Source organism: Mytilus galloprovincialis, chromosome 4 (genome assembly GCF_965363235.1).
Source record: "Mytilus galloprovincialis chromosome 4, xbMytGall1.hap1.1, whole genome shotgun sequence".
Lineage (NCBI taxonomy): Eukaryota > Metazoa > Mollusca > Bivalvia > Mytilida > Mytilidae > Mytilus > Mytilus galloprovincialis.
Genome location: NC_134841.1, coordinates 9,290,130 through 9,434,308, shown reverse-complemented (window position 1 = coordinate 9,434,308; position 144,179 = coordinate 9,290,130). Strand labels below are relative to the sequence as shown.

The 144,179-nt window shown below is 32.4% G+C and overlaps 2 protein-coding genes across 8 annotated transcripts; one reads left to right on the top strand and one right to left on the bottom strand.

Moving 5' to 3' along the window:
- The first annotated feature begins 26,902 nt into the window (after positions 1 to 26,902).
- Positions 26,903 to 125,233, top strand: LOC143071309 (uncharacterized). 7 transcript variants are annotated; one of them, XR_012976860.1, is made up of 22 exons: positions 26,903 to 26,971; positions 28,049 to 28,120; positions 41,691 to 41,762; positions 44,798 to 44,872; positions 46,080 to 46,151; positions 59,807 to 59,878; positions 64,157 to 64,231; positions 65,426 to 65,497; positions 68,988 to 69,062; positions 88,553 to 88,621; positions 90,153 to 90,224; positions 97,527 to 97,595; positions 103,673 to 103,744; positions 106,334 to 106,402; positions 112,473 to 112,544; positions 114,110 to 114,178; positions 115,598 to 115,669; positions 117,200 to 117,271; positions 118,577 to 118,648; positions 118,989 to 119,182; positions 120,424 to 120,525; positions 121,587 to 125,233. XR_012976860.1 is itself a non-coding variant. In XM_076245541.1 (21 exons), the coding sequence occupies exons 1-21, from the start codon at positions 26,916 to 26,918 to the stop codon at positions 120,450 to 120,452; spliced, it is 1,572 nt and encodes a 523-aa protein (XP_076101656.1). In that variant the 5' UTR covers positions 26,903 to 26,915; the 3' UTR covers positions 120,453 to 125,233. The 7 variants fall into 7 exon arrangements, 4 of the variants coding, with proteins under 4 accessions (XP_076101656.1, XP_076101655.1, XP_076101658.1 ...); XR_012976858.1 differs by having other exon boundaries at positions 118,989 to 120,525; XR_012976859.1 differs by having other exon boundaries at positions 118,989 to 124,487; positions 124,563 to 125,233.
- A 3,375-nt stretch (positions 125,234 to 128,608) lies between these two features.
- LOC143071306 (uncharacterized) lies at positions 128,609 to 141,844 on the bottom strand. Its single transcript, XM_076245536.1, has 6 exons — positions 141,614 to 141,844; positions 136,101 to 136,272; positions 133,909 to 134,088; positions 130,634 to 130,891; positions 129,942 to 130,204; positions 128,609 to 129,370 (listed from the first exon to the last, which is right to left on the bottom strand). The coding sequence occupies exons 1-6, from the start codon at positions 141,750 to 141,752 to the stop codon at positions 128,724 to 128,726; spliced, it is 1,659 nt and encodes a 552-aa protein (XP_076101651.1). The 5' UTR covers positions 141,753 to 141,844; the 3' UTR covers positions 128,609 to 128,723.
- Positions 141,845 to 144,179: the final 2,335 nt, after the last annotated feature.

Here is a 144,179-nt window from a genome sequence, read left to right as displayed (position 1 = left end):
TAAATGTAATTCTAAGTAATCATGTTATAAAAGAGGGACGAAAGATACCAGAGGGAGTCAAACTCATCGATTGAAAATAGACTGACAACGCCATGGCTAAAAATAAATATACAAACAGACAAATAATAGTGCAGAGGACACAAAATAGAACACTAAAGACTAAACAACACGAACCCTATCAAAAACTAGGGGTGATCTCAGGTGCTCTGGACAGATAAGCTGATCCTGCTCCACATGTGAAAACTGCAATAAATAGCATGAAATGATAGCTCAGGTCAATTCTTTTATTGGCATTTTTTATAATTCTATTTCCAGCTACTTTGATCACCAGCTGTTACAAAATCTCAGCTCTTTGAATTGTAATCAGTTACCGAACCTTCAATATTTGTAAGTATCCTATCTACATGTACATATCAAAACAACATCTTCTCAACATTTTAGCTAGGAATTAGATAAAATAAATGTATACGTAGGCAACATTAGTTCGCCGTTGTTTATATTTCTGAAAATGATTAGGAAGTTAAATCATGGTGACGAACACAATTTGAGGTATTTGCATGAACTCAAAAACAAGAGAAACACAATACATCACAGGGTCTACATCTCATGCTATGCATGCATCATTCACCTTTAGAATACACACTCAATCGGAAATTCTAATGCAACAACGTTTGTAACGTTCATTTTGATTGGATAACGTCACTTTCTTACATGGCATCAATTGACAATTGATGCTATGGGACGTACGCGCAAGCGCAGACGGCATATGACAGATTTTAAATACATGTTTTAACGTTGTTTTCTGTCAGTTTCATTAGAATGGAGATAACAATATTGTATTTTAAGCTCCGACGGCATCAAAGAAGGACTATAAAACCAAAACAAAAGTTCCGATGAAACTGACTTATATGTTTTTGTTTTTATTTTAGGTACATAAACAACAATCAGATTGAAGTGATACAGGACACAGATTTTCTTGGATGTTCATCGCTAAATACATTGTAAATATCATCAATACTTTTACCCTCATGCAAAGCTCTGATTCCTGTCATGGATTTGGCTATACTTTTTGGACCTTTTGGATTATAGCTCTTCATCTTTTATATACGCTTTGGATTTCAAATATTTTGGCCACGAGCATCACTGAAGAGACATGTATTGTCGAAATGCGCATCTGGTGGAGGAAAATTGGTACCGTTAATGTTATTAAACTCGCCTGACCTGAAAGGTCAAGTGAGCTTTTCTCGTCGTTGTCCGTCGTCGTTAACTTTTACAAAAGTCTTCTCCTCTGAAACTACTAGGCCAATTTTTACCAAGCTTGGCCACAATCATCATTGAGGTATTTAGTTTTAAAAAAAATGTGTCCGGTAACCCGGCCAACCAACCAAGAAGGCAACCATGGCTAACATAGACATAGGGGTAAAAGGTAGATTTTGGCATATATCTCAGAAACCAAAGCATTTAGAGTAAATCTGCTATTGGGTAAAACTGTTTATCAGGTCAAGATAAATCGACCCTGGTGAATCGGATAACCTGTTGCTGGGTTGATGCCCCTGAATTGGTAATTTAAGGAAATTTTTCTGTTTTCGATTATTATCTTGAAAATTATTATAGATAGAGATAAACTATAAACAGCAATAATGTTCAGCAAAGTAAGATCTACAAATAAGTATGCATGACCAAAACTGTCAGGTGACTCCTTATGGAGTTATTGCCCTTTATAGTCATTTTTTGTTTACAATTTTTCTTACATTTTTGTAATCTTTTACAAACATCTTCTCCACTGAAACTACTCAGACAAATTTTACCAAACTTGTCCACAATCTTTATTAGGTTATATAGAATAAAAAATGTGTCCGATGACCCAGCCTTTGAACCAAGATGGCCGACATGGCTAAAATTAGTACATAGGATAAAATGCAGTTTTTGGCTCACATGTCTGAAACCAAAGCATTTAGAGCAATTCTGTCATGATCTATCTGCCCTGAAATTTGCAAACCAATCATCTTGTTGTTGGGTTGCAGCCCCTGAATTGGTAATTTTAAGAAAATTTTGCAGTTTTTAGTTAATATCTTTAAAATTACTATAGATAGAGATAAACTGTAAACAGCAATATTTCACATGGCCATAAAAGAGGGAGGTTTGGCATGCCACTAAACCAGGTTCAACCCACCATTTTTTCCTTTACAAATGTCCGGTACCAAGTCAGGAATATGGCCATTGTGATATGATAGTTCGTTTCTGTGTGTGTTACATTTTAACGTTGTGTTTCCGTTGTGTCGTTTGTTTTCTCTTATTTTTGAGTGTGAATTCACATTACTATATGACGTGTCACGGTACTTATCTATCCCAAATTTTTGTATTTGGTTTTGATGTTATATTTGTTATTCTCATAGGATTTTGCCTAATGCTCATCACGTTTCTGTGTGTGTTACATTTTAATGTTGTGTCGTTGTTCTCCTCTTATATTTAATGCGTTTCACTCAGTTTGCGTGCGTTTGAACAGCGGTGTACTACTGTTGCCTTTATGAACTACAAAGTAGAAACTTCAAATATGTCATCATGACCAAAATGGTCAATTAACTCCTGAAGGAGTTATTGCCCTTTATAGTCAACTTTTAAAAATTTTCAGAAAGTTCAATATATTCTCCACTGTCACTTTTGGGCCAACAGCAAAACACAATTTTGTCACGAATCCATCTGTGTCATTTGCTTAATATGCATATATACTAAGGTGCGACACAGGCTCTTTAGAGCTTCAAGTTTTTATGTAATGTGCAAATGTATTTTCTGTAAAAAAACAAACTTGCTACTCCTTTTATGTATATTTGTTTTTCAACAGTGCTGATAATATATTTCATGAAAGTATGGTGACTGGTTTACATCTATATGGATAATCTTTTATTATTTTTTTTATTTATAAATTTCTAATATAACACTGATATTCCGCGAAAAAGCTTGGGCGTATCATGCGCTCATGACGCAGGTCTGTATTCAATTGGTCATTACTTTTATCTATTTTTGGTTGATTTCTGTTTTTCTGTTTGCTTACATGTACTTAGCATCTTCGTTCACATTTTAGAAGGACACAAAATGTTCAGGTTAGTTTATGTACTAGTGCGAACATATTTTGATTCAGCATTACTACTGTAAAAATCAAATGGCCTCACAAAGCTATATGTTATCATTACATTGGTTATATATTACGTTTCTTAGTTACAACATAGTCTTAGAGGATTCTGTATCATACTGATGCAAAGTACACTGGGTCACGGATATCCCTGTGGTTTTTCGATATTACTTGTTTAGTTATTTTCAGTACCATTTTGATAATAAAGTTGTCAGCGTTGCTTTTATAGAGTTGACTTTTTGATGTCAATGCGTCGAAGATTAAACTTTTTTTATTTATTTGCGGAGGTAAAAAAATCGAATATAATATTGTGTAAATTTTTTTTTTTGTGAAATGCTTGGCTGACCAAGCTACATGATGTTGTTTCTACGGTTAGTTACTATGATATGTTATTTTAGTAACCAGTTGAGATATACAAACTCGTGATGAACATTCAACATTCCTAGGTATTGTTTTTCATTCACCGAAGTGAATCAACACACAATCAATAAGCCAGGTAACATTAAACAAGAAATTACGAAACGTCCTGTTTAGATACAAATCGTACCATGTGATATTTCATACCCAATAGAAACATAAAACGATATAGTAACAACGTAAAGTTATATAATGTACACTGATTGTCCATTTTAAATGAGATGTTCTCGTTTTGGTTGAACATTGTGTTTTGTGATTTTGGTTGAACATTGTGATTTGTGATTTTGCTAGGAGTAATTTGAGTTTTAATTGATAATATCTTTTTAAGTACAAACAAAATAACTTCCACTGTGTCCTACCTCCATGACAAATATCCTGTTGTCTCCGCAGATAAAGCCCAAAACCAAATCGTTGTAAATCTCATTATATAAACTGCTTAATAAATGAATTAGGTATTGACATTTCAATTAGAAACTCAACATACAACTCACGACACTTCCTAAGAAGAAATCAACAATAATCATAAGTATGTTCTATGTTCCTTTGGAATTTTAACCAAAGATGAGAACTGGATCTTCCATCACCTTAACTACTAAAGTGTCCTTACAAACAACGGTATATTGCTGGGTCTCTTCAAGGTGCTCCACAAAACCCCTTTTTAAATTATAACATCTATTTTATCAGTTATCAAAGCCGGGTTAGAAAATTATTGTGAAACTGCCTATTTTAGAGGTGGCGTGAATCAGATGACTATCTATGATTATCGAGGATTTCCTCTTTGGTAAGTGTCATGAGGGTATATGTTAAGTTTCCAAGTGCCATGTAATATTTTAGAAAATCAATTGTAATGAAAATAATACACCTATTAAAGACCAAATTTGACATTTTATTGCATTAGAAGAATTAAAAAAAACAATTTATAATTTGTATCGATTGATTATTTTTATCGGTCTTTTTTCCATATACTCTCACACTGTTATGCAACTGTCATACAAGTGAAAGATCGGCTAGCTATAAGACCAAGTTTATTCCACTATATTCTTCATAAGAAAAAGTCTGTTCCCAGTAAGGAATATGACAGTTGTTGTCCATTCGTTTGATGTGTTTCAGCATTTGATTTTGCCATTTGATAAGGGACTTTCCGTTTTAAATTCTCCACAGAGTTCAGTTTTTTTTGTGATCCAACTTTTGAAAACTAATATCTGTAAAACATTGTAGAGATATCCAAAACAATTTACTGACAGAGATTAGAAATGGAACCTTCAATGGTCTGACATCGCTTCAAACACTGTGAGTATATCATGTATACGTGACATTGAATAAGATTATAGTTCTACTCAACTGAATCGGCATTAAATAACTATTTGAAACTGCAGATTAACGTTATCTTTAAACAATTTTCTAGAAAACAAACATCAATGTTACCAGGAAAAAATGTTATACGCAAGACACGATAAGGTATTCAATTCCTAGGTTAGATAACCCATAGTATTTCGAAAAATTCAAAGTTTTGTAAACAGTTGTTAACAATGACCGGTATAATACAAATGATAATTTGTGTCGACACAGAAGTACAATCGTCTAGGTTGTTTACACCCTTGCGGAGGAAACCTCCGGAAACAGTGCAATCGAAACAGTAGTGGTAAATTAATTCATAAAAATAATGTGTTGAACGTCAGTCGCGAATTTTGTTCCAAAGATTCATTGACGATCGAATAAAAAAGTTCAAAGGGCCAAAAGGAGTATGAAGTTGAATAGCATTTAGTAACCAAAATTCTGAAACGATTTGTCATACCAAATGCGACACATCAGTCAGATTTGTCCACAGCAGTTAGTTAATTACTGTTCAGACAAATCGCGGGCATTAAGAGCTGGATTGAAAATTTGTAAACTGTTGTAGGATGATTTTTTGTAAAAGAATTTATGTCTGGAGAATTTCAGAAAAGGTCTCAAAAGTCATAGGTACTTGGATACAGGACAATTATTTTGATCCATCAGCCTTACTTCCAAAGTCCGTTATTTTTTTGTTTTTTTCTGATAAATTCCATGATTTTCGCGTTTCTGTATACTATGTACATGCGTATATTATAGAAAAATTGTATTTGCTATTACCTATCAATTCCAATTTTCTTCTCCAAGTCGACCACTGCTATAGCATGTATAGAGAGATTCTATATATTATAGGATAGTAAACATAGTATACATGCAGAATACAGTGGCGGATCTAGAATTATTCATAAATGGAGGCCCACTGACTGCCTAAGAGTGGTCCGCTCCAGTCATGTTCCAGTGATTACCTATATAAGCAACCAAATATTTCCTGACAAAATGGGGGTTCGGGCCCCTGCCCTCCCTAAATCCCCCTCTGGAATAATGCGAAAATAATTGTCCTGTCCCCAAGTAAGAATGAAAGTTATAAATTAAAGTTTAAAACCGGAAGTCTTGTCTATGATTTAAAAGTGAGTCTGATGACGGAAACAAATACGGACGGCTTTTTTTTTTTCGTTTTCAAACAAATTAAAGTTGTTTCTTGGTACACAGCCATCTTGGATTGTACAAACGCAGTATGTAATCGGTCTATTTTTTTCAAATCTATAAATGTGGATATTGGTTATACTGTTTCGATTAGTAATTTATTGCATTATCCAAATAATTAAAAACAATGACCAACAATTTTTGGTTTTTGAGAATCAATTTTCATTACTTTGTCATTTAAGGCGAGATAATTTTTTTAAGTTTAAAATTGTATCCTGGATCGATAGGGAATTTTAATTTTTTACTTGTTGCAGGAAAACAATTTTGGTGACATCACTTTTTTTATAATTTATTCAAATTTTTGAAAAAGCATACTAAGATCTTCGTTTTGGAAAAGTATAAGAAATTTCTTTATGAGGAAATATATACCGAGGATCTACCTTAATATATTTATGATTGATAACAGCTAAAAAGTCAAACAGGAACATCCGGAGTTGCCTAGAAACGAGATGATCGCCAGAAAGAACATACAACGTGATAAACCGACTTATGTAGACAACGTACTTACAAGTGTTATCACGGAAGAAGCTGTCTTAAATTTCTTTGAAGAATCTAGAGAAATCATGACAAATGCAGGATTCAATTTGTGAACATTGAAGTCTAATATCAATCAACTTAGCGATGAAGCAACAAAAGCAAACGTACTTGATAAGGATAGCGAGACGTAAATTATTGGGATTCGTTGGGATGCGAAGTCAGACATATTGACATTTGCGAAACTAAATGAAGATCGTATAGATAATGACAATTCTTGGACAAGTGACCGTAAGAGCTAAGCTACTAATACAAACATTATGGAAAGAGGGATACGATTGGGACCAGGTGTTACCTAGCAACATAGTCAAATCATGATTTGAAATTATAGATGACATCAGAGATGTAACTGTTAATGCAAAGATCGCACGACATTATTCTAACGATCAAAATGAGAACGAAAGCAACGAGAAAATAACATTACATGTCTTTGTAGATGCCAGCCAACGCGCTTATGGAGCCAGTGCCTACTTATGTAAAGGAAACACTTCTTCTCTCGTAATCTCGTAATGCTTAAAATTAAAGAAACGACACAAAACTACAACTGGAAATACGTACCAACAGAATCAAATCCAGCCGACCTTCAAACTCGAGGAAAACTATCAACGCAATTCAAAGAATCGACTTTGTGGATGCAAGAACCGTCATGGATGTCGGATGAGAACAGTTGGCCTACAAGGACCCCACAAGTTAAACAAGTGACTCTTTTGCTAACGACAACAGATGACAGCGAAAAGATGAAATCATGTGAATTGAATGGAATTTCAAAAATAATCGATCTAATCAAGATTCTTGTCATTGAAGAAGTTACTACGAATTACATGCTACATACGTGTTTAAATTTGTGAATATATGTAAAAGTAAGCGACCGCATAGTTGGAAGAAATAAGCTAGACACGGAAAAGATATTGCGAAAGTTGAAATCAACCGCGCAACTCGTACATGCATAGATACAGAAGGCGTCATTCGATGCGCCGGCCGCATACACAATTCACAGTTAGAAGACTCTGCGAAGTTTCCAGTGTTGTTACCGAAGAAAAATCAATTAAAGGACTTAATTATATTGAACTCACACCTGCAGACATTGTATTCAGGAGCTGGATACTTTCTATTGTGTAAAGTGTCGAAAAGTTACCGAAAAAGCATTTCGACAGCAAATATCACCTCCGCTGCCAAAGGTTAGAGTCACCGATATGATTCCATTTACGACAACTGGTCTTGATTTCGCTGGACCACTATTCGTTTAAGATAATGGACTTGTTACAAAATCGTATATTTGCCTATTCACATGTGCGTGTATTCGTGCCGTACACCTATAACTAGTTATGGATATGACAATCGATTCATTCAAATAAGCGTTTAGACGTTTCGTTAGTAGGAGAGGAATTTCCAGTACGGTGTATTTCGACAATGCACCAACCTTTTTTTCCCGCTTCAAATGATATTCCGAAGGAAATGAGCATTCAGATTAATTGGAAATTTATCCCGCAAACAGCATCGTGGTACGGTGATGGTGTGAGAGACTAGAAAACAACATTGCAAAAAGAGTTGAAAATGCTTATCGCGTTTCTGTGTGTGTTACATTTTAATGTTGTGTCGTTGCTCTCCTCTTATATTTAATGCGTTTCCCTCAGTTTTAGTTTGTTACCCCGATTTTGATCTTTTGTCCATGGATTTATGAGTTTTGAACAGGGATGTACTACTGTTGCCTTTATGAACTACAAAGTAAGAACTTCAAATATGTCATCATGACCAAAATGGTCAATTGACTCCTGAAGGAGTTATTGCCCTTTATAGTCAACTTTTAAAAAATTTCAGAAAGTTCAATATATTCTCCACTGTCACTTTTGGGCCAACAGCAAAACACAATTTTGTCACGAATTCATCTGTGTCATTTGCTTAATATGCATATATACTAAGGTAAGACACAGGCTCTTTAGAGCCTCTAGTTTTTTATGTAATGTGCAAATGTATTATCTGAAAAACAAAACTTGCTACTCGTTTCATGAAAGTATGGTGACTGGTTTAAATCTATATGGATAACCGCTCTTTTGTTATTTTTTTATTTATAAATTTCTGATATTCCGCGACAAAGCTTGGGCGTATTATGCGCTCATGACGCAGGTCTGTATTCAATTGGACATTACTGTTATCTATTTTTCATTGATTTCTGTTTGTCTGTTTGCTTACATGTACTTAGCATCTTCGTTCACTGTTTAGAAGGACACAAAATGATCAGGTTAGTTTATATACTGGTGCGAACATATTTTGATTCAGAATTACTACTGTAAAAATCAAATGGCCTCACAAAGCTATATGTTATCATTACATTGGTTATATATTACGTTTCTTAGTTACAACATAGTCCTTACATGATTCTGTTTCATACTGATGAAAAGTACACTGGGTCACGGATATCCATGTCATTTTTCGATATTACTTGTTTAGTTATTTTCAGTACCATTTTGATAATAAAGTTTTCAGCGTTGCTTTTATAGAGTTGACTTTTGATGTCAATGCTTCGAAGATAAACTTTTTTTATTTATTTGCTGAGTTAAAAAAATCGAAGATAATATTGTGAAAAATATTTTTTTTTTGTGAAATGCTTGGCTGACCAAGCTACATGATGTTGTTTCTACGGTTAGTTACTATGATATGTTATTTTAGTAACCAGTTGAGATATACAAACTCGTGATGAACATTCAACATTCCTAGGTATTGTTTTTCATTCACCGACGTGAATCAACACACAATCAATAAGCCAGGTAACATTAAACAAGAAATTACGAAACGTCCTGTTTAGATACAAATCGTACCATGTGATATTTCATACCCAATAGAAAAATAAAACGATATAGTAATAACGTTCTGAACTTCGGTCCTCAATGCTCTTTACCTTCGTACTTTATTTGGCCTTTTTAACTATTTTGGATTCGAGCGTCACTGATGAGTCTTTTGTAGACGAAACGCGCGTCTGACGTATATACTTAATTCAGTCCAGGTACCTATGATGAGTTTATTTATATAATGTACACTGATTGTCCATTTTAAATTAGATGTTCTCGTTTTAGTTCAGCATTATGTTTTGTGATTTTGGTTTAACATTGTGCTTTGTGATTTTGCTAGGAGTAATTTGAGTTTTAATTGATAATATCTTTTTTCAAATAAGTACAAACAAAATAATTTTCACTGTGGGCTAATCGACATTATCATATTATCGACTTCTATCTTATCTTTAAAGATCCAATGTTGCAAAACACTTGTCCTACCTCCATGACAAATATCCTGTTGTCCCTGCAGATTAAGACCAAGACCAAATCGTTTTTGTGTGTAAATCTCATTACATAAACTGCTTAATATATGAATTAGGTATTGACATTTCAACTGGAAACTCAACATATACCCTCACGACACTTACCAAAGAGGAAATCAAGAATAATCATAGGTATGTTCTATGTTCCTTTGGAATTTTAACCAAAGATGAGAACTGGATCTTCCATCACCTAAACTTCTTAAGTCTCCTTACAAACAACTGTATATTGATGGGTCTTCTAAGTGCTCAACGAAACCTCTTTCTAGATTATTAACATCTTTTTTATCAGTTTTCAAAGCCGGGTTAGACAATTATTGTGAAACTGCCTACTTTAGAGGTGGCGTGAATCAGATGATTATCTATGATTATCAAGGATTTCCTCTTCGGTAAGTGTCGTGAGGGTATATGTTGAGTTTCCAAGTGCCATGTAATGTTTTAGAAAATCAATTGTAATGAATATAATTGACACATTAAAAACCAAATTTGACATATCATTGCAGAAAAAGAATTAAAAAAAAAACAATTTAGATTTTGTATCGATTGATTATTTTTATCACTCTCTGTTTTGAAATCGATCTTTTTCTCAATATACCCTCACATTGTTATGCAACTGTCATAAAAGTGAAAGATCGGTCAGCTATAAGACCAAGTTTATTCCATTATATTCTTCATAAGAAAATGCCTGTTCCCCGTAAGGAATATGACAGTTGTTGTCACTTCGTTTGATGTGTTTGAGCATTTGATTTTGCCATTTGATAAGGGACTTCCCGTTTTGAATTCTCCTAAGAGCTCAGTATTTTTGTGATCTAACTTTTGAAAACTAATATTTGTAAAACATTGTAGAATTATCCGAAACAATTTACTGACAGAGATTAGAAATGGAACTTTCAATGGTCTGACATCGCTTCAAAGACTGTGAGTATATCATGTATATGTGACATTGAATAAGATTATATCTCTACTCAACTTAATCTGCACTAAATAACTATTGGAAACTGCAAACAATTTTGTAGAAAACAAACATCAATGCTACCAGGAAAACAATGTTATACGCAAGACGCGCATTTCTTCTTCAATAGTCCCACCAGTGACGTTTGAATTTAAAGTAGAAAAAGTAGAATTATGTGAAAAATTGAAAAGAAATGAAGACCCAATACTTCGAAACGTGTTGCCAAATTCAGATAAGGTAATCAACTCCTAGGTTAGATAACCCATAGTATTTCGATCAATTCAAAGTTTGGTTAACAGTTGTTAATAATGACCGGTATTATACAAAGGATAATTCATGTCGACACAGAAGTACAATCGTCTAGGTTGTTTACACCCTTGCGGAGGAAACCTCCGTAAACAGTGCAATCGAAACAGTAGTGGTAAATTAATTCATCAAATTTTAGGTTAATGCCAGTCGCGAGTTTTGTCTACCAAAGATTCACCCTTGACGATCGAATAAAAAAGTTCAAAGGGCCAAAAGGAGTATGAAGTTGAATAGCATTTAGTAAACAAAATTCTGATTGGATTTGTCATACCAAATGCGACACATCAATCAGACTTATCCACAGCTTTTAATTAATTACTGTTCAGACAAATCGCGGGCATTTAGAGCTTGATTGAAAATTTGTATACTGTTGTAGGATGAGTTTTTGTAAAAGACTTTATGTTTGGAGAATTTCAGTAAAGGTCTCAAAAGTCATAGGTACTTGGATACAGGACAATTATTTTGATCCATCTGCCTTATTTCCAAAGTCCGTTATTTTTGTGTGGTTTTTTTTTCTGATAAATTCCATGATTTTTGCGTTTCTGTATACTATGTACATGCGACTATTATAGAAACAATGTATTTGCTATTAACTATAAATTTCAATTGTCTTCTCCAAGTCGACCACTGCTATAGAGAGATTCTATATAATAGAGAATAAACATAGAATACATGCAGAATACAGTGGCAGATCCAGAATTAATCATAAATGACGGCCCACTGACTGCATAAGAGGAGCCCGCTCCAGTCATGTTCCAGTGATTACATATATAAGCAACCAAATATTTCCTGAAGAAAATGGGAGTTTAGGCCCCCCTCCCCTCCCTAAATCCCCCTCTGAAATAAAGTGAAAATAATTGTCCTGTCCCCGAGTAAGGATGAAAGTTATGTATTAAAGTTTTAAAACCGGAAGTCTTGTCTATGATTTAAAAGTGAGTCTGATGACGGAAACAATACCCGGTCGCCTTTTTTTCATTTTTCAAACAAATTAAAGTAGTTTCATGGTACACCGCCAACCTTGATTGTACAAATGCAGTACGTAATCGGTCTATTTTTTTCAAATCTATAAATGTGGATATTGATTATACTGTTTAGGTTAGTAATATATTGCATTATCCAAATAATTAAAAACAAGGACCAACTATTTGTGGTTTTGAGAATCAATTTTCATTACTATGTCATTTATGGCGAGATAAATGTCATTACCAAAGCTAGAATTGATGGCTGCAATAATTGGAGCTCGAATGGCTAAAAACCTCGCGAAAACCCTAGAACCACAACACACAGTATAATGGAGTGACAGTCAGAGCGTTCTTTACTGGATTTCGTCTTTAAAATCATTTGGAAGATTTGTTCAGAATCGTGTGCTATAAATTAAAGAAACGACACAAAACTACGACTGGAAATACGTACCAACAGGATCAAATCCAGCCGACCTTCAAACTCGAGGAATACCATCAACGCAATTCAAAGAATCGACTTTGTGGATGCAAGAACCGTCATGGATGTCGGATGAGAACAGTTGGCCTACAAGGACCCCACAAGTTAAACAAGTGACTCTTTTGCTAACGACAACAGATGACAGCGAAAAGATGAAATCATGTGAATTGAATGGAATTTCAAAAATAATCGATCTAATCAAGATTCTTGTCATTGAAGAAGTTACTACGAATTACATGCTACATACGTGTTTAAATTTGTGAATATATGTAAAAGTAAGCGACCGCATAGTTGGAAGAAATAAGCTAGACACGGAAAAGATATTGCGAAAGTTGAAATCAACCGCGCAACTCGTACATGCATGGATTATAGATATTCAAAATGAAAAATTCAGTAGTGAAAAGGAGCAACTCGTGAAACCGTCACAGGACAAGAATCTACCGTTAGTAAGGCAATTATGCTTGTTCATAGATACAGAAGTCGTCATTCGATGCGGTGGTGGCATATGTCACAGTAAGACGACTCTGCGAACTTTCCTTTTTTTTTTTTTTTTTTTTATTCAACAACAATATATCACATGCTGTTAACAGATTTCTTCACTGGTACAGCTATTTCAGTAAAGATCCCTGTTTGTTAGTACCTTAAGACCAGGGTATCTTCAGGTAGTATTTTTATAATTTTGTTAGTTTATATATTATTTGTCATTATACATTGTTTATCATTAAATACATTAATTCTCTATAATTTTACAATTATAACTTTGAATATGAACTTTATATTTATTATATTTATATATTGTAACTATCTGATAGATGTTGGGGATAAAAACAGAATCACGGGTTATTTCAGCGTGTTCCGAATTTGATTTGTGGTTTAATGTATTTCTCTGTTGTCCGGTATAACGGTAAATTCATTTGTCATTTTTTGTGTGGATTATAATTACTTTCACCACGTGCTTGCCAAATTTAAATGAATTAGCCACGGAAGGTAGGTTTACATAAGAATCTAGTTCTCATAATGTATTAAGCATAATTTGCATATCTTATGTATAATATAAAGTTACAGTATATAGATTTAAGGAAAAAGTACATTTGTACTTTTACTTTCAAAACTCATTGAAAAAAAAACCATCTATCAAACAATTGAAGTTCAAGGAGCTCTGTAAAATACATAAAATATTGCAATACTGACAATAATGCTGTCAAATAGAAGAATATATCTTTTCTAGTATCCCTTTACCTTCAATATTAATATATTTTTTTTGTAATAATAATCCTATTTTAAATTCTGACCTAAAAACATTGTATATGTTGATATTTTGTGTTCTATATTCTGACAAATAATGTATTTTGTGAATAGTAAATACAATAACTGTAAGTAGAAAGTTTATTTCATAATAATGTTCATCATTAATTTTATATCCCCAGATTAAATTTTTTTCAGTGAGAATGTGTCTACCAATCTTAACTAATTCAAGTATCTTATATATTTCTCCCCAAAACTCATCTAAAAAGTGGCATGTTACAAAAAAATGTTTATAGTCTTCTGTAACGTTACAAAAATTACAAGTAGAGTTATGGCTTATTTTCCATTGTTTTAATAAGACTTTGTTTGGAAGAATAAAGTGTAATAATTTCCATCTGCACATTTTCAGTTTATTATCTTTTAAGTAATTATGAATAAATTTTTGCACATATTGAGCTTCAATTTGTATGTTTTCACATTTCAAAATTCTATTCCACTTATGATATCCTATTGGAACTTCTTTATCATATTCTATTAAAATTGAATAAATTTTCTTTGAATCTAATTTTTCTAGTTTATGTTGGCAATTATTTTTTTCACTTATATATAGTGAGTTATTTATTAAAACATTAGTTTTTATTGAACATTCTTCATTTAATATTTTTAACCATTCTTTTGGAATTGCTTTTCTTAATCTTGAGAATTCAGCTATCCAGTTTGATTTATTTTTTAACTTTAAACTTATAATTTTTTCTGAAAAAACCCCATTTTCATCAATGATATCATTTATATGAATGATATTACTGTCTATCCAATTTTGGAAAAAGAGTGTTTTCTTTTGAAATTTAATTAATTGATTTCCCCAAATAACTTCTTGACGGATAAGTCTGTAATTATTTGGATTTTTAGTTTTATTATTTTTATTTTTTAACCATACTTTAATCATATCAAGATAAAATTCTGGTAGCTCTTTAGTACCCGGTATAGAATATATATTATTAGTATTCATCCTTAAGATAAGTAGATTGCTACCAAATTTATTAAGATAAAACTTTGGTATAACCATCCAATTAAGAAATTTATCAGCAGTTAATCTTTTTATCCAACCTATCTTTATAGATTCTATATATTTATCTATATTTACCATTTTTAATCCACCAGCTAGTTGGTTATAGCTTAATACGGTGCGTTTAACTTTTTCTGTCTTATTGTTCCATAAAAATTCATATATGATTTTTTTAAATGTGTCCAAGTATTCTTTGCTTAAGGTTGACACTGTAGCCAAATAAGTGATTATAGGAATAATTAAAGATTTAATAACTGTTATTCTTCCTATCATGGTTAAGTTTCTTTTTTTCCAGTTTGATATAATTTTTACAGTCTTTTCTAGCTGTTTATCAAAATTTAGTTTTTGACACTCTTTTTTATTATGCCCAAAATATATCCCGAGACTCTTAATTGGTTTTTCTGTAAAGTTAATATTTTCATATTTTTCTTTACAATGTTTTTGCTTCCCTAGCCAAATACCCTCTGTTTTAGATCTGTTAAGTTTTAATCCTGAAAGTGATCCAAATTTTTCAATCATGTTAAGAGCTTTTGAAATATCTTGTTTTGATTTGAGAAAAAGAGTAGTGTCATCTGCTAATTGACTTATTTTTAAAGTGTGGGTTTTTCCATCTATCTTGATTTCAAATCCTTTTAGGTTATGGTCTTGCCTAATTTTACAAGCAAGGATCTCAACAGCAATAACAAAAATTATCGCACTGCAAGGGCAGCCTTGACGTATACCACGATATATACTCATGGGTTTAGAGATCCACCCATTGTTTAAAACTGAACTTTTTATGTCAGTGTATAAAAGTTTTATCCATCTCATCATAGAATTTTTAAATCCAAATTTTTGTAAAGCAAAGAACATAAAGTCCCATTCTAATGAATCAAATGCTTTCGAAAAATCTAAAAATAATAAGGCACCCTCTATATTAAATTTATCTGCATAATCTATGACATCTTGAATTTGTCTAATATTATATCCTATGTATCTGTTTTTAACATACCCATTTTGGTCTCCATGAATAATTTGTGGTAATACTTTAATTATCCTTTGAGCAAGTGAATAAGCAACTAATTTTGTGTCAACATTCAATAATGTTATAGGTCTATAATTGTCTAAACTGAGAGGATCATTTTTTTTATGTAAAAGGGAAATAACTCCTAATTTTTGTGAATTTGTTAACTCCCCTTTATCAAATGAAAGATTAAAAGTTTTGACTGCAAACTCTTTAAGATGTTCCCAAAAAGTTCTATAAAATTCGACACTTAACCCATCAATTCCAGGGGCTTTATTAAGTTTAATTTTAAATAAAGAATCTGTGCATTCTTGAGTGCTTAATAAACCTTCCATACTATCGCTTTCTTTATCTGTTAGGACATGATCACATTCTGTATTCATAACATAATCTTTAATAGAATTTTTATCGGGATTTGAACTTTTATAGATTTCTTCATAAAACTCTTTTTCAATATTAAGTATTTCTGTAGGATGTGTATGTATCACCCCTTCTTTGTCTCTGAGCGCTGTAATGGTTTTTCTTGTTTGCCTAGCTTTTTCTAGTCCCAAGAAGAATTTAGTGTTTTTTTCGCCTTCTTCTACCCATTTAATTCTGGATCTTATTTGTGCTCCTTTTGTTTTTGAATCATATAATTTACCAAGTTTTTCTTCTATAATATTAATTTCCTCTTTAAGAGAGTTAATATCATCTATTTTACATTTTTTGTTTATACCCTTATTTAATTTCTTCAATTTGTTTTCTAAAATATGTATATCTTTAACATTATTTTGTGCTTTTCTTTTACAGAATGCTATGGTATGGTCTCTTACCTCGGTTTTAAAAAGATCCCACTTGACCCCAATATCATTGGTGAGTAAAATTTTCTTTTCATATTGTTTGATCAGAATTTTAATAAGGTTTTGATATTCTTCATTTTCTAAAATACTATTATTAATTTTAAAGTATCCTTTACCTTTTTGGTCTGATCGACCTTTTATTTTTATAGAAATTGCCTGATGGTCTGTATGAGTTATAATAGCTGGCCTAATATCAGTAGATTCTATTTTAGTTCTTATTTCAGGACAGGTTAAGAAAAAATCTATTCTAGATGCTTCATTTAAATTATTTTTACGTCGCCAAGTGAATTGTATTTCCTTGCCATGAATCTCTCTCCAAATATCACTTAGCTTTTGAGTTTTAATTAAAGATTTAAGGCTAAAAACTGGTTTTGTTTGTTTTAATTTTTGTGTTGACACTTTATTTTTTTTATCTATTTTTGTTAAAGTATCATTCATATCTCCTCCAATTATAACCATTCCTAAACTATTTTTTGTAATTATTTCTTTAACTTTTTTGAAGAAAATATTTCTGTTTTTAGGTATATTTGGTGCATAGACATTTACTAAAGTGTAAATACTGTCTTCGATTTCAATATTTATTAAGAGTAGCCTGCCCTCTTGGTCTTTGAATATATTTATAAATTTGCATTGTAAATCATTATTAATAAAAATTGAAACTCCTCTGGACTGTGAGGTTCCAAAGCTATGATATTGTTGACCTTTAATTTCAGAATTTAAGTCTTTCTCTAAATCTTCAGTGAAATGACTTTCCTGAACAAACAAAATATTACATTTTTGATATTTCATCCACAAGTATAATCTATGTCTTTTATCTTTTACTCTGAGACCTTGACAATTTAAAGAACATATGTGAATTGTTTTTGTCATAAGTCTTTTGTTTTTAGAATTTTATTTACTTGAATGTTTATTGAGCCTAAACAATTACATTCTTGAATTCTCATAGTTATTATTTTTTTAAAAGTATACACATATTTCAAAAATATACAATATTCATTTTTCATTAATACACAAGTTAAAAATAATAATACAAGCCAGAGATTTACAAATGAATTTGTTACAGAACATTTGATCAAAATCAAATACACCTCATCAGAGAAATATGTGTCTCTAAAAATCATGCTGTGACATGTCAATGACAATATAATAAACAGTTGATTTCTTTCATTTTGTAACACCTGTTGTTTTCTATTTTTAGACACCAGACAATGTCGGTGTATGCATGGTTGGAGATACAAGAGTGATTGGATCTTATCGTGTGAATATTGGAATTTTCCAGTGTTGTTACCGAAGACAAATCAATTTACGGACTTAATTATATTGAATGCGCACCTGCAGATGTTGCATTCGGGAGCTGGATACCTTCTATTAGACAATGTATAAACCACATCGTTCAGGAATGTGTAAAGAGTCGAAAAGTTACCGGAAAAAACATTTCCACAGCAAATATCACCTCCGCTACCAAAGGATAGAGTCGCCGATAGGATTCCGTTTACGACAACTGGAGTTGATTTCGCTGGACCACCATTCGTTAAAGATAATGGACTTGTTACAAAATCGTATACTTGCCTATTCACATGTGCGTGTACTCGTGCCGTACACCTATAACTAGTTACGGATATGACAATCGAGTCATTCAAATAAGCGTTTAGACGTTTCGTTAGTAGGAGAGGAATTCCCAGTACTGTGTATTCCGACAATGCACCAACCTTTGTTTCCGCTTCAAATGATATTCCGAAGGACATGAGCATTCAGATTAATTGGAAATTTATCCCGAAAGCAGCATCGTGGTACGGTGGATGGTGGGAGAGACTAGTTGGAATTACGAAAACGACATTGCAAACAGTGCTCGGGAAATCACAAGTAAATTCTGACGTATTACGAACAGCTTTTTATTGAAATCGAACTTGTATTGTACGATCGTCCAATTACGTATGTGTCGTCCGACATCCGAGATCCAGAGCCTCTTACATCGTCACATCTGCTACAGGGAAGACGATTATCACAAGAGAACAATTCTGATTCAGAGGACAATAATTTAAATTTAGATTTCACAGAAGCAAACTGACGTAAACAAACAAATCATAAAGTAACTTTGATTAAACACTTTGCAAAACGATGGAGTATGGAATACCTCACCGGATTAAGAGAATTTTATTGCGTCGCCAGAGACCAAAGCGGTCATATGAAAGTCGATTCCGTCGTACAAATTATGAACAATTCACCTAGAATGATGTGGAAACTAGCAGTTATAGAAGATTTATTCACCGGGAACGATGGAGAAGTGAGAGCAGTCAAACTTCGTACATCAAATGGACTGATTACAACAAGACCAGTTGTGAAACTGGTGCCATTGGAAATATGAAATGTAATTGTTAAAAGTATTTTTTCAATACCCTCTTTATGAACAATACGTGAACAGTAATTGCATTTTGCGGACCCAGAATGTTGTGAATTAGTTATAGTTTCAGTTTAGTATTATATACTCTTTCATTTGCTTAACGTTTTACCGCAATTTTACGTAAAACTAGGCCCGCAACGTCGTCAGTGGCCGACGTTTCGTTTCTTTGTATATTTTCGACTCTAGTAAAGCATACGAAACATTGAAAACGCTTTTGTGTTTACTCGCCTTTTTTATCGATACGTCCAAAACAGTAAGAATTAAACAAATAATGAAACATGCACTGCCCTTATTGATATCCCCCCCTCAAATTGAAAGTGGACTCTTGAGGAGTACTGAACTTAATTTCCAAAGCATTATCGACACAATGTCTTACATAAGCATGTTAGATATGTTTTAAAAATATTTATCATGTAAGTTTTCGTCCAGTATGTAAAATCTTTTCGTGTAATACATAAAATATAAATGCAATCTCACCTGTAGGTACCTTATTATAATATAAGGTTTGTAAAACACTGGGAATATGATATCCAAGTTATTTGATGCTAAGATTAGAAGGGGAAAATATTATTGTTTTATTGCTACAGTTTAATAAAAGAAAGTCCTGTAAATTAGATATAAAATATAGACTTGACAAAATGGAGAAAATAGCACTTCTTGTCACTGAAGAACAAAAAGGAAACTATTTACAGTTTATTCGGATATTACATTGGGGATGTTAATACAGTATACAGTGATAATGAGATTGCACAAGTTACAACTATGTCCAAACAAACTAGTGACATTGTACAGGAGGAAATAGAAGATGGAATTGAAGAAAACCGATTCCGCATAGAACAAGACCAAGAATGTGAGGAATGTCCTGTTTTTGCAAACCTTGCATTGCTAGTGAAACAACACACAAATGTGGTCAGTAAAGTTAACCCGAAGGGAGACATCAAAGGATTTATAGTTTGCGAAAAGAAAACTACAAATATTTCTGGACAATGATGTTTCACCGTGAATATTGGACGGATGACAGATATTTATTATGAAAACAAGCTGCTCTTGAAAAAGACCCTAAATTTAAAAATTACACATGGCAAAAAAGGAGATATTATGCCTTATTGTGTCCTAAAACTAGTAAGAGGGTAGCATCCAAATCCTGAAAATATTTCTTATAAGGCCACCTCTTGGAATAGTAACCTTAATTTATAAAAGTGACATTTTTGGGGGATTTTTTTTAAAACATTAGTTGGCACAACAGGTTAAAAGACTATCTATATTATTAAGCTTTGACAGGATTATATAATTGAATGATTCCCTGCAATAAGTAAGTAGATTCTCGTTTCACCAATGCATGCATTAGATTATAGATAATAAAGCCACATGTAGCATGCTACTTCAGATGTAAACAGAAACAGAAGGTTGTTGCCATAAAATATCTCTTCCTAGTTTGTTTTTTTTAAATTCTTTAAGTGCATTTACTTTACCTTACATTTTATTTGCACACTAAATAAACAAAAATACAACTGACTCTTGAGATTTTAAGTCACTTTAAAGGTTGCATTTCTGTAAATATTGACAATGCATTTTCCCATAGGAACTACCTTTACGGCTAAAACTGTACCACTTGGATTTAGTTGAGGATTATGCCAGGCAATGTGCTAAGCACGAGAAGAAAGACTTAGACACTCTTTCCGATTGGATTAAGGCAGTGAGGTCGTTGATACAAATCAGAATTAAAAAACTGAATTGGTCTATCAATGCCCATGCTACGTCAATCTTTAGAGACCCAAATGTTGCAAAACACCTATCCTACCTTCATGACAAATATGTTGTTGTCCCCGCAGATAAATCCCCAAACAACATCGTTTTTGTGTGTAAAACTCATTACATTAACTGCTTGATAAACGAATTAGGTATTGACAATTCACTTGGAAACTCAAAATATACCCTCACGACACTTACCAAAGAGGAAATCCTGGATAATCATAGGTCTGTTCTGTGTTCCTTCTGAATTTCAACCAAAGATGAAAAACTGGATCTTCCATCACTGTATTGGTTACCTAAACTACACAAGTGTCCTTACACACAACGGTATATTGCTGGGTCTTCCAAGTGCTCCACCAAACCTCTTTCTAAATTATTAACATATATTTTATCAGCAATCAAAGACGGGCTTCAAATTTATTGTGAAAATGCCTATTCTAGAGGGGGCGTGAATCAGATGTGGATACTTAAAAATTCCCAAGATCTTTTAGACTACATACAATCTAACTCTTTTCATCTTGTAACAGTATTAAAACATTTGACTTTTCTACTCTTTACACCAGTATTCCAAACCGAACTAAGAGACAAATTAAAAGAGTTGGTATTGCTTTGCTTTATAAAAAAGAATGGCCAACGTAGATACAAGTATCTTGTCTTAGGAAGGGATAAATCCTACTTTGTAAAGGATCACTCTGTTCAAGCAAAACATTCTCTGAAACTGATATTATCAAGATGCTTGATTTCTTGATTGACAATATATTTGTTACGTTCGGAGGTCGTGGTTTTCAACAAACTGTCGGCATTCCAATGGGAACAAACTGTGCTCCTCTACTTGCCGACTTGTTTCTTTATTATTATGAGGCTGAATTCATGCAGGAACTTCTAAGGAAGAAAGATAAGAAGTTAGCAATATCCTTTAACTCTACTTTCTGCTATATAGATGATGTTCTTTTATTAAATAATTCAAAATTTGGTGACTATGTGGAACGCATCTATTCCATCGAGCTAGAGATAAAAGATACTACAGATACAGTTAAGTCGGCCTCATATCTTGACTTACATCTAGAAATTGACAGGGAGGGTCGGTTGAAAACAAAACTTTACGACAAAAGAGATGATTTCAGCTTTAAAATTGTGAACTTTCCATTTCTAAGTAGCAACATTCAAGCAGTACCTGCATACGGGGTATATATCTCCCAATGATACGATATTCCCGTGCTTGCATTTCATATCATGATTTTCTTGATAGAGGGTTGCTGCTCACAAGGAAGCTACTAAACCAAGAGTTCAAAATGGTGAAGTTGAAATCATCCCTTCGTAAATTTTACGGACGCCATCACGAGTTGGTTGAAAGTTATGTAATAACCGTTTCACAAATGATATCGGATATGTTCCTTACGTCGTAACTACAATCCCCTTCCCTTTCATGAATTTGACCTACCGAATTAGACTATTTACCGGATGTGTTATCACATAAGCAACACGACGGGTGCCACATCTGTACATGATCTGCTTACCCGTCCGGAGCACCTGATATCACCCCTAGTTTTTTTGGTGGGGTTCGTGTTATTTATTCATTAGTTTTTTATGTTGTGTCATGTGTGGTGTTGTTTGTTTGTCTTTTTTCATTTTTAGCCATGGCGTTGTCAGTTTTTTTTAGATTTATGAGTTTGACTGTTCCTTTGGTATTTTTCGTCCCTCTTTGACTATGAAGTTTTGAAAAAAATCTTATCCTACATTGGAAAGTTCATATGCCATTCTAATTTTTTTTTCAAAGGTCAAAATATAGGGCTGTGCGGCATATTTCCAACTTTTATATGCCCAGAACTTTTAAGAGTTTTAACTAACACTAAATTTCTTAACTACCCCTGCCTAGAGTATAGAGTTACCAAAGATTTCAATATAAAAAATATTCACATGTACATTTACTGGTAACATTCTTAAGTTATGTCTCTGTGAGATTCAAGCTACAGATCAGAACTTGGAACCAGTATGGCAACAAAATTAATTATCTATGAATATTCTAAATCTCACAAAAAGAGGCGTGGTTTGAGAATCAGCTGTATTTACAAAGCGCAACCTATAATTCAGATCTGTAATACAAAATTTAAAAAAAAAACATCAATTCATGAATTGCTTTCCATTACAGGTATTCAACAGAATCATAAAGAACATCAAACAAACTTCTAGATTAACTATCTCTCTCCGTTTACGTTTCTACTTTTTAATTCATAAAAAATGCTTAAGTCAACAGCTTGTGGAAATTTCCCTTATCGTCGTAACGTTTACAAGATCTACTTTAACGGAGACCGTTAAGACCCCGAACCTGCATGATTAAAGAGCTTTCATTTTAAACATTACAAGGCGTCGAATCAAAAATTTTAGAATTAGAATTTATCTTCAGTCGGGGATCGTCCAGTTGTTTATGTCTTTTGTAGTGAGGTACCAACATGAATTACAATATCAATCATTAACCGAAGGGATAATCTCTAATTTCAATTCAGAACCTACAAATTAATGTTACATACAAAAACTGAGATTACTGAACTTCTAAAGGATCGAGATGGGTTGCGTTGACAGGGTTAGCGTCTCCTATTTTTTTTTTAATCCAATCAAATCAGCACACTCCTAATAAAGCCAGCTAACAGGAAATTTAACTTGCAAAATATTATAAAAAAAACTTGAATCTAGTGTATCCATTTAGAGTATTGTATCCCAATATGAAAAGGTTAACTTTTTAAATATTTCGTTTAGAGTCTTTTTTTTATTTCCGAGATTTATGTTTTTATAAAAAAACAAAACTGGGACTGTTGGAAGATCAATTATTACATTCTTCATGATTCTATCTATGCTAAAAAAAAATATGATTTTTTTTTAAATACATTTACAAAACACAATATACGTCAAGATATATAGAATTAAAAATTTACAAAATATTCAAAACCCTGACATTGAAAATAACATAGATGAGCTTTACTTACAGAAATGATGGTAAAACTATTTCATTGACATTTTATAAAAAGATAGTGTAAAATAATAAAGGATAGAACTGAAAATGTATATACATATTTTTCGATTTTCTTGTTCTTCTTCAATAGGTGTCAGGATTGACTAAATAAAAAAAGTACAATAGTGATGTCTCTCTGTTGGCCATCTTGACATCTCGAGATGTTTTATACGACAAGAAAATTCTACTCATATCACGCATAATTTGACCTATACACTGCAAAACTAGTTTTTTTGGCAAATATTTGCAGTGTATGTATCCAATGTTACTGAACACACTAAAGTGGAATATTCGTTGTTTGTGTGTTCAATTTTAATATGCCATACGACTTATTTTTAATGTGAAATTCACTTATTAATATAGATATATACATTTTTTTATATTTTTTTGTTATATATGTGACGTGGCTCTGTACTGAGACATCCCTTCATTGTGTTATCGTACTATGGTAAATTTGTGTATTCTTGTCTTTAAATTTTATGTTGATGTGCTTGGTCTATTTGCAATTTTGTACTTCTTTGTTTCATGTTTGTTTGGTTTTTCTTTATTTATCTGAACAGCCAGTTCAAAAAATTAAGAAATGTTCATCTTAATATATATACAAAATTGATATTCCGATTATGAGATATCCTGACAGTACAGTGATTCTAAGTAGTATCAATATACAATAAATTTTTCGTGCATCGTAAATATCAGCTGTACGAGGCTAATAAACCAGTGTAATTCGAGCTTCAGCTATGTATGATAACCAACATTCTCAAATTCACAACCATTGTAAGTCTTTAGTCTGAATACTAAACCGAACAGTTAGTTTAAATAGAAACACTTTTCTTTGATAAAAATTACACACGATCGCCAACAATATTGATAGAACAGAAATTAACACAAAGTTATAACTGAAGCAGCACAAAGATGTATCAGCAATATGAAATAACTTTAATCAATTTGAACATATGCCTATTACATAATTTAATGAACGATACACTACGATAGACAAAACATGTCTGTTCTATTTTGATAAGACGACAACAAAGTCGATTACTGAAGCTAAGGACAAATTGGTGAAATCTGTAGGTTATGAGACAAACAATGCATGTCTAACATTAGATGATCACACATTTTAAAGAGATTTCAGTATATAATAACAAAAGGACACTTTTCAACTAAATTATCCATGTTTTTAAATGATAGTAAACCAAAAGTAGCCCATAATGAATTGTAGTACATTGTTTCGATAGGTCAATTTCCGATGAACATATTTACAAATCATTTTTGGAATGTAATTTTAGTTTACAACAAGAATATAATTATTTAAAGCAATAAACTCATATGAATGATATTTTTATGCCAAAGTGACAATTACAATGCGTAAAATGAAAAGAAAACTTTATTTGTTTTTCTACAAAATTGGTTGATTACATCTGAAATTTTTTGGTAACTACTCATAGTTTTAGAATAATGCCAAGCCATTTAAGATGATTTTATACTGATTAGGAGAGAGAGATAAAGGTTAAATATTGTGAGAGAAATATATGGCGGACTTCAAATTTATGGCAGATCCCTAATCTATGGCAAATATGACATCTTAAACGACAAACAAATCAAATCTATGGCAGATTTTTATTTCTCCAAATCTAGAGCAGATTTAGAAATGTTAAAAGTTTAATTGTGTATTTTGCAATTATATAATTCAGACTCAATTTAATTTCCATGCGAGTTCTACACAAAGAAAAAATATTTCTAGAAATGATTGCTACGTATTCTAACCTAATTAAAATCGTAAACATTTATACTTGCGTTTAAGCAGTTAGAAAATGGAAACGTCTTTCATAAAAATTATGGCCAAACGAACAATAAAACTTCAGACATTATTTCATAAATATCAAGCAAATGTCACTTGGTATTATTTTTTTTGAAAATTATCGATTTTAGATGAAATTATAGGACATTTATTGAGTGGGAACTCACTTTTGTCCACTAGATTAAATTACCGGATACCAAATTGTCATTCATTTTTAAATTAAAAAAAAATGTATGAACGACGAAATTATTTTTTTATGAAAATTCAAACTGTTAGTTTTTATTTGATTTGGTATGAGTGTCAATGAGACAACTCTGTATCCAAGTCACAATTTGAATAAATAAAACATTATAGGTCAAAGTACGGTCTTCAACACGGAGCATTGACTCATATATAACAGCAAGCTATAATGGACCCCAAAAATAACTGTGTAAAACCATTCAAACGGGGAAGAAATTAGCTGGTTTTATGAATGGGATAAACAGGTACCATACACCGCTTCGAAAATGATTATTTTTACGGGGTCACATTTCAATATGAAGTCTGTTTTAAGGTGTATGGTTTCATTATTTACGATTCTTTTTTTTTGTTGTCATCCCGTTGTCGTACATGTCCACTATTTGTTTAAGACAAGTCAGTGGTCGTATTAGTACTGCATTGTTTCCATTTGCACATCATTTGCCATAGATCTGGAAACAACAAAATACCTCATAGATTAGGAAATCTTGCCATAGATTAGGATTGTAAAAAATCTGGTTAAGTTTGGGATGGCATGACTTCATACTTGTCATAGATCAGGAATATGCCATAGATTTTGAACCCACCATAGATTTGCGTCCTACATATTAGATTCACGACAACTTGTGGAAATACTTTTCTTATATATGTTGCTTGTTCAAGTGCATAAAAGTCTTTAAGATTCACTATTAGATTTGATATTGACCACTGTTCTCCTAAAATCGTTTACAAAACAGTGAATATGACAATTGGCATAATACAATTATATATTGATCTTACTTGGATGTATAGTAGCCGTTTCATTAAATGATATTGAGTTTTAAATTTAGACTACCGTACAAAAAGCTTATTTTTTTTTAGAAAATAGTGTCCGTTGATAGCCATGCTTTAATATTTGTACTCATTTAATGATATCTGTAGATATTTGGATCACAACTTAATGACAGAAATGACAAATCGAACGTTCGTAGGAATGACAGGAAACCTTCGTACTTTGTGAGTATAATTAATCCTGTTATATAATGTGATCGGCGATACGACATTAATCTACCATAAATGTAGTAGGCAGGGTAAGTTATTAAATATGAAAGCAGTTATAATAGGCAAGTTGAATAGTCAACCGATCATTTTAACTTGGAATAATGTGTGTTTTTTTAGCTATATCAAATATAAAACAAAAGATAAGCATGCAATGTGTTTCAACATATTTAAATTGTTTTAGAATAACATCATGATCTTGAGTCAAACAGAATATTTGTTGACGTTGTGTAGGATTTTATCAACTTTTCGGTTTTTCCTTAATCTGCAAGATAAAAATGAAGCTGACTTTTGTTTCTGGTTTCAATTTGCCTCACTTTTTATTTTTTTATTCAATTTGACTTGTTTTTTTAATGAATTGCTTTTATTTAGATGTGGAATTAGTGTCAATGAGACAACTCTCTGTAGACCTTTTTGCATAGAAACAAAATAGTTATATTACATATTCATGCTTGGCGGAATTGGCTAGTTCCAATAATTATTTCAAAAGCTTATAAAAAAGGAATATAAAAATAAAATATAAGTTCCTTGTGGAAACTATTGAATATTGTATGAGTAATTAAATAATTTGGTAAAAAAATGGGAAATAAAAGTATGTGAAGTAATTCAAAAGAGACAGCAGTTCATTCAACATCGAAAGCAAATCGATATTCAGATTTATAAGAGGTTAAAGCAAGGTCTTTAACAACAGGTAGGTAACACGCTCTGAATATCCTGGAATTTAAAACTGTTGTAAATAATGTATATTTTATTAGTTTATAAACAAACCCGTCTATTCAATGTCTCATCAATTTTATGGCCGTCAATCCGCTGCCTTGAATCAAAGTGTCTTTAATTTAGATTATTGTTGATCTCAAAGGAACGACCTGAAATTTGCAGACCAAAGAACAAAACTCAATATATCACAAGAGGTTTATTAGCTTAATTCTTATTAACTATAAAATATAACAAAGGCTTTCTTTAAAAGATAACAAGTTTAATTATTTTCTTGATCAAACTAATTTGATTTCGTAATGTTTGACTTTTGTTTTGTAGATCACTCAGCTTCAACGAAATATCACACATAGAAGATGGGGCGTTTCTTAGAATGTCAGGACTTAATAATCTGTACGTGAGTTTTAAATAAAAATCCAAAACACATTTTTTTTGTCTCGGTTGACGGAGTAAATAAACGAGACGTATGTATGCTGTTTTCGGCGGCGGCTGCGTCAACAATGTATTGATTTGTGATTTGGTCTAGGTTATGGTAGACTATTAGTGGTAAGTCAAAGATATTTGATTTGAGATTGTATTAGTAGTAATACATCTCATTACCATGGAGACTATTTGGCCCCACCCCCTCAGTTATTGTCTATTGACTTTGAAACGTTTGCTTAGTTTCCATGTATTAGTTTGTGATAAGGTCAGTTTATGAAAATTTACCTGCGGTAAGTTAATGATAATTGGTATGCAGTTGAATAAACATTGTCAGATCTCATTTTCCTGGAGATTGATAAGCCCCGTCTTATCATTCCATTTTTTCATTTAAAATTCGGTGGCTTTGTTATGATTGATTTTACATTTGGGTTTGCAATATAAGCACACTAAGGACTAAGCTGTTCTTTGTAAACAATCACAACCTGTTTGATGATACGTTCAGATTTTATCATAGCCACTTTCCGTTTTGACTTTAACATTTTTGGTGATTTTACTGAGTATTTTTATTGGAATCCCAATGCATTACCTGTTCTTAAAACGTATAGAAATAAAAGGTAGCTACATTTCATCACATTAAGTGCAATGTTCGTTTTAAATAATCAGCAAATACATTAAATTATATTGCACATTTAGAAATTTTATGAAAACGCATTCTAATATGAGGTGCCTCTTTTACTTTGTAAACCACACCGTAATAGAAATCTCGATATATCTACACTTAGCGTAGACTCAAAGATGTACATTATAATGGCTGTTGAATATAACTCCGACCTAAATCCACATGTATTGTAACCTATTTGCAAACGCTATGTCTATTTCATTGCGTTAAAATTACAATTGAAAAAAACCTACTGCAACTTTATTCTTATTTTTAGGCATAACAAAAAGAATTATTTCATTGGAAATCGTAAAAATGTACAAAATCTAAATTATTTGAAGTTTCATCAATGCTTTTGCGCATTCACGTCATTTTGAAACATGACGTCATACGAATGAAAACGCCAAAATTTCCATTGCGTTTAAATTTGAAACCCGGATAAAAAGTAAGATCACAAAAATATTGAACTTCGAGGACAATTCAAAACGGAAAGTCCCTAATGAAATAGCAAAATCAATGATAGAACACATCAAACGAATGGACAACCATTGTCATATTGCATCGAGCAAGAGATAAAGGATACTACAGATACAGTTAAGTCGGCCTCATTTCTTGACTTACATCTAGAAATTGACAATGAGGGTCGGTTGAAAACAAAACTTTACGACTAAAGGGATGATTCAGCTTTCCAATTGTGAGCTGTCCATTTCTAAGTAGCAACATTTCAGCAGCACCTGCACACGGGGTATATATCTTCCAATTGATACGATATTTCCGTGCTTGCATTTCCTATCATGATTTTCTTGATAAAGGGTTGCTGCTCACAAGGAAGCTATTAAACCAAGAGTTCCAAATGGTGAAGTTGAAATCATCCCTTCGTAAATTTTACGGACGCCATCACGAGTTGGTTGACAGTTATGGAATAACCGTTTCACAAATGATATCGGATATGTTCCTTACGTGGTAACTACAATCCCCTTCCCTTTCATGAATGTGACCTACCGAATTAGACTATTTACCGGATTTGTTATCACATAAGCAACACGACGGGTGCCACACGTGGATCATGATCTGCTTACTCTTCCGGAGCACCTGAGATCACCCTTAGTTTTTTGGTGGGGTTCGTGTTGTTTATTCTTTGGTTTTCTATGTTGTTTCATGTGTGCTGTTGTTTGTTTGTCTTTTTCATTTTTAACCTTAAATTGTTACATAACTATCGTCATATGTCAAACAGACATTCAATAACGGTCAACGAACTCGTGATGGCGTCCATAAGGTTTCCGAACGAAATCTTGCAAATTTTTCACTTGGAACTCTTTGTTCAATAACATTATTGTAAGCAGCAACCCTTCATAAAGGATATCATGATAGGCAATCCAACATGTTGTAACACGTGTGGCATAATTTAGTCCTGGTATCTATGATGAGTTTACTTTTTAAAAAAATATAAAAAAGCGACCCACATACCTTAAAAGACTTCAGTAAATTGCATATTTGTTATGTCTGGTCAAACAATTTTGGCTGCAAGATCCATGTTAATGTCACGTTTACCATTTAAATGTTTTTTTTATGTTGTTAAGATCTGATAACAACGAAAAGTTAAGCTGTAAAATAAAAACCATGATCTTCCGAAAAACATGCACCAAGTCAGGAATTTGATAGTTGTTTTTCGGTCCTTTTGAATTTGTTTGTTGGTATAGTAGATATGTTTTTGTCAGTATAATCAATTCAATGGAATCTCGTATCGAGTTTTGTTTAAATATCATTCTAAAACAGTGTTATTAAAAAGAGAACAATAAATGACAACTGGTGAATTTTCAGACTTAAACGTTTTGTCATTGTAGTGGTAGACAAAATGTTAATACGTATTACGCTACAATCAATCGTATACAATTAAAAACGAAGCTTTATGTTTTTATAATTATTTTTTTTAATGTTTCAATATTGTCCGTTATTTAATCAATCCATAGGTATTTGGAACACAATTCATTGACAGAGATAAACAATAATACATTCGCTGATTTGGCAGGAAATCTTCATTCCTTGTGAGTATAGTTAATCTTATTGTTTAATCCTGATATATTTAGAGGCTTTTATTGCAGTACCACTTTGTGTGTTACCATGCGTTTACAAATAACAATGCAATTTGCTATACAAAATGTGACCAGATTTAAAGTGCAGACGAAGTATTATTTGTGGTGTTTATATAACGATAAGGAGATGTAGCATGTTTACCAATGATGCTGATATCACAAAATTGTGACGCGGATGCAATTATCAATGAGGCAATGTATGGCCTCCGCCAATTAGAAACATCTATTCCGTAAAGTTAACCTTAAAAGTCCCGACATGATATATGTAGCATGTTCACAAATTCAAATGGAAACGATAAGCACTGAAATAAAGACTGCTGACTTTGAACAGGTACACACAGATGCAGAATGTATGTCTTAAATATCTTTAATTCTAAGATCTTAATCGGAACAATTGACAACTGACAGTATTAGGTCTTACTCAAAACAATTAGTAAGATATTTAAAATATATATCAGGCAACTCAATCACACAATTCAGAATCTTTAAGAATTGGATAATTGATATAGACAATAACAAATCGCAAAAAAGACACTCACAATGTTAAGAACATTTTCACGAATCGCATTAGAGAGTTCTAATATAAGCATGATATACTTTAGGAACTTGAGAAACAATTTATTGAAAAACATAGAAATTGGTACGTTTAGTCATCTTACTGGGCTTCAATCTCTGTAAGTATATATTTAATATTGCTATATTCAGAGCTTTTTTAAACCTTCACCGTGAACGCTTAAAGGCGAATAAATAAAAGTACTTGATATATAGTACAATATTCTCATAAATTGCTGTAATGAAAATTAAACTATTGTGATATTGCGTTGAATTATTTCTTTGTTATGATTTTTAATACACCAAGCTCATCGACAATTGTGAAAACGAAACGAAAGTTGCCTCAAATTTAAAAGGAAATTGAAATGGAATTGAGTTCACGACGTTTTTGCTATGAATTATCCACATCGCCCTTTCCTAGATATTCAAGTTAATATTGTGCAAACACATTTGTTTTCCCTATTTTTTCCTTTTGCTTTTTGACCAGAATAAAGTTATAATTTCCTGATACAAAACTTTGAATTTTTTGAAAAACTAAGTATTTTCTTATGCCAGGAATCGATTAGCTTAGCCGTATTTGGCACAACTTTTAGGATTTTTGAATTTTCAATGCTCTTCAACTTTGTACTTATATGGTTTATAACTACTTTGATATTCGTGTCACTGACGAGTCTTATGCAGACGGTCACGAAACACTCGTCTGGCATATTAATTTATAACCCTGGTAATTTTGATAAATATATACATGTTTCGTCCAAAGACGATTGAATAATGTTTAATTATATTGATAAATGTGTGCAAGGTAGAACACTGTATTACGTTCGAAATACTTGTACGTAGTTAATGTAAATAAATCAATATCTTTATTAGATATGAATAGTTGGTCATTGTTTTGATTTGACGAAAACTTATTAAGTACATGTAAACTACTAGATGTTCTTATAAACTTAATTTGAATCACTTTGCTACCTTAAACGGAAGGTTAACGTTGTTAACGGGAAGTATTTACTGCATGCTCTAGGATAGAATATATATTATTAGCTCACCTGGCCTAAAAGGCCATGTGAGCTTTTCTCATCACTTGGCGTCCGTCGTCGTCGTCGTCGTCGACGTCGTCGTCGTCTGTCGTCGTTAACAATTTTTCAAACATCTTCTCCTCTGAAACTACTGAATGGATTTGGATGAAACTTAGTATGATTGTTCCTTAGATTATCCTGCAGAAAGTGAGTGCTTCGATTTTTGATCCGTCAAAAAACATGGCCGCCGTTACTTAAAATAGAACATAGGGGTCAAATGCAGTTTTTGGCTTATATCTCAAAAACGAAAGCATTTAGAGCAAATCTGACATGGGGTAAAAATGTTCATTAGGTCAAGATCTATCAGCCCAGAAATTTTCAGATGAATCAAACAAACCATTGTTGGGTTGCTGCCACTTAATTGGTAATTTTAAGGAAATTTTGCAGTTTTTGGTCATATCTTGAATATTATTATAGATAAAGATAAACTGTAAACAGCAAAAATGATCAGCAAAGTAAGATCTACAAATAAGTTTATATGACCAAAATTGTCAATTGACCCCTTAAGGGGTTATTGTCCTTTAATGACAATTTTTCACAATTTATTCATCATATTTGCTAACTTTAAAAAATCTTCTCCTCTAAAACTACTAAACCAAATTCAACCAAACTTCAACTGAATGATCAGTAGGGTGTATAAAATAAAGTTTGTGCTTTATTTTTTATTTCGTCAAAAAACATGGCCGTCATGGCTAAAAATAGAACACAGGGTAAAATACAGTTTTTGGCTTATATCTCAAAAACTCCAGCATTTAGAGCAAATAAGACAAGAAGTTAAAGTATTTATTAGGTCAAGGTCTACCTGTCCTGAAATTTTCAGCCGAATTGGGTAACTGGTTTTTCAGGTATAATGCCCCTGAATTGATGATTTTAAAGAAATTTTGCAGTTTTTGGTTATTATCTTGAATATTATTATAGATACAGATAAACTGTTCATAGCAAAAATGTTAAGCAAAGTATGATCTACAAATAAGTCAATTTGACCAAAATTGTCAATTGACCCCTTAAGGAGTTATTGCCCTTTAAAGACTTTTTTCACAATTTGTTCATCATGTTGACTTACTTTAAAAAATCTTCTCCTTTGAAACTGCTGTATCAATTTCAGCCAAACTTAGGCTAAATGAGTTTCAGAGTATCTAGTATCAATTTTATATTTCATTTCCTTGTATGTCAGAAACATAGCTTCTATGGCTAAAATAGAACATAGGAGAAAATGATTTTTTTTTGCTTTTGAAGAAAATAGGACGATTCAAAGAACATTTAAATAAATTGAAAAGCCAAAATAATCATTGATGAGAGATTTAACCAAAAAAATTAAGGTGAGCGATTCAGGCTCTTGAGAGCCTCTTGTTATATAAAAAACATTTAAACAAAAGTGCTGAATAGTGGATCAATCAAACTTTATCATCCCATCAAAACTACAATCCCACAAATGTCATCCAAAGTTAAATATACATTACTGTCCATAACTATACCCTTTTGTTGCTAAACATAACGTTTTTATTCAAAGAAAAATAAGAAAAACGAAAACAATTGACTTATTTCGACAACCCCTAATGTAACTGATATAAAAAAGAAGATCTGGTATGATTGCCAAGGAGACAACTATTTACAAAAGACCAAAATGAAATAGACATTAACAACTATAGGTCACCGTACGGCCTTCAACAATGAGAAAAGCCCATACTGCATAGTCAGCTATAAAAGGCCCGATAAGACAATTTAAAACAATTCAAACGAGAACCCTAACGGCCTTATTTTTGTAAAAAAATGAACTTAATTTCATTTCAATTCATGTATATGCAAGTACTACATATCTACTCTAGCATCGTAATGTTGATTCTAGGCAGTTTATCATTATTATAATGCCTGGTATTTCTTATTCATAAATCCAGAGAAAAAGATATATTAGTTTGCAGTTGCCACTTCTCATAGTCAGACTGATGAGTCTTATGTAGACGAAACGCCCGTCTGGCGTATAAAATTATAATCCTCGTACTTTTGAAAACTAATTATACATAAATATATATAATTCGTCTAAACATCAGCCCAACAATGTAAGATATGTAAAATTGCTTTCGCCAATTTGTCGTTCTTCCCTCGCCAGGATTTCAACTCATACGACTGAGATCTCGTGATACCAAATCGCACTGTATCCGACACGCTAGACCACTCGCCCACCTAGGTTTCACAATAATAAAGCTTTCGGTTGCAGGGTGTTACCCTTTCCCTTGTCAGTTCTAATCTAACGTCATAATGCAGCACATGATATATAAGGCATGAAGATGGAATTGTTACTGAAATATCTATTGTAAAGGAGCCTACAAAATTGGTGAAAAGGTTCCATTCTCGATCGGGGAGGAAATACAGAAGCAGAGATCTGTTCTAGCATTGATTTTTAGGCCCTTTCAATATTTACAGAATTAATACATTAATAAAGAAGGTGTGATGAAAGTCAAAGACCCTTAAAATAACAAACCCTTCCAGATGCTTTTGAAGTAAAACTTGCCGTATTTAATCAATGATTAAGTTTAACTATTAGAAAATATCATAACCTCATGGATTTATTAATTAATGATCATTTATTGTTTGTGTCGACTTGTGACGATTTAGATCAAGAAATAATTATTGATAGAAACGGGTACATTGTTGAAAATTTGAGGTTGTCTTGTTAAGTAGACAGTGAACGAAACAAAGGTATATCAAAGAACGTCTCGTTCTGTTTCCAAAAGAGTTTATCGGAAATTACAAAGACTTCGTTAACAACTCATTAACAATAAAAATGAATGCTTAGAACTACTGACTAAGAATAAAAGTATACGGTTTGATGATAAAAGTTTTGTAATACCCTCATAAATAAAAAAAAAAGATGAAACCTTGATTGGTATGACATCTTTTCTGACACTGTGAGTATACAGTGTCATGCATATAAACAGTTAACAATGTTTCAAGCAAAAAGTAAAATCCCAAAAATACTGAACTCAGAGGAAAATCCAATCGGAAAGTCAAAAATCAAATGACAATACACATTAAAAACGAATGGACAAGAACTGTCATATACCTAACTTGGTACAGGCATTTTCAAATGTAGAAATTGGTGTATTAAACCTGGTTTTATAGCGCAAGATATATGCCTCTTACAGTTCATTCTAAAAAAACCTTCTTTACAATATTTAACAGAATGAACTGTTATCGGCTTATATGATTTACATATACAAACAGATACATTTGTATAAGTAATAATCATACTTGACGATTATAGTTTATAGTAAATACATGTAAATTATCTTAGGTATATGCAAAATAATTCGCTGACAGAGATTCAGAATGGAACCTTTAATAGTATGACTACAACTGCGAGTATATTATTTATGTATAACATTATATCCAAAACCAAAGTATAGCCCACTCTACTACTGCATATAAACTAAATATGTATAAAAATTCACAACTTCTAATCAAAATTACAGAAACCAGAATGAAATTTTTGTGCTAAAGAAGCTCGTTTATCGAAAATAGAGTTAATCAGTGTAAGGTTCAATCTCACTGAATACGTACTAAATGTCGTTGAAACTGCAGGTAAATGTAATATTTCAATAAATGTCTTATCAAAATTATAATCTTGTTAATAATAAATATTTTGAAACTTGAACGCGAATACACAATTGATAGGGAAGTGGGAATATATGTGTGTCGGGTGGGGGATACATCGTGCAATTTTTATTTATTTCACTTTCAGAGATAATGTCAAGTCACGCATTAACCGAAATTGCTTTGTCTTTTCTTAATAGATATAAGAGATTTCAACATCTTATAATTACTGTTGCATCATTGTATAGACAGATGTGTAGTGGGTAGATGATGAAAATAATTTTAAACATATTTTACTTTCAAATTTAATGCAGTGATATATAGTGTCAATGATTTTTATCAAACTATAGCATTACCATGTAAAACAATTTGCATTTTAGATACCTATCTGACAATAAAATCACGAAGATTGAAATTAGGGCATTTGTCAATCTTCCAGCACTTCGCTACCTGTAAGTTAGCTTATCATTAAAATGTTACATTGCAAATGCATTATATATCATTGTTGGTATCTGCTTTTGAGTTTGAAAAAGGTTAATATATTTAATATACTACCTTATATAGATTTGAACGTCAAACCTATATGAAATAAATAATTATATTTCGAGTTATCTAGTAACCAAGAGGTTCTTGTTTATTGTCTGCCATAATTATTTGTTTGTTGTTATTGAAATTTGTCATATATGGTCTTTTTATACCTTGCATGAAAGCATGGTGATGAAATTAATTCAATTATTTGTCATTTCGCCTTAAATAGATACACCTGCAATCATCTTTTTATGCATCTCATATCAGCAGATAGGTGAATAAATATCATCGAACAGACATTACATAATTTTGGTATATATATGTTCAGTTTCTATTCTAAACACTTGATTGAAAATGAACGATTGAAATAAAAAAAAAAACAAATCATTGATAAAAGATATGTAATATCGTCAATGATAGTGACACGACAGACACTGAGAAATACCTATAGTTGTTAATTTCTGTGTCATTTTGGTCTCTGGTGGAGAGTTGTCTCATTGACAATCATACCACATCTTCTTTTTTATACTTAGCACAAAGGTAACACAAAATTATAATAAAACATTTTTTTTAAAGAAGGTGTTAACGCAATCCTTCCGCAATGATGCTAAGTTTTTCTCTGTTATTTAAATAACATTCCTCTTTATTGTTTTTTTTTTTGGTAATTCTTAAAATGCAAATCCTTTATCTAAAATTATATTTGCACACATACAAAATACATGAATAAAAGTACAACAGATTTCTGATTTCTGATTTCGTCAAACGCGCGATTCTACGATACAGTCAATGTAAATCTAAGCACTCGGTACCCGTATTTAAATTTTTCAATCGTTTATATTTGGATTTAACATATATAAATAAAATTCAAAAATAAGAAAGCAATGAATGAGGTGGTAAATTTGATATATGCATTTTTGTGCTTCTTTGTTAAATACTTATGTGATTTTACTTTTTTCAATCTGTTATATAAGATTTAAAAAATCATGAATTGGTTTTTATACCACTTGTAACAAATTTCACAAATATCATTTTTTAAGAATGAACATTGTAAAACTTGAACACGAATACACAAAGAATTGAGAATAAATGTTTACTGTTGGATTGGGGAATCATCGTGCTAAGTTTTTTCCAACCTTCGGAGATATTCATGACATTGATACAAACGTATTTGTCTGTTCATAATCGATTACGACATTTGAACATTTTAAAATTACTGTTGCATTAGGATAAAGATCAATGTTACAAGTTAAATGAGTATTTAAAGTATAGCAAGCAAACCAAAGTTTACCTTAATTTACAAAATACAACGGTATGGTGTTCATAACTTTTATCATACTATAACATAACCGTGTGAAACAATTTTAGATACCTATTTGACAACGATATATCGGAGCTTGAAATTGGAGCATTTGCCAATCTTCCAGGACTTTACGCACTGTAATTCCTTCAAATTGTTTTCGTTGTGTAAATTCTCAAAATGCAATAACTGTACCTTAAATTTGATATGCACTCATACACATTAAGTAGCTGAAAATACAACTGAACTTTCTTATTTGGCAACCTTTATAATCTGAAGTACATAATCAAAAAAAGCTGGTCATAAAATGCTTTTTATGACATGTTTATTTGAACAGCGGTATACTACTGTTGCCTTTATTTAAATATAATCCAAAAGAACAAAATAAAAAATCCTTTTTGATGTAATTTCTTTCACGTTTTCCTCCATTTACATTGTATCTTATATTTAAATAAAACTTCTCTAAAATGTTTTTATTTTTTAAATTCTATAAATACATTTACTTTACCTTAAATTTTATTTGCACACTAAATAAACTAAATTACAACTGACTCTTCAGATTTTAAGATACTTTACAGGTTGCATTTCTGTAAATATTAACAATGCATTTTCCCATAGGAACTCCCTTTTCGGCTAAAACTGTACCACCTTTACTATGAAGTTTGGAAAAAACTCTTATCCTACAATGGAAAGTTCATATGCCCTTCTATTTTTATCAAAGGTCAAAATATAGGGTTGTGCAGCATATTTCCAACGTTTATTTTATATGCCCAGAAATTTTCAGGGCTTTAAGTACCACTAAATTTCTTAACTACCACTGCCTCGAGTATAGGGTTACCAAAGATTTCAAAATAAAAAATATTCACATGTACATTTACTGGTAACATTCCTAAGTTATGTCTCTGTGAGTTTCAAGTTACAGATCAGAACTTGGAACCAGTATGGCAACAGAATAAATTATCTGTGAATATTCTAAATCTCCCAAAACGAGGCTGTATTTACAAAGTGCAACCTAAAATTCAGATCTGTAATACAAAAAAAATAAAACATCAATTCATGAATTGCTTTCCATTACAGGTATTTATAATAATCATAAAGAAGATAAAAAAACTTCTAGATTAACTATCTTTCTCCGTTTACGTTTCTAATTTTAATCCAGAAAAAATGCCCAAGTCAACAGCTTGTGGAGAATTCCCTTATCGTCGGAACGTTTACAAGCTCTGCTGTAACGGAGTCCGTTAAGACCCCGAGCCTACACGAATAAAGAGTTTTCATTTTAAACATTACAAGGCGTCGAATCATAAATTTTAGAATTAGAATGTATCTTCAGTCGGGATTCGTCCAATTGTTTAGGTCTTGTGTAGTGAGGTACCAACATGAATTACAATATCAATCATTTACCGAAGGTATAATCTCAAATATCAATTCAGAACCTACAAATTAATGTTATATACAAAAATTGAGATTACTGAACTCCTAACGGATCGGGTTGGGTTGCGTTGACAGGGTTAGCGTCTCCTATTTTTTAATCCAATCAAATCAGCACACACCTTATAAGCCAGCTAACAGGAAATCTAGTTTGCGAAATATTATAAAAGACTTAAATCTAGTGTATCCATTTAGAGTATTGTATCCCAATATGAAAAGGTTAACTTTTTAAAATCTCGTCTAAACTCTATTCTTTATTTCCGAGATTTATGAAGAAAACTGGAACCTTTGGAAGATTAATTATTACATTCTTCATGATACTGACTATGCTAAAAAAAAATATATGAAAAAAATTATAAATACATTTAAAAAAAACACAATATACGTCAAGATATATAGAAAATTTACAAAATATTGAAAACTCTGAAATTGAATATAACATAGATGAGCTTTACTTACAGAAATGATGGTAAAACTATTTCATTGACATCTTATAAAAAGATAGTGTAAAGTAATAAAGGGTAGAACTAAAACTGTATATACATATTTTAAGATTTTCTTCAATAGGTGTCAGGATTGACTAAATAAAAAAAAACGACCATAGTGATATCTCTCTTTTTGCCATCTTGGCATCTCGAGATGTGTTATACGACAAGAAAATCCTACTCGTATCATGCATAATTTGACTTATACACTGCAAAACTAGTATTTTTGGAAAATATTTGCAGTGTATGTATCCGATTTTACTGAACACACTAAAGTGGGTTATTCTTTGTTTGTGTGTTCAAATTTAATATGCCATACGACTCATTTTTAATGTGAAATTCACTCATTAATCTAGATATATACATTTTGGGAATCAAATGTCATCACCCAGAGGAAGGGAGTAGTTACATATTTTCTAAAAGGGATAAATGCATTAATATTTAGATCAATTGACTGCTAAAATATTGCCATGCACTGTTCTTTTGATAGTGAAAACATCTAACAATGATGTGTCTTCCCTTAAACTTGACTAATATATTGATATATTTATAAGGGATAACAGAAAAAAAGTCTATTGTATCCTAGAGTTGAACTTTATATATTTGTTTACACCTTATCAGTTATTTAACCGAGTATGCCCTATTCCAAATAATGACATGCCTACTGAGGAGGGAATCGTATGGTGGGTGAGGTATGCATAAGAGACTTTAATTCAGTGGTTGTCGTTTGTTTATGTGTTACATATTTTTTTTCGTTAATTTTTTTACATAAATAAGGCCGTTAATATTCTCGGTTGAATTGAAATACATTGTCATTTCGGGGCCTTTTATATCTGGCTATGCGGTATGGGCTTTGCTCATTGCTGGGGACCGTACGGTGACCTATAGTTGTCAATCTCTGTGTCACTTTGGTCTCTTGTGGACTGTTGTTTCGTTGGTATTCACACCTCATCTTCTTTTTTTATATAGAAGACTTTTTCCCTATCAATGCACATGGTCTCGCTCTTATACAGAGTTCATGTGTTATCCTACCCTCAGTTTGTATTTGTTTCCTTGTCTTCTTAATCGACGTAACAGATTTGAATTGCGATAAACTGTGCTTCAAGTTGCTTTAGTTTATTTTATTTTCTAAATGTTCATATACAACAATATGATCCATCTTTAATTGAAATCCAACAGTTTACTAATGTAAATGAATGCATCTATAACAAATGTTTACGTATGAAAGCGTACTGTTTTACGTTAAAATTTGACAAATTTTTATCAACACCACACTGTTATCACGTCATTCTATTGTTGTACCCATTATTTTTTTAAGTTGTATGTTGTGATTTTGTGTACTATTGTTTGTCTGTTTTGTTGTTTTGTTTAAGTCGTCGGTTTATTTTTGATAAATAAGTGTTTATGTCCTTCTGGTTTCTTTTGACCTTCTTCTATTGATGCAAAGTACTTCTTTGATTGTAACAAAGATTAATTTGTACATTTTTGTGAAAAGTGGATATATAAGAAAGACTTATAGGGGAAAAACAATGGTAGTATACTAAAAAAAAAAATATCAACAGACGTCTAAATTGTAGTTGTTTACATACAAAATACAATATTACAGTTCCAAGAAAGCGATATAGTATCCATTTCTTCTTTGTATCTGCGTTTTTCTTTTTCTGTTCTTCTTAAGGTTTTGTTTTTTATTGTTTTCCGCTACTTCAAATCTATATATGTTATTTTGCCCTGTTTAACGGATCTCTTGATAATTTTATGACAGAACACACCAATTTGTCATGTAGTGTATTTTAAACAGTAGCATTAATGTGTAAACATTTTGCATATTTTAGATACTTATCTAACAACAAAATCTCTGAGATTGAAACTGGAGCATTTATGAATCTGGCAGGACTTATCACTCTGTAAGTAAATGTTTAAAGCATATTACATGTAACTACATATTAAAAACTGAATGCTAGTGTGATATATATCTAATTAAACTGTTTGCAAAAAACGTTGTATGCAATGTATATTTACTATACACGTAAAATAGATAAAAATGATAGTTTTCATATTCTTAAAATTTACTGTAATGTAGGGTTTATTTAAAAATTGAAAGCTTCTCTTTTTGGTAAATTTAATTAATGTTTCAAAGTGTTGACCGAAGTACAATTTTTAAAATGCGCGGCCTCTTTATTTTAAAATTGTTCGCACGGTCAATATTTTTACAACAAAATAAATTTACCAAAAGAAGCATTCAATACTTATAACTACATTTTTGATAGGATCATGACAACACGATTTCAATCAAGTTTTTACTTTATTTACCTGTGCACTTTATTGTGGAAGCTCGTGCCGATGTAAAATGGACATGAAGGTTGATGCTATTATGACGCGAGCTTGCTGTTAACCAATCAAAATAATACATATATGTAATGTTATTATTTATGATTAAAGTGTGAAACTACAGCCTGTGGTTACTGAAAGTTACCCTCTTGCAGCATTTTCAATTATTTAAATTACACACCTCATTTTTCAATTTACCATTCATGTCTGCATAGCATACCGCCATTACTGACATTATACATTCGTACATAATTGTGTCGCATCACGGTGCGGAGCTATTAGTTTCAGTCGACATACACGTCATATTGAAGTATTTACTAATCACATATAAATTCTGATTAGTTGCTTTATTATGCGACTAAGATGCAGCAACAGCTATTGACTTAAATGAGATGAAGAATTAAAGACTTTTCTCGTCTCAGTATAAGACATCAAATGCTGGATAATTAACTATGTGTATTTCAGTTTCGATCTACTGTCATTAATTCATGTTTGTTTTATTGCATATTTTGCACACCGAAAGTCAACAGTGTAACATCAATTATTAATACGAGTTTTTTTTTTTACCTGGTTAATCTGCAATGTACGGGTTGTTTAACTAAACAATGTTTCTATACAATGTTTACAAAAATTTATTTTCTGAAGTTTATAACTTCTGCCAATTTAGGCACATATTAAGAGTAGAGTCTATTTCTGAATGTCTAATTTTCTACAAGCAAATTGAACACAATTTAATCGTATCTGACATTCTTCATAGGTAACCTTCTATCATTACTGAACAGCCAGTTCAAAAATTTCAGAAAAGTTCATCTTAATATATATACAAAATTGATATTCCGATTCTGAGATATCCTGACAGTACAGTAATACTAAGTAATATCAATATACAATAAATTTTTCGTGTATCGTAAATATCAGGCTAAGAAACCAGTGTAATGCGAGCTTCAGCTATGTATGATAACCGTCATTCTCAAAATTCACAACCATTGTAAGTCTTTAGTCTGAATACTTAACCGAACAGTTAAGTTTAAATAGAAACACTTTTCTTTGATAAAAATTACACACGATCACCAACAAAAGTGGATAGTATCGTGTTTCTGATGTTAAGATAAGATACGTCTCATACGATTTCGTGTTTGGTTTTTTAATCATTAAAATATTATTACATGTACCTTTAATCAATTTGAACATATGCCTACTACATAATTAAATGAACGACACACTACGATAGATAATACATGTCTGTTCTATTTTGATAAGACGACAACAAAGTCGATTACTGAAGCTAAGGACAAATATTGTTGAAATCTGTAGATAATGAAATAAACAATGCATGTCTAACATTAGATGATCACACATTTTCAGGACATTTCAATATATATAACAAAAGGACACTTTTTAACTAAATTATCCATGTTTTTGAATGATAGTAAACCAATAGTAGCCCATAACGTCTTTCATAAAAATCATGGCCAATTGAACAATAAAACTTCAGACATTTCTTCATCTTAGAGTATCTATTTCATAAATATCAAGCAATTGTCACTTTATAATATTTTTTGGACAATTATCGATTTTAGATGAAATGATAGGAAATTTATTGAGTTGGAACTCACTTTTGTCCACTGATTGGAGTGAAATATTAAATTACCGGATACCAATAGTCAATGAATAAAAACAAAATGCATTAACGACGAAATTATTTTTTTATGAAAATTCAAACCGTTAGTTTTTTTTTAATTTGGTATGAGTGCCAATGAGATAACTTTCCATCCAAGTCACAATTTGAATAAAAAAAACATTATAGGTCAAAGTACGGTCTTCAACACGGAGCATTAACTCATATATAACAGCAAGCTATAATGAACCCCCAAAATAACTGTGTAATACCATTCAAACGGGGAATTCACTAGTTGGTTTAATGAATGGGTTAAACAGGTACCATGCACAGCTTCGAAAATGATTTTTTTTACGGGGCACATTTCAATTTTGAAGTCTGCTTTAAGGTGTATGGTTTCATTTTTTACGGTTCTTCTTTTTTTGTCATCCCGTTTTCGTACATGTCCACTATTTGTTTAAGACAAGTCATCGTATTAGGACTGCATTGTTTCCATTTGCACATCATTTGCCATAACAATTTAGAAACAACAAAAATACCTCATAGATTAGGAAATCATAAAAATTGCCATAGATTAGGATTGTTAAACATCTGTCTAAGTTTGGAATGGCATGACTTCACACTTGTCATAGATTAGGAAAATGCCATAGATTTTGAACCCACCATAGATTTGCGTCCTACATATTAGATTCATGACAACTTGTGGAAATACTATTATTATATATATTGCTTGTTCAATTGCATTAAAGTCTTTAAAATTCGCTATTAGATTTGATATTGACCACTGTTCTCCTAAAATCGTTTATAAAACAGTGAAGATGACAATTGACATATACAATTATATATTGTTCTAACTTGGATGTATAGTAGCCGTTTCATTACATGATATTCAGTCTAAATTTAGACTACCTTACTTAAAACTTATTTTTTAAGGACATAGTGTCCGTTGATAGCCATGCTTTAATATTTGTACTCATTTTATGATATCTGTAGAGATTTGGATCACAACTTATTGACAAAAATGACAAATCGAACGTTCGTAGGAATGACAGGAAACCTTCGTTCTTTGTGAGTATAATTAATCCTGTGTTTGCTCCTGATACTTCTATATAAATTGATAGGCGATACGACATTAATCTACCATAAATGTAGTAGGCAGGGTAAGTTATTACTGTCGAAGGAGTTATAATAGGTAAGTTGAATAGTTAACCGATCATTTAAACTAGGAATAATGTGTGGTTTCTTTTCAGTTATATCAAATATAAAACAAATGATAAGTATGCAATGTGTTTCAACATATTAAAATTGTTTTAGAATAACATCATGATCTTGAGTCATACAGAATATGTGTTGACGTTGTGTAGGATTTTATCAACTTTTCAGTTTTCTATTCATCTGCAAGAGAAAAATTAAGCTGACTTTTGTTTCTGGTTTCAGTTTGCCTCACTTTGTTTTTTTTATTCAATTTGACTGGTTTTTTTTAATGAATTGCTTTTATTTAGATGTGGAATGAGTGCCAATGAGACCACTCTCCGTAGACCTCTTTGTATAGAAAAAAAAATAGTTATATGACATATGCATGCTTAGCGGAATTTTCTAGTTCCAATAATTATTTCAAAAGCTTATAAAACAGGCATATAAAAAAATATAAGTTCATTGTGGATTCTATTGAATATTGTATGAGTCATTAAATAATTTGAAATAAAAAAAAATGGTAAATAAAAATATGTGAAGTAATTCAAAAGAGACAGCATTTCATTCAACATCGTAAGCAAATCGATATACAGACTACTTCAACTTTGTACTTGTTTGGCTTTATAAATATTTTGATATGAGCGCCTCTGATGAGTCGTATGTAGACGAAACGCACGTCTGGCGTACTAAATTATACTCCTGGTACATTTGATAACTATTATAAGAGGTTAAAGCAAGGTAGGTAGCTCGCTCTAAATATCCTGGAATCTAAAACTGTTGTAAATCATGTATATTTTATTAGTTTATAAACAAACCCGTCTGTTCAATGTCTCATCAATTTTATTGCCGTCAACCCTCTGCCTAGAATCAAAATGTCTTTAGTTTAGATTATTGATGATCTCAAAGGAACGACCTGAAATTTGCAGACAAAGAACAAAGCTCAATATATCACAACAGGTTTATTAGCTTAATTTGTATAAACTATAAAATATCACAAAGGCTTTCTTAAAAAGATAACAAGTTTAATTGTTTCCTTGATCAAACTAATTTTATTTCGTAACGTTTGACTTTCTTTTTGTAGATTACTCAGATACAACGAACTATCACACATAGAAGATGGGGCGTTTCTTGGAATTTCAGGACTTAATAATCTGTACGTGAGTTTTAAATAAAAATCCAACACACAATTGTTTTTGTCTCGGTTGACGGAGTAAAACAAACGAGACATAAGTATGCTGTTTCCGGTGGCGGCTGCGTCAACAATGTATCAATTTGTGATTCGGTCTAGTTTATGGTGAACTATTAGTGGTAAGGCAAAGATATTTGATTTGCAGTTGTATTAGTAGTGACACATCTTATTACAATGGAGACTTTTTGACCCCACCCCCTTAGTTATGGTCTATTGACTTTGAAACGTTTGCTTTGTTTTCATGTATTAGTTTGTGATAAGGTCAGTTTATGAAAATTTACCTGCGGTAAGATAATGATAATTAGTATGCAGTTGTATAAACCTTGTCAGATCTCATTTCCCTGGAGATTGATAAGCCCCGTCTTATCATTCCATTTTTCATTTAAAATTGGGTGTCTTTGTTAGGATTGATTTTACATTTGCGTTTGCAATATAAACACACTAAGGACTAAGCTGTTCTTTCACAACAATCACAACCTGTTTGATGATACGTTCAGATTTTATCATAGCCACTTTCCGTTTTGAATTCAGCATTTTTTTGTTATTTTACTGAGTATTTTAATTTGAATCCCAATGCATTACCTTTTCTTAAAACGTATAGAAATAAAAGGTAGCTACATTTCATCACATTTAGTGCAATGTTCGTTTCAAATAATCAGTAAATACGTTAAATTACATTGCACATTTAGAAATTCTATGAAAACGCATTCTAATATGAGGTGCCTCTTTTTCTTTGTAAACAACACCGTAATAGAAGTCTCAATATATCTACACTTAGCGTAGACTCCAAGATGTACATTATAATGGCTGTTGAATATAACTCCGACCTAAATCCACATGTATTGTAACCTATTTTCAAACGCTATGTCTATTTCATTGTGTTAAAATTACAATTGAAAAAACCTACTGCAACTTTATTCTTATTTTTAGGTATAACAAAAAGAATCATTTCATTGGAAATCGTAAAATGTACAAAATCAAAATTATTTGAAGTTTCATCAATGCTTTTGCGCATTCACGTCATTTTGAAACATGACGTTATACGAATAAAAACGCCACATTTCCATTGCGTTTAACTTTTAAAAAGTAAAATCACAAAAATACTGAACTCAGAGGAAAATCAATTAGGAAAGTCCATAATCACATGGCAAAATCAAATAACAAAACGCATCAAAAACGAATGGACAAGAACTGTCATATTCCTGACTTGGTACAGGCATTTTCAAATGTAGAAAATGGTGGATTAATCCTGGTTTTAAAGCGCAAAACTTCTCATTTGTATGACAGTCGCATCAGTATTGAAACCTGTTCCATTATCTAGACAACGATTAGATAAAAATGTCGCAAATAGGGATAACACATACAGCAACAGGAACCCACTAAAACTGGGGTGATCTCGGGTGCCCGAGAAGGATAAGCAGATCCTGCGCAACACGCGTCATTCGTCGCGTTGCTAATATTATAATAAAGCCAGTAAATAGTCTAACTCGGTAGGTCACAATCGTAAGAACGGAACGGGACGTAATTACTACATAAAAAACTTATCCGATATCATCTGTGAAACGGATATTCCACAACGGTCAACCAATTCTCAATGGTGTCGGAACAATTTACAAATTGATGATTTCAACTTCATGATTTGGAAATCGTGGTCTAAAAATCATAATTTAGCAGCCGAAATCATCTCTTTTGTCTGTTTTCAATCTGACCATTTAAATAGAGTTTTGAGATAGGTGTTGCTTTTTATTTTATTTTGCATTATTACACAAAATTTAGTCTTGGTATCTATGATGAGTTTATTTACTGATTTCAGCAAATTAACATGGCGGCACCTTCGTAACAAAATGTCAGTAGTGATTTGACGGTTGCTCACAAGAATAACATGTGAATTAAATATGGCAAATGTGGGGTTTTAAGAATTAAAATAATCAATCGCATTTTTTCTTACGGTTGTTTTAGAAATGATTCATGAAAGCTACAGATTTATATATTTTTTTACATTTATCGAACAGTGAGTAAAATAGAATAGCCACACACTAGAAATTCCAACATTTTAACGACATGATTGGTCCTATTAGAATCGAAATAGTTCATGGAAGTCATAGTTTTGATGTTAATTTACACATGGCCTGTGCCGTGGAGTTTGTTAATTTTATCCGTCGCGATCGCTCAGGATAATATTCGAATATGACGGCACAGTCCAAGTGGAAGTTCCACCAATTCTGTAGATATGAATAGTTGGTCATTGTTTTAATTTGACGAAAAACTTATTAAGTACATGTAAACTACTAGATGTTCTTGTAAACTTAATTTGAATCACTTTGCTACCTTAAACGGAAGGTTGTTAACGGCAAGTATTTACTGCATGCTGCTGATTCTTAATTTCCTTTCTTTGAGATATTTTAGACATGAGACAACTATTCACAAAAGACCAAAATGGAACAGACATTAACAACTATAGGTCACCGTACGGCCTTCAACAATGATCAAAGCCCATAACGCATAGTCAGCTATAAAAGGTCCCGATAAGACATTGTAAAACAATTCAAACGAGAAAACTAACGGCCTTATTTATGTAAAGAAATGGATGAAAAACACCGTGAACTTAATTTCATTTCAATTCATGTATATTCAAGTACTACATATCTACTCTAGCATCGTAATGTTGATTCTAGGCAGTTTATCATTATTATAATGCCTGGTATTTCTTATTCATTAATCCAAAGAAAAAGGTATATTAGTTTGCAGTTGCCACTTCTTATAGTCAGACATATACATATATATATAATTCGTCTAAACACCAGATCAACAATGTTAGATCTGTAAATTTGCTTTTGCAAATATTTTGTTCTTCCCTCGCCAGGATTCCAACTCATACGACTGAGATCTCGTGATACCAAATTGCACTGTATCCGACACGCTAGACCAATCGCCCACTTAGGTTTCACAATAATAAAGCTTTCGGTTGCAGGGTGTTACCCTTTCCTCGTCAGTTCTAATCTAACGTCATAATTCAGTACATGATATATAAGGCATGAAGATGGAATTGTTACAGAAATATCTATTGTAAAGGAGCCTACAAAATTTGTGAAAAGGTTCCAGTCTCGATCGGGGAGGAAACACAGAATCAGAGATCTGCTCTAGCATTGATTTTTAGACTCTTTCAATATTTACAGATTTAATATTTTAATAAAGAAGAAGGTGTGATGAAAGTCAAAGACCCTTAAAATAACAAACCCTTCCAGGTGCTTTTGAAGTGTTCCCGCTTCACAGTAAAACTTGCCGTATTGAATCAATGATTAAGTTTAACTGTTAGAAAATATCATAACTTCATGGATTTATTAATTCATGATCATTTATTGTTTGTGTCGACTTGTGACGATTTAGACCACGAAATTATTTATAGAAACGGGTATATTGTTGAAAATTTGAGGTTGTCTTGTTGAGCTGGCAGTTAATGAAGCTGAGGTATGTCAAAGAACGTCTCGTTCTTTTTCCAAAAGAGTTTATCGGAAATTACAAAGACCTTGTCGATAAATATTCCGTATCAACTTCGTAAATAATACACGGTGGTCTTGAAGCATAGATTCTGTGTACTGACTTTTTTATCATCTCCATAACGTGTTATAACTTATAGAATTCTCTTATCATTTTTTTTTAATTGTCATTCTAAATTTGTCCTTTTTTGTTTTAGTGGTATCGTCATACTGTCATTGTGTTATTGTTGTATAAGAGTTTTTGTATTCTTGTCTTTCCGTTTTGATTATATGCTTCTTCTATATACAACTTATGTTTCTTTGCTACATATGACATAGCTCTGAACATTCCGTCATTATGTTATTGTTCTATTATAATTTTTGTATCTTTACCTTACATTCTTGCTAATATGCTTTGTCTATATACCTTTTAGTGTTTCTTTGTTACATATGACGTGGCTCTGTACTTATAGTGATTACGATAATAACACAATGTTGACTGCTTCATCCGTATTTTTGACATTTTAAGTTTTTATGTCTGTTTGTTTTGTTCACACATCGTTTTCAATATAATAGAATTTGATGCGACTGTAATACAAGTGAGAGGTTTAGCTAGCAATAAAATAAATTTCATTACAGACTCTCCGTTTTTAATTTTCCTAAAGTTTGATATTTTACTTTTTTCTAGTTGCCTTTTTTGGTGGTAGCTTTATCGTTATATTATAAGTTATATGGTTCGCTACTGACCCCCTACGGACCCATAGAGGGTTAGTAAAATCCATAGGGGGTGAGGCCGGAGGCCGAGTCCCCTATGGATTTTATTCACCCTCTATGGATCCGTAGGGGGTCAGTAGTTAACCGTATAACGAATTTATCGCACGCTAGACTTTTTCTGCTGCGTTTTGTTGAAAAATAAACAATGAAACACAACAATATTAATAGATGACGTCACCATTAACGCGTCGTCATGAACCCCCTATGAAATTTACTAACCCCCTACGGTCTCATAGGGGGTCACCACGTGACGGCGTTAAACCAATCACAACGTGATAATTTACCCGCCGTGCGATAATGCTGATTATTAGACATCTTCAAACATCTCTGTTTAGTCTTAGACAAATGATATCCTCGTACATCTTCACACAAACACAAGGAGTATTCAATTCTTGTATGTTGCCTTCGTTTATTTGGTTCTTCTGTGTTGGTATTGGGAGAATATGGAAATATACAGCTTCCGTGATGTATATGACTTATAAAATAAAAAAAAATGAACGATTTTTCATAGCTATAGGGTATTGTTACTGCTGGTCAAAGTAATGCATATGCCAATTAGTATTCATCTGCACGATAATAACAATACTAAATATCTCTTCCAATTGTCGTATCCATTGTCCCGTCCTCTGATCCTCGAATGTGACCATTAAACTTATCACCGGATATGTTTTTACATGAGCATCATAACAGATTCTACATGTGGAGCAGAATTTGATTCCGCTGCAATCACCATTGGTTTTTGTTGTCTTCATGTTGGCTTGTCTTCAGTTTGATTTGTTGTGTTTGTGTTCTATTCTTTTACTTTCTACATTCGGCCTCTCTTTTGCCTTAACCTTATTTTAAGTTATTGATAATAGATAATAAAATTAACGGAACCAATTTTCTTGCACCAGATGCGCATTTCGACAATACATGTCTCTTCAGTGATGCTCGTTGCCAAAATATTTGAAATCCAAATCTTTTATAAATTGTTTAGCAACATTCCAGCAGCACCTGCATACGGGGTATATATCTCCCAATTGATATATTCCCGTGCTTGCATTTCCTATCATGATTTTCTTGATAGAGGGTTGCTGCTCACAAGGAAGCTATTAAACCAAGAGTTCCAAATGGTGAAGTTGAAATCATCCCTTCGTAAATTTTTCGGATGCCATCACGAGTTGGTTGACCGTTATGGAATAACCGTTTCACAAATGATATCGGATATGTTCCTTACGTCGTAACTACAATTCCCTTCCCTTTCATGAACGTGACCTACCGAATTAGACTATTTACCGGATTTGTTATCACATAAGCAACACGACGGGTGCCGCATGTTGAGCAGGATCTGCTTACCCTTCCTGAGCACCTGAGATCACCCCTAGTTTTTTGGTGGGGTTCGTGTTGTTTATTCTTTAGTTTCTATGTTGTGTCGTGTGTGCTGTTGTTTGTTTGTCTTTTTCATTTTTAGATTTATGAGTTTGACTGTCCCTTTGGTATCTTTCATCCCTCTTTTGTTTCAGTTGTAAAGTTTTCCTCTTAAAAACTGTAATTTAACAGAAGTCATTATATTTTAATACTAAAACACTCCATGAAAAACCATGTTCTTTAAGTTGTTTAATCTGCATTAAAAAGTTAGATTTTGATTTAAGTTTGAACTAATACTGGACATCAAGAAAAAAAGGCGACTATAATATTTCTGTTTTGTGACTGATGTAATTAAATATTTTGCTTAATTTCTGTTTGGCTTCTCAGTCCTGCAGTAGAATAATCATTCATTTTTAAACACATCCGTTTCAGTTTAGTAATTTGATATCATATTCTTCTGTAGCTTTCCGTCAAAATGCTTCGTCTTTTCAACTTATGAGGAAAGAATAACTCCTTATCTCGCCTTTCACGATATTTGGAACATGATTGACATTATGAATTTCTTAATGGTATGTTGTGCAATTGAAAATATTGACAGTGTATGAGATTCAACCATTTACAAATTAAATTCAGGCACCAAATTGAAACTTATTTATTTCCAAATTAAGTCGAGTACGGCCCTATATTTTGCATGAGTGAAGGTGAACGTTTGCAAAAACAACTATAAGTAGAGTCTCGTTTCACAAATGCATGCATTAGATTATAGATAATAAAGCCACATGTACATAATGTAGCGTGCTACTTCAGTTGTAAACAGAAACAGAACGTTGTTGCCATTGATATCTCCTCCTACTTGTCAATCACAGGAATTTGAATTTGGAAAATAGCTGTGCTTCAGGGTTTTAATTTAAAATATATTTATTGTGAGTTATTTTATTTTCTCACTTTTTAGTCTTAACTGACCATTATTTATGTTCTGACACCTGTACAAGTTTAAAAGAAGATATCAATTTTTGAATTAATTTTGAAAAATGTTTCTCAATGCTTAACCCTGTCCCAATATTTGAATAAAATCATATTTTTATGAATTGTCTCCTTTTTATACCATAACCTCGGTCTTTAATGAAAATATACTTTAAGTAAGTCTTTCTGATATTTTAGAAATCATTTTAAAATAATAGTTTAATAGCTGTAAAATACCGAGGTGTTGAGAAAATTGAGACCTCGGTAATTTCCGGAAACATTTCCGGGAAACTCTATTATGGGGCAGATACCTTAATTAATCATCATGTTGTAAAAAAGATTACAGTACAACACCAATACGCATAGTGTATGACTGCAGTTAGGTTGTAAGATGTATCAAATTCAATCTAGTCTTACAGATAGCCTAATGAGCACTACCCCAGAGTAAGTCAGATTTAGACTTCATCGTTATGATATCACTACCGATATTGATTAGGTTTTTTTTTACATGTAGAACTCAACAAAAACGACCGAGATGTAACGCAATTTCTATCGTAAAGTAACCCTTCATGTGTAACTAGTCCGCTAATGACGTATTTATTTAAAGTAGTATTATTTGCCGGAGCAAATTGCTCACCATTTATAATGAGCGCTACCCTGTTAAAACGTTTACAGCAAATCAACTGTAATAACGTAAAACTGTTTGAACGGGATTCATATGTAGATAACGGGTTGACTAGCATTGTCAGAGAGAATGACGCTTTAATTTGAGGTCTTGGACTTCGAACAGCATACAGGTACGACAACAAGCAGTATCTCAGAATGATTTTAGACACGGACACAGAATCGAAAGTATTGGGAATGAGATGGAATAGCCATACAGATTATTTTTTGTATCCACGTCAGGAAGACATTCCGACAAAACTTTTAACTAAAGGAGAAATATTGAGATTTTCGTCATGAACTTACAATCCGCTATGATTACTTCCAGTGACAATTAAGGCTAACATTTTGTTGCAAGAAATATGGAAACGTGAATTAAAATGGGAAAGTTTAATAGAAGGGGACATATTTTACCAATGGATCAGTGAACACGATAATATTGAGACCGATAATATTACTTCACCGAGACTACAGGAGCAACAAATCACAGTTTTCACATATTTGTTGACACAAGTACAAATGCATATGGTGCGGCAGGATATATATGTAACGGACATGAGACAGTATCACCATTAAAGGAACTTACACTCCCAGAACTTGAGTTAATGGCAGCCGTAGTCGGAACACGCTTAGCTAATCATCTTCAATCAACGTTAGAGTGCGGCAACATCATTTGTGTTTGGATAACCGGATCAGTTTACACTAGCAAAAATCAACAAAGACATTAAAACGTTTCATACAAAATCGTGTGAATGAAAGAAAAGAATTGACACATTATGGTAACGGAATTATTGTCCTACCAGCGATAACCCAGCCGATCTAGTAACGTGACGAGCAATACACAAACGGCACATTATGGATTAAAGGTTTGCATTGGTTAAGAGACAGTTCAACTTACCCCAAAAAACCATCAATCGACTCGTCTTTATCAGTTTTGTTAACAGAAAATGACAGTACATGTATTAGCCAACCAAAAGACGATTCGATATTTCAACTTAGGATTGACTTTATCATTGATGTTGAACGTTATTCGTTGAACCAGAAACTGGTACGTATTACGTCATATGTACTACGGTTTATAGAAAACTGTAGAATTGAAAAAAGTTTAAGGACAGTAGATCATTTAAAACAAAGTAAACTATCAAAATCTGTTGAAGTATGGATTCGATTCAGGAGACAGCTTTTGCTACGAAATATAACGCATTGAAGTATTACAGTAAAACACGGAACAGTTTACCGAGAATCAGACAATTAAGATTATTTCTTGATTAAAGAAACATCATCAGATGTGAAGGAAGAATACAAAAATACGCCCTTATCGGAGTTTACAAAATTTCCGTATATCTTAACTAACGATCATACAATTTCTAAACGTAATGATAAAATGCCCATGAAAGAATTTGTCATTCCAGAGTAAATGCCACAATCGTTGATTTGAGACAAAGTTTATGGATACCTGCAATCAGACAGTTTGTTCGGAAAAAACCTCAGAACATATGTTACATAAACATGTTTAACCCCGCCGCATTTTTGCGCCTGTCCCAAGTCAGGAGCCTCTGGCCTTTGCTAGTCTTGTACTATTTTAATTTTAGTTTCTTGTGTACAGTTTGGACATTAGTATGGCGTTCCTTATCACTGAACTAGTATATATTCGTTTAGGGGCCAGCTGCGGGACGCCTCCGGGTGCGGGAATTTCTCGCTACATTAAACACCTGTTGGTGACTTCTGCTGTTGTTTTTTCTATGGTCGAGTTGTTGTCCCTTTGACACATTCCCCATTTCTATTCTCAATTTTACTTGTAGAAAGGCGGTTGGACTCCCCGGATCTGCCGCCATTACATAAGATTCGTCTTCAAGAAGCTGACCCTTTTACAGCTACAGTGATAGATTTCAAAGGCGCATTACAAGTAAAAGATAACGAAAATATCATAAAGAAAGACTACATATTTTATTCACTTGCACCCCTTCTAGAGTGAAACATCTTGAAGTCGTTACAAATTTTTCAGAAGAAACATTTTTAAAGGTTTTTCGGCGCTTTTCAAGCAGAAAATCTTTAATGAAAGTAGTCATGACTGACAATGGTTCTACTTTTGTGTTCTCTTCAGAAGACACCAAATCACTTTGGAATTCAAAAAAGTTAAAACAGACATTAGCAACACAAGGAATAGATTGGATTTTCATCCCCAAACGTGCCTAATGGTTTTGTGGATGGTGGGAGCGTCTTATTGGAATTATGATAGAAAAAAGTACTAGGTAAATCACTTGTAAATTTAAAGACTCTTTAAATAATTGTTAGAGAGATAGAGTCCGTCTTAAATGATCGATCCTCACCATATGTATCTTCAGACCCGGAGGATCTACAACCACTTACCCCAACTCATCGTCTTTATGGACGTGGGATAAATACGTTACCGTACATGGAGACTCGTTAAATTGACATGTTTTATGAGACATTTATGATCAAAACAAATTTTATCAAACGTGTTCAGAGACAATCATTACTCTAACAATAATTCTGGAACCGATGGAAACAGAATACTGGACGTCATTGCGTGAAGACAAAGGGAAGCAATTTCACGACAATCAGCATAGGCGATATGGTTCAGATTCATGATGAAAACCACAGAACAATGTCGAAAACCGGGATTGTGGAAAATCTAACCAAAGGAAATGATGGACTAGTTCGTTTCGCTATTATTCGAACCAACCTGGAACCACATCACGTCCGATCTTCAAGTAATTTCCTTTTGAACTTTGTAGTGACATCGAAAGATAAAAGGACGAATAAAGTACGACAATAAGCCGAATATTTCCAAACCGGGAAGCAGCCAGAAGAGTCAGGGAAAATATTTAAAAAACACGGACTAAATAACGCGTAACCAATGAACTGTTTTAATTTATTATGGACTTTAACATGTTTAACGAATATACCTGATTTTAATTGACTACGTGAAAAAAAAAAATTATTTGACTATGTGAATAGGTGCTCGGAAAATATAGACACTGTTAATCATCTGTGTACGAAATAGACTCATTGTGATTAAACTAGAATATAACTAATCTTGAAGCTATTGACTGTGCTTAAGTTTTCAGTTAAATTATGAGTTTGAGAGACAGTATTTTTTTCTTTGTTATAATTTACTTTTGATATTTACTTTCTGCGGCCCTTAGTAGCTCAAATATAGGTGAAGTGAACATCAAACTATATGGTTGTGTTGTATTCTGTATAAGCCCCGACAAAACCTTATCAGTAATTTAACAGAGTATGCTCTTTTCCCAATTAAGACATACCTACTGAGGAGGGAATCGTTTGGCGATAAAGGTATGCATAGGCGACTTTTTCCCTATCAACGCACCTGGTCTTGCGCTTTTTAAGAGTTCATGTGTTAACCTACCATTAGATTTTATATGTTTCCTTGTCTTCTTACTCGATTTATAAGATTTGAATTGCGGTAAACTATTCTTACAATGGAAAGTTCATATGGCTTTCTATCTTTTTCAAAGGTCAAAATATAGGGCTGTGCGGCATATTTCCAACGTTTATATGCCCAGAACTTTTAAAAGTTTTAACCAACACTAAATTTCTGAACTACCCCTGCCTCGACTATAGGGTTACCACAGATTTCAATATAAAAAATATTCACATGTACATTTACTGGTAACATTCCTAAGTTATGTCTCTGTGAGAATCAAGCTACAGATCTGAACTTGGAACCAGTATGGCAACAAAATTAATTATCTATGAATATTCTAAATCTCCCAAAAAGAGGCGTAGTTTGAGAAACAGCTGTATTTACAAAGTGCAACCTATAATTCAGATCTGTAATACAAAATTTAAAAAAAAAACATCAATTCATGATTTGCTTTCCATTACAGGTATTCAAAATAATCGTAAAGAACATAAAAAAACTTCTAGATTAACTATCTTTCTCCGTTTATGTTTCTTATTTTAATCCAACAAATGCTTAAGTCAACAGCTTGTGGAAATTTCCCTTATCGTCGGAACGTTTACAAGCTCTACTGTAACGGAGACCGTTAAGACCCCAAGCCTACACGTATAAAGAGTTTTCATTTTAAACATTACAAGGCGTCGAATCAAAAATTTTAGAATTACAATTTATCTTCAGTCGGGGATCGTCCAATTGTTTAGGTCTTTTGTAGTGAGGTACCAACATAAATTACAATATCAATTATTAACCTAAGGTATAATCTCAAATATCAATTCAGAACCTACAAATTAATTTTATATACAAAAACTGAGACTAATGAACTACTAAAGGATCGAGATGGGTTGCGTTGACAGGGTTAGCGTCTTCTATTTTTTAAATCCAATCAAATCAGCAAACTCCTAATAAGCCAGCTAACAGGAAATTTAACTTGCTAATTATTATAAAAGACTTAAATCTAGTGTATCTATTTACAGTATTGTATTCCAATATGAAAAGGTTTACTTTTTAAAAATCTCGTTTTAAACTCTTTTTCTTTGTTTCCGAGATTTATGTTTTTATAAAAAAACTAGGACCTTTGGACGATTAATCATTACATTCTTCATGATACTGACTATGCTAAAACAATACATGAAAAAACATATAAATACATTTAAAGAACACTATATACGTCAAGATATATAGAAATAAAAAATTACAAAATATTGAAAACCCTGAAATTGAATATAACATAGGTGAGCTTTACTTACAGAAATGATGGTAAAATTATTTCATTGACATCTTATAAAAAGATAGTGTAAAATAATAAAGGGTAGAACTAAAAATGTATATACATTTTTAAGATTTTTTTGTTCTTCTTCAATAGGTGTCAGGATTGAATAAATAAAAAAAAACCGACCATTGTGATGTCTCTCTTTTGGCCATCTTTACATCTCGAGATGTGTTATACGACAAGAAAATCCTACTCATATCATTCATAGTTTGACTTATACACTGCAAAACTAGTAATTTTTAGTGTATGTATCCAATTTTACTGAACACACTAAAGTAGAATATTCGTTGTTTGTGTGTTCAAATTTAATATGTAATATATTGTTGAAATATTACCAAACATAGTTCTTTTGATAGTGAAGACATCTAACAATGATTTGTCATTAACACATTGATATATTTATAACAGAAAAAAAGTCTATTGTATCCGAGATATGAACTTTATATATGTGTTTACATCTTATCAGTAATTTAACCGAGTATGCCCTATTCTAAATTATGACATGCCTACTGAGGCGGGAATCGTATGATGGGTGAGGTATGCATAAGAGACTTTAATTCAGTGGTTGTCGTTTGTTTATGTGTTACATATTTGTTTTTCGTTAATTTTTTACATAAATAAGGCCGTTAGTATTCTCAGTTGAATTGAAATACATTGTCATTTTCGGGGCTTTTATAGCTGTATATGCGGTATGGGCTTTGCTCATTGCTGAAGGTCGTACGGTGACCCATAGTTGTCAATCTCTGTGTCATTTTGGTCTCTTGTGGACAATTGTCTCGTTTGTATTCATTCCACATCTTCTTCTTTTTTTATATAGGAGACGTTTTCCCTATCAATGCACCTGGTCTCGCTCTTATACAGAGTTCATGTGTTATCCTACCCTCAGTTTGTATCTGTTTCATTGTCTTATTAATCGACGTATCATATTTGAATTCCGGTAAACTGTGCTTCAAGTTGCTTTAGTTTATTTTATTTTCTAAATGTTCATATACAACAATATGATCCATCTTTAATAGAAATCCAACATTTTACTAATGTAAATGAATGCATCTATAACAAATGTTTACGTATGAAAGCGTACTGTTTTACGTTAAATTTTTACAAATTTTTATCAACACCACACTGTTATGACGTCATTTTAATATTGTACCCATTATTTATTTAAGTTGTATGTTATGATTTTGTGTACTATTGTTTGTCTGTTTTGTTGGGTTTTTTTTAAGTCGCGGCGTTGTCGGTTTATTTTTGATACATAAGTGTTAATGTCCTTCTGGTTTCTTTTGACCCTCTTCTATTGATGTAAAGTATTTCTTTGATTGTAACAAAGATTAATTTGTACATTTTTGTGAAAAGTGGATGTATAAGAAAGACTAATAGGGGGAAAACAATGGTAGTATAATTAAAAAAATATCAACCGACGTCTAATATGTAAAATACAATATTACAGTTCCAAAAAAGCGATATAGTATCCATTTCTTGTTTGTATCTGCGTTTTTCTTTTTCTGTTCTTCTTAAGGTATTTTTTTTTTATTATTTTCCGCTACTTCAAATTTATACATTCTATTTTGCCCTGTTTAAAGGATCTCTTGATAATTTTATGGCAGAACTCACAAATTGGTCATGTAGTGTATTTAAATCAAACAGTAACATTAATGTGTAAACATTTTGCATATTTTAGATACTTATCTAACAATAAAATTTCTGAGATTGAAACTGGAGCATTTATGAATCTGGCAGGACTTATCACTCTGTAAGTAAATGTTTAAAACATATTACATCTAACTACATATTAAAAACTGAATGCTAGTGTGATATATATCTAATTAAACTGTTTGCAAAAAAAGTTTTATGCAATGTATATTTACTATACACGTAAAATAGATAAAAATGATAGTCTTCATATTTTAAAATCTACTGTAATGTAGGGTTTATTTAAGAATTAAAAGCTTCTCTTTTTTGTAAATTTAATTAATGTTTTAAAGTGTTTACCGAAATACAATTTTTAAAATGCGCGGACTCTTTATTTTAAAATTGTTCGCACGGTCAATATTTTTACAACACAATAAAATTACCAAAAGAAGCATTCAATAGTTATAACTACATTTTTAATAGGATCATGAAAACACGATTTCAATGAAGTTTTTACTTTATTTACCTGTGCACTTTATTGTGGAAGCTCGTGCCTATGTGAAATGGACATATAGGTTGATGATATTATGACGCGAGCTTACTGTTAACCAACCAAAATAATACATACATGTAATGTTATTATTTATGATTAAAGTGTGAAACTACAGCCTGCGGTTACTGAAAGTTTCCCTCTTGCAGCATTTTCAATTATTTAAATTACACTCCTCATTTTCCAATTTACCATTCATGTCTGCATAGCATACCGCCATTACTGACATTATACATTCGTACATGATTGTGTCGCATCACGGTGCGGAGCTATTAGTTTCAGTCGACATACACGTCATATTGAAGTATTTACTAATCACATATACATTCTGATTAGTTGCTTTATGATGCGACTGAGATGCAGCAACAGCTATTGACTTAAATGAGATAAAGAATTAAAGACTTTCATCGTCTCAGGATAAGACATCAAATGCTGGAAAATTAACTATGTGCATTTCAGTTCCGATCCACTGTCATTAATTCATGTTTGTTTTATTGGATATATTGCACACCGAATTTCAACAGGTTTTTTTTTGCCTGGTTAATATGCAATGTACGGTTTCTTTTATAACTAAACAATGTTTCTATAGAATGTTTACAAAAATGCATTATCTGAAGTTTATAACTTCTGCCAATTTAGCACACCTCCAGAGTCGAGTCTATTTCTAAATGTTTTAATTTTCAACAAGCAAATTGAACACAATTTAATCGTATCTGACATTTTTCATAGGTAACCTTCTATCATTACTGAACAGCCAGTTCAAAAAATTAAGAAATGTTCATCTTAATATATATACAAAATTTATATTCCGATTCTGAGATATCCTGACAGTACAGTTATACTAAGTAGTATCAATATACAATAAATTTTTCGTGTATCGTAAATATCAGCTGTACGAGGCTAATAAACCAGTGTAATTAGAGCTTCAGCTATGTATGATAACCGACATTTTCAAATTCACAACCATTGTAAGACTTTAGTCTGAATACTAAACCGAACAGTTTAGTTTAAATAGAAACACTTTTCTTTGATAAAAATTACACACGATCGCCAACAATATTGATAGAACAGAAATTAACACAAAGTTATAACTGAAGCAGCACAAAGATGTATCAGCAATATGAGATGGTTCATGAAATGGCCAGCATGCGTCTCCTGACAAAAGTGGATAGTATCGTGCTTCTGATGTTAAGATAAGATACGTCTCATACATTTCGTGTTTTTTTTTAAATTTTATTTATAAAAATATCATTACATGAACCTTTAATCAATTTGAACATATGCCTATTACATAATTTAATGAACGATACACTACGATAGACAAAACATGTCTGTTCTATTTTGATAAGACGACAACAAAGTCGATTACTGAAGCTAAGGACAACTATTGTTGAAAAGTCAATTTCTCATGGACATATTTACAAATTTTAATTAGAATGTAACTTTAGTTTACAAATCATAGTAAAGAAAACTTGATATTCGTTATAGCGAACCAACAAGAATATAATTATTTAAAGCAATAAACTCATATGAATGATATTTTTATGCCAAAGTGACAATTACAATGCGTAAAATGAAAAGAAACTTTATTTGTTTTTCTACTAAATTGCTTGATTACATCTGAAATTTTTTAGTAACTACTCATAGTTTTAGATTAATGCCAAGCCATTTAAGATGATTTTTATATTGATAAGGAGAGAGAGATAAAAGTTAAATATTGTGAGAGAAATATATGGCGGGTTTCAAATCTATGGCAGATCCCTAACATATGGCAAATATGACATCTCAAACGACAAACAAATCAAATATATGGCATATTTGTATTTCTCCAAATCTAGAGCAGATCTAGAAATGTTAAAAGTTTAATTGTGTATTTTTCAATTATATAATTCAGTCTCAATTTAATTTCCTGACGAGTTCAACACAATGAAAAAAATATTTCTAGAAATGATTGCTATGTATTCTAACCAAATTAAAATCGTAATTATTTGTATTTGTGTTTAAGCAGTTAGAAAATGGAAACGTCTTTCATAAAAAATCATGGCCAATTGAACAATAAAACTTCAGACATTTCTTTATCTTAGGGTATCTACTTCATAAATATCAAGCAAATGTCACTTTATATTATTTTTTTGAAAATTATCGATTTTAGATGAAATGATAGGAAATTTATTGAGTTGGAACTCACTTTTGTCCACTGATTGTAGTGAAAGATTAAATTACCGGATACCAAATTGTCATTAAATAAAAACAAAATGTATTAACGACGAATTTTTTTTTTTTTTTTTTTTTTTTGGTATGAGTGCCAATGAGACAACTCCCGATCCAAGTCACAATTTGAATATAAAAAAAACATTATAGGTCAAAGTACGGTCTTCAACACGGAGCATTAACTCATATATAACAGCAAGCTATAATGGACCCCCAAAAATAACTGTGTAAAACCATTCAAATGGGGAATTTACTAGTTGGTTTAATGAATGGCTTAAACAGGTACCATGCACAGCTTCGAAAATGATTTTTTTTTACGGGGCACATTTCAATTTTGAAGTCTGCTTTAAGGTGTATGGTTTCATTTTTTACGTTTCTTTTTTTTTTTTTTGTCGTCCCGTTGTCGTACATGTCCAATATTTGTTTAAGACAAGTCATCAGTTGTCGTATTAGTACTGCATTGTTTCCATTTGCACATCATTTGCCATAGATTTGGAAACAACAAAAATACCTCATAGATTAGGATATCATAATACTTGCCATAGATTAGGATTGTAAAACATCTGTCTAAGTTTGGGATGGCATGACTTCACACTTGTCAAAGATCAGGAATATGCCATAGATTTTGAACCCACTATAGATTTGCGTCATACATATTAGATTCATGACAACTTGTGGAGATACTATTATTATATATGTTGCTTTTTCAATTGCATTCGAGGGGCACTAGCTACGAGATATATAAAAAATCTAAAGTTTGATTTTTTCTGTTCAATCAATAATGAAAGTGAAATAGTGAAATAACAATTCGCTTTTTACAACCAAAAAGGTTCAATTTTGTCAAATTACGCTAAGAAACATTGATAATTAGTTATTCACTTGCAAGTGAATGAGTCGACCTATTTAAATTCGTAATCATGTGAACTTCAATTTAACCCCTAGCTAGAGATTGGCAACGCATGCATTGTACATGTACTGGTTATTTAAAGCAAAAGAATGTCAACAATGAAAGTGAAACTACGGTAAATCATTTGATTACTAATTCGTTGCACATACAATCGTTCTTATAAGGTTAAAAGCAATGAGAAACACCTATTTTTAATCTATAAAATAAAATCAAACAGACCTATAAAAATCCAATTGCATGTGTTGGTTTAATCTATTCATATCTTTATTTATGTTTATATCGCTAATATGGTAATCTGAGGTAAAATCGATAGTTAATTAGATGGCGTCTGAACTAAAATACACACGAAACGAACCTATATATTATCTACCCCATGCTCTGTAAACTGTTTATTTTAGACTTTGATAGTTTGGATAAATATTTTACATAGTTATAAATCAAACATGAGAATCGGTGACCATGAATTTGACAGCTAGTGCCCCTTTAAAGTCTTTAAAATTCGCTATCAGATTTGATATTGACCACTGTTCTCCTTAAATCGTTTACAAAACAGTGAATATGACAATTGACATATACAATTATTTATTTTCTAACTTGGATGTATAGTAGCCGTTTCATTAAATGATATTCAGTTTAAATCTAGACTACCTTACTTAAAGCTTATTTTTAAGGAAATAGTGTCCGTTGATAGCCATGCTTTAATATTTGTACTCATTTTATGATATCTGTAGAGATTTGGATCACAACTTATTGACAGAAATGACAAATCGAACGTTCGTAGGAATGACAGGAAACCTTCGTACTTTGTGAGTATAATTAATCCTGTTTTGGTTCCCGATACTTCTAATATAAATTGATTGGCGATACGACATTAATCTACCATAAATGTAGTAGGCAGGGTAAGTTATTAAATATCAAAGGAGTTATAATAGGCAAGTTGAATAGTCAACCGATCATTTAAACTAGGAATAATGTGTGGTTTTTTTTTCCAGTTATATCAAATATAAAACAAAAGATAAGCATGCAATGTGTTTCAACATATTTAAAATTGTTTTAGAATAACATCATGATCTTGAGTCATACAGAATATGTTGTTGACGTTGTGTAGGATTTTATCAACTTTTCGGTTTTTCCTTCATCTGCAAGAGAAAAATGAAGCTGACTTTTGTTTCTGGTTTCAATTTGCCTCACTTATTATTTTTTTTATTCAATTTGACTGTTTTTTTTTAATGAATTGCTTTTATTTAGATGTGGAATGAGTGCCAAGAGACAACTCTCCGTAGACCTCTTTACATAGAAACAAAATAGTTATAGTACATGTGCATGCTTAGCGGAATTTTCTAGTTCGAATAATTATTTCAAAAGCTTATAAAACAGGAATATAAAAATAAAATATGAACTCCTTGTGGATTCTATTGAATATTGTATGAGTCATTAAATAATTTGAAATAAAAAAAAGGGAAATAAAAATATGTGAAGTAATTCGAAAGGGACAGCAGTTCATTCAACATCGTAAGCAAATCGATATACAGACTACTTCAACTTTGTACTTGTTTGGCTTTATAAATATTTTGATATGAACGTTACTGATGAGTCTTATGTAGACGAAACGCGCGTCTGGCGTACTAAATTATAATCCTGGTACCTTTGATAACTATTATAAGAGGTTAAAGCAAGGTAGGTAACTCGCTCTGAATATCCTGGAATTTAGAACTGTTGTAAATAATGTATATTTTATTAGTTTATAAACAAACACGTCTATTCAATGTCTCATCAATTTTATGGTCGTCAACCCTCTGCCTTGAATCAAAATGTCTTTAAACGGAACGACCTGAAATTTGCAGACAAAGAATTAAGCTCAATATATCACAAGAGGTTTATTAGGTTATTTTTTTATAAACTATAAAATATCAAAAAGGCTTTCTTAAAAAGATAACAAGTTTAATTGTTTTCTTGATCAAGCTAATTTTATTTCGTAATGTTTGACTTTCTTTTTGTAGATCACTCAGATACAACGAACTATCACACATAGAAGATGGGGCGTTTCTTAGAATTTCAGGACTTTATAATCTGTACGTGAGTTTTAAATAAAAATCCAACACACGATTGTTTTTGTCTCGGTTGACGGAGTAAAAAAAAACGAGACATAGGTATGCTGTTTCCGGCGGCGGCTGCGTCAACAATGTATTAATTTGTGATTTGGTTTAGTTTATGGTGAACTATTAGTGGTAAGTCAAAGATATTTGATTTGCAGTTGTATCTGTGTAAACAATCACAACCTGTTTGATGATACGTTCAGATTTTATAATAGCCACTTTCCGTTTTGAATTTACCATTTTTTGTTGTTTTACTGAGTATTTTAATTTGAATCCCAATGCATTACCTTTTCTTAAAACGTCTAGAAATAAAAGGTAGCTACATGTCATCACATTAAGTGCAATGTTCGTTTCAAATAGTAAATACGTTAAATTATATTGCACATTTAGAATTTCTATGAAAACGCATTCTAATATGAGGTGCCTCTTTTGCTTTGTAAACAACACCGTTATAGAAATCTCGATGTATCTACACTTAGCGTAGACTCCAAAATGTACATTATAATGGCTGTTGAATATAACTCCGACCTAAATCCACATGTATTGTAACCTATTTTCAAACGCTATGTCTATTTCATTGTGTTAAAAATTACAATTGAAAAAAACCTACTGCAACTTTATTCTTATTTTTAGGCATAACAAATAGAATCATTTCATTGGAAATCGTAAAAATGTACAAAATCAAAATTATTTGAAGTTTCATCAATGCCTTTGCGCATTCACGTCATTTTGAAACATGACGTCATACGAAAAAAAACGCCACATTTCCATTGCGTGTAACTTTTAAACCCGGATAAAAAGTAAGATCACAAAAATATTGAACTTCGAGGACAATTCAAAACGGAAAGTCCCTCATCAAATAGCCAAATCAATGATAGAACACATCAAACGAATGGACAACCATTGTCATATTCCTAACATTCAAATGTAGAAAATGGTGGATTAATCCTTGTTTAAAAGCGCAAAACTTCTCGTTCGTATGACAGTCGCATCAGTATTGAAACCTGTTCCATTATCTTGACAACGATTAGATGAAAATGTCGCAAATAGGGATATCACATACAGCAACACGAACCCACTAAAACTGGGGTGATCTCGGGTGCCCAGAAGGATAAGCAGATCCTCGGCATTCGTCGCGTTGCTAATATTATAACAAAGCCAGTAAATAGTCTAACTCGGTAGGTCATAATCGTAAGAACGGAATGAGACGTAATTACGACATAAAAATCCTATCCGATATCATTTGTGAAAAGGATATTCCACAACGGTCAACCAATTCTCAATGGCGTCCGAACAATTTACAAGTTGATGATTTCAATTTCATTTGGAAATCTTGGTCTAAAAATCATAATTTAGAAGCCGAAATCATCTCTTTTGTCCTAAAGTTCTGTTTTCAATCTGACCCTCATAGTCAATATCTAGAAATAAGTCATTATCAAATGGCAAAAATCAAAAGCTCAAATATGTAAAAAAGCATTTAAATAGAGATTTCAGGTAGGTGTTGCTTTTTATTTTATTTTGCATTATTACACAAAATTTAGTCCTGGTATCTATGATGAGTTTATTTACTGATTTCAGCAAATCAACATGGCGGCACCTTCGTAACAAAATGTCAGTAGTGATTTGACGGTTGCTCACAAGAATAACATGTGAATTAAACATGACAAATGTGGGGTTTTAAGAATTAAAATAATCAATCGCATTTTTTCTTACGGTTGTTTAAGAAATGATTCATGCAAGCTACAGGTTTATATATTTTTTACATTTATCGAACAGTGAGTACAATAGAAAAGCCACACGCTAGAAATTCCAACATTTTAACGACATCATTGGTCCTATTAGAATCGAAATAGTTCATGGAAGTCATAATTTTGATGTTAATTTACACATTGCCTGTGCCGTGGAGTTTGTTAATTTTATCCGTCGCGATCGCCCAGGATAATATTCGAATATGACGGCACAGTCCAAGTGGAAGTTCCACCAATTCTGTTGCATCATTACCCTGAGCTATTACAAGACGGGCGAAACATACCCGAGGGCCAGTCAAACTCATAGATCAAAATCTGACAACGCCATGGCTAAAAATGAAATAGGCAAATAGATAAATAGAAGTACACATCACACAACATAGATCTAAAGACTAAGCAACGCCAACCCCGACAAAAACTGTCAAATGTTATTTTTATTTGATGGATAAAAACACATTTGTAAAAAAAACATCTTGCTGCGCATGTGGCACTCGTGCTGCTGCCATAAGTTAAACCCCAGTGATAGGTCTTATTCGGTTGGTCCATTTAGGGAAAGGCACATGATTGTAGTTATATAAAGTGTTACATAACTATCGTCATATGTCAAACAGACATTCAATAACGGTCAACGAACTCGTGATGGCGTCCATAAAGTTTTCGAACGAAATCTTGCAAATTTTTCACTTGAAACTCTTTGTTCAATATCATTATGGTACGCAGAAACCCTACATAAAGGAAATCATGATAGGTAATCCAACATGTTGTTACACGTGTGGCATAATTTAGCCCTGGTATCTATGGCGACCCACATACCTTAAAAGACTTCAGTCAATTGAATATTTTTTATGTCTGGTCAAACAATATTGGCTGCAAGATCCATGTTTATGTCACGTTTACATTGAAATGGTTTTTTTATGTTGTTAAGATCTGATAACAACGAAAGGTTAAGCTGTAAAATAAAAACCATGATCTTCCGAAAAACATGCACCAAGTCAGGAATTTGATAGTTGGTTTTCGGTTCTTTTGAATTTGTTTGTTGGTATAGATGATATGTTTTTTGTCAGTATAATCAATTCAATGAAATCTCGTATCGAGTTTTGTTTAAGGATGAACTTAGGTGAGGTAAGGTAAAAAATTAGAAATTAAGAAATTAAATTTGATACTATAAGCTGGTAGATTAAGGATAAAGATAAGCTAAAAATATTGATAGGTCATGGAGCTCCTTTTCGAGATATTTGAGATTTAAAATATGGCGGGAAAAGGCTGACTCGGACTTTTACCCTATATTTGCATTGGTATTATTTGGGAGTCAAAACAAAAGAAAGAAAATCAAGAATCTTCTAAAATTTTGGTAAATGACCTTTCATGAGCTATTAAGTCTTTTATGAAAAAATAAATGGGTGTTATGGGGCAAAATATTTTACATTGTATTGTATGGAAAAACACAAAGGATTCCGAACATTTGACACAAATTCCAAAACCTCACCTAAGTACATCCTTAAATATCATTTTAAAAGAGTGTTATTAAAAAGAGAACAATAAATAACAACTGGTGAATTTCAAGACTTAAACGTTATGTCATTGTAGTGGTAGACAAACTATTACTACGAAGTTGTTACGCTTCAATTAATCGTATACAATTAATAACGAAGCTTTATGTTTTTGTGATTATGCTTTTTTAATGTTTCAATATTGTCCGTTATTTAATCAATCCATAGGTATTTGGAACACAATTCATTGACAGAGATAAACAATAATACATTCGCAGATTTGGCAGGAAATCTTGATTCCTTGTGAGTATAGTTAATCGTTTGGTTTAATTCTGATATATTTAGAGGCTTTTATTGCAGTATCACTTGGTGTGTTACCATGCGTTTACAAATAACAATGCAATTTGCTATACAAAATGTGACCAGATTTAAGGTGCAGACGAAGTATATTATTTGTGGTGTTTATATAACGATAAGGTTATGTGGAATGTTTACCAATGATGCTTATATCACAAGAATGTGACGCAGATGCAAGTATCAATGAGGCAATGTATGGCCTCCGCCAATTAGAAACATCTATCCCGTAAAGTTAACCTTAAAAGTCCCGACATGATATATGTACATGTTCACAAACTCAAATGGAAACGATAAGCACTGAAATAAAGACTGCTGACTTTGAACAGGTACATACAGATGCAGAATGTAGGCCTAAAATATCTTTAATTCCAAGATCTTAATCGGAACAATCGACAACTGACAGTATTAGGTCTTACTCAAAACAATTAGTAAGATATTTAAGATATATATCAGGCAACTCAATCACACAATTCAGAATCTTTAAGAATTGGATAATTGATATAGACAATAAAAAAATCGCGAAAAAGACACTTATAATGATATACTTTAGGAACTTGAGAAACAATTTATTGAAAAACATAGAAATTGGTACGTTTGGTCATCTTACTGGGCTTCCGTACTGGCTTAAATTGCTAGCTTAAATAACAGGGCTACATTCATTTGGGATGGATGTACAAGTACGTAGCCACGTTCAATTATTTACCCTATTAGATAAAACTTATTTTGCTAATCATTGTTAAGCTGCTATTCGTTTGTGAGGCTTAAATATGTAGTTTCTGTTGCAATTCCCCTACCGTTGACAAATTTGAAATATTATACCAACTTGGATCGGTTATGGCATTTTGGATTTTTTTTTTTGTTTGAGGACTGCCCTCCATGCAGTTATCACATCGAAACTGTCACAACCTTTGGAAATTTAGAGTTGTGCAAGTTCACATCGCAAATAACTATTTTTATTTGTCATATCTTTGTAATCTTTGCGCCGTGTTTGGACATTTTAAAATTGTACCAGCGTCTGTGGTGTCCGCTTAAATTGTATAAACGTTCAAGACTTTTTTGATATTGTCTCAATTTGAATACATTGACATGATATATTTTACATCGCGCTATTACGAAGAAGGATATCTGTTATCCAAAATATCTAATATCTGTTCATTTTATAGTTATTTAATTGTGATGTTCTACCCTTTTCAACCTGTTATTTATATACATATTTATATACAACTCTTTAAAAAAAGAGGGACGAAAGATACCAAAGGGACAGTCAAACTCATAAATCTAAAACAAACTGACAACGCCATGGCTAAAAATGAAAAAGACAAACAGAAAAACAATAGTACACATAACACAACATAGAAAACTAAAGAATAAACAACACGAACCCCACCAAAAACTAGGGGTGATCTCAGGTGCTCCGGAAGGGTAAGCAGATCCTGCTCCACATGCGGCACCCGTCGTGTTGCTTATGTGATTACAAATCCGGTAAATAGTCTAATTCGGTAGGTCAAATTCATGAAAGGGAAGGGGATTGTAGTTACGACGTGAGGAACATATCCGATATCATTTGTGAAATGGTTATTCCATAACGGTCAACCAACTCGTGATGGCGTCCGTAAAATTTACGAAGGGATGATTTCAACTTCACCATTTGGAACTCTTGATTTAATAGCTTCCTTGTGAGCAGTAACCCTCTATCAAGAAAATCATGATAGGAAATGCAAGCACGGGAATATCGTATCATTTGAGAGATATATACCCCGTATGCAGGTGCTGCTGGAATGTTGCTACTTAGAAATGGAAAGTTCACAATTGGAAAGCTGAAATCATCTCTTTTGTCGTAAAGTTTTGTCTTCAACCGACCCTCATTTAAAGATTCGAACCCATGCTACTGAGATATCGTGACACCTAATCGCCTGCACTGTAGCCGTCCCGCTAGACCACACGACTACCTGGGCTTCACAATAATAAAGCTTTCAGTGGCCGTGTGTTACCTTGCCTCGTCAGTTTTAATCTAGCGTCGTACTACAGTACATGATATATAAGGCATGGAGATGTTATTGTTACACATCAGCTCAACTATCTATAGTTAAGGATCCTACAAATTAATGCAAGATACAGTCACACAAAATAATTATATCTATAAGTACGTCTGAGTCAGTGACAATTCTACAACAGATTTATCCAGCAATGATGGTGATTCATGGCTGTGTACATCATGTATATACAACTCGTCTAAACATCAACCCAACAATGTTAGATCTGTAAATTTGCTTTCGCAAATTTTTTGTTTTTCCCTCGCCGGAATTCGAACTCATGCTACTGAGATATCGTGACACCTAATCGCCGGCACTGTAGCCGTCCCGCCAGACCACACGACCACCTGGGCTTCACAATAATAAAGCTTTCAGTGGCCGTGTGTTACCTTTCCTCGTCAGTTTTAATTTAGCGTCGTACTACAGTACATGATATATAAGGCATGGAGATGTTATTGTTACAGATCGTCCTGAATATGCATGAAATATTTGCCACTGGACGTTAAGCAACCAACAGTCAATCAATATTGTTACAGATCAGCTCAACTATCAATAGTTAAGGATCCTACAAATTAATGCAAGATACAGTAACAGAAAACAATTATATCTATAAGTACGTCTGAGTCAGTGACAACTCTACAACAGATTGATCCGGATCACCAGCAATGATGGTGATTCATGGCTGTGTACATTATGTATATACAACTCGTCTAAACATCAACTCAACAATGTTAGATCTGTAAATTTGCTTTCGCAAATTTTTTTTTGTTCTTCCCTCGCCGGGATTCGAACCCATACTACTGAGATATCGTGACATCTAATCGCCTGCACTGTAGCCGTCCCGCTAGACCACACGACCACCTTTGCTTCACAATAATAAAGCTTTCAGTGGCCATGTGTTACCTTTCCTCGTCAGTTTTAATCTAGCGTCGTACAACAGTACATGATATATAAGGCATGGAGATATTATTGTTACAGATCATCTCAATTATCTATAGTTAAGGATCCTACAAATTAATGCAAGATACAGTCACAGAAAATAATTATATCTATAAGTACGTCTGAGTCAGTGACAACTCTACAACAGATTTACCCATCGGATCTCCACCAATGATGATGGTGATTCATGGCTGTGTACATTATGTATATACAACTCGTCTAAACATCAACTCAACAATGTTAGATCTGTAAATTTGCTTTCGCAAATTTTTTGTTCTTCCCTCGCCGGGATTCGAACCCATGCTACTGAGATATCGTGACACCTAATCGCCTGCACTGAAGCCGTCCCGCTATACCACACGACCACCTGCTCTTCACAGTAATAAAGCTGTCAGTGGCCGTGTGTTACCTTTCCTCGTCAGTTTTAATCTAGCGTCGTATTACAGTACATGATAGATATATAAGGCATGGAGATGTTATTGTTACAGATCAGCTCAATTATCTATATTTAAGGATCCTACAAATTAATGCAAGATACAGTCACAGAAAATAATTATATATATAAGTACGTCTGAGTCAGTGACAACTCTACAACAGATTTGCCCATCGGATCACCAGCAATGATGGTGATTTATGGATGTGTACATTATGAATATACAACTCGTCTAAACATCAACCCAACAATGTTAGATCTGTAAATTTGTTTTCGCAAATATTTTGTTCTTCCCTCGCCGGGATTCGAACCCATACTACTGAGATATCGTGACACCTAATCGCCTGCACTGTAGCCGTCCCGCTAGACCACACGACCACCTTTGCTTCACAATAATAAAGCTGTCAGTGGCCGTGTGTTACCTTTCCTCGTCAGTTTTAATCTAGCGTCGTACTACAGTACATGATATATATGGCATGGAGATGTTATTGTTACAGATCAGCTCAATTATCTATAGTAAAGGATCCTACAAATTAATGCAAGATACAGTCACAGAAAATAATTATATATATAAGTACGTCTGAGTCAGTGACAACTCTACAACAGATTTACCCATCGGATCACCAGCAATGATGGTGATTCATGGCTGTGTACATTAGGTATATACAACTCGTCTAAACATCAACCCAACAATGTTAGATCTGTAAATTTGCTTTCGCAAATATTTTTTTCTTCCCTCGCCGGGATTCGAACCCATGCTACTGAGATATCGTGACACCTAATCGCCTGCACTGTAGCCGTCCCGCTAGACCACACGACTACCTGGGCGTCACAATAATAAAGCTTTCAGTGGCCGTGTGTTACCTTTCCTCGTCAGTCATAATCTAGCGTCGTACTACAGTACATGATATATAAGGCATGGAGATGTTATTGGTACAGATCAGCTCAATTATCTATAGTTAAGGATCCTACATATTAATGCAAGATACAGTAACAGAAAATAATTATATCTATAAGTACGTCTGAGTCAGTGACAACTCTACAACAGATTTATCCATCGGATCACCAGCAATGATGGTGATTCATGGCTGTGTACATTAGGTATATACAACTCGTCTAAACATCAACCCAACAATGTAAGATCTGTAAATTTGCTTTCGCAAATTATTTGTTCTTTTCTCGCCGGCATTCGTACCCATGCTACTGAGATATCATGACACCTAATCGCCTGCACTGTAGCCGTCCCGCTAGACCACACGACCACCTGGTCTTCACAGTAGTAAAGCTTTCAGTGGCCGTGTGTTACCTTTCCTCGTCAGTTTTAATCTAGCGTCGTACTACAGTACATGATATATAAGGCATGGAGATGTTATTGTTACAGATCAGCTCAATTATCTATAGTTAAGGATCCTACAAATTAATGCAAGATACAGTAAAAGAAAATAATTATATCTATAAGTACGTCTGAGTCAGTGACAACTCTACAACAGATTTACCCATCGGATCACCAGCAATGATGGTGATTTATGGCTGTGTACATTATGTATATACAATTCGTCTAACATCAACCCAACAATGTTAGATCTGTAAATTTGCTGTCGCAAATATTTTGTTCTTCCCTCGCCGGGATTCGAACCCATACTACTGAGATATCGTGACACCTAATCGCCTGCACTGTAGCCGTCCCGCTAGACCACACAACCACCTGGGCTTCACAATAATAAAGCTTTCAGTGGCCGTGTGTTACCTTTCCTCGTCAGTTTTAATCTAGCGTCGTACTACAGTACATGATATATAAGGCATGGAGATGTTATTGTTACAGATCATCTCAATTATCTATAGTTAAGGATCCTACAAATTAATGCAAGATACAGTCACAGAAAATAATTATATCTATAAGTACGTCTGAGTCAGTGACAACTCTACAACAGATTTACCCATCGCATCTCCACCAATGATGATGGTGATTCATGGCTGTGTACATTATGTATATACAACTCGTCTAAACATCAACTCAACAATGTTAGATCTGTAAATTTGCTTTCGCAAATTTTTTGTTCTTCCCTCGCCGGGATTCGAACCCATGCTACTGAGATATCGTGACACCTTATCGCCTGCACAGAAGCCGTCCCGCTATATCACACGACCACATGCTCTTCACAGTAATAAAGCTGTCAGTGGCCGTGTGTTACCTTTCCTCGTCAGTTTTAATCTAGTGTCGTACTACAGTACATGATATATAAGGCATGGAGATGTTATTGTTACAGATCAGCTCAATTATCTATAGTTAAGGATCCTACAAATTAATGCAAGATACAGTCACAGAAAATAATTATATATATAAGTACGTCTGAGTCAGTGACAACTCTACAACAGATTTACCCATCGGATCATCAGCAATGATGGTGATTTATGGCTGTGTACATTATGTATATACAACTCGTCTAAACATCAACCCAACAATGTTAGATCTGTAAATTTGCTTTTGCAAATATTTTGTTCTTCCCTCGCCGGGATTCGTACCCATGCTACTGAGATATTGTGACACCTAATCGCCTGTACTGTAGCCGTCCCGCTAGACCACACGACCACCTGGGTGTCACAATAATAAAGCTTTCAGTGGCCGTGTGTTACCTTTCCTCGTCAGTTTTAATCTTGCGTCGTACTACAGTACATGATATAGAAGGCATGGAGATGTTATTGTTACACATCAGCTCAATTATCTATAGTTAAGGATCCTACAAAGTAATGCAAGATACAGTCACAGAAAACAATTATATCTATAAGTACGTCTGAGTCAGTGACAACTTTACAACAGATTTATCCATCGGATCACCACCAATGATGATGGTGATTCATGGCTGTGTACATTATGTATTTACAACTCGTCTAAACATCAACTCAGCAATGTTAGATCTGTAAATTTGCTTTCGCAATTTTTTTGTTCTTCCCTCGCCGGGATTCAAACCCATGCTACTGAGATATCGTGACACCTAATCGCCTGCACTTAAGCCGTCCCGCTAGACCACACGACCACCTGGTCTTCACAGTAATCACGATTTCAGTGGCCGTGTGTTACCTTTCCTCGTCAGGTTTAATCTAGCGTCGTACTACAGTACATGATATATAAGGCATGGAGATGTTATTGTTACACATCAGCTCAATTATCTATAGTAAAGGATCTTACAAATTAATGCAAGATACAGTCACAGAAAATAATTATATATATAAGTACGTCTGAGTCAGTGACAACTCTACAACAGATTTACCCATCGGATCACCAGCAATGATGGTGATTCATGGCTGTGTACATTAGGTATATACAACTCGTCTAAACATCAACCCAACAATGTTAGATCTGTAAATTTGCTTTCGCAAATATTTTGTTCTTCCCTCGCCGGGATTCGAACCCATGCTACTGAGATATCGTGACACCTAATCGCCTACACTGTAGCCGTCCCGCTAGACCACACGACTACCTGGGCGTCACAATAATAAAGCTTTCAGTGGCCGTGTGTTACCTTTCCTCGTCAGTTTTAATCTAGCGTCGTACTACAGTACATGATAGATATATAAGGCATGGAGATGTTATTGTTACAGATCAGCTCAATTATCTATAGTTAAGGATCCTACAAATTAATGCAAGATACAGTCACAGAAAATAATTATATATATAAGTACGTCTGAGTCAGTGACAACTCTACAACAGATTTACCCATCGGATCATCCGCAATGATGGTGATTTATGGATGTGTACATTATAAATATGCAACTCGTCTAAACATCAACCCAACAATGTTAGATCTGTAAATTTGCTTTCGCAAATATTTTGTTCTTCCCTCGCCGGGATTCGAACCCATGCTACTGAGATATCGTGACACCTAATCGCCTGCACTGTAGCCGTCCCGCTAGACCACACGACTACCTGGGCGTCACAATAATAAATCTTTCAGTGGCCGTGTGTTACCTTTCCTCGTCAGTTTTAATCTAGCGTCGTACTACAGTACATGATAGATATATAAGGCATGGAGATGTTATTGTTACAGATCAGCTCAATTATCTATAGTTAAGGATCCTACAAATTAATGCAAGATACAGTCACAGAAAATAATTATATATATAAGTACGTCTGAGTCAGTGACAACTCTACAACAGATTTACCCATCGGATCATCCGCAATGATGGTGATTTATGGATGTGTACATTATGAATATACAACTCGTCTAAACATCAACCCAACAATGTTAGATCTGTAAATTTGCTTTCGCAAATATTTTGTTCTTCCCTCGCCGGGATTCGAACCCATAATACTGAGATATCGTGACACCTAATCGCCTGCACTGTAGCCGTCCCGCTAGACCACACGACCACCTTTGCTTCACAATAATAAAGCTTTCAGTGGCCGTGTGTTACCTTTCCTCGTCAGTTTTAATCTAGCGTCGTACTACAGTACATGATATATAAGGCATGGAGATGTTATTGTTACAGATCAGCTCAATTATCTATAGTTAAGGATCCTACAAATTAATGCAAGATACAGTAACAGAAAATAATTATATCTATAAGTACGTCTGAGTCAGTGACAACTCTACAACAGATTTACCCATCGGATCACCAGCAATGATGGTGATCTATGGCTGTGTACATGATGTATATACAACTCGTCTAACATCAACCCAACAATGTTAGATCTGTAAATTTGCTTTCGCAAATATTTTGTTCCATCCTCGCCGGGATTCGAACCCATACTACTGAGATATCGTGACACCTAATCGCCTGCACTGTAGCCGTCCCGCTAAACCACACGACCACCTTTGCTTCACAATAATAAAGCTTTCGGTGGCCGTGTGTTACCTTTCCTCGTCAGTTTTAATCTTGCGTTGTACTACAGTACATGATATATAAGGCATGGAGATGTTATTGTTACAGATCATCTCAATTATCTATAGTTAAGGATCCTACAAATTAATGCAAGATACAGTCACAGAAAATAATTATATCTATAAGTACGTCTGAGTCAGTGACAACTCTACAACAGATTTCCCCATCGCATCTCCACCAATGATGATGGTGATTCATGGCTGTGTACATTATGTATATACAACTCGTCTAAACATCAACTCAACAATGTTAGATCTGTAAATTTGCTTTCGCAAATTTTTTGTTCTTCCCTCGCCGGGATTCGAACCCATGCTACTGAGATATCGTGACACCTAATCGCCTGCACTGAAGCCGTCCCGCTATACCACACGACCACATGCTCTTCACAGTAATAAAGCTGTCAGTGGCCGTGTGTTACCTTTCCTCGTCAGTTTTAATCTAGCGTCGTACTACAGTACATGATATATAAGGCATGGAGATGTTATTGTTACAGATCAGCTCAATTATCTATAGTTAAGGATCCTACAAATTAATGCAAGATACAGTCACAGAAAATAATTATATATATAAGTACGTCTGAGTCAGTGACAACTCTACAACAGATTTACCCATCGGATGACCAGCAATGATGGTGATTTATGGCTGTGTACATTATGTATATACAACTCGTCTAAACATCAACCCAACAATGTTAGATCTGTAAATTTGCTTTCGCAAATATTTTGTTCTTCCCTCGCCGGGATTCGTACCCATGCTACTGAGATATTGTGACACCTAATCGCCTGTACTGTAGCCGTCCCGCTAGACCACACGACCACCTGGGCGTCACAATAATAAAGCTTTCAGTGGCCGTGTGTTACCTTTCCTCGTCAGTTTTAATCTTGCGTCGTACTACAGTACATGATATATAAGGCATGGAGATGTTATTGTTACACATCAGCTCAATTATCTATAGTTAAGGATCCTCCAAAGTAATGCAAGATACAGTCACAGAAAATAATTATATCTATAAGTACGTCTGAGTCAGTGACAGCTCTACAACAGATTTATCCATCGGATCACCACCAATGATGATGGTGATTTATGGCTGTGTACATTATGTATATACAACTCGTCTAAACATCAACTCAGAAATGTTAGATCTGTAAATTTGCTTTCGCAATTTTTTTGTTCTTAACTCGCCGGGATTCAAACCCATACTACTGAGATATCGTGACACCTAATCGCCTGCACTGTAGCCGTCCCGCTAGACCACACGACCACCTTTGCTTCACAATAATAAAGCTTTTAGTGGCCGTGTGTTACCTTTCCTCGTCAGTTTTAATCTAGCGTCGTACTACAGTACATGATATATAAGGCATGGAGATGTTATTGTTACAGATCATCTCAATTATCTATAGTTAAGGATCCTACAAATTAATGCAAGATACAGTCACAGAAAATAATTATATCTATAAGTACGTCTGAGTCAGTGACAACTCTACAACAGATTTCCCCATCGCATCTCCACCAATGATGATGGTGATTCATGGCTGTGTACATTATGTATATACAACTCGTCTAAACATCAACTCAACAATGTTAGATCTGTAAATTTGCTTTCGCAAATTTTTTGTTCTTCCCTCGCCGGGATTCGAACCCATGCTACTGAGATATCGTGACACCTAATCGCCTGCACTGAAGCCGTCCCGCTATACCACACGACCACATGCTCTTCACAGTAATAAAGCTGTCAGTGGCCGTGTGTTACCTTTCCTCGTCAGTTTTAATCTAGCGTCGTACTACAGTACATGATATATAAGGCATGGAGATGTTATTGTTACAGATCAGCTCAATTATCTATAGTTAAGGATCCTACAAATTAATGCAAGATACAGTCACAGAAAATAATTATATATATAAGTACGTCTGAGTCAGTGACAACTCTACAACAGATTTACCCATCGGATCACCAGCAATGATGGTGATTTATGGCTGTGTACATTATGTATATACAACTCGTCTAAACATCAACCCAACAATGTTAGATCTGTAAATTTGCTTTCGCAAATATTTTGTTCTTCCCTCGCCGGGATTCGTACCCATGCTACTGAGATATTGTGACACCTAATCGCCTGTACTGTAGCCGTCCCGCTAGACCACACGACCACCTGGGCGTCACAATAATAAAGCTTTCAGTGGCCGTGTGTTACCTTTCCTCGTCAGTTTTAATCTTGCGTCGTACTACAGTACATGATATATAAGGCATGGAGATGTTATTGTTACACATCAGCTCAATTATCTATAGTTAAGGATCCTACAAAGTAATGCAAGATACAGTCACAGAAAATAATTATATCTATAAGTACGTCTGAGTCAGTGACAGCTCTACAACAGATTTATCCATCGGATCACCACCAATGATGATGGTGATTTATGGCTGTGTACATTATGTATATACAACTCGTCTAAACATCAACTCAGAAATGTTAGATCTGTAAATTTGCTTTCGCAATTTTTTTGTTCTTAACTCGCCGGGATTCAAACCCATACTACTGAGATATCGTGACACCTAATCGCCTGCACTGTAGCCGTCCCGCTAGACCACACGACCACCTTTGCTTCACAATAATAAAGCTTTTAGTGGCCGTGTGTTACCTTTCCTCGTCAGTTTTAATCTAGCGTCGTACTACAGTACATGATATATAAGGCATGGAGATGTTATTGTTACAGATCATCTCAATTATCTATAGTTAAGGATCCTACAAATTAATGCAAGATACAGTCACAGAAAATAATTATATCTATAAGTACGTCTGAGTCAGTGACAACTCTACAACAGATTTCCCCATCGCATCTCCACCAATGATGATGGTGATTCATGGCTGTGTACATTATGTATATACAACTCGTCTAAACATCAACTCAACAATGTTAGATCTGTAAATTTGCTTTCGCAAATTTTTTGTTCTTCCCTCGCCGGGATTCGAACCCATGCTACTGAGATATCGTGACACCTAATCGCCTGCACTGAAGCCGTCCCGCTATACCACACGACCACATGCTCTTCACAGTAATAAAGCTGTCAGTGGCCGTGTGTTACCTTTCCTCGTCAGTTTTAATCTAGCGTCGTACTACAGTACATGATATATAAGGCATGGAGATGTTATTGTTACAGATCAGCTCAATTATCTATAGTTAAGGATCCTACAAATTAATGCAAGATACAGTCACAGAAAATAATTATATATATAAGTACGTCTGAGTCAGTGACAACTCTACAACAGATTTACCCATCGGATCACCAGCAATGATGGTGATTTATGGCTGTGTACATTATGTATATACAACTCGTCTAAACATCAACCCAACAATGTTAGATCTGTAAATTTGCTTTCGCAAATATTTTGTTCTTCCCTCGCCGGGATTCGTACCCATGCTACTGAGATATTGTGACACCTAATCGCCTGTACTGTAGCCGTCCCGCTAGACCACACGACCACCTGGGCGTCACAATAATAAAGCTTTCAGTGGCCGTGTGTTACCTTTCCTCGTCAGTTTTAATCTTGCGTCGTACTACAGTACATGATATATAAGGCATGGAGATGTTATTGTTACACATCAGCTCAATTATCTATAGTTAAGGATCCTACAAAGTAATGCAAGATACAGTCACAGAAAATAATTATATCTATAAGTACGTCTGAGTCAGTGACAGCTCTACAACAGATTTATCCATCGGATCACCACCAATGATGATGGTGATTTATGGCTGTGTACATTATGTATATACAACTCGTCTAAACATCAACTCAGAAATGTTAGATCTGTAAATTTGCTTTCGCAATTTTTTTGTTCTTCCCTCGCCGGGATTCAAACCCATGCTACTGAGATATCGTGACACCTAATCGCCTGCACTAAAGCCGTCCCGCTAGACCACACGACCACCTGGTCTTCACAGTAATGAAGATTTCAGTGGCCGTGTGTTACCTTTCCTCGTCAGGTTTAATCTAGCGTCGTACTACAGTACATGATATATAAGGCATGGAGATGTTATTGTTACAGATCAGCTCCATTATCTATAGTAAAGGATCCTACAAATTAATGCAAGATACAGTCACAGAAAATAATTATATATATAAGTACGTCTGAGTCAGTGACAACTCTACAACAGATTTACCCATCGGATCACCAGCAATGATGGTGATTCATGGCTGTGTACATTAGGTATATACAACTCGTCTAAACATCAACCCAACAATGTTAGATCTGTAAATTTGCTTTCGCAAATATTTTGTTCTTCCCTCGCCGGGATTCGAACCCATGCTACTGAGATATCGTGACACATAATCGCCTGCACTGTAGCCGTCCCGCTAGACCACACGACTACCTGGGCGTCACAATAATAAAGCTTTCAGTGGCCGTGTGTTACCTTTCCTCGTCAGTCATAATCTAGCGTCGTACTACAGTACATGATATATAAGGCATGGAGATGTTATTGGTACAGATCAGCTCAATTATCTATAGTTAAGGATCCTACATATTAATGCAAGATACAGTAACAGAAAATAATTATATCTATAAGTACGTCTGAGTCAGTGACAACTCTACAACAGATTTATCCATCGGATCACCAGCAATGATGGTGATTCATGGCTGTGTACATTAGGTTTATACAACTCGTCTAAACATCAACCCAACAATGTAAGATCTGTAAATTTGCTTTCGCAAATTTTTTGTTCTTTTCTCGCCGGCATTCGTACCCATGCTACTGAGATATCATGACACTTAATCGCCTGCACTGTAGCCGTCCCGCTAGACCACACGACCACCTGGTCTTCACAGTAGTAAAGGTTTCAGTGGCCGTGTGTTACCTTTCCTCGTCAGTTTTAATCTAGCGTCGTACTACAGTACATGATATATAAGGCATGGAGATGTTATTGTTACAGATCAGCTCAATTATCTATAGTTAAGGATCCTACAAATTAATGCAAGATACAGTAACAGAAAATAATTATATCTATAAGTACGTCTGAGTCAGTGACAACTCTACAACAGATTTATCCATCGCATCACCAGCAATGATGGTGATTCATGGCTGTGTACATTATGTATACACAACTCGTCTAAACATCAACTCAACAATGTTAGATCTGTAAATTTGCTTTTGCAATTTTTTTGTTCTTCCCTCGCCACGATTCGAAAAAATGCTACTAAGATATCGTGACACCTAATCGCCTGCACTGAAGGCGTCCCGCTATACCACACGACCGCCTGCTCTTCACAGTAATAAAGCTTTTAGTGGCCGTGTGTTACCTTTCCTCGTCAGTTTTAATCTAGCATCGTACTACAGTACATGATATATAAGGCATGGAGATGTTATTGTTACAGATCAGCTCAATTATCTATAGTTAAGGATCCTACAAATTAATGCAAGATACAGTCACAGAAAATAATTATATATATAAGTACGTCTGAGTCAGTGACAATAAAATTGAGAATAGAAATGGGGAATGTGTCAACGAGACAACAACCCGACCAAATAAAAAACAACAGCAGAGGGTCACCAACAGGTCTTAAATGTAGCGAGAAATTCCCGCACCCGGAGGCGTTCTTCAGCTGGCCCCTAAACAAATATATACTAGTCCAGTGATAATGAACGCCATACTAATTTCCAAATTGTACACAAGAAACTAAAATTAAATTAATACAAGACTAACAAAGGCCAGAGGCTCCTTACTTGGGACAGGCGCAAAAATGCGGCGGGGTTAAACATGTTTGTGAGATCTCAACCCTCCCCCTATACCTCTAACCAATGTAGAAAAGTAAACTCTACAACAGATTTACCCATCGGATCACCAGCAATGATGGTGATTTATGGCTGTGTACATTATGTATATACAACTCGTCTAAACATTAACCCAACAATGTTAGATCTGTAAATTTGCTTTCGCAAATATTTTGTTCTTCCCTCGTCGGGATTCGAACCCATGCTACTGAGATATCGTGACACCTAATCGCCTGCACTGTCGCCGTCCCGCTAGACCACACGACCACCTGGGCTTCACAATAATAAAGCTTTCAGTGGCCGTGTGTTACCTTTCCTCATCAGTTTGAATCTATCGTCGTACTACAGTACATGATTCATGACTGTGTACATTATGTATATACAACTCATATAAACATCAACCCAACAATGTTAGATCTGTAAATATGCTTTCGCAAATATTTTGTTCTTTCCTCGCCGGGATTCGAACCCATGCTACTGAGATATCGTGAGACCTAATTGCCTGCACTGTAGCCGTCCTGCTAGACCACATGACCACCTGGTCTTCACAGTAGTAAAGCTTTCAGTGACCGTGTGTTACCTTTCCTCGTCAGTTTGAATCTAGCGTCGTACTACAGTACATGATATATAAGGCATGGAGATGTTATTGTTACAGATCAGCTCAGGTATCTATAGTAAAGGATCTACAAATTGATGCAAGATGCAGTCACTGAAAATAATTATATATATAAGTACGTCTGAGTCATTGACAACTTTACAACAGATTTATCCATCAGATCACCAGCAATGATGGTGATTTATGGCTGTGTACATTATGTATATACAACTCGTCTCAACAGCAACCCAACAATGTTAGATCTGTAAATTGACTTTCTCAAATTTTTTGTTCTTTCCTCGCCGGGATTCGAACCCATGCTACTGGGATATCGTGACACCTAATCGCCTGCACTGTAGCCGTCCCGCTAAACCACACGACCACCTGGTCTACACAGTAATAAAGCTTTTAGTGGCCTTGTGTTACCTTTCCTCGTCAGTTTTAATCTAGCGTCGTACTACAGTACATGATATATAAGGCATGGAGATGTTATTGTTACAGATCAGCTCAATTATCTAAAGAAAAGGATCCTACAAATTAACACAAGATACAGTACAGAAAATAATTATATATATACGTACGTCTGAGTCAGTGACAACTGTACAACAGATTTATCCATCGGATCACCAGCAATGATGGTGATTCATGGCTGTGTACATTATGTATATACAACTCGTCTAAACATCAACCCAACAATGTTAGATCTGTAAATTTGCTTTCGCAAATTTTTTGTTCTTCCCTCGCCGGGATTCGACCCCATGCTTCTGAGATATCGTGACACCTAATCGCCTGCACTGTAGTCGTCCCGCTAGACCACACGACCACCTGGGCTTCACAATAATAAAGCTTTCAGTGGCCGTCTGTTACCTTTCCTCGTAAGTTTTAATCTAGCGTCGTACTACAGTACATGATTCATGGCTGTGTACATTATGTATATACAACTCGTCTAAAAATCAACCCAACAATGTTAGATCTATTAATTTGCTTTCGCAAATGTTTTGTTCTTCCCTCGCCAGGCTTGGAACCCATGCTACTGAGATATCATGACACCTACTCGCCTGCACTATAGCCTTCGCGCTAGACCACACGACCACCTGGGCTTAACAATAATAAAGCTTTCAGTGGCCGTGTGTTACCTTTCCTTGTCAGTTTTAATCTAGCGTCGTACTACAGTACATGGTATATAAGGCATGGAGATGTTATTGTAACAGATCAGCTCAGTTATCTATAGTTAAGGATCCTACAAATTAATGCAAGATAGAGTCACAGAATATAATTATATCTATAAGTACGTCTTAGTCAGTGACAACTGTACAACAGATTTATCCATCGGATCAGCAGCAATGATGGTGATTCATGGCTGTGTACATTATGTATATACAACTCGTCTAAACATCAACCCAAAAATGTAGATATGTAAATTTGCTTAAGCAAATTTGTTGTTCTTCCCTCGCCGGGATTTGAACCCATGGCTTCTGAGATATTATATATATTTATATATATAGTGTCTAAAAATAGCAACAATCAACATTCAATCTATCTAGGTGTGGATCAGTTTATAAATAAACTGATGCAGATACTAATTTAAATGATATAAGTGTGTAAGAATGTAACTTTAACACACTAATGAGTGTTATAAAATTACATATATAAAGTTCATTTAAAGAAGTATTGAAGAGTTGTTCAATCAAACACATTTATCATCCAATTAAAACCAAAAAAAGGTCTCTACGCAGTGCTAGGCGGTGTTGTAGATGTAAGAAATAAAAACAAAGTAAAGGTTCTTTTGTTTTCCACATAATTAAATATTGCCAATAGTAAACAAGTTCAAGGTCAAAACCGATACCGATACCAATAGTATATTCACCTGCTTCTTATACCTTATCTGTACGTTCCGCATCTGACAGGCGCACCATCAAACGGTGTATTTAGGATTTGCTATATACGCGGGTCAAAATCACAGGGTGACACTACTAAATGCTATCATTGTCACATTGTTTCCTATTGTAGTATTTTAATCGGCATGAATTTAAAAGATGACAATACGAATACTTTTTTACATTTTTTAACCAGCATGACGCAAAACAGCGAAACAAAGAATTCAACTTTATTTATAATTAATATTGGACAAAGCTGTTGATAAAAAAATTTCTCCATTCCAGGCCCTTTTGATTTTCAATAAGTTAATATTACCAGTAATTGATAAGTACCAGGTCGACGGTTTTCAACAGAAAGATTTTGAAAGTAGAGAAAACTGTGCATCTTATAATCAGCATGACTTTATCAGACAACAATATCAATACTAAATATCCAGGCTAAAATAAGGAATACACATAGTTATATACTTTAAGGGTAAGCACGAGTTGGTTGACCGTAATGGAATAACCGTTTCACAAATGATATCGGATATGTTCCTTACGTCGTAACTACAATCCCCTTCCCGTTCATGAATGTGACCTACCGAATTAGACTATTTACCGGATTTGTAATCATATAAGCAACACGACGGGTGCCACATGTGAAGCAGGATCTGCTTACCCTTCCGGAGCATCTGAGATCACCCCTAGTTTTTGGTGGGGTTCGTGTTGTTTATTCTTTAGTTTTCTATGTTGTGTCATGTGTACTATTGTTTTTCTGTTTGTCTTTTTCATTTTTAGCGATGGCGTTGTCAGTTTGTTTAAGATTTATGAGTTTGACTGTCCCTTTGGTATCTTTCGTCCCTCTTTTAATTCAGTCACGGACCAGCGATTTCACGAATGTGTTCTAGTATATAAGTTTTTTTTAAAAGCTTTGGATTTTCAATCATTTTGGCCTCAAGCATCACTGAAGAGACATTGATTGTCGAAATGCACTTCCGCTGCAGAAAAATTAGTGCTTGTGAATATAGATAAGCATCCTGTAATCATACTGAAGAGATGTCAAAATGCTTCGTCTTTTCAATTTATGGCAAAACCTGCTTTCATAATGTTCGGAGCATAATGAACATAATGAATTCTAATTGTTGAATCACTTACTATGTAATGTAAGTGTTCCATCCCACTGTCGATCAGTGTTCCTATATATCCGTCGTTATTCTTTTTATGCAATGAATGAGATTAAACCATTTGCGTATCAAATGAGACAGTTTGTTAAGGACCATATTCGGCCCCGATTATAAAGTTCAACGGTACAAGTTAAAAAATGTTTTAAGTTGTCTTAAAGACATATGAGAAAGTTAAATATAACTATTTGTGTCAGAGTTTTTTTTTTTCTGTTGCGTTGATTTTTACATTCTAAATAGATCAAAATAAAACATTTTAACGAAAGGAGTAAGTTCGTTAAGGGCCATTAATGGCTTAGATTATAAAGTTTTATGTTACATGATAAAAAAAACTGTTTTGAGTTGACTTAAAGACATATGAAAAAGTTATATAAATATATCTGTCAAAGTTTTATTCCAAAGCGTTGATTTTTTACATTCCAATTGGGTCAAAATAAAAGATTTTGGCGGTTTTCACAAAATTGATCGGATTTAAGCCAAATTTAGGACCAGGAAACATAGAGCGCAGGCGTTGACAAACTTAATATCTCAAACATTATTGAAAACATTATTTTTAAAGGTCTTTTTGTCGACGCGTGCGCTCTATGTTTCCTTCCATAAATCAATATTAGTGTACCCATTTTTTTTTGTTTTACGTTGAACAAAATTAGTATTATATGTGACGTCATGAATAAGACGTAGAAACGTAAATAATCAATAATCTTTTGGCTTATCGAACCTACAAAATTGGCAGGATTTGAACCAAATTTAGGACCAGGAAACAGAGTGCAGGCGTCGAAAAACTATATATTAAATTTTAATAAGTAAAATGTAATTACAAACATCTTTTTCGTCGACGTATGCGCTCTATGTTTCCTGTCCAATAATCAATGGAAATTTACCATCTTTCGTTGATGTGTCGTAGAAAATAAAATGAGTGCTGTTTATGACGTCATCAGTAGAACGTACGAACCTAAATTTTCAACAAAAATACTTATTTCCTACCTAGTCACTGTATAAGCTATGACTCATTGTGATATTGGTCAATAAATCGTGATTTAAAATTTTAGCTAAAAAAGAGGGTCATGTTAGGGCTTTATCGAATCTGATTGGCCATTATGACAAAAGTGTATCAGAAATCATATCTGATATTCTTCCTCACTCATAATAACCTTCCATCATTACCGAAATGAACAAAGAAATAACACGACGGCTGCCGTATACGATGCAGGAAAGGCTTACCCTTCCGAAGAACCTGATTTCACTCCCGGTTTTTAGTGAAGTTCGTGTTGTTTCTTAATTATTATTCATAACTGTTAATATAAATGTCCTTTGGTTTTGTTTACTCCTTAATTTTGATTGTTATTGTCTACTCCTTCAAGCACCAAATCTAAACAAATTACATTCAAATTCCGTATTAAGTCAAACAAATAATGCGAACATTACTTATATAAAATTGTTACTTGGATGGAGAGTTGTCTCATTTGCACTCAACCCACATCTTCCTATATTTATATATTTAATAACCTTAGATTTTGAATGGATAAAGATAAAACGACGATATTAATTCACACCCCGAACTGAAATGAAAATACTTCGTCGCTCTATAAGTTTTAATTTGTTAACGCTACGTTACGAGACGTTGCTACAATAACGTTACTATGTTAATTATAAGTATGAACAACAAAAACACCATTCTTTATTAGAAGCCAATCGAAGCAAAACGCTTGCAGATTACCGCCTATCAATTTCATGTGTTTTAATTATAGGTATTTAGATGAAAACATGATCTATGATGCGTTGTTTATTGAATATCTACCAACGACATTGTCCACATTGTAAGTTATAGAGCTCTCTTTATATCTCCTGTCATCATGTTTATTCACTACATTTTACGCTATAATTGATTACACGTATTTGCGTTTAAATGGTGATACAATATATTTGTACTATAATTGTATACCAGAACATGCAGAACACATACATACATTTGGGATCGAGTAGTTAAATAATGAACCAAACATACCATCAAATGTAATTTGGTGAGGGTTGTCTTATTGACATTGACAACAATATACGGTAGTGTATACATTTGTCTTTAAGATAATGTGACAGTTTTCTCTTGATATTCACTGCAAGAAAACGTAAGTTTTTTATTCCGAAAGATAGTTTTCAATTTAAAAAGAAATCTACCTTTTTTAAACTTTTTCGACTTTTCATATACAGTAAAAAAAAATATATTGTCATTTATTTGTCATCAGAAGCATTAACATTAATCCTTGTACACGTCGCGAAAAATTCTTTTCGGCATTTTTTTTTATTCTTGTAATTCTGTCAAGGGGTTACGTGGTATGTCCATACGAAGGTCATTTTTGCAGAATGTTTCTGTAAGTTTAATTTTCACATTACGTTATTTTTAAGATGGGATGTTTTAATATTGTGTTATACGTGTATTCAGTGTATGGAGTATCATGTGTCTAAACGGGTCGAATACACTACCTTTATACGGATATGTCTTATTTAGTAAATGTATCCTTGTGTAAGATCATTGTTTAATTATATAATACTCATTCCATTTACGTTGATCACTGACCAATAGTCAATAGTGATTAATTTGCAATGCATGATGTGCTACTAAATGCTTCAAATTACAGAGAACACGTTTGTTTTAAAAACACGTAATCCAATTTTTCACAGATTGTAGGACAAACATGTCAAGTTATGTTTCTTGATATGTGATTTGATTTACAGAACATGACAGAAAGTATTTGTCGAGGACTTCGAATTCCCAGTCTTACCACATACGCTGATCATGAACACAATAAAATGGAGTTTGCTACGACTTTCATACACGTTAGGTGTTTTCTTTTTAATTAGCTTTATCTTTTTTAAAATGCATGACACTTGTTACCCTTTCGTTCGATGTGTTTTGATTTTGATTTCGCCATTTGAAAAGGGACTCTGAGCATTGAATTTTTCTCGTAGTTCAGTATTTTGTGATTCATTGTAAATAGTAATGGTCTCCTTCATTCTCAATTTGAGTTTTATTCTCAAATTTAAGAAAACATTTCATTAGAGTGATAATAATACTTGAACTTTGGCTCATACTAGTATGGATTAAAAAACAAAAGATTTCAGCAATTTGTTAACGAAACAGCAACCAAAAGATGTAATCGTTCAAAAGTATGATAACTTGCATTTAGATTCTATCAATAGTGGCTCCTGACCGTTTTTCCACTGTGTATCTTACTGTTAAATAATACTAGTAGTGGGAAGTTAATGATCGTTTTCGTAGTGTTAAAAAATACCTATATAAATCTTGTCAATACTTTTTAAATTGTTTTTTTATACATTTTTTTTTTAAATTAGATCACTGAAAAACAACTCTTTCGATGACATAGCGAATGGAACATTCCACAGATTAAGTCAATTACGGCATTTGTAAGTACATGCGTATTTTTAACATGGTACATTGTACAACTAGGCTTTTATTTTTTTCCAGGATACTTTCTATATTCTTGATCCTGTTTTTAAATGTAATTTCAGTTCTTAAGACGATTAACTGGCAGTATTTATTAAGTCATGATAGGTTCATAAATTTGAATTTTCACTTTGAGCTATTTTTTTATTTTTTTTAATGTTTAGGATTTCTTACAATTAAAATACGTCGATTGCATATATGTGAGGTTCGCGTGTGGAAATCTAGACTTTATTCCTTTTGTGCATTACTTAGATTGTCTGGAAACGATGTTTCATCATCAACAGTTTGTTTCCATGCTAAAACGTGCTTGCATATCTATTACACACTAAACAATATGATCAATTATAACGTAAAGTCATAATTCGAAACAGATTAAAAGGGGGCTTTCATTTCGAAAAGTATTTTGTACATATTATCTTCACGAATATGACATGTTTGTTTACATTGTTTAATACCTTTGCATATGACAATTATCCGGTTATAAAAGATAGATAATATTTAGAACGATTGAATTCAATGCTTCAAAAATTTATCAGTCAAATTGGGAATGTTGTGAATGGTTGGATATTGTAAACCAACCTTTTTTCGACTTTTGCAAGACGAAAGATAACGTGAGCATAGGTCGTCATATAACATACCCTCATTATCAGTGGTAATACTGTTAATAAACCCGTAGATAATATGCAGTATAATATTAATCTAACTGATCAATTCTGAATGGTAATCATTTTAATACTTAGGTAGATCTCGAAATTAAAACATAACATAATTTATTGTTATATAATTTATGAAAACTATTGGTGGTACATGTTTTTGATCTGATTATTATCTTTTAAACCCAAAATGTAAAGTCTACATTTTTTATTTTGGTCACTATATAGTAGTAGCTTGAAATGCAATAGAAATTATTATGTCATCACAATCAAATTGAGTACTAGTATAGTGTGTTTTTGCTTACAATGTTTACATTTCATGAACTGGGTAAGTTAACATTTATTTTCTTAAAATTCATTATGGATAATTTCAGATATTTAAACAAAATTAAAAGATCCGGACTTGTTTATTCTATCCTGATTTCCTTGATAGAGTGTTGCTGCTCGTGGTGGTTGATATGTTCTTTATATCGTGACTACAATCCCGTTCCTTTTTCACAAATTAATCCTACCGAATTAGACTACTTACCAGGGTTTGAAATAAAATGAGCAACACGACGGGTGCCACATGTGGAGCAAGATCTGCTTTACCTGCTTGAGTTCCTGCGATCACCCATAGTTTTTAGTGTTGTTTAGTCTTTAGTTTTCTTTGTTGTATCTTGTGTTCTCTTATTTGTCTGTTTATCTTTTACCTTTTTAGCCATGTCGTTGTCATTTTGACATTTTATTTTCGATGTATAAGTTTGACTGTCTCTTGTATCTTTCGTCCTTCTTTTAAAGTATGATATAGTTTCACATGGCTATAAAAGGGGAGGTTTGACATGCTACAAAACCAGGTTCAACCCGCCATTTTTTTTCTTTAAAAATGTCCTGTACCAAGTCAGGAATATGGCCATTGTTATATTATAGTTCGTTTCTGTATGTGTTACATTTTAACGTTGCGTCGTTTGTTTTCTCTTATTTTTTAGTGTAAATTCACATTGCGATAAGACGTGTCACGGTACTTGTCTATCCCAAATTCATGTATTTGGTTTTGATGTTATATTTGTTATTCTCGTGGGATTTTGTCTGTTGCTTGGTCCGTTTCTGTGTGTGTTACATTGTAGTGTTGTGTCGTTGTTCTCCTCTTATATTTAATACGTTTCCCTCAGTTTTAGTTTGTTATCCCGATTTTGTTTTTTGTCCATGGATTTATGAGTTTGAACATCGGTATACTACTGTTGCCTTTATAGTTCTTAGACGCCAAAATAAACGTTATCTAGATGTATGTGTGCATAAACGTCACTTTGGTGGTGGCATCTTGATATTTTGGACAGAAATCACAATTGTACTGACCCATAAATTATTAACTATTGTATAACTTGCATTTTTATCGAAACAAAAATATCTCTGCAATTTACCAAGCATTTGTTGTGCATGGAAATCGTCATTCTTTTCTTAAGAACTTCAATGACTTTGCATCCAATATTTTGTGCAAATAGTATACACATTATACCTTGGCGACGTCTATCACACGTCAATCTAGACAATATTTCTGTTAACAATGGCAGCCCCAAATATCAAAAGACCAATTATGCACCGCCTACCAAATGAGTGGAATATCATTTCGCTGAATTTAGATCCATGTGTCGCAGATTAAGAGATGTTGTCGTTGTAAGAGATGACAGGAAAATTGAATACATAATCTATTTTCTTGTTGACAGACATCTTCGAAAAGCTTATGTAATGAGGTATCTCATCTTTTTCTTTGTAAAGTTTGTATATTTAATGAAATACAAAATTGATACGAAATGGTTAAAACAAATTAAAAAGACATTCATGATCGAGTCAATGTTGAGTATCGTTCTATTTTTGTGGTTAGTATATTTGAAACCTTTATTTACCAAATATAATAATAAAACGTTTGAATTGTTGAATGTTTGTATTAAAGAAAATATAATTTAAGAAAAGGAACGTTAGGATGAGTGACCCAAGTAATACATTTCTTACCTACATGTACTAAGACAAACGTTTTATAATTTTACGGTCAATAAAATCAAATGTTGTATTGTTATGATCTTCTTTCTAATGAAAGTGCGAAAACTTAGATACACTAAAAGATATACAGCAACACATTTTACATGATCTATATAGCATGATTTTGTTAATGAAAATCACAATCAGATCATCTCCAACGAAGGTAAGAAAACGAAGATAAAAAACATAAAGTCTATGGCAATATGACTTTTATTTATAAGTTTATCAGGAGTACTAATAAATGAATACTTTTAGATATTTGGATGATATATTGGCTCTCAATAAAGACGACTTCAGTTTGTAAACTAAAACGATTTATCCTGTTGAACTGACTTTAAATCAAGCTTATACTGATCACAAACACTGCCCTGTCCTGGATATTGATATCTGGATCTGTAATGGGAAGCTTAAAACCAAAGTTTATCATAAAAGAGATGTTTTATTCATTTCCTATTGTTAATTGTTCATTGCTATCATCAGTACAAAACATCGTTCGTAATTATAAATCAATATACAGACATCTTATATGTTCAGGTATTTCACATCCAATCGTGTATGGTAATATTCTTTACAAAGCACTAATATATTTGCATTCACCTCAAAAGCTGACCAAACCTTTGACAAGATTTTATAACAAAGAAGGACAAAGTTACGATATTGTTAATGTGTCAGGTCATTGAAGATGCCATATTTTGGTTTTGATATTGATTCTCTCGTAGGGTCTTTTCATCGGAAATAGCTTTATTTCTTTTTAAACCAGTTGTTGGCATGATACGGGTAATGTTCTTCTCATATATTTTTTGACAGTATGATTTTAAATCCCTAACGGAAGGGATTGTGCTTGATTTTCATATGATGCAGATATTTTTTTTTTTCATCAGTTAAATTGATGCCCGGAACTGGGTTTAACTTTGCGTATTGCTGTGTGTTTGTTTTTCTACATTTGCAAGAGGTATAGATGGAGGGTTGAGATCTCACAAAATATGTAACACCCCACCGCATTTTTGCGCCTATCACTTGTCAGTAGCCTCTTGTCTATGTCAGTCTTGTATGATTTTAATTTTAGTTCATTTATATATTTTGGACTTTAGTATGATGTCCATTATCACTGAACTAGTACACATTTTTATCTAGCTGTCAGCTAAAGTACGCCTTCGGTGCAGGATGGATTTTCTCTCTGTGTTGAAGACTCATTGGTGACCATCGGCTGTTTTGTACACTTTTGTCGGGTTGTTGTCTCTTTGACACATTCCCTATTTCCATTGTCATTCTCACTTTAGCTTACCTGACCCGAAGGACCAAGTGAGTCTTTCTTGTGACTTGGCGTCCGTCGTCGTTAACTTTTACAAGAATCTTCTCCTCTGAAACTACTAGGCCAAATTTAACCATACTGGGCCACAATCATCATTGGGGTATATAGTTTTAAGAAGAATACATGTGACCCGGCCAACCAACAAAGATAGCCACCATGGCTAAAAATAGAACATAGGGGTAAAATGTAGATTTTGGTCTATATCTCTGAAACCAAAGCATTAGAGCAAAATCTGACTGAGTTTATCAGGTCAAGATCTATCCGCCCTGAAATTGTCAGATGAATCGGGCAACTTGTTGTTTGGCTGCTGCCCCTGAATTGGTAATTTTAAGGAAATTTTGCAGCTTTTGGTTATTATCTTTCATATTTTCATAGATAGAGATAAACTGTATACAGCAATACTGTTCAGCAAAGTAGGATCTACAAAAAAGTCAACATGACCAAAATGGCCAATTGACCCCTTACTGAGATATTGCCCATTATAGTCATTTTTTGTCAATTTGTCGTCAATTTTTATAATCTTTTACAAAATCTTCTCCTCAGAAACTACTGGGCCACATTAAACCAAGCTTGGCCACAATCATCATTAGGGTACCAAGTTTTAAAATGTGTCCGGTGACCCGGCCATCAAACCAAGATGGCCACCATGGCTAAAAATAGAACATAGGGGTAAAATGTAGATATTGACTTATATTTCTGAAACCAAAGCATTTAGAGCAAAATCTAACTGAGTTTATCAGGTCAAGATCTATCCGCCCTGAAATTGTCAGATGAATCGGGCAATTTGTTGTTTGGCTGCTGCCCTTGAATTGGTAATTTTAAGGAAATTTTGCAGCTTTTGTTATTATCTTTCATATTTTCATAGATAGAGATAAACTGTATACAGCAATACTGTTCAGCAAAGTAGGATCTACAAAAAAGTCAACATGACCAAAATGGCCAATTGACCCCTTACTGAGATATTGCCCTTTATAGTAATTTTTTGTCAATTTGTCGTCAATTTTTATAATCTTTTACAAAATCTTCTCCTCAGAAACTACTGGGCCAAATTAAACCAAGCTTGGCCACAATCATCATTGGGGTACCAAGTTTAAAAATGTGTCCGGTGACCCGGCCATCAAACCAAGATGGCCACCATGGCTAAAAATAGAACATAGAGGTAAAATGTAGATTTTGACTTATATCTCTGAAACCAAAGCATTTAGAGCAAAATCTGACTGAGTTTATCAGGTCAAGATCTATCCGCCCTGAAATTGTCAGATGAATCGGGCAACTTGTTGTTTGGCTGCTGCCCCTGAATTGGTAATTTTAAGGAAATTTTGCTGCTTTTGGTTATTATCTTTCATATTTTCATAGATAGAGATAAACTGTATACAGCAATACTGTTCAGCAAAGTAGGATCTACAAAAAAGTCAACATGACCAAAATGGCCAATTGACCCCTTACTGAGATATTGCCCTTTATAGTAATTTTTTGTCAATTTGTCGTCAATTTTTATAATCTTTTACAAAATCTTCTCCTCAGAAACTACTGGGCCAAATTAAACCAAGCTTGGCCACAATCATCATTGGGGTACCAAGTTTAAAAATGTGTCCGGTGACCCGGCCATCAAACCAAGATGGCCGCCATGGCTAAGCATAGAACGTAGGGGTAAAATGTAGGTCAAGATCTATCTTACCTGAAATTTTCAGACCAATCGGACAATTTGTTGTTGGGCTGCTGCCCCTGAATTGGTAATTTTAAAGAAATTTTGCAGATTTTATTATAGATAGAGGTAAACTGTAAATAGAGATAACGTATGGCTAAAAATGTAAAAGACAAACAGACAAACAATAGTACACATGACACAACATAGAAAACGAAAGAATAAACAACACGAACCCCACCAAAAACTAGGTGCTCTGGAAGGGTAAGCAGATCCTGCTCCACATATGGCATCCGTACACATCACCAACAGCAAACCATAATTTTGTCATGAATCCATCTGTGTCCTTTGTTTAATATGCACATAGACCAAGGTGAGTGACACAGGCTCTTTCGAGCCTCAGTTATTTGAAGGATGTATCTCAATTTAGTAGCTCATTGATGATTATTCTCGAAAAGGACTTGATAACCCGTTTGTAAACAGTTTTCTATTGGTTAAGCAAATCTTCAAAATCAGTATTATAAACTGAAAGTTTTAGTAAGTATGAATAAATAAATACTTAGCACTTGACCTCATTATTTACTAGTTTTACAAGAGTTAAATAAAACTCAGAGACGTTACAATAAGCATTGCAATGCTAAGAGGTTTAAAATAAAATAAACGTTCAAAATAGACAAAATGAATTCCAGCATCTATGAAGGAAAATTAAAATTATTGCTAAAATTTGGGCCTTTGCTAATCAGTTCTCAACAAGAGTTTCTTTTGATAAAGAAAGAGTTCCAAAATAATCCCCATTCAAGAAAAGGGCTATCGTTGTTGTTCCTATTACACTCTATCGATTTCAATATTTGGATTGGTATCAACTCTTTTTGGAGGGTTACACCCTCTGTATCGATATTGGTTGATGACAAGCCCTATAAGGAAAATGCCATTTATTATTCTACTTATTAATTAGCCTACAAAATTCTAAAGGCAACATGTAATCAACATTTGATAAAGACTACTAGTTTATGTTAATTTGATTTTCTTTCGCCCTATTTATTATAAGCTTTCTCATTTTATTACTATGCAATAATAATTCTTGTAACCACCTGGTCTTTTCCGACAATTAAAAGACACATTGTTCCTAATTATGACGTCATTATGAAAGTCAACTGCATTGATAAAGATTGGCTTATTTCTTTGATCGCTACTCTGGTCAAACAGTTATATAAACGGCAGGGTTACTTTATATTCAAATGCGTCTTAAAGATTCTAATAAACAGAAGAGGTCCCATGTGGATTTTTCATGATATGACTGCATATGGCTTTCCAATTATGATTGTATAGGAAGCCCATATTGTTCCAGCTGGTTATTTAAACAAAGTAGCAAAATGACTATAATGATATCAGTTTTAAAACAAATGCAACACCTAAAGTTTTCGTTCGAAATATGTGGTAAATTGAAGTTCTATAATGACAGTTAACATATGATCGTACACAATGTTATCATACATACAGATACATAAATGTTTTCTGTCACTCGTATTTTAATGTAACATGAAGTTTTTATCTTGCTGTGAATTTTTTGATTAGAAAATTTGCATATTGCTTAGATATATGTAATTATGATTAAACAAATTGTTGTTATTTATAGGTATTTAGATGGTAACCAGATTTCTGACTTGTCATTCGTCGTATCTTTATCAAATTCATTATATCTTTTGTAAGTATTTCAAATTATTCATTATTAGAAAAAGAACATAAAATTACGTCATTGATCTTATATTGAATAACTCTGATTGATAATGTCAAAAACAATTTTAACATTCTCTGCATTAACGTCCTTGTCGATCCATGTTTCCGCGGGTACATGTACCAGTGGACTTGCATGTATGTACATTTTTGTCCCAGATGGCGTGACAACAACATGCAACACCAAGGTTTTGAACACATGACTTTTTTCATAAACCACTGAATTCGATTGTTCATATTATTCATGCTGAGGCATTTGATAGCTGACCATACGATATAGTTTTTGTTTCCTCATTGTTGAAGGCCATACGATGGACTTAAATTTCCTACAATAAGCAGTATTTCATTTATGTTACAATGGTATGATTATATATTTCGATTAGGCATATTTATTTCACAAAGACGAGATATTTGAATTTCAGATTCTTCAAAAGCATCATCTCCTATAAATTTAATGTTAGCTTATTATTTTCATCAAGCGGGATAAAAAAAAAAGCATGGCAAAATATGCCTTTTTATAGTTAAAAGAAATTATAAGCAACACATTTTTACGGTAGTTTTGTTTTAAAAGAGTTGAATTTAAACCTTCATGCTTACTGGCAAATTATTACTGTTAGATATATATCACCTGAAGGAAGGACGCTACCTAAAGAGGAATTTATTCATAACTTACATTGACATTGCGTAAAAGAACATCATCATGTTGGTTACTAAAAAATCTCTCCCTTAACATACGCGTTACTTTTAAGTAATATATCGTCGCTGGGCTTCAAAAATGTCGTATATGACTTTTTTGGCTAAAAATACTTTTTGACACTAATGGTCTGAGCTGGAGGAAATCTTTGGAATTACAAAATAGCATACATTAGACCAATCAAAATGTGTGAAGTAAGACATATTACAAAATTGCCAATGTCAGTTGTTTGTAAAGTTTGCTTCCAAAATGTTATATGAAAACTTGAAAACCGTTGTAGAATGGCTTTGGGAAAAAAATAATTGTACATTTCTTTATTTCTGTGAAAATAATTCAAGTTCTTGGATAATCAAGAAATGTCAAAGTTTTTATTTCACTGCTATTTACAAAAATGTTCAATTTCACATACGACATTTTGGAAGCATGCATTTTGCCAAAATTTTCAAAGCCTGTTTGTGAGATATTTTTTTCTTGACAAATTTGTAATTTACAACATTTTAGAAGCCCAGCGACGATATGGTCCTTCTTACCCATACATTCTTAATTTCGTTGCGGCAATTGAATAATTAGTACAACTATAAAGTGTTTCGCTTTCTAGAATAATCTATATATTATACCGATCAATAAATGTACCAGTACTCATGCATAACGTGTCTTATTAACAAATAACAGAAGATGTCGGTAAGATTTTCGTGAAGATTGTATCGTTATTCACCGGAAGAAAAGCTGTAGTAAAAATACTACTCAATGTACAACAAAGTTGTGATAACATATGAGGGAAAACAAAATAAAGAGTCGAACGACATTCTCGGTTTTTTTTAAAATATAAAGCTTATCATATAAATAGGTGACTTACCTTGTGAATGTATAGTAATTCTTGATTATTTATAATAATTACTTTTACTGCATACTCCGAAGTCGGATTAACGCACTTGTCTTCATATAATTTGTGTATGACTTAGTTGGATTTATGGCCGTTTTATAGGTAAATTAAAACAAATACTCATTTAACAAAAAGAAATTTCGAACTATTAGGTTTTTCACCTGATTTTTGTCTTTTAAATACTGGTTTCGATTGTCACCGGTTACACTTGTGTAGAACAACACGTGTCTTAAGCTTGCGAAAAGATTTATAAGCCTTGTAAATTTGGATTCAGCTTTTATGATTCTCAAGGCTGTAATGATTCGGTTGCAACTTATGGAATGAACAAACTTAACAGACTTATTTCGTAAAATAAAATTTTCAATCCAGGTCATAATAAATTCGATTGTGTCATTCAGACGTTGGGTCATTTATATTAGAATGTAATTAATTGAACTATGCATTATATTGCGAAAATGATCAGTTACACCAATTACCATTACACAGATTTGGAAATGGAATTAATTAAATTACTTTACCGAAGTAATTACTTAAATTACACATGACAAGTTGTCCGAATTGTATTAACCAATATTTTATGTGCATTATATATATTTCTCTATTTTTTTGCAATTTATCTCTTTCTGCACCCATTGTATAAAAAAATAATCAACGTGTAGTTCGTTTGATCTCAGTTTCATTGGTTAAAATCCGATTCTGACGTCGAATTTTCTTGCGTTCTTCTTGATTTCCTACTGTGACGGCATGACAAATGCGACCATGTCTGATGACTTCACAAAAAAAACACGTCTTTTTGCAGCTCAGTCGAAAAAAAGGAATAAGTTTGCGAGCGTATAGTTTGAAATCATTAGAGAAACAGATTCCACAACAAATTTCATGTAATACGATATTCATCCGTTCTCGACAGTTGATTTTCAAATATTGAAAAATGTTTTCTGTCTCGGGTGAAGAAATATCGTATCACACTTGATGCAGTGGTAGAATCTATAAGTATCGATACTTTGAGCATTTTCCAATTGAAGTGTACTTACATAATAGTCACTGGTAATAATCGTGATATATAGACTGCCCATAAGGCAATGGTATTGACTAAGAAAGAGATATTGACTGAGCCATTTTATGTTAATTTAATTGAGGAACAATGTTTTTTTCAAATTTCTGAAAATTAAATTGTTAAAGCAAACTGGAGTTAAAATGTACCTTTTCTTTAGGAAAGAGTTTAAACCATTGAAAGTGATAACTGTAAGTCATTGGCATCATTTATGTGCAGTTTTTCAGTATACAAAAATAGTTTTTTTAATTCTTATTAAACGAATTGCGTTTTTTTCAAAGGGACATCCATCTAAACTGAGAAACCACGCCTCACTGGTAATACACCTATCCACTCTCATGGCAATCATCAGTTAATTGACCAATCACTTGTGGTCAATTTACCACATGTGTAAACATTTGATGGCAGCACATGTTGTCAAACAAAACCTCGGTCAAACATTCTTATCTAAACAGTTAATTTGATAGAATTGTTTTGGAATTTTCGCAATTAAATCATTAATAATATTGTTTTAGGGAAATGAAGGTCAAGTGGTCAATTTTCAACAAAATAAAAGATTATTTCAATGAATGAAACTAATTAATAAATCAATTAAAAAGGAATGGGATGGCAGTGCTTATTGATTTCAAAATATTTTGAAACAAAATTTCGATTGGTTTACAAATTGAATTAGAATTGAAACTGATATTTTTTCATTCATTTAAGAATTTATTATACTATAAAACATCCAAGTTAGAATGTATTATTTCTTATAACTACATTATATATATGATAATGTAAAGATTCAGCAATTAAAGAATTAAATATAAAAATGAAAGTATCTATGTTTGTACTGTCTTCATTCTAACGATTTTGTTATAAGATAGGGGAAACTTGAATAATAATAATAAAAATATATATTTCAATAGATGCTTCATAAGTAAAATAATGTTTAATTTTTATATGACTTGGTCTTCTGTTGGAATATTACTGCTTAAACTTGATTATTATCATATATTTTATATTATAAAAAAAAAGTATTTAGAAGTTTTAATTATATATTTTATTTTCTTAATTTGAAAAAGGTACAATGTGCAAATATTTCTGTTTTAAAAGGATAAGAGTCTATATGAATTTAAAGCCAAAACGAACTTCAATAATCAACTATACATATAAGCAAATAATAAGTAAATTTTTCTTTTGTTCTTTATGTTTTACTTAGAGATAAAAAAAAAGAAAATCGGTTAAATATTTATAGAATTTATACTTATCGAAGAATTCAAATATCGAAAAATATTCAACGAGTGACCGAACAACACATTAATTCACGAATGCGTGTATCGTGTAGTAATTATTTCATTAGTTATTCTTTTTATTACATTGGCAAATGGCTTTTTTTAAAGAAATTAATGTAAAACATGTAAATAACTATATCTTTTTTCTACGCATTCACAATTTGTTTTGATCCGCCATTATCGACGTCTTGACAACACCTGTTGTTGTATGACGTCAGAAAGTGAAATAACCACGTTTATTTCACATGTTAAATTATCGGTTTTTCTTTAACTGGGAAATCAATGTAATTCATTGCAACCAATTTAATAATGTTCAATAAACAAATTGATAAGTACTGGAGCAATGATGCTTGTTTTACAAGTTGACCTACTGCTGTCAGAACACACTTATCGGCATTCATTAGTCATGCTTAATTAAACCTGTAATTTATCATCATAATCATATCATATTCTATGTCTTGTTTTTTTGTGAATGAAAGTAATCTAGTTTAGCTTTAAATTTCAAATCTATGTGTTTCTTTTTATTTAGTTTAAATGGTTAGCATTTCATAAATCTATATCTAAACTCTTGAGGAGTAACCATTTTTATCATATTTTAACACAAAAACATAACATTTTCTTTACTTTGTTATTATCCAATATTCATGAATACCGTCATTTTGTTCATTAGCCTGACCTAAGATGCTGGGCAGCCATGTGTTGCTTAGGGGCGGGCCTATCAGTAGATAGTGGGAATGTGTATAAACATGGAAAGTCTGTTAACTTTTTTTCTGGTAAAGACCACTTAAGATTATAGAAGTCAGGTTGCCCCTTATTATCCAATAAGAGTAGCTAATTCTTAACCGATATGTAATATTTCCTGATAATTTCAGTATTAGTGGACTCGTTGTGATAAAATAATGATCGGATTCGTTCGCAATTGACATGCGTGAATGCAACGCGTATCGATCTAATTTTCCTTTCGTTCGAAAAAAATCGCGCGTGACTTTTTTCGAAGAAACGCATGAGTTTGTTTTTTTGTAAATGAAACACTTGTCATTTTTTAAACTTTCAGTAAAGTAAGATTATTTGAACAGAACAAATACGAAATATCCGATAACCCTAAAGCATTTCGTTTTAAGGAGCATACTATTGGTAGCTTAATGTCCTTAATATTCGCAACGACATAAGGACGTATAACTAACCACAGTCGCCTGAAGATTGCATAATTATAGCAAAAACATGGGTGAAATTAAATATGTTTAGTAGTATTATACAGTATAATGTGAACTAACTAATACCGCTTTTATTTTCATATCGTTTTTAAGAAAAAGGATATCTTTGTAATTCAATTAAATAGTTAAACATGTATATATATATAAGTTACAAATTTGTTTTCTTTTTTAAAAATCTAAATAAATTATATGTTTGTCATAATATCGAAAATAATTTAGTATTATGCTTCATAAATTTGCATTAATCTGCTAATAAGAGAAAATACATGAAATAGTTACGTTGCCCCTAGTATGTTTTACATACATATTAATCAGGCTAATAAAAATTTGCTTTTACAGCTGATATATTGTTTTCAATCAACTGTTTGTGCACACTTTTTGGCAAACATTAGTGTGTGCAAGGATTTAAACATTTATATCTGCATGTGAGTCGAGTCACAAAGTCAAACTCATTTTAGATGAACATTAATGGCAATTTGCTCTAAAGTTGTCATGATGATCTGTTTGTTTCCCATTAAAATATTTGATTGAAACATAATTTACAATTTGTACAAACATAATTTGAAATGATTAACACTAAAACATTACACGTAATTGAAAAGTAATTTAGTATTACTTATACATGCTTTTTACGATTTGATTTAAAGAATGATTAAAAACACATTACATTCAATTACATAGACAATTGTAATGTATTACACTTAATAACCATTACAATTTCCGTTATCCCATCCCTGGTGTCTTTGAAATTGTTAATAAGGGGCAATCTCATATTATGACAGGTTCATTTGTCAAAACAAAAATATTTAAGAGCATATGTTTTCTATCAAGACTAATTTAATATTGAAATGATGCTAACACAGACACTATAGAACCAATTATGTCAACGTTAAGCTGGAGGTCAATACTTCATATAACATGTCTTATTTTAGGTCGTTGAATAACAATTCTATCGGCGACTCACTAAGTAACCAATTCAATGGATTAACCGGACTACATTACTTGTAAGTAAAGATCCAGTTTAAATGTACTACTTACTTAATTTAAATAGATCATAATCTGTTTTTGAAATATTGTTATAGGTGTTATTGTCCATTCAAATTAGTAAACGTAGTGAATATCAAATTAACATAAACTGACCGGCATTTGAATAAAAAACTATCGTGGCATTGTTGTTTATTTTCTTTCATTTCTTGATTATAAACATATCAATATTTCAGATGTATATATTGTACTTTAATTGACATTAAAATTCATCTGATGTTGGAATTTTTTACCATATAAAATACACGACTTCATCAATCAGAATTTAAGTATAAACATAAAAAGTACATAAATGTGTTTTACCAAGCTTAGATATCAGGAATTCTCTACTAAGTGGATCTAATTTATTCTCTAACACATAACATACACCACGAAACAATAATATTCATAAGCCCTCTCTACATGCTCTACAAACTATGCTACTTTCTACATCACCATTAATGATTTGCAACACAATAGTTACAGTTTGAACAACTCAAGTGGACGGAAATGGTTCATTTATTTGAACATGCCGGTCTTTATGATTCGTAAAAAATATCATGTATCGTAACGACTGTCATCTGTTGATTTTTAGTGCGAGCCTAGAAATTATATGCATATTGTTTTTTTTACTTTAGTCGCCACAGAAAACTGTACAAATGACAAAATGAATTGAATATCATTTGTTTGAACAAAAAGGAAGTTACATTGTGTATTAGCTTGAATAAGAAAAATATACATATATATATTGAATTTTCAAGTACAAGATCCTAACAACCACTCTTGAAAACTTGTCTAACAAATTGATTAAACCTTATGATTTCATTTTTGTCAAATATCTGGCACATGTATTTGACATATTTAATTTGTAAACAAAAAATCAAACTCAAAAACGTATCAATATCAAGAACGGCGAGCCTTCATGCTTAAGAAAATAATTCAAAATGTAGGTCAAGATCTATCTCACCTGAAATTTTCAGACCAATCGGACAATTTGTTGTTGGGCTGCTGCCCCTGAATTGGTAATTTTAAGGAAATTTTGCAGATTTTATTATAGATAGAGGTAAACTGTAAATAGAGATAACGTATGGCTAAAAATGTAAAAGACAAACAGACAAACAATAGTACACATGACACAACATAGAAAACGAAAGAATAAACGACACGAACCCCACCAAAAACTAGGTGCTCTGGAAGGGTAAGCAGATCCTGCTCCACATATGGCATCCGTACACATCACCAACAGCAAACCATAATTTTGTCATGAATCCATCTGTGTCCTTTGTTTAATATGCACATAGACCAAGGTGAGTGACACAGGCTCTTTCGAGCCTCAGTTATTTGAAGGATGTATCTCAATTTAGTAGCTCATTGATGATTATTCTCGAAAAGGACTTGATAACCCGTTTGTAAACAGTTTTCTATTGGTTAAGCAAATCTTCAAAATCAGTATTATAAACTGAAAGTTTTAGTAAGTATGAATAAATAAATACTTAGCACTTGACCTCATTATTTACTAGTTTTACAAGAGTTAAATAAAACTCAGAGACGTTACAATAAGCATTGCAATGCTAAGAGGTTTAAAATAAAATAAACGTTCAAAATAGACAAAATGAATTCCAGCATCTATGAAGGAAAATTAAAATTATTGCTAAAATTTGGGCCTTTGCTAATCAGTTCTCAACAAGAGTTTCTTTTGATAAAGAAAGAGTTCCAAAATAATCCCCATTCAAGAAAAGGGCTATCGTTGATGTTCCTATTACACTCTATCGATTTCAATATTTGGATTGGTATCAACTCTTTTTGGAGGGTTACACCCTCTGTATCGATATTGGTTGATGACAAGCCCTATAAGGAAAATGCCATTTATTATTCTACTTATTAATTAGCCTACAAAATTCTAAAGGCAACATGTAATTAACATTTGATAAAGACTACTAGTTTATGTTAATTTGATTTTCTTTCGCCCTATTTATTATAAGCTTTCTCATTTTATTACTATGCAATAATAATTCTTGTAACCACCTGGTCTTTTCCGACAATTAAAAGACACATTGTTCCTAATTATGACGTCATTATGAAAGTCAACTGCATTGATAAAGATTGGCTTATTTCTTTGATCGCTACTCTGGTCAAACAGTTATATAAACGGCAGGGTTACTTTATATTCAAATGCGTCTTAAAGATTCTGATAAACAGAAGAGGTCCCATGTTGATTTTTCATGATATGACTGCATATGGCTTTCCAATTATGATTGTATAGGAAGCCCATATTGTTCCAGCTGGTTATTTAAACAAAGTAGCAAAATGACTATAATGATATCAGTTTTAAAACAAATGCAACACCTAAAGTTTTCGTTCGAAATATGTGGTAAATTGAAGTTCTATAATGACAATTAACATATGATCGTACACAATGTTATCATACATACAGATACATAAATGTTTTCTGTCACTCGTATTTTAATGTAACATGAAGTTTTTATCTTGCTGTGAATTTTTTTATTAGAAAATTTGCATATTGCTTAGATATATGTAATTATGATTAAACAAATTGTTGTTATTTACAGGTATTTAGATGGTAACCAGATTTCTGACTTGTCATTCGTCGTATCTTTATCAAATTCATTATATCTTTTGTAAGTATTTCAAATTATTCATTATTAGAAAAAGAACATAAAATTACGTCATTGATCTTATATTGAATAACTCTGATTGATAATGTCAAAAACAATTTTAACATTCTCTGCATTAACGTCCTTGTCGATCCATGTTTCCGCGGGTACATGTACCAGTGGACTTGCATGTATGTACATTTTTGTCCCAGATGGCGTGACAACAACATGCAACACCAAGGTTTTGAACACATGACTTTTTTCATAAACCACTGAATTCGATTGTTCATATTATTCATGCTGAGGTATTTGATAGCTGACCATACGATATAGTTTTTGTTTCCTCATTGTTGAAGGCCATACGATGGACTTAAATTTCCTACAATAAGCAGTATTTCATTTATGTTACAATGGTATGATTATATATTTCGATTAGGCATATTTATTTCACAAAGACGAGATATTTGAATTTCAGATTCTTCAAAAGCATCATCTCCTATAAATTTAATGTTAGCTTATTATTTTCATCAAGCGGGATAAAAAAAAGCATGGCACAATATGCCTTTTTATAGTTAAAAGAAATTATAAGCAACACATTTTTACGGTAGTTTTGTTTTAAAAGGGTTGAATTTAAACCTTCATGCTTACTGGCAAATTATTACTGTTAGATATATATCACCTGAAGGAAGGACGCTACCTAAAGAGGAATTTATTCATAACTTACATTGACATTGCGTAAAAGAACATCATCATGTTGGTTACTAAAAAATCTCTCCCTTAACATACGCGTTACTTTTAAGTAATATATCGTCGCTGGGCTTCAAAAATGTCGTATATGACTTTTTTGGCTAAAAATACTTTTTGACACTAATGGTCTGAGCTGGAGGAAATCTTTGGAATTACAAAATAGCATACATTAGACCAATCAAAATGTGTGAAGTAAGACATATTACAAAATTGCCAATGTCAGTTGTTCGTAAAGTTTGCTTCCAAAATGTTGTATGAAAACTTGAAAACCGTTGTAGAATGGCTTTGGGAAAAAAATAATTGTACATTTCTTTATTTCTGTGAAAATAATTCAAGTTCTTGGATAATCAAGAAATGTCAAAGTTTTTATTTCACTGCTATTTACAAAAATGTTCAATTTCACATACGACATTTTGGAAGCATGCATTTTGCCAAAATTTTCAAAGCCTGTTTGTGAGATATTTTTTTCTTGACAAATTTGTAATTTACAACATTTTAGAAGCCCAGCGACGATATGGTCCTTCTTACCCATACATTCTTAATTTCGTTGCGGCAATTGAATAATTAGTACAACTATAAAGTGTTTCGCTTTCTAGAATAATCTATATATTATACCGATCAATAAATGTACCAGTACTCATGCATAACGTGTCTTATTAACAAATAACAGAAGATGTCGGTAAGATTTTCGTGAAGATTGTATCGTTATTCACCGGAAGAAAAGCTGTAGTAAAAATACTATTCAATGTACAACAAAGTTGTGATAACACATGAGGGAAAACAAAATAAAGAGTCGAACGACATTCTCGGTTTTTTTTTAAAATATAAAGCTTATCATATAAATAGGTGACTTACCTTGTGAATGTATAGTAATTCTTGATTATTTATAATAATTACTTTTACTGCATACTCCGAAGTCGGATTAACGCACTTGTCTTCATATAATTTGTGTATGACTTAGTTGGATTTATGGCCGTTTTATAGGTAAATTAAAACAAATACTCATTTAACAAAAAGAAATTTCGAACTATTAGGTTTTTCACCTGATTTTTGTCTTTTAAATACTGGTATTCGATTGTCACCGGTTACACTTGTGTAGAACAACACGTGTCTTAAGCTTGCGAAAAGATTTATAAGCCTTGTAAATTTGGATTCAGCTTTTATGATTCTCAAGGCTGTAATGATTCGGTTGCAACTTATGGAATGAACAAACTTAACAGACTTATTTCGTAAAATAAAATTTTCAATCCAGGTCATAATAAATTCGATTGTGTCATTTAGACGTTGGGTCATTTATATTAGAATGTAATTAATTGAACTATGCATTATATTGCGAAAATGATCAGTTACACCAATTACCATTACACAGATTTGGAAATGGAATTAATTAAATTACTTTACCGAAGTAATTACTTAAATTACACATGACAAGTTGTCCGAATTGTATTAACCAATATTTTATGTGCATTATATATATTTCTCTATTTTTTTGCAATTTATCTCTTTCTGCACCCATTGTATAAAAAAATAATCAACGTGTAGTTCGTTTGATCTCAGTTTCATTGGTCAAAATCCGATTCTGACGTCGAATTTTCTTGCGTTCTTCTTGATTTCCTACTGTGACGGCATGACAAATGCGACCATGTCTGATGACTTCACAAAAAAAACACGTCTTTTTGCAGCTCAGTCGAAAAAAAGGAATAAGTTTGCGAGCGTATAGTTTGAAATCATTAGAGAAACAGATTCCACAACAAATTTCATGTAATACGATATTCATCCGTTCTCGACAGTTGATTTTCAAATATTGAAAAATGTTTTCTGTCTCGGGTGAAGAAATATCGTATCACACTTGATGCAGTGGTAGAATCTATAAGTATCGATACTTTGAGCATTTTCCAATTGAAGTGTACTTACATAATAGTCACTGGTAATAATCGTGATATATAGACTGCCCATAAGGCAATGGTATTGACTAAGAAAGGGATATTGACTGAGCCATTTTATGTTAATTTAATTGAGGAACAATGTTTTTTTCAAATTTCTGAAAATTAAATTGTTAAAGCAAACTGGAGTTATAATGTACCTTTTCTTTAGGAAAGAGTTTAAACCATTGAAAGTGATAACTGTAAGTCATTGGCATCATTTTCAATATACAAATACAAAAATAGTTTTTTTAATTCTTATTAAACGAATTGCGTTTTTTTCAAAGGGACATCCATCTAAACTGAAAAACCACGCCTCACTGGTAATACACCTATCCACTCTCATGGCAATCATCAGTTAATTGACCAATCACTTGTGGTCAATTTACCACATGTGTAAACATTTGATGGCAGCACATGTTGTCAGACAAAACCTCGGTCAAACATTCTTATCTAAACAGTTAATTTGATAGAATTGTTTTGGAATTTTCGCAATTAAATCATTAATAATATTGTTTTAGGGAAAGGAAGGTCAAGTGGTCAATTTTCAACAAAATAAAAGATTATTTCAATGAATGAAACTAATTAATAAATCAATTAAAAAGGAATGGGATGGCAGTGCTTATTGATTTCAAAATATTTTGAAACAAAATTTCGATTGGTTTACAAATTGAATTAGAATTGAAACTGATATGTTTTCATTCATTTAAGAATTTATTATACTATAAAACATCCAAGTTAGAATGTATTATTTCTTATAACTACATTATATATATGATAATGTAAAGATTCAGCAATTAAAGAATTAAATATAAAAATGAAAGTATCTATGTTTGTACTGTCTTCATTCTAACGATTTTGTTATAAGATAGGGGAAACTTGAATAATAATAATAAAAATATATATTTCAATAGATGCTTCATAAGTAAAATAATGTTTAATTTTTATATAACTTGGTCTTCTGTTGGAATATTACTGCTTAAACTTGATTATTATCATATATTTTATATTATAAAAAAAAGTATTTAGAAGTTTTAATTATATATTTTATTTTCTTAATTTGAAAAAGGTACAATGTGCAAATATTTCTGTTTTAAAAGGATAAGAGTCTATATGAATTTAAAGCCAAAACGAACTTCAATAATCAACTATACATATAAGCAAATAATAAGTAAATTTTTCTTTTGTTCTTTATGTTTTACTTAGAGATAAAAAAAAGAAAATCGGTTAAATATTTATAGAATTTATACTTATCGAAGAATTCAAATATCGAAAAATATTCAACGAGTGACCGAACAACACATTAATTCACGAATGCGTGTATCGTGTAGTAATTCTTTCATTAGTTATTCTTTTTATTACATTGGCAAATGGCTTTTTTTTAAAGAAATTAATGTAAAACATGTAAATAACTATATCTTTTTTCTACGCATTCACAATTTGTTTTGATCCGCCATTATCGACGTCTTGACAACACCTGTTGTTGTATGACGTCAGAAAGTGAAATAACCACGTTTATTTCACATGTTAAATTATCGGTTTTTCTTTAACTGGGAAATCAATGTAATTCATTGCAACCAATTTAATAATGTTCAATAAACAAATTGATAAGTACTGGAGCAATGATGCTTGTTTTACAAGTTGACCTACTGCTGTTAGAACACACTTATCGGCATTCATTAGTCATGCTTAATTAAACCTGTAATTTATCATCATAATCATATCATATTCTATGTCTTGTTTTTTTGTGAATGAAAGTAATCTAGTATAGCTTTAAATTTCAAATCTATGTGTTTCTTTTTATTTAGTTTAAATGGTTAGTATTTCATAAATCTATATCTAAACTCTTGAGGAGTAACCATTTTTATCATATTTTAACACAAAAACATAACATTTTCTTTACTTTGTTATTATCCAATATTCATGAATACCGTCATTTTGTTCATTAGCCTGACCTAAGATGCTGGGCAGCCATGTGTTGCTTAGGGGCGGGCCTATCAGTAGATAGTGGGAATGTGTATAAACATGGAAAGTCTGTTAACTTTTTTTCTGGTAAAGACCACTTAAGATTATAGAAGTCAGGTTGCCCCTTATTATCCAATAAGAGTAGCTAATTCTTAACCGATATGTAATATTTCCTGATAATTTCAGTATTAGTGGACTCGTTGTGATAAAATAATGATCGGATTCGTTCGCAATTGACATGCGTGAATGCAACGCGTATCGATCTAATTTTCCTTTCGTTCGAAAAAAAATCGCGCGTGACTTTTTTCGAAGAAACGCATGAGTTTGTTTTTTTTGTAAATGAAACACTTGTCATTTTTTAAACTTTCAGTAAAGTAAGATTATTTGAACAGAACAAATACGAAATATCCGATAACCCTAAAGCATTTCGTTTAAAGGAGCATACTATTGGTAGCTTAATGTCCTTAATATTCGCAACGACATAAGGACGTATAACTAACCACAGTCGCCTAAAGATTGCATAATTATAGCAAAAACATGAGTGAAATTAAATATGTTTAGTAGTATTATACAGTATAATGTGAACTAACTAATACCGCTTTTATTTTCATATCGTTTTTAAGAAAAAGGATATCTTTGTAATTCAATTAAATAGTTAAACATGTATATATATAAGTTACAAATTTGTTTTCTTTTTTAAAAATCTAAATAAATTATATGTTTGTCATAATATCGAAAATAATTTAGTATTATGCTTCATAAATTTGCATTAATCTGCTAATAAGAGAAAATACATGAAATAGTTACGTTGCCCCTAGTATGTTTTACATACATATTAATCAGGCTAATAAAAATTTGCTTTTACAGCTGATATATTGTTTTCAATCAACTGTTTGTGCACACTTTTTGGCAAACATTAGTGTGTGCAAGGATTTAAACATTTATATCTGCATGTGAGTCGAGTCACAAAGTCAAACTTATTTTAGATGAACATTAATGGCAATTTGCTCTAAAGTTGTCATGATGATCTGTTGGTTTCTCATTAAAATATTTGATTGAAACATAATTTACAATTTGTACAAACATAATTTGAAATGATTAACACTAAAACATTACACGTAATTGAAAAGTAATTTAGTATTACTTATACATGCTTTTTACGATTTGATTTAAAGAATGATTAAAAACACATTACATTCAATTACATAGACAATTGTAATGTATTACACTTAATAACCATTACAATTTCCGTTATCCCATCCCTGGTGTCTTTGAAATTGTTAATAAGGGGCAATCTCATATTATGACAGGTTCATTTGTCAAAACAAAAATATTTAAGAGCATATGTTTTCTATCAAGACTAATTTAATATTGAAATGATGCTAACACAGACACTATAGAACCAATTATGTCAACGTTAAGCTGGAGGTCAATACTTCATATAACATGTCTTATTTTAGGTCGTTGAATAACAATTCTATCGGCGACTCACTAAGTAACCAATTCAATGGATTAATCGGACTACATGACTTGTAAGTAAAGATCCAGTTTAAATGTACTACTTACTTAATTTAAATAGATCATAATCTGTTTTTGAAATATTGTTATAGGTGTTATTGTCCATTCAAATTAGTAAACGTAGTGAATATCAAATTAACATAAACTGACCGGCATTTGAATAAAAAACTATCGTGGCATTGTTGTTTATTTTCTTTCATTTCTTGATTATAAACATATCAATATTTCAGATGTATATATTGTACTTTAATTGACATTAAAATTCATCTGATGTTGGAATTTTTTACCATATAAAATACACGACTTCATCAATCAGAATTTAAGTATAAACATAAAAAGTACATAAATGTGTTTTACCAAGCTTAGATATCAGGAATTCTCTACTAAGTGGATCTAATTTATTCTCTAACACATAACATACACCACGAAACAATAATATTCATTAGCCCTCTCTACATGCTCTACAAACTATGCTACTTTCTACACCACCATTAATGATTTGCAACACAATAGTTACAGTTTGAACAACTCAAGTGGACGGAAATGGTTCATTTATTTGAACATGCCGGTCTTTATGATTCGTAAAAAATATCATGTATCGTAACGACTGTCATCTGTTGATTTTTAGTGCGAGCCTAGAAATTATATGCATATTGTTTTTTTTTTACATAAGTCGCCACAGAAAACTGTACAAATGACAAAATGAATTGAATATCATTTGTTTGAACAAAAAGGAAGTTACATTGTGTATTAGCTTGAATAAGAAAAATATACATATATATATTGAATTTTCAAGTACAAGATCCTAACAACCACTCTTGAAAACTTGTCTAACAAATTGATTAAACCTTATGATTTCATTTTTGTCAAATATCTGGCACATGTATTTGACATATTTAATTTGTAAACAAAAAATCAAACTCAAAAACGTATCAATATCAAGAACGGCGAGCCTTCATGCTTAAGAAAACAATTCACGATTATTAAAGATTAGAAAATAAGCTACAATCTTAGTTCAAGTTTAATTCAAAGCAAAGCGGTCCTAGTAGACATACGTTTAATTTTAATCTTAATCAGAATAATTGTAATGAATCATATGTGTCACATTTGATGTGTTGAGATCACATTGTCAACTACATGTATGTTTAAACCAAAACAATATAGTTTCAGTCAGGCAAAACGCAGTCGATTATCCAGGTTGCATTTTAGTGTTCATTTTAAGTGATTTTCTCTGCATGAGAAATATTGACTACTGAACAAATTACCCATGTTATTTTTTTTGAGTGAACATGTGTTGAGAAATGTATATGTTATTCTTAAGATAAGAACAATAATACAAACGCATTAAAGATAGAACACTCATAATTTAATATGACGGAAGTGGCGAAAATACAAGTTAAATTATTGAAGCAATAGATATATGCATTACAAGAGTAACTTTTTATGGTATCATCTTACATAAAAACGGGGAAATGCTGCTTACTTAGAACATCGGAGTATAATTCAAAAGTAAACCATTTTGGTTTTTATTTTCGTAATATATTCTGAATTTTGTAAATGTTTTATTTGTCATTTATAGGTATTTAGATGGTAATATGATTGCTGATCTGTCATTTACGGAGTCTCTCCCGTCTGTCTTGTATACTTTGTAAGTATATTATTCGACATAATGTACATTTTATATACTTGACTTTAACATGTATACTAATCGCCGCGATAAAGCCTTTTTGCATCAATCGATCAATCCCGAAAATAACTTTTAGATGAAAAACCTTGTGTGTCTCGAATTTATCTCACTGCAAAAAAAAAGCTTTCTGGAATTAAATTCTACGCGAGAAGCCATTGCAATCTAATTGAAGAACAGGTGAAATTCATAATATACTAGAGAAATGTGTAATCCGAGGAATTGACAAAAACATATATACTTATTCTCTTTTGTTTGGGAACAGAAATCTCACTACTTCGGTCAGATATAAAGAAATACACATAACGGTATAATAGAGGTTTCCAGATTTGCTTCCGTACCAACCGTAGTACGAAGTGGGAGCCTTTATTTAACTTTTGAAAATTATTGATGCATACACTTTATATCAACACATGTTTTAGGAATCATATGCAGAACTGTTTTGAGAACTTTTAGCTGTAATTTGGAACTAATTTCATGTTGTTTCTTCTTGTATTCGTAGGAAACAATAGTGTGTGCACTCGATTATGCTTTCAAGCAACCGTTGCAAGTAACCGTTAGTACGAAAGGTTTATAGTCAAGAGTTATTTCCCCGTGAAACTACATAGATACAAAGAAGCTAAATTACAAAACAAATTTAAAACTTTAAAAATTTTGTTTGTAATAACTTTATGTATCATTGTATAATGTTAAAGTTTTGTATTTATTTTGGAAGTTTTTAGAAAACATGATCAAATAAAATGAATTTGAACAAAATAAATTGACCTTAATAACAAAAGAAAAATGACAAAACTAATATAAAACCAAATCGTTGTTTAGACTGTACGCGTGAGGTCTAACACAAGATAAAAAAAAAGTCTAGGGAGACATTCTTTATAAAAATTAATACTCTGTTACAAAAAACCGAAGGTGTCAAAACGTTTGATGGTGAATTGTTGATATAGTGTCGAGACATCTTTAAGACAGTCAAGAAAGTGTCGAGATATATTCAGACATTACAACGAATGTTACGAATCTTTCAAGACTAATCGAGACAAATTTAAGACAATCAAGATTTGGTCAAGACTGATCAAGACTATTATCTGATGATACAGAAAGGGTCGAGCAATTTTTATTCAATTTAGAATACTGTCAAGACACTTGTCAAGGTAAATCAAGAAACTTATTAGACAAATTCATACTATGTTAAGAATGTTTTGAAATAGTTCAGACAAAAAAAAATATCGAGTTAAAAATTCATGCAAATTCAGACACAAAATTGTCTTTTCAGACTTTTTGACACTTGTAGTGTTATATCTCATAATTAAACAATAAATAATTGATTACAGAACATCTAGATAAATATATACATATAATTAAGATGTATTCCCATTCTCCTTTCAGATCATTAAACCGTAATGCCCTTACAGAATTGGAAAATGGAATACTAGACAGATTAAATAATCTTTATACACTGTAAGTAAACAAATTGATGTGAAATACTTTAAATGCTTGAAACAAACGACTGTAAGTTTAGATCTTGTGCCTACAGTAAATAATATATAAGATGTCCTTATTGAATTTATAGCAACAGGTTTATGACTGCAGTTGTGTAAACGCAAATCTACATTTTTTACTCAGAGATTAAATGTAATCTTGTTTGAGGTAGCGTACTTGCCTCTATGGTGAGGACTTGTACGTTCGATTCCTTGGCTCCAGTTGATTTTAACTTAATGATAATTCCTATTTATCTTATGGATCAGTAGCATGGGTATCAGAATCCAAACCAAATTTCGAAATATAAGACTAAAGTAAATTAGAAAAAAACTCCATATTAAAAAACATACTTGGGGTTCATCAATCTAGCATATTGTCACTCAAAATTACACGCCATCCCTTGTCATAGTTCAATACGAGATTTTTCCGGATTTAATAACCGAGCCCATAGTATACAGGACTTTCAAACATACATTTATACGATATTGGCCTATTTAAAATTCGTATATTATCTGTCTATCAGACCTTGTTTAAAACAAAAAAAAATCATCCTGAAGTTCATCATGTTGACTTTAATTTTATTTCGTTGTAAACGTTAATAGTATAAATGGTGTCCTTAACCAAGAAGAACTATTCCCGACTAAAATTTGTAAATTTGCATTCAGACAAAATAATTTGAATCAAAATATGAAAGTTCTCTTTTCACTGTAAATAAAGAATAACGACATTAAATATTATGATCATGTTGATTTTTTATGTGCGACCTCTAGTGAATTCCCTTGTATTCTTAAAATTACAGATTTGCCAATGCTTACTGTAATATGTATATTTATTAATGTTTCAGGTTGTTTGCTCTATTTAACATCTAATTATTTTGTGGCTTTTTATACCTTAATATACAATATGAAGTTTTCTCATTTTTAAAACCGAACGGTGCCCTTTATATTAGTTGGGTATTTTTAGTTTATGATTGAAAGTTGTCATATTTGAATTGAAAACACGTCATTTTTTTACATGACAAGCTTCATATAAGATTAAATTTTCTATTCAGTGTTCATTGTTCTAACAGAATAAAAGTTTTTGTAGATTTTTGAAACCCCGTACATGTATGACACACTTCTGCGGTGGATCTGAATTTAAAATGGTATCAACCGGGATGGAATATTTAGTCACAGATGCCATGGATTTGTTCCTTATTTGATTTCCATGATTGTGACCCAAAGCCCCTGATCATTGATGTGTACATGAGCACCATGAAGAGTGCTACCATGCACACATGTTATTTCCCCCTGTAGTTGTAGAAGAGGTGTTTTACTTACACTTTAGTTTTCTATTTGTATTCAAAAAGATTGTAGATTTTCTTTTTGTCATTCTTCATTGTGGTCATGTTACTTTTCTTTGGTTTTTTTTCGAAATGTGTCCTCTTTGAAGTTTTCTGACTTTGTTTAATTCTTTCATATTAAACACTTATTTGGTGTATGTAATAATTGTGTAATTGTTTTTTTGTAGACGTCTTCAAAATAATATGATTTCAAATATTGGAAACGAAGTCTTTAGAAATAATATCAATCTATATACAATGTGAGTACAATCTAGACATGTATATTTAGAATAAAGAAGTAGTGGTATGTTTGCCTATAAGACAAACCTCCATCCAAGTCGTAATTGGACAAATGTAAAACAATGTAGGTTAAAGTCAAGCTTTCAACACGGAACCTTGGCTAACACCGAACAGCAAGATATAACGGACCCCAAACGACTATTGCAAAACAATTCAAACAGCAAAACTAACGGTCTAATATATATAAAAAAAAAACGACAAACAAATACAGCAGGTTTACACGTTTTAACAGGCGCTAACCTACAACCATACAAGAAAGTTTTGCTAGCTATAAAACCATGTGAAACCTGTTTCACTAGTAACATACTTGTATCAAGTTAAAGAAATTATACGTTATCATTTTATATTCGTTTCGTTGGATAATAAAGTCGAATATTTGTTGATTATTCGAGGTTTAAGAACTATTCGTATAAAATTTCGATTTCGGTATTTTTGTTAAAACTTTTTATTTTATTCTCAAAATAAAATATACTAGTAAATAATATAAACTTTCTACCAACTAATTTATTGATAACGTTGTATGAGTCAACTATGATAATTTTTGTATTTTTGTCTTTCATTTTTGCCCATATGCTTTGTTTGTATATAAAAAAAGAAGACGTGGTAGATTGCCGATGAGAAAAGTGTGCCAGATAAGACCACATGACACAACCGTATAGTCAGCTGTAAAGGGTTATTTGGATAATCTGTTTGTCTATTTTGGTTATATATTCAGCTTGAGTGTTAGGGTTTAAAAAATTCAAATTCGCGTTTTGAATGCACTAAATTTTTCAAGTTTTATTTTCATCAAACGTTTTGCTAAATAGATCCGGATCGAAGAATATAGTTTTATTTACAATAGACAATTGGTTTTCGATATGTATGTCTTTGATGGTCTTGAAGTATAGATTCTAGGTACTGACGTTGTTAATCATCTTAATTAGTGTTCTGTCATTTGTTTTTTAGCTGTTCATATATTTAGAGTTGTATCTGGTGTTTGCTGTTCCAGTATGCATTTTAACTGCAAACTCCTTGTCTCCCCAATTACTTTGGTTTGATTATCTTGATAAATGCGTGCGATTTTTCTTAGTTGTCCCAGTATTTGTAATGTTACAGTTCAATGTAGTTTTAAATTGTTTATGGTTTACTGAAAATGAGCCATAATACTATATCAATTCTTTAACAGTCTTAATATAAATATCTGACGCTTCAAACTAGATTAGTCAATATGATATATTATATTTTCATATTTTGTATTTTATTTAGACTTTTTTATATTTTTCAAGTGACCTTAGCGATAATAGAATATCACATATTTCGTGGAATACCTTTAGCAGTAATATGAACTTGAACAGTGTGTGAGTATATCTTACAAGATAATTTTAAGAGTATAAGGGATTTCATGGAAACATTGTGGCGCTTCTGAATACATTAGAAGTTAAAACTAGTCTAAGATATGACACAGTATGAGGCAGCAAATTCATATAGAAATACGACGATGAGAAACATCGTGTTTTCTACAGAAGTTTGATGTAAATGTTTATTGTACATAAATAGGACTGTTAGTTTAACATCAACTTATCATTATACACCTGTACGTTTGACGTGATTGTACTGTTTTATGGACGTTTCTGATATCTTGCATTTTATTATACTTATATATGTGTTATTGAAATTTATTAAATATTTATATTACAGAAACCTTAATGATAATCCTGTTTCGTGTGTGCAAACAACAGCCGAAATTTTTCTTAACTTTACTTGGAACGATTGGATGAGCATTCACAACGATATTAGAATCCCACAATCTTGTATACATACACCTGTACACTCGCAGAACTACTGGAACAATAAATATGACATTCGTATTCTGTATTTTATCGGTTGCAATGGTAAGATAATTAATTACATGAATTACTCGTGTTCATACTTATTGATTTCCTAACGCTGTAAACTATTTTTTAATTATATGTATCAAGTTTAAGATTAATTGAAATCAATCAATATAGAATTGAACGAAATTTTGTTTTTTATTGTATACAATTAAAATGTAAATGATATATGCTGATGTTTCATGTATTATAAATTGTACTAAATGAAAATAACACATTATAAATTAACTAATATTTGGTTGTTATATTTTTGCTGTAGTGGATTTTTTTTCACTGGCATATCAATATATACGTAGATGCATATACATGTTGTATGAATATTTATACCCTCCTTTACAATTAGAGGATACTGTTTCTTCAAAATAATTCAAATCGTGGTTAATTAATATAACTTTCATTTAAACAAAATTGAAAAGGATTTGTATTTTGGCTAAAATAATAATGACATTAAATTACATGCCCATGAACATGTAAACACTTATGCTTAAAATCTGTCGTTATCGCCAATATGGAATATGTGTATCATCTTCACAGTAAAAGGAGGGAAAACTAACATTTAAAGATATTATAACAATATTAATCAGTGATGTTTAATGTTAAAATATTGTCTTTCCTTTCTTACTTACTTTGTTTCCGTTGGAAATTAGTTTTTGTGTCTTTTAAAATTCATTTCTTATTATATATAATTAGTTACTATCTGAACACTATTCATTATTATTGAGTCAAAGTAAAAGTTACTAATTGAACAAGTGATATATTTCTTAGCTTTGATTGTAACGTTTAATTTATTTGCTAACAGTTTCAAATGATAAATGAATAAAATGAATATGAAAAGTATTATTAAAGATTTTAAAGTATTTAGTCATGTCGTATGTTTATGCACTGTCACAATTCTATAATTTTTGTCATTTCAGTTGCTTCGATCTGATTCCGTTGAGACATGTAATGTGTTTATCCATTTCAATATGTTTTACCTAGTTTTTCGATCTTTTTTTTTTTTATGATTTATTTTTGTTTATAATTCTTTAATTCGTAAGTGTTTTCTTCAAGAAATTTTAAAAATTATTTTTATTTCGTATTCCTTTTCCATTTTGTTTTCTGTTTTAAGTGTTGACCATTAAATAAGTTCAACTAAAGAATAATTCTAGTTTTTTATTGGTGTTTCCACTATATAACAACTATACCTTCATTACAGACTAGGGAAGTTTTACCAAGATAGTTATGACTAAATATCATTTTAGGTAGACCAAGACAAGATGCGTTAGGATGAACTAACTTGAAAAATTATGGCTGTCATTTGAACAGAAGTTTGCAAGAACAAGGGCGTCCGATTGATGGTATTGGTAAAAACTGAGATAACTGTTGTATGTAGGAAAGACGTGTGTGTCGTTGAGCGTTAAACAACCCAATAAGTCATATTCCTATATAGTCTATCAAAACTTATTCCTTAAAATATTTTAATAGATATAGGAAGATGTGGTGTGAGTGCCAATGAGACAACCATCCATCCAAATAACAATTTTAAAAAAGTCAACCATTATAGGCCAATGTACACCCTTCAACACAGAGCCTTGGCACACACCGAACAACATGCCCCAAAATTACTATTGTAAAACCATTCAATGGGGAAAACCAACGGTCTAATCTATATAAAATAAAAGAAAACGAGAAACGAGAAACACGTATAAATTAAATAAACAAACGACAACTACTGTACATCAGATTCCTGACTTAGGACAGGTGCAAACATTTGCAGCGGGATTAAACGTTTTAATGGATCCAAACATTCTCCCTTTTTCTGAAACAATAGCATAACATCACAACATATAAAAACACACAATAAAATCATATAAACATAAATACAAAATAATGATGTATCATTAGCTTTTATCCGTACGTTTTTAAGAGGAAAGCAATATGATAATCCGCGCATTAATATGGAAGGGTGTAACTAACCCAATACATACAAAATTATTTTTTTTCTAAAACAGTGTTGGTTGGAAAGAGATGTAAATTATCGCTTAACACTGAACAATCTTCCAAGTGTCTATATATTTTTTAATAGGATTAAGAATAGTTTTCACATTTTATCTCTTCATTCCATACTTTTATTTGTTTATATATATAGTAAATCTAGATATGCAACTGCATCAAACTGTTAATGTCCATGAAAACAGATGTTAACATTAAAACAATGTCCAATTGGTATATTCTTTCAAAAAATAACTATTTATATATTGAGTTATTCAAACCACCAAAGATTTTTTAATTTGATTAGATTTTGTTCCTTTAGTAAGTCAGGAAACAAAGAAACAACATCATTGATATCACAAATAGTGTTTCTATATATGATGACTGATATCAGGAGGGGTGTAAATATACACATAAACATCTATCTTTATAGAATTGGTAAAAGAAAGCTTCTTAGTTGATCACGAGGAAGAAATAAGAGACTTTTATAAAAATTTGTTTAAAAAGATATAAACATGAGTCGTCAATATCAAGCATGATGGAGAGGACACGCTGGTCGATATTGTAATTCAAATATATTCATACCAACATAAAGGAAACATATTTATATGCGGTGTAGGTGCTAATTCTGATTTTATAGAAGGCGTCGATTTAGTGAAACAACGAAATGTTATAGATCATGTAGAAAATCACCGTGGAGATGTTTTCGTGAACTTTTTAAGTGATGTCAATTTTGGAATATTAAATGGACGATATAAGGATAACACATTTACATGTATATCAACAAAAGGTAAATCAGTAGTAGATTACATGGGTGTTCCCTATGAGGATATGGAATTGATCAGTGATTTCAAAATAGTATCGATGTCGGAAATTTCTTATGAAATTACATATATTCCTGATAGTTTACCGGATCACTCATTACTTTATTGTGATTTTAAATTATCTGTCGATTTAAAACCGAATTCACAGCATGCACCGATCAGTAACACATAAAATATAGTTTTTTGAGCGGTTCCTTATTAAATCAGGAAATTCAAGTGAAATTCATTGAAACAATTGAGAAGATTGAAAATTATATAGAAATATCAAATGACGTGCAAAATGCATACGATGAGTTTCAGGATTTAGTTAAATGTGAAATCAATAACATAATACCAACTTATAACAATGCTGCTGGTCGTGATAAACGTAAGAAAATGTGTTATAAACCGTATTGGAATGAAAATCTTTCAGCCCAATGGAAGAGCGTATGACAATCCGAGAAGAAATGGTTACGTTTCACCGGTCCGAACTGTACAAAACGTAAACTGAAGGAAGAATATTGTGTAGAAAGGAAAACTTTTGATCGCTTAAACAGAAAATCTAAAAGACAATTTCAAAGTCAAGAGCGACAGAAACTTGAAGAAAAACTCGATGAAACTAATCAGCGTGACTTTTGGAAGACAATAGAAAATTTAGGCATCGCTAATAACCGTCAACGTTGTATACCATTAGCTGTAGTGAACGAGGATGTACACGAGGCAACGGATACAAATGTTGTACTTAACAAATGGAAAAACGATTTTCAGACTTTATTCCATCAAAATGGTAACAGTGACTCAGACCTTGATGAATCTACATTTAATACTGAAGTCGATGTTTCGCCGTTAAACGAACCTTTTTACAGGCAGTATTACGTGCAAAGTTGCTGAAGGCAGCTGGAATAGACGATATTCCAGCTGAGGTTTTGAAAAATGACACCGCAGTAAATCTTTTATTCCAAATTATAAGTGGATGTTTCAACATTGGCAGAGTTCCAACTCAGTGGACTAGTGGAATCATAGACTCTATTCTTAAACAAGGATCAGATGATGAAAGACAACAATTGAATTACAGGGGGATAACTTTAATTTCAGTGCCTTGCAAAATTTATTGCAATATTCTCAATCACCGTCTAAGTACCTGGCTTGAGAAAAACAACGTTTTATGCGACGAACAAAATCGGTTCAGGAGAGGTCGAAGCTGTGAATAACATATCCTTTCTCTATAATCCGTCTTAAACGATCCTAAAATTTCTAGAAAATCGACATATGTGTGTTTTGTAGACATGCGCAAAGCTTTCGACTCCGTACAAAAGAATGTACAACATAACTTATTATGGTATAAACTTCAGAAAATAGGTGTGCGTGGAAATTTTTTAGCAGCAATTGAGTCTTTATATAAGGAAATCAAATGTATTATTCGTTTTAACAATGACCCTACCCCGTGGTTCAACGTAGAGACCGGAGTGAAACAGGGCTGTATCATACCACCGACATTGTTTTCTGTGTATATCAATGACCTCTCACAACGTATCAATTCCCTTGAGTGTGGATTACAGCTTGATGATTTTTGTCTCAGTATACTACTTTATGCTGACGACATAGCTTTAATAGTACCCGATGAAAGTAGTCTTCAACGCATGCTTGATATTGTGTCTGACTGGTGTACAACATGGAAGCTGTCCATAAATGTGAATAAACTAAAGTCGTTCATTTTCGACCGCAGTCTTTCGATCGTTCTGAATTTAATTTTAAATGTATGGAGAATAGTCTCGATTATTGTGACTCATATAAATATCTTGGTGTCTGGATGGATGAACATCTTACATTTACGAAAAACTCAAAAGAATTAGCTAAAGCAGCCAGTCGTGCTCTGGGTAGTTTAATGACAAAAGTGGTATTAGCAGGAGGAATGACTCATAAGGTGTACACTAAACTTTATACAGCTACGGTGGAACCGATATTACTAAACAGTAGTGGCATTTGGGGCACTAAATCGTTAAGTGCTATTTCAGCTGTACAAAACAGAGCCTTCAAATATTTTTTCTCCGTTGAAAAACTGACCTCAAATGTATCTACTCGTGGTGATATGGGATGGACATCTTGTCACACAAAACAACGAATACATTTATGTATGCTTTTGTGTAGACTTCTTCGCACCGAACAAAATAGAACATCATATAAAATCTTGAAATGTACATCTAGGAAGAAAAAGGGCTGGGCTTTTGAAGTTGACAAAATTGTAAATAGTTTAAACATTAGAGATATTGTATACGACTTGTCTTATTCCATAAAAACTGTTATGAGAACTTATGAGAAAAATTGGTAGAACTCGACAATACAGAGTGGCACAGAGAACTTTTCAATGATAGGCGCAATATACAAAATGGTAATAAATTACGCACAAATAGACTGTTTAAAAACAATGTAAAAACTGAACCGTATATTTGCCTAAATATGGCCAGGCCGGAAAGACGAACCATGGCTCTGTTTCGGTCCGGTGCAATACCCCTAGCCTACGAGATCGGCAGGTACTCCTGGCCGGAAAGACGAACCATGGCTCTTTTTCGGTCCGGTGCACTACCCCTAGCCTACGAGATCGGCAGGTACTCCAGGCCGCCTATTCCGGTAGAAGAAAGACTCTGTGTGTTTTGTAATCTTGGTTGTGTAGAAAATGAAAAACACTTCCTTCTTGAATGTGAACTTTATAGTGACTTACGGTATAATTTATTTTCCGAATGCTTTAAATATATTGACCACTTTAGCAATCTTGATATGTACGATAAATTTATACAAATCATGAACTGTTCAAGTATCCAACACTATTTGTGTAAAATATTATATAAGTTTTTTATTCGAAGAAAGTTATTTTCATAGTAAATATACCTTAACTAGAATTTTTAACTGTTCTTTAACGCAAATATTTTTTCCAGTAGAAAATTTTAAAACAGGCTATAATTTTTACGTCAGTTTCAACCATAGAAATTATTATATATTCAGATTTTTAATTTGTTTTTAAAAACTTTGATATAAGAAAATTTTACAAGTATAAGAACTACGATACAGGAAAAATTTATAAGTATAAGTAACAATTTTAATGAATAATGTTTAGTTGTTTTAACTATTGATCATTAATTGTATAAATTTTCACACTGTTAGTGTCTCATAAGTCAGTATTTATGGCTGGATATTGATTGTTTTATGTGTAAATGTTATGATTGTTGTATATGTTTTATGACAATCAATATGTGACACTTTAATAAACAAATTTATTTAATACATTTTTCTAACCGAGCTTGGACAGAGAACAACAAAACGACATACATAGCAAAAGGAGACTATATATAAGCTAGTATGCCGCTTGATATTAACATTAAATAACCATGTACGATTTAATAACAGTGAGAAAGGGCGACATAATGCTAAAACTTTTTAAAAGACAGAACTATACGAAAATTTAGGATATGCGATGACCAAGAATTCACATATGTTTAAAAAAAAATTAAGTTACATTAAAAGAGGGACGAAAGATAGTCAAACTCATAAATCGAAAATAAACTGACAACGCCATGGCTAAAAATGAAAAAGATAAACGGACAAACAATAGTACACATGACGCAACATAGAAAACTCAAAAATAAACAACACGAACCCCACCAAAAACTAGGGGTGATCTCAGGTACTCCGGAAGGGTAAGCAGATCTTGCTCCACATGTGGCATCCGTCGTGTTGTTTATGTGATAACAAATCCGGTAAAAAGTCTAATTCGGTAGGTCACATTCACGAAAGGGAAGGGGATTGTAGTTCCGACGTAAGGAACATATCCGATATCATTTGTGAAACGGTTATTCCATAACGGTCAACCAACTCGTGATGGCGTCCGTAAAATTTACGAAGAGACGATTTCAACTTTAAAGGATGAGACAGTACGATGATAACGTCTTCAAATAAACATATGAACACCATTACACACATAATTTAATTCTACAATTAGTGCCATAGTTAGAAAATACATAAAAGTAACACTATTTCAAACTCAATCTCAATCTTATATTCTTCTGTCTACAATAAATCAAATCTATTATATTTCTAGAAATGTTTAACAAAATTACCTGAGATAGTATAAACATCACAAAAATATGTCATTTTGTTGTGGCGTTGAAACATTTATGTGACTCACAGTTTATAATTCGTCGTAGTGTCCTTGTGTACTGTCGTACATTCATGGAAGGTGTATGGTGTAATTTTGAGGTTAACATGTTGTGATGTACAATTATATTATTCATTTTATGTAGTTCACTGTCCAGATTTGCATTGCATTTATTTGTATTATGTTCCTTTTACGTAATGTTGTACTTGTAGTCGTATTTTTTAATTTGCCATATAAGCGAGAAGTTTGGCTAGACAGAAAACCAGATTCAACTCACACTCTTTTCTTAAAATGTTCTGTCATAAGTCAGGAATATGGCCGTAACGATTTCTTTGAATGCTGGCGGGTTTGGTTTTTTATTTTTATTTTTTGCAGATCAGTGTTTTTAGTGTTTCGTTGCTTTTCTCCTACAATTGATGTGTTTCCCTCGGTTATCGTGTACAACCCGGATTTGTTTTCACTTAACCGATCTATGACCAATGAATAGTGATATACTAATGTAGCATTATTTATATATTTATTGTAACAGATTTTTTTCTGAGGAAACTTGTAATACATAGCGTTCTAGCAGAGAATAACAAATCATTACAAGCTCAATTTCGGATGGAGATATATTTTGTTACCAGCTTTCCTGCTGATACAAGAGAAGGTTTACATATTTTCCAAATAAAATAAATGATGATACTTTCATATTTGATATAATATCATTGTAGGGTCTTCTTGTATTCTTGTTTAAATCCAAATTAAAATTCGCAAGAAAAGAAGAATGAATTTCATAAATATGCTGTTTAATCCATCGACAATTTGAATATGTTGGACATTTTTAATTGTTGGATGGGCCCAAATTGATATTTCTCATAATATTTGTCAAATATTATTCAGTACAATTTTAACATTCGCTAAGCAGCAATGTGCCCAAATTTTGAATGGAACACGACTCATATGATCATTTGAATAACGGAGTGGATTCCTAAAAAATTATTATGAAAAAAAGAAGACTAAAAACAAAGATTTGTATGTGTATTCACAATCATTTGTTAAGTATATTTGTGAAATAAATTTTTTATAGATACTTACATTATGAATAAATTATAACTTACCAAATATTGCTACCAGAGGGGTACTAAAAAGTAAAATCACAAAAATACTGAACTTAGAGGAAGATCAATTGGGAAAGTCCATAATCACATGGCAAAATGAAATAACAAAACGAATCAAAAACGAATGGACAAAAACTGTCATATTCCTGACTTGGTACAGGCATTTTCAAATGTAGAAAATGGTGGATTAAACCTGGTTCTATAGCGCTAACCCTCTCACTTTAATGACAGTCTCATCAATTTCCGATATTTTTACATTGATGCGTTAAATAAACAGACATAATAAATAAAATAGTCAAAATATGGGTACATCAGTCATCATCGTTTAACAATTTTAAAAGGAACAATTTAACAGAACACAAAAACATCTACTATCTACGAACACATTCATTGATTTGAGTGTCTGACGTCAGAAAATTTTATTCGTCACATAAATTTGTCGTTCAATGTGCGTACAAACAATTTTAAAATTTTCATGGGAATGTTAGCATAAGCTGTAAACTTATTAAGTTGTTACTAAAAATATGCAATAAAAAGTAAAATCACAAAAATACTAAATGAGAAAATTCAAAACGGAATGAAGATATTGTTACGTTAATAAAAAGTTTTATCAGTAGAAATATTTAATATATTATGTATATTGGGCATTATTTATAAAAATAAATTCACTCTATTAAAATGTGGTCTGCAATTATCCTTATTACGAAATGGTTTAGTGCCCTGTTGTCAACTTAAAATCTACGAATCGTTTTAGTTTACCTTGCAAAAATGATTTGGGAATGACCAATGAATTTAATAGAAAAAATACTAAATCTACATAATCCAATGCAGTTAACGATAAGAAAATGTGTTATTATTGTCAATGAGACAACTCCCCCAACAAAATTCAAATTAAATTGAGTGTACACAGTTATAATTTATAGCCAATCGTACGACCTCAACAATGAGAAAAACATCTAACGTTTAGTCAGCTATGAAACAATTCATTGAGAAAACTTGCGCCCTAATTAATAACTGAATAACATTTTTGGATTACTTGTCTTTTGTTTTAATTTACATCCTTCCAAATATTTTTATGTTTCTTTTCCGTTTCGCTTCCACAAATGTGTAGTTATTTGTCAACAGTTGGAGGCAAATTGTGTGAACGCATTGCTTTAAAAGAGGGACGAAAGATACCAAAGGGACAGTCAAACTCATAAATCTAAAACAAACTGACAACGCCATGGCTAAAAATGAAAAAGACAAACAGAAACACAATAGTACACATGACACAACATAGAAAACTAAAGAATAAACAACACGAACCCCACCAAAAACTAGGGGTGATCTCAGGTGCTCCGGAAGGGTAAGCAGATCCTGCTCCACATGTGGCACCCGTCGGGTTGCTTATGTGAACTAATAGACAAATCGTTCATTCATCGTTGTTAATATTTTATTTGAAAAAATGAATTCAGACAATTAAAAGGTGAGGATTTTTCTAAAACTATATTAAAGTACATGTATTTGACATTCAATCTTTAAATATATTGCATAAGTATTATTAATATAAAAACTAATTTAAGTTGACAATGTACAATATTGGAACCACTGACATCACCATCGTAATCAACCCTTGAAAAGGTATACTTCTCGAATAGGGATAAGAATTCAATATGTTGATATTTGTTCTTATTCGAAAGATTTTTAAACGACACATTCAGAATAGAAAGAAAGACATCACGTAAAGGCTGAAACAACTGAAGCTGAAATGAAGATGACGTCGGAATAAGTTTGCCTGTCAATAACAAACCGTATCTGATATGGAGGGTGTTATTGATTATAGTTATAGTCACACTCCCGTACAACGGATGACTATACTGACCAGTATGCATATCCATTTCCTCTAATTTTTTACCAGATACTGACATAACGTCTCGAGAAGATCTTTTACTGCGGTAATTCCTCCAAGGAGCTGGATAGGAACAGGCTGTTGTTTCATTCAGCCAACTCGGATAACCCAACATTAAATCTAACATATAGTAGAATACTGGGCTAATAGTCTCGTCGAATTTAGTTTCCCCTGGTCCATTTGTGAAAAATACGAATGCACTACCCCGGTCAGGAAGATATGTAATTTTGCAGCTATAACCATACAAGGATCCCGAATGGTGAAGCACTCTGTGACCTTTAATATAAGAAAAAAGTTGTGTTCTATGTGTACTATGTGTATTGATTGTTTTTTAACTCTAGTGCACTTTGGGATTTTTGATGTCCGTAGGATCTGCTGACCTTTCCAGAACACCTGATAGCACCACCCGTTTTCGGTTATGTTCTCATGTTGTTGCTTAGTCTTTAGTTTTCTGTGTTTTGTATATTATAGTTGTCTTTGGTTTTTCGTTTTTTTTTTTACCATGGCTTTGTCAGTTCATTTTCGAATTATGAATTTGAATTCTCTTTTGTATGTTTCGTCTCTGTTTTGTGGCATTATCGATAGCTTATTGTTATTGGATAAAGTCTTTTTCATAACACTAACGGTTGCTATTTTTGTCTGCTATATCTATTATTACCGTTTCTTTACACAAATCTTTCCGAGATACAATTAATTACCGAAATAGATTTACATTCATCTGTTCGTCCAAAATGTCAGACTGATTACATAAATAAGTTTTATTACAGAGTGTTTGAAAGACTTGTTTTGTATAACTTTTGAAAATATATATCATGCATCTGACCTGTAAAATCATTCATACACCTACCTCTGTAATATGACACAAACCATCCATATCCATAACCTAATGAGTCAAACGCTATTGGGAACTGTGGTTGTGTCAAACTGTATGCGTTAGCCCACATGTTATTAAGTACACTTTTTATGTTGAATTGTCCGTTAAAGACATATTCAGAAATTATTCGTTCTGCACCTTCAGCAATTTTTCCTTTAGATGTGATCAGCTTTAACCATTTTGTCATGTCATCAGCTGATGCACAAATACTGCCAGATGGTCCAAAAGGGTGCAGGCTGCAAACATTATAATTGACATTATACAATAGAGTTTTTAATCCCCATTTGTAAACAAATGCTGCAGAAATTTACTTATAACTTGTACACAATGTTTTAAAGTAAGAAATTGGTTAAAAACAAAAATTCTGAATTTGATGCATGTAGAGCATTACTTCGAAATACTAGTTTAATATTGATGAGGATGTTTCACGTTTCTTTATGTAATTTTTTGGTTAGAATCAGTTTCTTACAAATACATTTCGAAACCCAAAATGTTGTTTCTTTTACAATGCTCTTTACTTCGTATTTGAGTGACCTTCAACCTGATTTATTTGATTGCAACTGATAGGTTTTTTTTCCAAACCAGTCATATATATTGCCAATAGTCAAATTTGCACAAGTAATTTTCTTAATGTTTGGTTACTATTATTAATATGCATGATATACCTATAGAGTCTTTCGTCCGATTTGTAGAGCTTGCCAGTTTTGTCAACAATATAGGGAACAGCCAGTGTTTCGCTATGTCTTTCATCTAATGTCACTGTTGACGTCATGTTCAATGGAACTAGGAACTCCTCCTTCATTAATTGTTCCCATGTTTTATTAGCTCTCTTCTCAGCTACATGTGCCGCGAGAATGTAAACTATATTATTATAAAAGAAGGAATCCCGAAATTGTTGTAGTTTAGGTAGATAATGAAGATTCCTGAAATAAAGTACAAAGATAGTGCAGGTGTCTCTTGTAAACTGTAAAATTGAGAATGGAATAAAATTGAGAATGGAAATGGGGAATGTGTCAAAGAAACAACAACCCGACCAAATAAAAAACAACAGCAGGGGGTCACCAACAGGTCATCAATGTAGCGAGAAATTCCCGCACCCGGAGGCGTCCTTCAGCTGGCCCCTAAACAAATATATACTAGTTCAGTGATAATGAACGCCATACTAATTTCCAAATTGTACACAAGAAACTAAAATTGAAATAATACAAGACTAACAAAGGCCAGAGGCTCCTGACTTGGGACAGGCACAAAAATGCGGCGGGGTTAAACATGTTTGTGAGACCTCAACCCTCCCCCTATACCTCTAACCAATGTAGAAAAGTAAACGCATAACAATACGCACATTAAAATTCAGTTCAAGAGAAGTCCGAGTCTGATGTCAGAAGATGTAACCAAAGAAAATAAACAAAATGACAATAATACATAAATAACAACAGACTACTAGCAGTTAACTGACATGCCAGCTCCAGACTTCAATTAAACTGACTGAAAGATTATGATTTCATCATATGAACATCAGGCACAATCCTTCCCGTATGAGAAGAACATAACCCGTGTCATGCCAACAACTGTTTTTAGAATAAATGTGTTTAGTTCCAATGCAAAGACCTTATCAGTGACTCAATATTAACGCCAATATATGCATTTTTTAATGACTTGACAACAGTATCGTAATTATATCCCTTCTTAATAAGTCTATTCAAAGGTTTTGTAAGTTTCTGAGGTGAATACTGACACCTTTGTGCTTTATAAAGAATATTTCCATAAAATTGGATGTGAAATACCTGAACGTATTAGAAGTCTGCATGTTGAGCTATATTTACGAATGATGTCTTTATACCGATGATAAAATTTAGTAAATGTTTTGACTAGTTTGTGATATCGAAAACCCTGGTGTAATAATTTTTAAGTAATACATAAATTTCTTTCGTTAAAATCTAAAACATTGTTACATACACGAGTGAATCGTACAAGTTGAGATATATAAACACCGTAAGATGGTGACAAGGGAACGTCACCATCTAAAAACGGATAATTAACGATAGGAAATGAAAAATCATCCCTTTTATCATAAATTTTAGTATTCAGCTTTCCATTAGTGATATATATATCAAGATCGAGAAAAGGGCAGTGGTCATTGTTAGTAATAGCTTTATTTAAAGTAAGTTCAACAGGATAAATTTCATTAATATACATACTGAAGTCGTCATTATTGAGAGCCAAAATACCATCCAAATATCTAAAAGTATTATTAAATTTGTTTATCAGATGTTGTTTCGATGGGTCTTTGCTTATTTTTGTCATAAATTGTAACTCATAACAATACAAAAACAGGTCCGCAATAAGTGGTGCACAGTTAGTCCCCATTGGAATTCCGATAATCTGACGATATACGGAATCCCCAAAGCGAACAAAAATGTTATCTAGTAAAAATTCAAGGGCATATAAAGTATCAAAGCATGTCAAATTAACATAGTTTTTTTGTTTATTGCTACTAAAAAATGACCTAAAAGAGTTTGAACATATATATTCACATTCTGATTTTTTGAATGCCCATTTAATTAGGTGTGTGATTTTTTTCTTAATGAGAATGTGAGGCAATGTGGTATACAGGGTAGAAAAATCAAAACTTTGAACAGATTCAAAATCACCAATATAAGCATGCAATTTATCAAGTACTTCCAACGAGTTCTTGACACTCCAAAAGTAATTTATTCCACTATTTTCGAAGACCTTATTATATATTTCAGTGAATTCGGTAATGACAGTCATAATGTATAACAAGTTTATTAGGTCCAGTTTGGTAATGTAGAAGTATTCATACATCCTAAGCTTCAAATTTATGAGAATGAGCGTTGCTAGATTGATACAGATTCCAGTGTAGAATTGCGTGTTTGACGTCAGAATGTAAACGTCACAGAGGTAGAGATATGAAATAAATTTGTCGTTCAAAGTATGCAAACAGTTGGAAAACAAGTCCTTGGAAACGTCAGCAACAATCGCAAGGGGAATTAATTAGGTGGCGCTACATGTCAGGGTCATGTGCATAGTTTTGGAAAAGTAAAACAAAAACAAAGTTATTCTTAAACGTTATGCGTTAGTAACTATAACTACGTCTTAGAAAAATTCTGTACACTGGAAATTCATAAGACAAACTAACGATAGCCTATGGATGGACAAAAGCACAAAAATAGCAATAGAAAATACATTGCAAAGAAAATTTCTGGAGGAAAAAGCATATGAGAAAAGGAAATGAAGGTCAGTTAATTATATTTTTATTTTTATAAGTTAAAAACCTTTCATATTTAATTATATCTTTATTAAGTAAGCTACATTAACAAGAGCAACATCCAGCGTAGTTATCAAGTCAAACAAGAAGTAAATTCATAGAGATGTGTTCTAACAAAGTTAATTTGTTCAAATGGCAAATTCTTGACTACTTCATCATCAACGATCATTATTACATTAAGTAAAATGCACAAGATTTGTCCCAACAACTTCCATTTCATTTCTGAGATTAATATCCAACTATTTAGGTAAAATATACAATACTTTGTTTATAAATATTCGAAGCAGTTGTTCAAAGCCCCATTTTTCTCTCAAAAACCAAGTACAAGCGACACAATAACCAATAGCCAAATATAGCTCAAACGAACTGCATGCTATAAGTATAGTTAGAAGTCTTTTAAATTGTTATTTGCTGATGTAAAATCATGTCTGCCTACATTCATTCGTTTGTGGCAGCAAATTGATTCTACTTTTTTCATTATGCAGCAAATAGATATGTACTCTTTTACGTTTAAATGTTTGATTTGATATAATACAATTGGAAATATCACATTTTTGATACAAAGATTTTTCCAGGTATTTTATTTTGTTTTGTCATTATCCCAGTAATTTATCTTCCAAAATGTGTACACTTTGAATAAAAAATATTTACTTCATCATTTGCTCTCTTGTAACATATTCTGGAATCCCGGCTTGTAATAGAATGTCCGCCGATCCCAATCCCGTGCGATGAGACAAAATATCTTCCAGAGTAACTGAGTCTGTAATACAATCATCTATAAATGTATAGTCTGGTCCTAATACATCTTTTATCTTTGTGGTCCAGCGAAGCCTGAAGAGAAAACAATAAAGTGAGCTCATAATTTTGATGAATTGATTGTAATTGATAATCTTTGATACAAAGGAGTTCATTAATTGGGGGAAATACAATTAGTCACTAAAATAATTGAAGATGTCACAGTATGAATGAATTTAAAATAATGGTTATACCCAGACATTATGAAATGGTAAACAGATCAAGTTTCATTTTTGGCACCTAACGTTTTCCTCAAGTTAAAAATCGAAGAAAAGAGGGTGGGATTATTGAAATAACCAGTGGTCATCTGTAATATAGATATACTATAACAGCCAATCAAATTTGTATAAATAAATGTCCGTATGACTTAAGAATTGCGAGTTGATGTTTCTAACTTTTACATTTGGAAGCAGTAGCTGAATAACTTCATTCTCAGCAGCCATTCTCCATCAAGGTAACCATGATCAGTAACGCAAGCCCTTGACTATTGAATTTATTTAGCAAGATATTTATACGTGTATATACTGATATAGGAAGTGGTGGCATAAGTGCCAATAAGACAACTCTCCATCCATGTCACACTTTACAAAAGTATATTCGAATGTATATTAGTTTGTTTCCAAACTAATATTCCAACCACTCTTGTGTATGTGTGTCTTCTATATTGGGTCCAGTAAATAATCAATGTTTGTTGATAAAACCAAAAAGAATAAAATTCGAATATATGAGTAAACTATTGGAATATTTATATTAGAAATTTTTAATTGATGTTTATATAAATGTTTCATGTTCTGTCCGACTCGGCTTCTGTTAAAATCATTATTCTTTGAGGTGGACGATATACATTTTATTACTAGATTTATGATGTCTGTGGTAGAGACGGCAGTGTTTTCTTAACCGTCTCATAAACTTGGTGCTCTATTTTACGTCGGTCTATGCCCACAAAGATTTACTCTTATGCGTTACCACGTGGAAAATAAATTAAGGCTATACCGATCGGGAACGGCTTGATAAGTACTCTGAGACAAGTATACTGGTAGTTGTTCACACCCGTGTATGCAAATACCTCTATGGTGACGCATATCTGTCAAAGATATGTGGCTAGCTCAGGCACAGTATTTTAGCGGCAAATTATCCTTAATTATCTGAGAACACACTATCATTTTATGTACGTACTGTGTGTTTTGTGTCAACTGCAGGTAGCATGTAATTTTTTTTTTTTTTTTTATTTATAATATGACAAAACTGAGTGAATTACATGATACTAGAGAAAAATATCCTCAAGCATTCACACAGTGTGCCGCACACACTGCTCGGATAGTTCAGTATAATGTTGGCGTCAGTTAGTGGACTGTTAGTCTACATTCATCGCTTTTTATTCACTGACGCCAAGGAAGTTTTCTGTAACATAACGTGTTGGCCTTAAGCCCAAGTATTTGTATAATAAAAATAAATGTTTTAACATGTTTTATATTTTTTCAGTACTTCAACAATATCCAACTGGTTATCTTGAAATACTTCCTGCTGAACGTTTACAGGCTTTATATCAACAATAACTACTTTCGTAATTATGGTATATTGTCTGTGATTGTTATTATAAGAGCGGTCAGTAAAAGCTATCAATTATCTGCGGTCAAGGTTAATTTATATTTATTTGTATATCTCTTATCATTACTCACGCCTGTAATTCTCTTATCAAGTGGTTTATTAAGGTCAACGCATTGAGGTTTTATTAGTTAATTGGCTTTGGTCTGATGTGTCGATATTAACTTTGGATCATACGCTTGTTGTGTATTTATTATGCTTGAAACATGTTGTATAAATACAGGTTTTGAAAAATCAACAATTTCAAACTGGATATTTTTATCACAGAAGCATGTATTATAGCGTCAAATTTTGTAAATGTGTTGTAGATTAATATAATAATAACATAAGCGAACAACAAAGAGATAGAAACATGAATCTATTTTTCGAAAGTCGTTGATTTCAATACTGAATTGTCGCAGATTTTTTCAGAATGGTGCTGATTTAAGCATTTAAACATGTACCTGTATTTGCCAGAAGATATCAAACGAGCTAGAAGCATTGCTGTCATCGATTTTGTTACTGAACCCACACAAAAAACTGTTGAACTTGTTGCTTTTATTTGTTTTTCTTTATCAGCCAATCCGTATCCTTTGGTAAAGACATCATCATCTTTTACAACTGCTAATCCAAGGCCTGTAAAACCAGAATTTCGTTTATCAAATCCACAGCGGCTACTTTTTTAAACCACTTAGCTACTAATTACATTTATATATTAATCAGTTAGCATTAGTAATAAAAAAAATCTTGTATTTTATCAAAGTTAAATTAAGTTATCCAGCAAACTGCACAGTAGTTATATAAAGAGTGGTTTTATATTATATCTGACTGACTCTTTTAAAAAAAGTATATCAAACGTGCAAATGCCGATATATATGTACCTTCCATGTGTACTACTTTTTAACGACTTTTGAACGAACTTTCATATCAAGCCTTTGTATTGCTATGTAAGCGAGAAATGAAAAAAAAAAAAGAATTACAAAAAGTAAAATTACCAATAGATTACACAAATACGTTGCAACATAATAATTGTCTTTTACTTTAATAATTCAGAGACAAATATGGTAGAGCTGAATATGGTAACGAAGAATATGTCAAAGAGAAAAACAATCAAAAAAAAAAACAGAAAACAGCCCAAAGTCACCAATGGGTCTTCAACGCAGCAATAAAATTCCGCGTCAAGAGGCGGGCATCTGCTAGCCCATAAACAATGACGTTTACTAGTTCAGCGCAATGGACGTCAAACCTAACTTCAACATATGAATAAACTAAAATTAAAAAAAACGCACAGAGTCTATCAAAGGCTACAGGTTTCGGAAAAGCGAACAAAATTAATGCAAAAGGGTTGCACATGTTTTTTGAGATCTCAATCCTCTCGATATAACTTGATAATTTGGATTAAACAAACACAAAATAATACACAGTGTATAACACAGTTTTAAAAATCCGAGTTCGATGATACAAAAGATAACAGAAGAAACTTAGCTAATTAACAATAATCAAGAGATCTCCTACCAATTACTGATTTTCCAGCTCCAAACCTCTAATCTAAAGATTGTGTCTTCCGTTTTTTTTAAGCAAATAAACACAACCAGTTTTTGATGGGGTTCGTGTTGCTAAGTCTTTCGTTTTCTATGTTGTGTCATGTTTACTATTATTTGTCTGTTTGTCTTTTTCTTTTTGAGTTAAGGCGTTGTCAGTTTATTTTCGATCTATAAGTCTGACTGTCCCTCTGGTATCTTTCGCCTCTCTTTTAAAGAGTATAACTAAGATCTATTACATCGCAATATTCCTTCATAATGACTACTTATTAAGATACATGCATAAATAAACACAACTGATCAGTTTCCAAACAAGCAAACAAACATATGCCAGAATTAAGCTATTTTAGTATTCAGTTATCTACCTTAAAAAGTTTTCAAACGGAATACATTCAAAAATTTTGTTTATTTAAATATTCATTCTTTATAAAACTTGGCGTCAAATATTATTTTGCTTTAAATTTCATTTCGAAACAAACGAACACAAATATTCCCGTGTTTTTATACAATTTTGAATTTTCTGCTTAAATTTAGAATTTTAGTACTTATTGTTTCAAATTGTTGTCATAATTCCTATTGAATTATTGTTCAATGTGGAAAATTTTAAAAACAAAATTACCAATTGATAAATACCACATAAATGAAGCTAAATAAAAATGCTTCTGTATGCCAGCAAACTGCTTAAACAATGGAATGAAAAAATATTTTTCGTGTACACAAACGACAACACCGTGATAACATAGAATTTAATTTTGACAAAAGAAAACAAAATATGAAAAGGAAAGTACAGACAATGAGTAAAACAAGTCATCTTCACTCACTTCTCTCATGGTACGGACTTTCCTATAGTAGTCTTTTTACTTATATCAGCTAAGACAATCATTTTGACGTGGTTTACTCGTACACCTACGATACGAATCTTATAAGCATAGCAGTTCAAACTGCTCAAAAAATATCTAGTAGCGTTTCTGGCTCTGCCTGTTGTTTGTTGATAAAGGTTATTTAAACCATGTGCTTCAAGAGAAACAAATTCATCAAGTTTTACTTTGATTCTCAACATTGCATCCTATATCAATCATAAACTTAAGAACTAGAATACCAGTATTCATCGTTATTGTAAATATTTATTTTACAATAAGACAGAGGTATCTCAAAGGGATAACAAAATTAACAAATATTCTACTGTACATTTTACGAAATTATAAAATGTATACATATATTGCCAGCTGGTGAAGTCCTTGAATCAAAATAGATCATATCAATGTATGTGTAAACATAAGGTTTATAAAACGAAATAGTTATCAGTTTATTCAGGTTTATTCTTATAATTTCAAATCAAAATGCCTTGATAAATATGCTATTTATTGTAACGATAACATATCCCCCCCAAAAAAACTCACTTTCATCCCAAAATGTTATTTAATTGATTACCTTGGAATTGTGTTCTAAAAGCATTAGTATGTAGATTTGGTATATGTATCGTGAGGTAAGTGCTTTTGGTATGGATTTCAAAAAATATTATTAGGTTCTACCAATTGTTTTTAAAAATACATTGAATATGCAGTATAACGTAATCAGAGATCAATATTTTAATTAGATTGCATACAGTTACATTTAGTAGTAAAATGGCTTTCATATTCAATTTTGTGTTGTTGTGATGTGTAAAACAGGCAGTGTACTAAATGTTGTTATAAATTATGTTCTTAAACATGACCCTTTCCAACGAAGCTATAAAAGAATTAACCAGAACAGTAGCTGTTTTATTCTTCGGGAGGTCTCGAGTTCATCTAAAGTTAATGTTTATATTTATATTTAAAAAAGAGAATTAAATAGAAAACTGAACTGATCGAATTTATATGACATTGTTTGCTATTTCTTTAAATAAACACGTCACGGAAAGCAAAATGCAAATGCCTACTAATTATCTATCTTAAATGTTAGCTCTCACTGATTACAAAGACCAATCTTAAAAATAAGCTTCAAGGTAAATATGGCTGCTATATGTTTCAATATTCCAAAATTACATTTAATGACCCATATATTTATTTATCTATTTTTAAGATCGCTGGACACAGTGCAGGCGGACTTGCCACGATGTTGCAGATGCAGGTGTTCGGATCCTGCTAAGGGAAGAACAAAAACATTTAGAATGTATATAACATATTTTAACGTATATAAGAAAATCGAATTTGATCTTACGGTGTTTTAAGTAAAATTATCACCCTTTAACATAGACAAAAACAGCTGAGTTCGATCATTGTTGTGGTTAGTTTGACATGAATACTCTTAATTCAGAATTAGACCCCGTTCACACTAGCTTTTTTATCGATCTAATTTGAATCGATCTAAATAAAACCAGTTAGCGTTCACATTATCTGTAATCATAACCATCTCTATCAGTCTAATCTGAACCACTGCGTCCACACTACAATTAAAAACGCAATCGATCTAACCTTTTTACCCGTAAAACTGTAAACATTGTATATTTCGCAAATATATGCTACGGCGAAGACATGTTTTCAGCTTGTTTTAAAGGTCTTTTAACAGAGAAATATATTGGTTAAACAACACACCTCTGAGATAGTTTTGCCGCCAGTATGCATGCGCATAAGTTATTTTCGATGCAATCGTACTAGTTTAAACCGATCTCTGCGTTCACATTTAACGTAAGATCGGTTTACTTTAGATCGATTCAAACTACACTTTTGGTGTTTTAGTTTAGACCGATTGAAGATCGATTCAAAGCGTTCACAGTAGCCCTAAAACCGATCTAAAGTGAACCGGTCTAGTTAAAATCGATAAAATTGTCTTGAACGGGGTCTAAATAAACTCATCATAGATACCAGGATTAAAAATTGTATTTACAACAGACGCGCGTTACAAAGGCTCATCGGTGACGCTCTAATGGAAAAAAGTTAAAAAGGTCGAATAAAGTACAAAGTTGTAGAGCATTGCGGACCAAAAACTTTTGTTTAAAGTTTTTCCAAATACAGCTAAGGTAATCTATTCCTGAGGTAGAAAAGCCTTAGTATTTCATAAATTCAAAAATTTTGAAAACAGTTGATTTATAAATATGAACATATCAAGGATAATCAGAAATTATTGCGTGTATTTATTATGGAGATTTTTCATTGTAAGCTTAAATGCGATTTTGGGGTTTTTTTTTTCAACATTGAGAAAAATCATGTTTAATTCGTATACTTTTTTAAATTATTACCCTGCCGCAGTTTGTCCAATATTTTCTGAATTTACGCTAAGACATATCTCAATTGACTTATTTATATCATTATAGACCACAACGATGGTTGATTTTGGGAGGTGAGAATCAATCTAGAAAAAAAATGGATAAGAAATCTAAATACATGTATAAGCAAGCTCCTTTTCAAAACAAACATGCGAGATTTTCTCGCTGCATTGAAGACCCATTGGTAGACTTCGGCTGTTGTTCTATGGTCTGGTTGCTGTCTCTTTGACACATTCCCCATTTCCATCCTCATTTTTATGAAACACTAATTTAAACTGAGTAATCTAAACACGCGAAATAATGATTGTGATTTTTTAATTTGATAGATGCTTTTTGTACTTTCTTGTAAATTTTTGTTTGTTTTGACATTGCCGGTAAGACAGTGATGACTGATGTAACCATATTTTGACTTTTTTACCGATTATATATGTTTTGTTCACGCATCGTTGTAAAAATAACGGAATTTGGTTTCGCGCTATAAAACCAGGTTCAATCCACCATTTTCTACATTTGAAAATGCCTGCAACAAGTGAGGAATATGACAGTTATTGTCCATTCGTTTGATGTGTTTTGTCGTTTAGTTTTGCCATTTGAATAGGGGCGTTCTGTTTCAATTTTTCCTCGGAGTTCAGTATTTTTGTGATTTTAATTTTTTTCAGACAGAACTGATTAGATTATGAAAATAAACCTTTACCTGCTGAAGGGTTAAATAATCCCTACAACATACGGGTGAATATTTATAAGTGATAATTATAAATGCTGCTAACAACTTGTGCATTTGTGGTATACTTTTTGAATATTCTGAACACGAAGATGTCATATAAACTAACGAACAGTCAACATTATTCTATCATATCAATAATCATAATTCTTTCGTATGCTATTTTTTCAAATAAATGTTTTACGTAATTCTTTATCCTAATTTTACTTATAATTATTGAAGCATTTATTGAAACTTGGAACAATGTTATTTTAAGAAATTTGGAAAAAACAAAAGAGGATTAGAAGAAGACAGAATATTATGCATTTTGAGTTTCGATGTTAGTAAACTTAAAAGTTGAAAATGTCAAATTAAATCACAACATTCGGTTGGTTGAAAGATGTGTTATTTTTTTCTTGTTCTTGATCTTTATCTTTTTTTTTTGAAATATTTTTATATTTCTTTAAATTTAGTGGTATGATAAAGCCTTACCAGGAATATCTTTACATCCAATGAGATTATTAATATAACTGTCCAACGCTGATTCTTCATTGGAAGAAAAAACTGCAGAACTAACCAAGAAAGCACATTCCAGGAAAGCTAGCCAACGTAATATAGAATACAGTGGCATTACTAACAAATGAATCAAGTCATGAATATCAAAAAGCTAACTTATGATTTCTACTGAAACAATCGCTTATTGATAGGGGAACACGCAGATGAATTTAGTAGTGTCTAAAAGGCAAACACATGTCGACCAATCAGACCTGTTCATCTATATTAAACAGATATGAGATACAATCAAAAGAAAATGTAGTTTATGTTAGTATAATTGAGTTTAGAATTTCTGTCTAAATGTTTATTTTTCTATCGTTTAGTCAGCTAAAAATTTGTTCATGTTCTTAATTGCAGATAAAAAAGATCATTGTTAAGTCTTTATTTCAAATATACGAATTTACTGGGTAGCAAACAACTGATCAGATTTGTGTCCATTAAGAGCAAATAAACCAAATATCTGAAGAGGGTTGCGTTGTTTGTTATAAAAATAGGAATTCGTCATATAAACTCTAATGAAGCTAGAACACACCCGAGATTGCGGGTCTATGAGTCTGGTAATATCTGAAGAGAGATGCACTGTTTTTTTTTATCAAATAAGAATTCGTGCTATTAACTCTAATGAAGCTAGATATCACGGGTCCGTGACTAATCAAAGTACTAACGCCTAATTTTAAATCCAGATTTTTAGTTATTGTATTGTCATCTGAAAAAGTCATGCCGATAATAAGGTGCACAGAAGTCTATGTTTCAAAAATCGTTCTATTTGAACCCGTCAAATTTTTCTTACTACAACCAAAAACTGCATGTGAAATCTACTTTTTGTATCGGTAATGGATTCGACCTGGAACTTCATGATTATTTGATGACGTCACTGTCACATGACAAACTTGTGTCTTTGAGCTTATAGATAAAAAAAACTTTTAGCCAATCAGAAGACGTGTTATCATCCAAAATTAAATTATAAGATTTATATAACGTTAAATCTTTTGATTCGCTGTTTTACGTTATGCTGGCTCATGGGAACTCGTCACATTAGTAGTACAAAAATTTGGAGGACACTTCTACAAGCACTGAACATCGAATGCTATATTTCAATATCGATTAAACAATCAGGAAATGATTAATGAAAAAAAATCAATTTTCATTACTCATCTCGTCACTTCGTAGTTAAACGTATATTTTACCATTATAAAACATTAGCAAATTGTTTAAGAACTCTAATATGTTGTATTCACGGTCTTTACGGATAACAAAACGATTTATCTATGCTATTTTTATATGCAGTATGTGTACTGTTTACATACAGAAAAGATATTGCGTTTGTGTTTGATTTCGTTTTATTCCCCACAAACAAAACGTCAAATTGTGACATATCGCAAAAAGATGCATTTTTGACTGATTTTATCATTCAAACGTACTAAAGTTGAAAACGAATTCATGGACCCCTCTTTTCATATGACATTTGGTTTGATTACGTATGATGATTATTTGTACCAATTTTCATGAAAAAGTCAATTGTGCAATTTTTTTTTGAATTAATTTGGCTAAATATACAGCAAAATATTACGTTTTTTCTACGTTCATGAACATTTGATAAATATGATTTATTTGTAAAAAATAAAATGCATAAATTTATAGGACATTTATATAAAACAGAAAATAACAAATAAATTAACCAAAAACAGCTTGTGTGTATCTTTAAGAACAAAAACGTTATGTATTTTTGTCGAAAGAAAAAATACGTCCACAAATTTTAGTATTGAGCAAATATCTGAAATTTCGACCTCATTTTACTCAAAAAGTAGCACATGAAGGTATATTTATTACTACATATTTAATTTAATCGGGTATAAAATAGCCTATATGGAAATGTTCATCAACATTTTAAATTTCAATATGGGATCACAACTGTATCGTATGCCCTTAACGCTACTTTTAAGCATCGCATTTAGGCTATTTCGTGGGGGCCAGTTTGGTTTGATTTAACTATCATGCTTTTCTTGATAGAGGATTGCTGCTCACAAGGAAGCTATTAACCAAAAGTTCCACGTGGTGAAGTTGATAGCATCCCGTCGTACGTTCTAGGACGACATCACTATTTGGTTGACCGTTATGGAATATCCGTTTCAGATATAACGGATATCTTCTAATGTCGTAACTACAATCCTGTCCTCTTTTCCCAAATGTAAGAAATAATTCATGACGGTTGGTTTGGTGTGTGTGTGGCTGATCTTTTTTACTCCCTGTTAGATAAAGCTCAAATATCTTAATAAATTCGTAGCTTGCATGGTTATTTCGTGAATAACCGCTAGAAAAAAACTTTAATTCTTCTAACTCTCAAACCCAACATTTGCCATTTTTAATTTACATGATTTTCTCGTAAGCTTCCTTCAAATCCAAAGTTGACATTTTGTAACTAAGGAGCAGCCATGTTGACTTGCTGAAATTAGAAACTATGCAAATAATGCAATAGAATAGAAAATAAAACAAACCCTACCTC

Bases quoted from the DNA above. Each gene is read 5' to 3' on its own strand.
- LOC143071309 (XM_076245540.1), top strand. From the start codon at position 26,916: ATGACAGAAATGACAAATCGAACGTTCGTAGGAATGACAGGAAACCTT. The intron at 26,972-28,048 runs GTGAGTATAATT...TTTGTTTTGTAG, and splicing joins ACAGGAAACCTTCGTACTTT to ATCACTCAGCTTCAACGAAA. The intron at 64,232-65,425 runs GTGAGTATAATT...TTCTTTTTGTAG, and splicing joins ACAGGAAACCTTCGTACTTT to ATCACTCAGATACAACGAAC.
- LOC143071306 (XM_076245536.1), bottom strand. From the start codon at position 141,752: ATGCCACTGTATTCTATATTACGTTGGCTAGCTTTCCTGGAATGTGCT. The intron at 136,273-141,613 runs GTAAGGCTTTAT...CTGGTTTTACAG, and splicing joins TGGATGTAAAGATATTCCTG to GCCTTGGATTAGCAGTTGTA. The intron at 129,371-129,941 runs GTAGGTGTATGA...CTTATATTAAAG, and splicing joins GTTTGTGTCATATTACAGAG to GTCACAGAGTGCTTCACCAT.